The 110713-nt window shown below is 41.0% G+C and overlaps 3 protein-coding genes and 1 pseudogene across 11 annotated transcripts; 2 read left to right on the plus strand and 2 right to left on the minus strand.

Moving 5' to 3' along the window:
• The first annotated feature begins 10599 nt into the window (after nucleotides 1-10599).
• LOC131736937 (heat shock 70 kDa protein 12A-like) lies at nucleotides 10600-16950 on the plus strand. Its single transcript, XM_059022754.1, has 4 exons — nucleotides 10600-10965; nucleotides 14595-14819; nucleotides 15092-15263; nucleotides 15555-16950. Exons 1-4 carry the CDS (start codon nucleotides 10687-10689, stop codon nucleotides 16595-16597), a joined length of 1719 nt encoding a protein of 572 aa, XP_058878737.1. The 5' UTR covers nucleotides 10600-10686; the 3' UTR covers nucleotides 16598-16950.
• Nucleotides 16951-41580: 24630 nt separating this feature from the next.
• LOC117400122 (uncharacterized) lies at nucleotides 41581-73256 on the minus strand. 6 transcript variants are annotated; one of them, XR_009328527.1, is made up of 8 exons: nucleotides 73081-73256; nucleotides 63214-63318; nucleotides 61571-61675; nucleotides 58388-58589; nucleotides 56054-56170; nucleotides 54503-54589; nucleotides 44281-44474; nucleotides 41581-42441 (listed from the first exon to the last, which is right to left on the minus strand). XR_009328527.1 is itself a non-coding variant. In XM_059022758.1 (7 exons), exons 1-7 carry the CDS (start codon nucleotides 73176-73178, stop codon nucleotides 42223-42225), a joined length of 933 nt encoding a protein of 310 aa, XP_058878741.1. In that variant the 5' UTR covers nucleotides 73179-73256; the 3' UTR covers nucleotides 41581-42222. The 6 variants fall into 6 exon arrangements, 5 of the variants coding, with proteins under 5 accessions (XP_058878741.1, XP_058878744.1, XP_058878743.1 ...); XM_059022758.1 differs by lacking the exon at nucleotides 44281-44474; XM_059022761.1 differs by lacking the exons at nucleotides 44281-44474; nucleotides 73081-73256 and adding an exon at nucleotides 69397-69503.
• Nucleotides 70909-88273, plus strand: LOC117399566 (heat shock 70 kDa protein 12A-like). Of its 4 annotated transcripts, none has more exons than XM_059022755.1 (5): nucleotides 70909-70982; nucleotides 71992-72105; nucleotides 74670-74894; nucleotides 85286-85457; nucleotides 86551-88273. In XM_059022755.1, the coding sequence occupies exons 2-5, from the start codon at nucleotides 72040-72042 to the stop codon at nucleotides 87594-87596; spliced, it is 1509 nt and encodes a 502-aa protein (XP_058878738.1). In that variant the 5' UTR covers nucleotides 70909-70982; nucleotides 71992-72039; the 3' UTR covers nucleotides 87597-88273. The 4 variants fall into 4 exon arrangements, with proteins under 4 accessions (XP_058878738.1, XP_058878739.1, XP_058878740.1 ...); XM_059022756.1 differs by having other exon boundaries at nucleotides 71992-72066; XM_059022757.1 differs by having other exon boundaries at nucleotides 71992-72063.
• A 4418-nt stretch (nucleotides 88274-92691) lies between these two features.
• LOC131737016 (retinitis pigmentosa 1-like 1 protein) lies at nucleotides 92692-94512 on the minus strand (annotated as a pseudogene).
• Between the last annotated feature and the right edge of the window lie 16201 nt (nucleotides 94513-110713).

Here is a 110713-nt window from a genome sequence, read left to right on the forward strand (position 1 = left end):
TGTCAGGACATGGAATCAGGCCCCTCTCAGCTGGCTTGGCATGTTCCAGGAAAAGAGACTATCAGGAAAGGCAGCAGAATAACACACGCAAAGGTCTGCTCCATGTGGGCAGTGTTTAGAGAAGGCAGACACCAGGGGGAGCTCCTGCACTTCACTGAGGAAGAGGTCTCTGCAGTCACAGTGCTGCAGAGATTCAGACACCTGTTGACATTTCATGTTAAAAAGTATTTTTCCAAGAACTACTACTAAAACCCCATAAGAAGGTAATACAGTAGTACTTTGCACATTTCATGACTGCTCCCTGCTTAAAGAGAGCTGCAGGGGTAGTTCACCCGTCACCAGTACCTCATCTACATCCCCGCCTCCAGTCCTACACATTGTCAGACACAAGGCATTCCTATACAGACGTCTGTCAACACACATATATGTTGACAAGATCAAATTGAAACATTTTCAGCAAATCATTGACACAATAAAAATGCCAATATCTATGTTGTTTGTTATCTATGATAAAAAAGGGAAGAAGGGATATTGATGAATGTTAGTATTTATTTCTTAGCAGATGCCCTTATCCAGGGCGACTTACAATTGTTGCAAGATATCACATTATTTTTACACACAATTACCCATTTATACAGTTGGGTTTTTACTGGAGCAATCTAGGTAAAGTACCTTGCTCAAGGGTACAGCAGCAGTGTCCCCCACCTGGGATGGAACCCACGACCTTCCGGTCAAGAGTCCAGAGCCCCAACCACTACTCCACACTGCTGCCCCAAATGTATTGTAAACCGTTATCGTTCTATCGCATCTAGGGTTGCTAAGCAACAGCAACACAGTTTCTTCGCTGGCCATGATACAGGGGCTGTCTCTCTTTCTCTATGCCATCAAATACCCTTGGGTAAAGTTATTAGTTAGTGTTTGATTATTATCTCCCTAGACATTAGTAGTAGAACCCTCTGTTACTCAAGACCTCAGACCCTCGCATGTTCAAAACGCTCACTATTTCTGAATTAATTCTCGCTTTCCAGTCATTATAGAGACATCATTTGTGAGGTTCACTCCAACCGGCACCCTGAGCTAGATGACTACATATCAATTATTCTCAATCTCTGTTCTCTTCGGCTCCAATTCAAAAACACAATCCTCCCAATTCAAATGTTCTCCAATGACTAATAAAATGTAATTATATTAAATATTCAAGCACTTGCTTCTGAACTAACTCTTCACCCTGATCCAGAATTCATTCAAAACAACTATTGCATACCTTTCCTGCTTCATCTCTTGGAAGATTTCCTACTTATTGATTTTCACTAAGCACCCCTTCTCAGAGTAACTGTTTTCTCAAAACTAGAGATTCCTCTAGCTGATGAGAAAACATCTGGTCCCTCCACATCTCTTGAGTTTTGGGGTATCACGCTAGATTCTAATTCCTTTAAAGCTGTGAATTCTGCAGGCGCCCATCAGGTCCCTGCAGATCACACACCCTCAGCCCATGCTGCCTCGCAGTAGGCAAATGTCATCGGTCTCTGTTCAGCCAGGCATCTACTCCTCCCTGCTGGGTGTCCAGCAAACACTGTGAGAATAATTCTGCAGGGTCGTGCATTTATTTACCATTTCCTTCAGCTTACTTTCTCCGTCGACTCCATCATCTTATTTCAATTGATTCTTTCTGCCTTGAAGAATTACACCCATGGAAACTCTTTGTAAGTCAGTGGAATGTAATTACTTCATTTTATGATGACTGCCTTCTTTTACCTGAAGATTAACAGCTCTATACAGATGCTTCTCCTGCTCATGGTTTTGGAGGGTATTTTAAGGAAAGGTTTGCTGCTTCTTGGCCTAAAAAAATGGAATCTATTCTCCATTCCAGTTGGTCCTCTGTGTTGTACGAAATGTATCCAGTTGCCGTAGCTGTATTCCTTTGGGGGTCTTCCTGGGCTAAAAAAATGAATTCCCAACCATTCAGATAATTTAGCAAAAGTTGAAGTCATTAACAAAGAAAAACAAAAATTTCCTCATATTGATACGATCAAAATACGATTGTGTTCTGTCAAAGATATTTTTTGGTTATTGTCCAAGTAACAATCCTAACTTCCTGTTGCTGTTGTCTATGGCTGTTTGACGTTGACAATGGGGGTGTTGCATGTGGCAAACGTGAGCCATTTTAGGGTCAGCTTAAAAGTGACTGGTGTAAACAGGTAATCCGTACAAGCACTTATGGGCTGATTGCCCTTGTAACACTGGAAAATGTTCTTTTGTTTTAATGTAACTTCAGAAAATGTAACGAGAGAAGGCCATTCATGTTCTTATGTAACTTTAATTAGTTTGAGCACCAGTGGTGGGGATTGAATAAAACGAACACTACCGCTGAACCATGAGCAGGTGTGATAACTGATCTGAGAATGCCCTTTGAGAGCCTTACTGTAAACATTATCCCCTGCCTCTCTCTCTCTGCGAGACCTATTCTCGCCCCGCGAGGCGGCTCTGTCGCAAAAGAGTTTTTTTCTCATGTTTTCAGATCCCCGGGGCCGCAGCCTTCAAGACCAAGCCCTCTCCTCCGCAGAGGACTGCTCTCTGGTGGGGGATCTCTTTTCTATCCAGACCGCTGTCTGTTCAGAAGTTCGGGCCGCTGTCCACTTCTCTAAAGCCGAGTTCCTTCGCCCGTTACTGTCAAACTAACACCTCCTTTCTACCTTCTCTGTACTACACGTGAATTAGTATTTTTGTTTCTCAATTAAGTAATTTACAAAAAAACTCATTTTGTTTAAATAATTATGGTATTTACTTAAGTTACTGTGGCAATGTGCCCCGCCCCTGTGTGCATTTGTGTGTTAAGTGTTGTATGTTGCATGTGTTAAATGTTGGTGTATAGAGATTGGTACACGGGATATAAACGGGTCTGTGTTTCACGTGTATTTAAAATGTAGATTTGTATTTAGGCACGAGGAGAGCACAAATCACTTCACGTGCTGGTTAAATGTAATATGTGAGCACGGGGTTGCACAGAATTAATTCACATGCTGGGATTCAAGTGAATAATTAATTAGTAATTGAATCCCAGCACAACAGTATATATAGATGCACATTTTCATTCAGTCGGGGTTGGGTGTTCGAGAGTGGAGAACGGGTGAGAGAGAGAAGGAGAAACGTAAAGTAAAATAAGATCGTAAATATAAGTGTTTGTACTCACCGTGTTTGTTTGTCTCTCCGTGCGCCGTTTGTTAAGTGTTAGTTCGTTTTGTTTGTCTGTTTATTTTGGCTACAAGTGCCGTGTCCTGTTTTGTGTTCTGTTCAAACCTTTTATTTTCTGTGCTGTTTTATTAAATGCTGAGCGAAACCATTCGCTCAGCTCCACCAAACTCCAAGTCTGTCTGTTTATTTCCTGCTTCTGGTCTGACGCCACCCACTCCGGCCGTCTTTGTGACACGTGGTGTCCTGCGTGGGATCTACAGCGCCTCCAGGACTCAGGCCAGAGCAGGAACAGCATTTTTGGATTGAAAAAAAAAAAAGACAAAAAAAGAGGGGGAAAAAAAATGGCAGAAGACGCCATCAAAGTGCGGGACTGGATGCTGGAAAATGCTGGGCTGGAGGCCCAGTCTATACCAGTAGTCATCCGGTTCCTGCAGTTTATGGACAGAGAGCGATGGGAGGCGTATGAGAGGGAACAGACCGTAAGCACCTGGGAGGAAGGTGTGGGGTTGGTCCTCAGCTACCTGGAGGCAGTTATAAGTGGAACAGCAGCCCAGGTAGCAGGTCCACCAGCAGAGGAAGAATGCCTGCTGTCCCCGTCTCCACCAGCAGAGGAAGAATGCCTGCTGGTTTTGCCTCCACAGCCCAAGCGGGAGGAGCCTGAGCGTCCACAGCCCAAGCGGGAGGAGCCTGAGCATCCACAGCCCAAGCGGGAGGAGCCCGAACATCCTACGCCTGAGTGGGAGGAGCCCGAACGTCCTACGCCTGAGTGGGAGGAGCCCGAACGTCCTACGCCTGAGTGGGGGGAGCCCGAACGTCCACAGCCCAAAAGGGAGGAGTCGGTGCGTCCACAGCCCAACAGGGAGGAGTCGGTGCATCCACAGCCCAACAGGGAGGAGTCGGGGCGTCCACAGCCCAAAAGGGAGGAGTCGGTGCGTCCACAGCCCGAAGAGAGGGAAGTCGGTGCGTCCACAGCCCTAGGACCCAAGCTGCCAGCAGAGGGAGAATACCTGCTGGTTCCACCTCCACCAGCAGAAGAACAATGCCTGCTGTCCCCATCGCTGTCGTCCCAAGAGCCAGAAGGGGAGGAATTACAGGCTCAACCCCCTGAATTTTTCTGGGGGGGAGAAGGGCAGGATGCTGGTGTCCCCCAGCAGCCTCTATTTATGCTGCTGAAGGGAGCACGGCGCACACCAGCCCAGCCGCCACAGCAGAGGGAGCCAGCACCGCCACAGCCTCCCTCTGAGTGGCCAGCATCAGCCCCATGGCCTCTGCCTCCACCGCAAGGAGCAGAGGAGCAGGAGCTGCCTCTGCCTCCGCCACTGCCAGAAGCAGAACAGCAGGAGCTGTCTCTGCTTCCCGTACCTCCACCACGGGGAGTACGGTGGCCGAAGCCCCAGAAAGGGGAGCTGTCGGCCACGAAGAAGGGAGAGGAGGTCTGGAGACCACCAACCCCAGCAGCAGTTTCGCTGCCGGAGATCGTGGGGGAGGTCCGGAGACCTGCTCCCACGGCAGCTTCTTCGCTGCCGGAAGTACTGTGGTCGGAGCCCCACCAAAGGGAGCTACCGGCTACAAAGACAGGGGGAGAGGTCAGGAGACCACTTTCCCCAGCAGCAGTTTCGCTGCAGGAGTGGACCAGCATGCTGTCAGCCGTGCCACTACCGGCAGGGGTGCTGACAGCATTGCCAGCCATGGGCCCACTGAAGCCTCCCTTCCCAGCCCGAGACGTTGTCCTGGACTGCTGGGTTTTTAAGGGGGAAGGTGGCCATTGAGGCCATGTGTGCTGCGCACAAGGGGGGGTATATGTGGCAATGTGCCCCGCCCCTGTGTGCATTTGTGTGTTAAGTATTGTATGTTGCGTGTGTTAAATGTTGGTGTATAGAGATTGGTACACGGGATATAAACGGGTCTGTGTTTCACGTGTATTTAAAATGTAGATTTGTATTTAGGCACGAGGAGAGCACAAATCACTTCACGTGCTGGTTAAATGTAATATGTGAGCACGGGGTTGCACAGAATTAATTCACGTGCTGGGATTCAAGTGAATAATTAATTAGTAATTGAATCCCAGCACAACAGTATATATAGATGCACATTTTCATTCAGTCGGGGTTGGGTGTTCGAGAGTGGAGAACGGGTGAGAGAGAGAAGGAGAAACGTAAAGTAAAATAAGATCGTAAATATAAGTGTTTGTACTCACCGTGTTTGTTTGTCTCTCCGTGCACCGTTTGTTAAGTGTTAGTTCGTTTTGTTTGTCTGTTTATTTTGGCTACAAGTGCCGTGTCCTGTTTTGTGTTCTGTTCAAACCTTTTATTTTCTGTGCTGTTTTATTAAATGCTGAGCGAAACCATTCGCTCAGCTCCACCAAACTCCAAGTCTGTCTGTTTATTTCCTGCTTCTGGTCTGACGCCACCCACTCCGGCCGTCTTTGTGACAGTTACTTATATATTTTTTTAATTTATATTACTTATATTTTTAAATAGCAGACCTAAACTGAACCCAATGTGTCAGTGTCTCCACAACCTCTGTGCTGGCAACACAAGAAGCAGCTCTGGTAGAAGCATCAGGGCCGGTAGTAAATTCAAAAGTGTAGACTTGGTGGTCCAAGGGTTAAGGAAAAGGGCTTGCTACCAGGAAATATCCGGTTCAAATTCCGATGTTACGTCATTTTTTGCTTCTCATCAGTTTGTGCTTCTTTTTGTACTGTGCATGTTCGGCACTGTTTTACCCATGCTTGCCAGTGTTTTCTTCTCTTCCGCTTAATGGCCCCGAAAAGTGTTTCCGACGGTTAGAGAGGGCTTTTTTGGCGGAATTGTACCTTTCCAACTGTTTTTAGTGCTCCGATCCCCACCACACCCGCCTCCCCCCCCCCCCCCGTGCAAAAATCAAAAGGGTGGATGAGTCTTTTCCACCTAAAAGAGTTCCGCCTGTTTCAAATGGTCCTAAACGGGTTCAATGCTGTAAGCTTACACTTTCGGGAAGGTGGAGAGGCGTCAGCATCCATTGCATTAATGTCAATTTTGATACAGCCTATGTGAAACTGTCAATAACACCTTATCGCCTTGTTAACTAGAGAAAAAGAATACAATTGACAATGTACATGTAATACTTGATTGTATTATTTATTTATTTATTTATTTATTTATTTATTTATTTATTAAGACTCTAGGAATGTAACATAGAATTTCATAATACAGTAGGCCTAAGTCTTACTGAATAAGACTAAGAGAAACATAACATCACTGTTATGATAAAGAACAAACAACTGGAACATTTTGAAGTCAGTAAACAAAATGAGTAGTTGTATTGTATAGCTTACTGTATTTCATTGCATTAGTAAATCATGTTTATCCGCAACACGCAGTTAAGAACAGATTGTAGGCTATTCGGATAAACTAGCGCATTTAGTACAGAAGAGAAATTAATTAATTAATTAATTAATTTGCTATAGCCTAATATCACATACCAGCATGGTTAATATTAGTATCGCTTTTTCTGTCCTCGTTTATAACATGTCTGTTTCATGTTAATGATTATCAGTCCTAGATGGTAAAATAAAGCAAGCTTACTTAGTTGGAGATGAACTATAACAAAACTAGCACTGATCACAGCTACTGAAGCAATCTGCTGTAGACTTAGCTGCTGGGAGTATTGTGAAAAAATTTAATTAAAATAAAGTGATATTTTACCCACATCGTCAAATATTTTTGACTTAATTATTTTTGTGAGTTTATTTTTTATTATTGCAGGTTTACCCAAACATAAACAATAGGCCTACTAGCCAGTTTGAATTACTTGAAGTGATTAATTCCACATCAATCGGAAATATTCAGATTCACTTTTATTTGAAATTATTGAAAAAGTGTTGTTGCATGCAAATAGCTAAAGTGTTTAGATTTAAACTATTTATTACTGTATTATTATTATTATTATTATTATTATTATTATTATTATTATTATTATTATTAATAATAATAAAAACAACATTTTGGAATTACATTTATTCATGTGATCACTTCGTATTCATTCTTCTGGCTTTGAGTAAATGTTTATTTTATTATAGGATGCCTCACTGGCACTTCTTGCTGAAGGAATGCCTTGTTCCTCAGGATCTGCTATTTTTTGGAACTGCTGATGATGTAAAACCTGTCATTTGCGTCATTTACATACAGGTTTCTATTACATACAGGTTTCCGACACTTTTTAAGTTAATTACCCCCATTCCGACTGTCGGAAACCCTCAGAAAAGTGTTTGATTTTGTGGCAGAAAAAAACGTCGGGATAAGTGTCCGGTTAAAACTGGCTGAGACAGCAAGTTTCAGACTGTGGGGAGACACTGTAGATTTTCCGGGCCAGTGTGTCAGAAAAAGCTCCCTACTTAAATCGTTTTAATTTATTAGTATTAAGTAAGTATAAATGGATACAATTACTACTGTTATCTAGTTTTCCAACATTGGTAACGCTACCTTCCTAATCGTATTCCTAATCGTAAAGTAATGTGTTGATGGCATTTCTTCTGCTTTTACATTTTTGTAAAATAACTATTTAAAAGACTAGTAACCAATATTGTATTCTGTCTTTTTTCAGGTAGCCGTTTCTGACAACATGCACAATACGACCCATCACAATGTATTACCATATTTTTCCCATTGCATAAACAAGGATGGCAGTTTCTGACAATACAGTATGACCATTGTCATGAACTCAATAATATAATTTCAGAAAAAACTAAATTTACAATGTTAAGATTGAGGCAGAAGAATTTTGAATTTGGTGATAAAACAGGACGGTTATTATAAAATCAACTTAAAAGAAATAAAGAAAAATCGCTGATTCCAGTTATTAAAGATTATTATTATTTATTTTGTACCCGACGCCCTTATCCAGGGCGACTTACAATTGTTACAAGATATCACGTTAATTTTTACATACAATTACCCATTTATACAGTTGGGTTTTTACTGGAGCAATCTAGGTAAAGTAACTTGCTCAAGGATACAGCAGCAGTGTCCCCCACCTGGGATTGAACCCACGGCCCTCCGGTCAAGAGTCCAGAGCCCTAACCACTACTCCACACTGCTGCCCAAATGGGGGATATGGTTCATGGTTAAACGGACATAAACGAAACGTTTAAGATATTCTACAGTAATTTATATACTCCAGACCATGAAAATAATCAAGAAGATATTGATACATTTCCAAACAGCAAGCCGATGTTTTGGATAACCCACTGTAATCTGAAGATTATGGTAAAGAACTTTTCAGCATGCCAAACAATAAAGCCCCAGGAACTGATGGATACCCAGCTGAGTTTTTTAAACATTTCTGGTCTCTTATTTCCCCTTTGTTTTTAAGAATGGTAACAGACATAGACTCCAGTTCTAGTATTGCACAATCTATGAATACAGCACTCATATCTCTTTTGCTAAAACCAAATAAAGATCCCTCTTTATGTTCAAGTTACTGTCCATTATTGCTCTTAAACACAGATTTAAAAATTATTAGTAAAGCACTGGCAAATAGACTAGAATCAGTGATCTCGTCTTTAATTCATCCAGACCAAACTGGGTTTATTAAAAGCAGACATTCATCTGATAATACGAGACGATTTAATCAATTTTTCAAAAAAAAATTGACACACCGACAGTAATAGTTTCCTTGGATGCTGAAAAAGCATTTGATAGAGTGAGCTGGCCCTTTCTGTTTTTAGTCCTACAACATTTTGGAATAGGAGAGACATTTATCACAGGGATAAAAATGTTATATAATTCTCCTGTAGCATCGGTTGTCACTAATGGTCTTACATCACAACCAGTTAAACTTTTCAGAGGAACTAGACAAGGGTGTCCATTATCTCCTTTATTATTTGCTATTTTTATTGAACCTCTTGCAATAGCTGTTCATCAAAATGACCACTAGGTATTATAATACAATTGACACATCACAAAATCAGTCTTTATGCAGATGATGTATTGTTACATATGCAAGACCCTTTAGTTTCACTCCCAATAGTTTATAACCTTATAAGTCATTTTAGTAAAATTTCAGGATATTCCATCAGTTGGTCCAAATCTGAAGTTCAGCCTCTGAGGAGGTTTGACTGGGATGCTTTGGTCCAGGATCTACCTTTCAAATGGTCAAAAACAGGTTTTAAATACTAAGGAATTCAGATATCACCTAATTAAACTTTACACCAGTCCTGAATACTATCAGAGAAGTTCTTGAGAGGTGGAACAGTCTCCCATTATCATTAATGGGACGGATAGCTACAGTTAAAATGAATGTACCGCCTAGAATTAATTATTTATTCTCTGTGACTCCTGTTTACCCAACAACACACTGGTTTTCTACACTAGACAAAATAGTTAATAAATTCTATTCTATTGGCAGCACCAAACTTCCTTTATTATTTTCTGGCCACACAAATGCAATACCTTATGAAGTGGATTGACCTAACACAACAGCATTACTCATGGTTAGATATAGAGCAATCCGAATGTGGTGAACTCTGTATTGGAGACTTACCACATTTAGGTGAAACCCTTAAAAAACATAGCTGTACAATAGTATGGGAATCTCTACAACTTTAAAAGCTCGGTGGAAGGCTAACAGAATTGGGAAATATGATCTCTTGCCCTGTAAACTCTCCACCATTTGGTTCAACCCCGATATTTTAATCAATAAGGAACCGTTCCTGTTCAAATCATGGAAACTAAAAGGTATCACCCACTTACACCATGTATTTGAAAATGACTCATTATTAACTTTTGATCAACTAAAAGAGACATTTGATCTCCCTGGTCACTGTTTTTTTTCAATATTTACAGTTAAAGGATGCTTTAAAAAACAAAATAACTATTAAATCCCCTAAATTAAGTGCTTCACTTCAAAATCATACTGAAATTTTTGATGAAATATGGGACCCCTTTCTTAGCGCACTTGAGGGATAAGTGAGCGAATGCCATTTCAATTCCTTTTCTCATTCTGGTTTGAATATCAGTATCTCTCTAATTAAGCATATTTTTTAGTTATTATAGTCAAGCTTATGTACAAAGTATGTACCACTGGATGTATGTGAAGAATTACTGATGAGGAACATTGTGCCATTAACTTACTTAAACTATGTTTGGGACGATTATTTATATAGCGAGCAAGGGGTCTGATATATTTTATTTGTTCATTTATAGATAGACGTTTGGGGTGGTAGTTTAATAAATTGTTATAAAAATTAGAGCCCATGATTGAATTTAGGTTTAAAGTAATCTGAACAAGTATAATATGGACTGAACTCCTGTGTTTTTTTCCCCCACTTCCAAAACTTAAACAGCAGACCAAAAGTGAAACTTTGCAGAACTGTAAGTTTCGTTTTCAAGAGAGTTACCATCATATTTACTAGAACAGTGGGAAAAGCAGCAGAGGCAGGAAAAGGAGAAATACGTGTTCTACTACAACAGAATTCATCGTTTACTGTCAAACTTTTCTAACAAGGAAGCAGAAATGTCTGATTCATTTCTCGTAGTTGCCATAGACTTCGGCACAGCGTTCAGCGGGTATTGTTTCTGTGTGAAGTCATGTACGGATAATATCAGGTCTGTATTTTGGGGAATGGGGCATGGATATAGGTCCCCTAAAACACCAACTTGTGCTCTATTTAATCCGGAAAAAAAGTTTATAAAATTCGGCTATGATGCTGTGATTAAATATAACACAATGGTTTCGGAGCAATCCAGGAAATGGTACTTCTTTGAAAATTTTAAGATGGAACTGTACAGCAAGGTAAGCGCCATTAAACTATGTAATGTATGTTTTTAATTTGATCTCTTATGGGAACAACTTACATTGGAATATTATTGTTTAAAATAGTATAATATTAAATAGTGGTCGACACGGGTACCCAAAAACCCGGGTTTTAAATTACCCGATGCTACCCGTTCTATTTTTACCATCCGGGTTTCGATTTATTCATTTGATAATTTGACATGTAGAAAATATGACATTACAGACAGTTGCAAGGGTGGATCTCTGGCCGTCGTAATAAAGACGTTAAAGCAAACTTTTGCATTAAGCCGTTTCTTAAAATGCCGGGATGTCAGTGCTTTACAGGAAACAGTAACACAGAGCGGCAAGTACTCCTCAATAATAATAACTGCGGCGACTATTCTCAGGAACTAAATCGGAAACAAAACAACGACAGGTCTCCACAGTGTGACTAATTTGGTTATGCGACTAAAAATCTGCTTGTGCGGAACGTATATGTTAATTTAGGCGCACGTGTGCTACTAGAAATTCCTAAAGATTGACTATAAAAAAATAAATAAACGTGATTTTGAATAAAACAAAAACAAAACAAACAATAGATCTAAAATCTCATAGTTCAATCGTAATGTATTCTAGGAATGTAGTTTATTGTCCACTGCCCACTGTTAATCACACATTGTAAACTACAAATCCCATACCCCGCCAGTTTCACTGATTTAGCAGAAAAGGTTACAGAAGTCTACAGGTCTGAATGGACTGAATGTGTCCTACATTATATTTAAATATGTGTCATGCACTTAAAACATTGTGATTCTTCTTTTTTTTTTAAATCATTACCCGAAAAAGATCCCGGCGGGTACCCGTTCCGGATTTTCTACCCTTGCCGATCTCTCATATTAAACTATTAATTACAAAATGATATATTTATGTAATTGATTTAACCTTGAATTAAACTTAAAAAATTGAGGTGCGATAATTATCACTTTCTGGGGCTCCCCTTACTCTCTGCTTAGGAACTTCACCTTGTATTCATGGAACATAAGCCCTGGGACTTGAAATAGAAATGATGTGCTTGTGACTTTAGGAAGATTACATGCTTTCCCTTTGGCTCGTGGAGAGCCTCCCTCACGAAGGTGAGACCGAACCGATCGGCCTTCAAAGCTGGGCAGCAAGCGTTACTTCCACCAAGGAGAAAATGAAGATAAGGATAGAGGATACATTTGAGAAGGCTAGAAGTCGCCCCGACTAAGAAGGAACGCTTCAGGACATCGGCATGGCCAGACATCCGAGACAGAGCCACGTGGGGAGACAAGAATTCTGAAAAGAGAAGGAAATGAACATGCAAAGGGGCCAGAGAGGAACACTGGCAGAGCTGAAAGCAAGTTGTTAGTAAAGAATACAGGGTTTCCCCAGGCTCAGGGAGAACCCCCGTCTCGGAGGTGAGACTGAACTGATCGGAATACAAGGCTGGGGAGCACGTATGCTGTCCCCAGGGCGAACCTGGAATGATAGAGAGATTGTTAAGCGATCTGGCAGGGGATCCCCTCTGGCTCTCGGAGGTTGAGGCCAGTTCAGCTGGGCATAAGGTTGGTAAATGAACATCACTTGCCTCCAGAGGGAGAACGTGGCAGAGGTGGAGCTGCATTTTGGAGGAGGAGGGGAGGAAGGTGGAAAATGCAAAAAGCAAGACAGAATTAGTGTTTGACCCAGGGCTTAAATAGGGAGGTTAATTGACAGATTGGCTTGATTAACTAGGGAGGAGAACCTGCTCCTGCTCCCTGAGCAACACACAATAGTTACAAAATAATGTGGGGGTCTCCATTTTGTTTTACATCCCACTCCTACTGAATATCTGAACTGTCTCAGCTCTTGATCTGTGTGAGCACTTTACGTTGGTATCTTATGCAATTATTTCCTTCATGTAAGAGAAGATATTGCCAACATGATACAAGTCTGTCTCTTTCTTACAATGGACTACCAAAATCCACAATCAGAGCAATAATCAAGAAGTACCACAGAAGAAATACAACTGAAACGCATGAAAGAAGAGGACGTCCAAATAAAACTATGGGTACAGCAGGTAGGAGAATCGTCTGAGCAGATTAAAAAAAGAAATCCAAGAGTAACAGCCAAGGGCTTAAAGAAAGATTTAGAAGCATCAGGCATAATAGTGCACGAAAGAACTGTACAAAGACGCCTGAACACAGAAGAGATGTATGCACCACGTAAGACCCCCCTGCAAACCACTTTAAAAAAAATCATAACAAAATTTGTTAAACAAAAACAGAACACAGTATGTTTGGAGAAAAAAAATGCCTTCAATGAAGAAAACCTTGTACCGACAGTTAAACATGGAGATGGTTTGATCATGATATGGGGGTGTTTTAGCAGTTCAGTACTACAAAGTACAATGATATCATCTGCCAGTAGGCTGACTGGCAGACTGTTTATCTTCTAACACGACAACGACCCAAAGCATATGACTGTCAACTCTGGAATTCTTGAAGAAAATGAAGATAAAAGTTCTGGAATGGGCCTCGCAATCATCAGATCTCAATCCTAACAGCTGTAGCCATCTGTTAGAGCTGAAATGCAAGACAGATTTCACCAACAAGATGTAACATACTGGTTAAGAATGATCTTAAATGTCTGAAAGCCATAATAAAAGCAAAAAGAGGACACATGAAAATACTAAAGCAGGGGGGCCAATACTTTTGTCATGAATGATTACTTTAAATGAAATAGGTAAATATTATATGTTAAATTACTAGAAATTGTGTACCTTGAACCTGGTATCTTGTATAAGCATAGGGTGCCAATACTTTTGTCTGTGACTGTATAATAATAAAACTGATAAACATGTAGTAGGTGATGTTCAGGTGAAGGACTGACACGCAGACTCAGATCCCAGGTTTTCACAAAGCTTTAATTCAATGTGCAAGGGGAGAGCAGCAGATGCATTACAAATACAAATCTCTCTCAGCGTGTGACAAGGTGGCTGAGACATTTATAGTTCCTTAATGCAAGCTGTGGTTAAAATGCACGTCATCACAGATCATTCTAGATGTTTTTTCCTATAAGGAGTTGTTTTCTGTCTCTGCGCGTCTAGATCAAAGTTCGTTAACGGCTGACACTTTGACCACATCCCTTTTCAGTTCCTTACAACCCAGACCCTCTGAAACTCCTGCTTCTGCAAGACAAAGCGATTAAACACTCATACGAGCAGTTAGTCACGTACGCAATATGACCCCAAAATAACCCGTATTACACCCTCTACTGATTCTGTAGCTTTATAAAAGTATAAAGAGTATTAGTATAAAAGATAAAATGCAAAACGTACCCCAACAAACACAAACCATTCTAAATGTTAAAGTGACTATTATCTGTAAAGTGACTATTGTCATGTATATTTAACTATATTTTCACTATAGTTATATTATACTGTAATAATATTGTAATTTATCCAATATAACATTTATTATATATTACAGTCAGTGTAAAGCTACATAATATTATCTTATGGACACTGTACTAGCTGACACAGCCATTGTGTTACCTACAGTAATGGACACAGTCAGTGATACTGTATCAATTTGTATTGTTCGCAGTCATAATACAATTACCATTGTGATTTATTTTTCTTTCAGAAAGTCACAAAAGATTTAATGATCTCAGCGAAGAATGGAAAGCCATTTCATGCCCTAGAAGTGTTCACAGAAAGCCTACGCTTCCTCAAAGACCACGCCTTAGACAACATTGGAGAGGAGACCTGTGGGAAGAAGTTCATTGCCTCGGATGTGACCTGGGTGCTGACAGTGCCGGCAATCTGGGACTCTGCAGCCAAACAGTTCATGAGGCTGGCTGCCACAGAGGTACAGTAGGGCTGGGGACCAGGTCCCTTAGTTTTCATTATCTTTTATTGCCTTAAACTTTAAAAGCTTTTTCTTTTGGAGTGTAATAACAACCTTACATAATGAGATGTAAGCAGCTCTTACTTAAACTAATACCAATATGTACCACTAATAGATACCAACTAAAAATAACCAATTCTATATCTTCAAACGGTTGTATTGTTGCTTACTTATCAATGTAAGTATGGATCATGTTCTTTACTTTACAACTCCCATGTTTTTGACTTTTCCAGGCAGGACTGGTAGAGGAGATGGGTTCAGAGAACCTGGTTCTGGCCCTGGAGCCTGAGGCTGCTTCAGTGTGGTGCAAACAGCTGCCCAGCACTGGCTTTGTACAAGAAGGAGGGGGGGAGAACACATTTGAACAGACCCCAGGGCTGCAATATATTGCCGTTGACTGTGGAGGTAAGCATTATTAGTGACTTTCCTTTGACTTGTATTGAATTCAAAACTATTGCCTTAAAAATGTTTTAAAACTATCGCCACGCTAAAAGAGGTCATATGTGCTTGAAAAACAAAAGGCTTACCCAATGTCATGTGATGCCATGTAGCTCAAAACTATAAATAAATAAATAAATAAACAAACAATCAGGTTTAAGCAGTATGTGTTATATGTAGTGTTTTTAGTTATGGAGTCTTACCAGAACTGTCTGGGAGTAAACAGAACTAAAATTGATTATCTGTTGTTGTTTCCAGGTGGAACAGTAGACATCACTGTGCATGAGGTCCTGGAAGGTGGGTCCCTGAAAGAGCTGCAGAAAGCATCAGGAGGGGGGTGGGGAGGGTCGTCTGTAGACAAAGAATTCAGAAGCTTCCTCAGGGACATTTTCCACCCAGATGTGTGGGACAGGTATGAGAAGGAACATCCTGGAGAACTTCACAAGATGATGTACCACTTCTCCACCCAAAAATGTTCCTCTACTGAAGAAGACCTGTACATTACCTGTTACAAGAATTTAGTCAAATGTGTAGAGGAGAAGAAGGAAATCTCTGAGTTTTTTAAAGGCATAGAGGGTGCTGATTGGTCTGAAGGCTGTATCAGAATTACACACAATAAACTGCAGAGCTTCTTTGAAGCTAGTTTGTTCAGGATAGTGAATGAAATAGAAGCTATTCTGTCAATGCCAGAGCTTGCAATCGAATACATCTTGCTTGTTGGCGGGTATGCATCAAGCAGGTTCTTACGAGATGAAGTCCGAAAACAGTTCAGTAGCAGGTGCTGTGTCCTGTGCCCCTATGATTCACAGCTAGCCATTGCTAAAGGAGCAATTTTGTTTGGAAATGACCCCAAAATAATCGCATCTAGAGTCAGTGCGCTGACATATGGCATTGCTGTAGGTAGGCCGTTTGATCCTTCAGTCCATGATCCTAGAAAGCGGAGAGTGAATAAAGCGGGTGATTATGTTTACTGTGATGATCTTTTTGAAAAACTGGTGGAAAAGGGTCAATCTGTGGGCTGTCAGCAAGTTGCTGAGTATTTCTATTCACCAATTGACCAGGATCAAAACGCAATGTGCTTCAGATTTTTCAGTACAGAGAAGCTGAATGCCATGTACGTGGACGAGTCTGGATTGGAGGAAATCGGGTCCTTTACTGTGCCCATGCCAAATGTCAGGCTGGGAAGGAACCGGAGAGTTAGACTGGATATCAAATTTGGTTTAACTGAAATACAAGCAACAGCAACTGACTTGACATCCAATGAGACTCAAGCAATCAGGCTAAACTTTTTTACAGAATAATGTAACACTGCAGTATTTCTGCCTGCTTTGAAGGTACTAGAGTGTGATACTCTTTCGATAGTTACCTTTTACATCCTACTTAAAAATGAATGTATAAGAACAATGTAAAATGGTAATTTATGTTTCCTCAGTAATAAAGTATACATTTTAGGTTGGAAACAGTTTTCCTCCATGAAGATGGTTGATGTTACATCTGTTTAGTCATATCATCCATTTGAATGAGTAACATTTGTTTGGAGATGTCTTTGTATTTTTTTTTATTTGAAAACTTAATAGCAGGGAGTGGTATACATTTTTCTGTTCCTGACATAAACGACAATCAGTAATTTTATATATATATATATATATATATATATATATACATATACATATACACACACACATACACACAGTATATGTATATATATACGCGGCTGTGCAAAAGTCTTAGACATGTTGTATTGTTCTACTCTGATGCATTATGCGCATCAACAATTTACTTAAAGCCTCCACTAGTGTTTTCTATTATTATAACAATCTTGACTTGCATAAAAAAGGAAAAAAAAAACACATTTCAAGGTGTGGTATCCAAAGCATAATCAGCAAGTACAGAGAAACATCATCTGAAATTGACAAACCCAGGACTGGAAGAACCAAAAAGCTATCTAACAGGATGAGCAATACAATATAATATCCTTAAGGAATAGAAAGAAGACAAGCATTGAATTGACAACAGCATTGGCAGAAGGCACAGGTGTCATTGTCCATCAAATCAACAGTACGAAGGTCACTCTTGAAATCAGGACTTGTTGCAGTAAGAATACCTTTGTTAAGAAAGGGGTACGAGACTAAAAGGCTAAAATATGCACAAGAACACAGAAATTGGACTGGAACAATGGTCAAAAGGTGCTTTGGACTGTTGATGGATGGACGACGACACCTTTGCCTTCTGCCAGTTCTGCTGTCAATTCAACACTTGTCTTCTTTCTATTGCTTAAGGATATTATCTTCAAGTATTGCTCATCCTTGTTAGACAGCTTTTTGGGTCTTCAAGTCCTGAGTTTGTCAATTGTAGATGATGTTTCTCTGTACTTGCTGATTATGCTTCAGATACCAAACCTTTTTTCCTTTATGGAAAAAGGAAATAATGGGAAGAATTATCAGGTTCAGAAAGGGTATAATTCCACTAACTGCATGTTAATCATTTTACTTGCTATTTCTTTGTAATTGTCAGTATTCAAAATAAATATTATCTGAGATCACAGTGAACCTCTTTTAATCTTCCATTCAAATAAACATGTAATATATGACTTAGTATCTTTACTTGATTTAAAAAAAATAGAGTAAAAAAAATAAATAAAATAAAATACATTTGGGGGCTCCCGAGTGGCGCATTCAGTAAAGGCGCTCTGCGCGGAGTGCATGATGTGCCCTGTAGCCTGGAGATCGCTGGTTCGAATCCAGGCTATGTCACAGCCGACCGTGACCGGGATTTCCTAGGGGGCGACGCACAATTGGCTGAGCGCTGCCCGGGTAGGGAGGGCTTAGGACGGCAGGGGAATCCACGGCTCACCGCGCATCAGCGACCCCTGTGGCCGAAAAATGACGGCTTGGCAGGAGCACGTTTCGGAGGACGCGTGTTCCAGCCGCCGTTTCCCCGAGTCGGCGGAGGGGTTGCGAGCGGTGAGCTGAGGATACAGATAATAATTGGGCATGCTAAATTGGGGAGAAAACCGGGGTAAAAAATGACTAAAATTTAAAAAAAGAATAAATAAATAAATACATTTAACTATATATATTTTTTTCTATCTATCTATCCAAACACAGTTATTTAGAACAAGCAGAGAAAACATGAGACAAAATATGTATACTTTATTCACACTACCCAATTAATGCATGAGCAACACACGTTGAAACCACTTAATTGTCATCCGCTTCAGTAACAATCACGTTTACAACACGTGAGGATTGTGCAATGTTTAGTTTGTGTGACAACAGACTTAGTGTTTGGGATTTGTAACTTCTGCCTGATTATCAAAACTTAACTGACAATTTCCTAAGAAATGAACATTCAATTAGACAACAGAAGTCTGACAGGAGTTGGCTGGCACTCTTCAGGATGCAAAACCTGCTGTATAAAAAGGTTGTTCTTTTTAGATATGGTTGCAGTAAAGTCTTTTTCTTCCCCTGCAGTTTCATCGATATTCGGGAAACAAGCCACTGGTTGAGTTTTTGCACTTATTAAAAAAAAAAAACCCTATAGAAATCTACAGCCATTCATAAAAAATACTTAAACTAGAGAAATTCGTGGTAATCCATCTCTTAAAAATATATATAGCTACAAACAGACATTTATATAAATATGATTAATATGATTGGAGAATATGAATATTTTCTAAATTATACTGAAGAAATAAAACTATATTGCAAGAAAAAAAATGTGCTTTGGGCATTTATCTATACACCAACAGCCTGAATGATTCCCATAGATAATGATTGCAGCCAAGATTTTTTAAGCCTAATTTATATCCTGTTCAGCTTTTAGAGAACATTCATCTAAGCCCGCCTACCTGTTGTTTTATAGTTTTTTTAAAAAAACATTTACAAGTAACTTTATAAATGAACCAGCTATTCTATAAATAAACCAATATTTTCTTACGTTATACATTTACCAGTTATTTTATAAATTGACCGAATTAACTGACACAAAAATTCCTATTTCTACAGAATAATAGACATGCCTATACTACAGAATACTCAGCTTTCTCCAATTACAGGATATATGGAACTTTTCCAATTAAAAACTATAGATATATTTGTGGCAATGTGCCCCGCCCCTGTGTGCATATTATGTGTTATATGTTGCGTGCGTGTGTAAATGTTGGTGTATAGATTGGTACACGGGATATAAACGGGTCTGTGTTTCACGTGTATTTAAAGTGTAGATTTATATTTAGGCACGAGGAGGGCACAAATCACTTCACGTGCTGGTTAAATGTAATATGTGAGCACGGGGTTGCACGTAATGAATTCACGTGCTGGGATTCAAGTGAATAATTAATTAGTAATTGAATCCCAGCACAACAGTATATATAGAGACACGTAGCACTCAGTCGGGGTTGGGTGTTCGAGAGTGGAGAACGGGTGAGGAGAAGGAGGAAAGTAGTAAAGTAAAATAATATCTAGAAGTGTTTGTACTCACCGTGTTTGTTTGTCTCTCCGTGCACCGTTTGTTAAGTGTTTAGTACGTTTTGTTTGTCTATTTATTTTGGCGCAAGTGCCGTGTCCTGTTTTGTGTTTAAAACCCTTTATTTTCTGTTCTGTTTGGTTATTAAATGCTGAGCGCGATCACGCGCTCAGATTCATCAAAACCCCAAGTCTCTGTTTATTTCCTGCTTCTGGTCTGACGCCACCCACTCCGGCCGTCTTTGTGACACGTGGTGTCCTGCGTGGGATCTACAGCGCCTCCAGGACTCAGGCCAGAGCAGGAACCGCATATTTGGATTAAAAAAAAAAAAACAAGAAAACAAACAAAAAAAAAAATGGCAGAAGACGCCATCAAACTGCGGGACTGGATTCTGGAGAATGCTGGGCTGGAGGCCCAGTCTATCCCAGTAGCTGTCCGGTTCCTGCGGTTTATGGACAGAGAGCGATGGGAGGCATATGCGAGGGAACAGACCCTAAGCACCTGGGAGGAAGGTGTGGGGTTGGTCCTCAGCTACCTGGAGGCAATTATAAGTGGAACAGCAGCCCAGGTAGCAGGTCCACCAGCAGAGGAAGAATGCCTGCTGTCCCCGTCTCCACCAGCAGAGGAAGAGTGCCTGCTGGTTTTGCATCCACAGCCCGAGCGGGAGGAGCCAGAGCGTCCACAGCCCGAGCGGGAGGAGCCTGAGTGTCCACAGCCCGAGCGGGAGGAGCCCGAACGTCCTACGCCTGAGTGGGAGGAGCCCGAACGTCCTACGCCTGAGTGGGAGGAGCCCGAACGTCCTACGCCTGAGTGGGAGGAGCCCGAACGTCCTACGCCTGAGTGGGAGGAGCCCGAACGTCCTACGCCTGAGTGGGAGGAGCCCGAACGTCCTACGCCTGAGTGGGAGGAGCCCGAACGTCCTACGCCTGAGTGGGAGGAGCCCGAACGTCCTACGCCTGAGTGGGAGGAGCCCGAACGTCCTACGCCTGAGTGGGAGGAGCCCGAACGTCCTACGCCTGAGTGGGAGGAGCCCGAACGTCCTACGCCTGAGTGGGAGGAGCCCGAACGTCCTACGCCTGAGTGGGAGGAGCCCGAACGTCCTACGCCTGAGTGGGGGGAGCCCGAACGTCCTACGCCTGAGTGGGGGGAGCCCGAACGTCCACAGCCCAAGAGGGGGGAGTCGGTGCGTCCACAGCCCAAAAGGGAGGAGTCGGTGCGTCCACAGCCCAAAAGGGAGGAGTCGGTGCGTCCACAGCCCAAAAGGGAGGAGTCGGTGCGTCCACAGCCCAAAAGGGAGGAGTCGGTGCGTCCACAGCCCGAAGAGAGGGAAGTCGGGGCTTCCACAGCCCTAGGACCCAAGCTGCCAGCAGAGGGAGAATACCTGTTGGTTCACCTGCTGCTGCCATCCCGAGAGCTAAAGGGGGAGGAGCCATCGCTGCCATCCCAAGAGCCAGAAGGGGAGGAGTTGCAGGCGCAACCCCCTGAATTTTTCTGGGGGGGAGAAGGGCAGGATGCTGGTGTCCCCCAGCAGCCTCTATTTATGCTGCTGAAGGGAGCACGGCGCACACCAGCCCAGCCGCCACAGCCTCCCTCTGAGTGGCCAGCATCAGCCCCATGGCCTCTGCCTCCACCGCAAGGAGCAGAGCAGCAGGAGCTGCCTCTGCCTCCGCCACCTCCACCGCTTCCTCCACTAGGAGCAGAGAAGCAGGAGCTGCCTCTGCCTCCACCACCGCCAGGAGCAGAGGAGCAGGAGCTGCCTCTGCCACCTCCACCACTTCCTCCGCTAGGAGCAGAGGAGCAGGAGCTGCCTCTGCCTCCACCACCTCCAGGAGCAGAGCAGCAGGAGCTGCCTCTGCCACTTCCAGGAGCAGGAGCTGCCTCTGCCAGAAGCAGAACAGCAGGAGCTGTCTCTGCTTCCCGTACCTCCACCACAGGGAGTACGGGGGCCGGAGCCCCAGAAAGGGGAGCTGTCGGCCACGAAGAAGGGGGAGGAGGTCTGGAGACCACCAACCCCAGCAGCAGTTTCGCTGCCGGAGATCGTGGGGGAGGTCCGGAGACCTGCTCCCACTGCAGCAGTTTCGCTGCAGGAGTGGACCAGCAGGCTGTCGGCCGTGCCACTACCGGCAGGGGTGCTGACAGCATGGCCAGCCATGGGCCCACTGAAGCCTCCCTTCCCAGCCCAAGACTTTGTTCTGGACTGCTGGATTTTTAAGGGGGGAGGTGGCCGTTGAGGCCATGTGTGCTTTGCACAGGGGGGGGGGTATATGTGGCAATGTGCCCCGCCCCTGTGTGCATATTATGTGTTATATGTTGCGTGCGTGTGTAAATGTTGGTGTATAGATTGGTACACGGGATATAAACGGGTCTGTGTTTCACGTGTATTTAAAAAGTGTAGATTTATATTTAGGCACGAGGAGGGCACAAATCACTTCACGTGCTGGTTAAATGTAATATGTGAGCACGGGGTTGCACGTAATGAATTCACGTGCTGGGATTCAAGTGAATAATTAATTAGTAATTGAATCCCAGCACAACAGTATATATAGAGACACGTAGCACTCAGTCGGGGTTGGGTGTTCGAGAGTGGAGAACGGGTGAGGAGAAGGAGGAAAGTAGTAAAGTAAAATATCTAGAAGTGTTTGTACTCACCGTGTTTGTTTGTCTCTCCGTGCACCGTTTGTTAAGTGTTTAGTACGTTTTGTTTGTCTATTTATTTTGGCGCAAGTGCCGTGTCCTGTTTTGTGTTTAAAACCCTTTATTTTCTGTTCTGTTTGGTTATTAAATGCTGAGCGCGATCACGCGCTCAGATTCATCAAAACCCCAAGTCTCTGTTTATTTCCTGCTTCTGGTCTGACGCCACCCACTCCGGCCGTCTTTGTGACAATATTATTTACAGAAAAGGTGATTGGTCTGTACATTTATAATAGGGGTGTGAGAGATTGAGAGAGACAGTGATTTGCAATTGTAACGCCGTCCAGGCACCCAAGATTTATTTATATGTATTTATTAGTGTGGGACTGTTCTGCAGTACACCATGTCGCTACACCAACAATAGTAGACACATTCCAAAGAAAAATAAATACAAAAAAGCAAAACAAAACAGTGGGGAAGAAAAAGAAAAAAGAGTTTGCCACACAGTCGGCTCAGCTCTGCTGCCACTATAGGGGTGGTCCATAGTATAATGAAATGCATTCCAGTCCCTGAACTGCTAATCATAATCAAACCACCCACATGTTTAACTATAGGTGCAAGGTTTTCCTTTTGAAGGCTTTCCCTTTTTTCTCCAAACATACTGTGGTCCGTTTTTGGGGAAAATATTTTTTTTGGACCAGATAATCTTTGTTGAAGAATGCTTCAATTCCTGTTCATATTTCTTGGCAAACTAGACGGTTTGTTTTATTATTTTCTTTAAAGGTGTTTTGCAGCGAGGCCTACGAGCATAACTCTATGTTCAGGTGCCTTTGTACAGTTCTTTCGTGCACTATTATGCCTGATGCTTCCAAATATTTCTCTTGTTGTTAGTCTTGGACATTATTTGGACATTATTGCTGTATTCTTCTTCAACAGATTTAGGAAATAATGACCTCTTTCTGGCTATGAACTTTATAATGCAGCTTATACTGTGTAATGGTTTTCAATCAATGAATATGTATTTTGCTTAAGTGCTTTTTTTTTTTTTTTAGAAAGATTGTTAGAAACAACTAGAATTACTAGAAATTGTGTATTTTGGTCTTTGTCATATTAATTAGTGGCTAATGTTCACCTAATGCCTGCAATTAACATTTTTTTGAATGATCTTATATTAAATGTATGGTGTGTAACAGGAATATAGTGCAGTTACGTTTGTAAGGAGAAGGAGTTGGAACATTTTGAGTGCTGAGTGCCGGTGTTACGATGAATTCAGTACCCTCTAGGATTCAAGTGTCCCCGATGGATGTGCGCATGTGCTTGCAACAAACCTTGCTATCTGCCAACGGTAGTGTGTGATTCCTCGCTCACGGCTCAAAGCGCGTAATTTGTTATTGCAATCCACTAGACTGTAGAGCAGCGCCTGCTGCAAAGTGAACGTGCGCTCTGTTGCAAAGGGGAGCGTGTTTATTGCTTCTGGACAGCAGATGTTTGTGTAAGCTTGCGATGTCGGCGATTCTACATCCAGAATAGATTGTTTAAATACAGCAACAGCAATAACTATATATTGTGTTTCTTGAAATGTGTATAAATTAGTTAGTTAAACTTACTCTTATTAGGACGGAGGTATTGTATGTACTCTTACTATATTGTGATTATCAAACTGTACATGTATATATTTTAGTTGCTCTTATCAGGACTGAAGTTATTGTATCTTTTATCTGCTCTTACTGTATTGTGAAATATGTATATTTTGTGCGACTGTAAGTCACCCTGAGTAAGGGCGTCTGCTAAGAAAATTAATACTAATAAAAACAACACTCAACGGTAATTAAATGATGTCTTGTGACGAATTGTACTTGTATGTTTCACAGGCCACAATAAACAAATGGAGACACTATATGTATTTATTATTATTACTACGCAAGTAATCTACCATGTGTAAATTAATCGTTATTTTATAATTCTGTTACATGCAGTACAATCTTCTAAATGTTTATTTACTTATTTATTTGTAAGTAATTTCATTCCTGACAGCTCTTCAGAATTGTCACACACACACAGATAAACCAATAACAGAAATGTTGAACTTGAAAGGAGATTATCATGATTATTTGCCATCTGAATGCATACTTTACAGTCACTGGAAAATTTGGTGTCCCCTCTAAATTATGCTGGTCCAGGCCAGAATATCTACCGGCCACTAGTGCCAACTGTACGTGGTTCTGAATGACATGACTTGATGGAAAGCAAGACTGGTCATGTGAATGGGGTTGAAAACTGTCTGGGCCGCAAAGCTTAGTTAGCACAAATTATTTCAGAACTCGCTTGAGAAAGGGGACTGATGTAATTCCTAGGGAGACACTTCAGGATGAATAAACCTTGAAAAAACACTTTCCAGGGATATGTGGTGGTTTTGGTGTGCGTCAGCCAAAGGTAGTTTAATGTGGATTACCTGAGAAATAGTTGGGGTCTCTTATTTCAAAGAATCCGCTACAGCATCAAGAGCCACTTGTTTCTTGGCTTTTGAAGCCCCTTCTTCAACACAGAATGTGTCACATCTGTAACAGAAGTGGTAAGATGTATTCATAATGCAACACCTGCAAGGTCACGGAAGCGGACAAACGCACTACAAACCTGCCTTGAATTACAAAATATCACAAGATGTAGCAAGTGTTGAATGTAAAAAGTACTAATGTAGCCTGACCACGCCAGTTCAGTGCGATAAGGCACCGAACAAATTACAGAAGATCCTTTAGGTTCTTTTTATTCAGATAACAGACCTAAAAATGTAGGAACAAGGTCACCAAGAAAATCACAGATACATTTTAGCAGACGTTTGTTTATTATAAACTTCCAATAGCAACACAAGGTTTAAAACGGTACTGGTATAATAAGACAATTCCATTAACCTACTAACAGGTAGCAAGATTTCAAGCAGTTAAACAAGGTTCACGTTAATGAGGTCATGGATTAAAGTGCAAAAGCAACAACGCTGCTACCCAGCAATAAAGTGGAGATACACATTCAAAGACACGATAAAACTATCAATAAAAACAATACCAAGGTTCAAAAGTACAAATACCCACACCACACACACACACACACACACACACAATGTCCGTGCAGGGGAGGGAACACACACAGAGAGCGAGAGAGAAACCAGCATCGCAATATAGCCCATTCTATGCACTTCTTAAACTCCAATCGACTACCAAATAGGCTAAAACACTTGGGCCGTTCGCGCTCATTATTCAACACCGGCATACCATCAGACCAATACTTATTGTCGGGATGCTCCATTTACTGATCCGTCTCCGTCTCTCTCACTCATCGTTCCACACTCCAAACACTGCGTTCCCACTCCTGCACAGACGTACAATCCCCAGGATGTCCTTCCCGTTTGTAAAAATATGTGCTATTTATATTCAGGTGCGTAAATTGATCAATAATTCAATTACATAGATACTCAACAAGGAAAATCGGGAAGCAGGTGGAGAAGCCAAAGTAACGTGATACAAATCAATTATCAAAAAGTGTCAGACAACACAAAACGTGCACTAATCAAATCATAAAATATTTATAAAAATAATATCATACAAGTGTAAAATAAATTTGAACAGGGCATTCTTGATCCTGTTACAATAATTCTACCCTTAACTCACTACCCCTACTACAAAAGTACGAATTGCCACTTTTGCACCACACTACCTCCATCCACATGTTAAGCCCTCCCAGCACACACACATATCATGTTTACTCCTGTTGCTTTCTATTAAAATTACTGAATTTTATCTTACTTCCTTCTAATGACAGAACATTTATCTAAGATATTCTTGTTTTCCATTTGAAATAGAAACATACAGTGCTATAACCGATTGTGTTTACCTTGTAATATAGTGGATAGAAAACCTTTGCAGGACAGTCTACCTTCTTGATTTTCTGAATGTGGAATCTTCTCTTGACTGTGTAGTCATGTTCACCATCTTCACAAGGCTGAAGCAGTTCATGCACAAAGGGACATAGAACATCATTTGTCCTTATTTAGAATAAATGTATCTTTGCAGTAATTTTGCAGAGATGTACAAACTTGTAATTTAAATGGAAATGTTTTTAAATATATATAGATATTTTAGATGTATATATGTGTGTAAAAGCATTCCTAAATTAAAGTGGTGTACCTCATTTCCAATAAAGACTTTTGTTTTGAAATTATGAATGATCACAAAATGTATAATCTAGTTCTATGATCCTCACTCCTGGTCCTGAAGAGCCACAGCCCTGCAGGTTTTTTAGGCAGCTTTAAATCCTCAATGGCTGAAGACCTGGAGGTCAATAATCGGTTCAATTAAAACAACCAAGAGCTCAAGTGAAATTAAAACCAGAATACCCTGTGGCCCTCAGACTAGGAGTGAGAATCACTAATCTAGGTGTTTGTCTATAAACAGAAAAAATACAGATGACTATTTTTGGCCAGACTGGCCAACCAAGTTAAACGTTGAATATTACACATTACCTTTTTACATTTTAAGTCCCGCTTGTGTCCTTTGCCATATTGACAGCAATGAATGACACGATTGTTCACGGCAAGTTGCACACTGTCTGAAAAATCCTCTACTTGCCAAACGAGTCGCTGCGCCCCTTTTTCTTTCTTCTTTTTGTCATCAGACCTAAAATGAAGACGAAGCAAGTTCATTTACATAACCTGTATGAAAGGGTATACCACAAGTCTTTTATAAAACATTAAACAGTGGGCATTAAGGGTTGGTGTTTCTACACTATATGAAAGGCATAAAACACCATTATGGAATCGACAGTATACTTGTTGCTAACATAATACCGATCCACAAAAAGGGAGACAAAACCGAACCAGGTAACTACAGACCAATAAGCCTGACTTCTATTATATGTAAACTTATGGAAACTATAATAAGATCTAAAATGGAAAATTACCTATATGGTAACAACATCCTGGGAGACAGTCAGCATGGTTTTAGGAAAGGGAGATCGTGTCTAACTAACCTGCTTGACTTTTTTAAGGATGCAACATTGACAATGGATAATTGCAAAGCATACGACATGGTTTATTTAGATTTCCAGAAAGCTTCTGACAAAGTCCCACATAAAAGATTAATTCTCAAACTGAACGCAGTAGAAATTCAAGGAAATGCATGCACATGGATTAGGGAGTGGTTAACATGTAGAAAACAGAAAGTACTAATTAGAGGAGAAACCTCAAAATGGAGCGAGGTAACCAGTGGTGTACCACAGGGATCAGTATTAGGTCCTCTGCTATTCCTAATCTACATTAATGATTTAGATTCTGGTATAGTAAGCAAAGATTCCGCAACAGCATCAAGAGCCACTTGTTTCTTGGCTTTTGAAGCCCCTTCTTCAACACAGAATGTGTCACATCTGTAACAGAAGTGGTAAGATGTATTCATAATGTAACACCTGCAAGGTCACGGAAGCGGACAAACGCACCACAAACCTGCCTTGAATTACAAAATATCACAAGATGTAGCAAGTGTTGAATGTAAAAAGTACTAATGTAGCCTGACCACGCCAGTTCAGTGCGATAAGGCACCGAACAAATTACAGAAGATCCTTTAGGTTCTTTTTATTCAGATAACAGACCTAAAAATGTAGGAACAAGGTCACCAAGAAAATCACAGATACATTTTAGCAGACGTTTGTTTATTATAAACTTCCAATAGCAACACAAGGTTTAAAACGGTACTGGTATAATAAGACAATTCCATTAACCTACTAACAGGTAGCAAGATTTCAAGCAGTTAAACAAGGTTCACGTTAATGAGGTCATGGATTAAAGTGCAAAAGCAACAACGCTGCTACCCAGCAATAAAGTGGAGATACACATTCAAAGACACGATAAAACTATCAATAAAAACAATACCAAGGTTCAAAAGTACAAATACCCACACACACACACACACACACACACACACAATGTCCGTGCAGGGGAGGGAACACACACAGAGAGCGAGAGAGAAACCAGCATCGCAATATAGCCCATTCTATGCACTTCTTAAACTCCAATCGACTACCAAATAGGCTAAAACACTTGGGCCGTTCGCGCTCATTATTCAACACCGGCATACCATCAGACCAATACTTATTGTCGGGATGCTCCATTTACTGGTCCGTCTCCGTCTCTCTCACTCATCGTTCCACACTCCAAACACTGCGTTCCCACTCCTGCACAGACGTACAATCCCCAGGATGTCCTTCCCGTTTGTAAAAATATGTGCTATTTATATTCAGGTGCGTAAATTGATCAATAATTCAATTACATAGATACTCAACAAGGAAAATCGGGAAGCAGGTGGAGAAGCCAAAGTAACGTGATACAAATCAATTATCAAAAAGTGTCAGACAACACAAAACGTGCACTAATCAAATCATAAAATATTTATAAAAATAATATCATACAAGTGTAAAATAAATTTGAACAGGGCATTCTTGATCCTGTTACAATAATTCTACCCTTAACTCACTACCCCTACTACAAAAGTACGAATTGCCACTTTTGCACCACACTACCTCCATCCACATGTTAAGCCCTCCCAGCACACACACACACATATCATGTTTACTCCTGTTGCTTTCTATTAAAATTACTGAATTTTATCTTACTTCCTTCTAATGACAGAAAATTTATCTAAGATATTCTTGTTTTCCATTTGAAATAGAAACATACAGTGCTATAACCGATTGTGTTTACCTTGTAATATAGTGGATAGAAAACCTTTGCAGGACAGTCTACCTTCTTGATTTTCTGAATGTGGAATCTTCTCTTGACTGTGTAGTCATGTTCACCATCTTCACAAGGCTGAAGCAGTTCATGCACAAAGGGACACAGAACATCATTTGTCCTTATTTAGAATAAATGTATCTTTGCAGTAATTTTGCAGAGATGTACAAACTTGTAATTTAAATGGAAATGTTTTTAAATATATATAGATATTTTAGATGTATATATGTGTGTAAAAGCATTCCTAAATTAAAGTGGTGTACCTCATTTCCAATAAAGACTTTTGTTTTGAAATTATGAATGATCACAAAATGTATAATCTAGTTCTATGATCCTCACTCCTGGTCCTGAAGAGCCACAGCCCTGCAGGTTTTTTAGGCAGCTTTAAATCCTCAATGGCTGAAGACCTGGAGGTCAATAATCGGTTCAATTAAAACAACTAAGAGCTCAAGTGAAATTAAAACCAGAATACCCTGTGGCCCTCAGACTAGGAGTGAGAATCACTAATCTAGGTGTTTGTCTATAAACAGAAAAAATACAGATGACTATTTTTGGCCAGACTGGCCAACCAAGTTAAACGTTGAATATTACACATTACCTTTTTACATTTTAAGTCCCGCTTGTGTCCTTTGCCATATTGACAGCAATGAATGACACGATTGTTCACGGCAAGTTGCACACTGTCTGAAAAATCCTCTACTTGCCAAACGAGTCGCTGCGCCCCTTTTTCTTTCTTCTTTTTGTCATCAGACCTAAAATGAAGACGAAGCAAGTTCATTTACATAACCTGTATGAAAGGGTATACCACAAGTCTTTTATAAAACATTAAACAGTGGGCATTAAGGGTTGGTGTTTCTACACTATATGAAAGGCATAAAACACCATTATGGAATCGACAGTATACTTGTTGCTAACATAATACCGAACCAGGTAACTACAGACCAATAAGCCTGACTTCTATTATATGTAAACTTATGGAAACTATAATAAGATCTAAAATGGAAAATTACCTATATGGTAACAACATCCTGGGAGACAGTCAGCATGGTTTTAGGAAAGGGAGATCGTGTCTAACTAACCTGCTTGACTTTTTTAAGGATGCAACATTGACAATGGATAATTGCAAAGCATACGACATGGTTTATTTAGATTTCCAGAAAGCTTCTGACAAAGTCCCACATAAAAGATTAATTCTCAAACTGAACGCAGTAGAAATTCAAGGAAATGCATGCACATGGATTAGGGAGTGGTTAACATGTAGAAAACAGAAAGTACTAATTAGAGGAGAAACCTCAAAATGGAGCGAGGTAACCAGTGGTGTACCACAGGGATCAGTATTAGGTCCTCTGCTATTCCTAATCTACATTAATGATTTAGATTCTGGTATAGTAAGCAAAGATTCCGCAACAGCATCAAGAGCCACTTGTTTCTTGGCTTTTGAAGCCCCTTCTTCAACACAGAATGTGTCACATCTGTAACAGAAGTGGTAAGATGTGTTCATAATGTAACACCTGCAAGGTCACGGAAGCGGACAAACGCACCACAAACCTGCCTTGAATTACAAAATATCACAAGATGTAGCAAGTGTTGAATGTAAAAAGTACTAATGTAGCCTGACCACGCCAGTTCAGTGCGATAAGGCACCGAACAAATTACAGAAGATCCTTTAGGTTCTTTTTATTCAGATAACAGACCTAAAAATGTAGGAACAAGGTCACCAAGAAAATCACAGATACATTTTAGCAGACGTTTGTTTATTATAAACTTCCAATAGCAACACAAGGTTTAAAACGGTACTGGTATAATAAGACAATTCCATTAACCTACTAACAGGTAGCAAGATTTCAAGCAGTTAAACAAGGTTCACGTTAATGAGGTCATGGATTAAAGTGCAAAAGCAACAACGCTGCTACCCAGCAATAAAGTGGAGATACACATTCAAAGACACGATAAAACTATCAATAAAAACAATACCAAGGTTCAAAAGTACAAATACCCACACCACACACACACACACAATGTCCGTGCAGGGGAGGGAACACACACAGAGAGCGAGAGAGAAACCAGCATCGCAATATAGCCCATTCTATGCACTTCTTAAACTCCAATCGACTACCAAATAGGCTAAAACACTTGGGCCGTTCGCGCTCATTATTCAACACCGGCATACCATCAGACCAATACTTATTGTCGGGATGCTCCATTTACTGGTCCGTCTCCGTCTCTCTCACTCATCGTTCCACACTCCAAACACTGCGTTCCCACTCCTGCACAGACGTACAATCCCCAGGATGTCCTTCCCGTTTGTAAAAATATGTGCTATTTATATTCAGGTGCGTAAATTGATCAATAATTCAATTACATAGATACTCAACAAGGAAAATCGGGAAGCAGGTGGAGAAGCCAAAGTAACGTGATACAAATCAATTATCAAAAAGTGTCAGACAACACAAAACGTGCACTAATCAAATCATAAAATATTTATAAAAATAATATCATACAAGTGTAAAATAAATTTGAACAGGGCATTCTTGATCCTGTTACAATAATTCTACCCTTAACTCACTACCCCTACTACAAAAGTACGAATTGCCACTTTTGCACCACACTACCTCCATCCACATGTTAAGCCCTCCCAGCACACACACACACATATCATGTTTACTCCTGTTGCTTTCTATTAAAATTACTGAATTTTATCTTACTTCCTTCTAATGACAGAACATTTATCTAAGATATTCTTGTTTTCCATTTGAAATAGAAACATACAGTGCTATAACCGATTGTGTTTACCTTGTAAGGTAACCAGTGGTGTACCACAGGGATCAGTATTAGGTCCTCTGCTATTCCTAATCTACATTAATGATTTAGATTCTGGTATAGTAAGCAAACTTGTTAAATTTGCAGACGACACAAAAATAGGAGGAGTGGCAAACACTGTTGCAGCAGCAAATGTCATTCAAAATGATCTAGACAGCATTCAGAACTGGGCAGACACATGGCAAATGACATTTAATAGAGAAAAGTATTGCATGCAGGCAATACAAATGTGCATTATAAATATCATATGGGAGATACTGAAATTGAAGAAGGAATCTATGAAAAAGACCTAGGAGTTTATGTTGACTCAGAAATGTCTTCATCTAGACAATGTGGGGAAGCTATAAAAAAAGCCCAACAAGATGCTCGGATATATTGTGAGAAGTGTTGAATTTAAATCATGTCGTATGCAGACAGGCTAAAATAATTTAATCTATTCAGTCTTGAAAAAAGAAGACTACGCGGCGATCTGATTCAAACATTCAAAATCCTAAAAGGTGTAGACAATGTCGACCCAGGGGACTTTTTTGACCTGAAAAAAGAAACAAAAACCAGGGGTCACAAATGGAGATTAGATAAAAGGGCATTCAGAACAGAAAATAGGAGGCACTATTTTACACAGAGAATTGTGAGGATCTGGAACCAACACCCCAGTAATGTTGTTGAAGCTGACACCCTGGGATCCTTCAAGAAGCTGCTTGATGAGATTCTGAGATCAATAAGCTACTAACAACCAAACGAGCAAGATGGGTGGAATGGCCTCCTCTCGTTTGTAAACTTTCTTATCTAATCTTATCTCATTCATAACATGAAATACCTGGCATTTAAGCCTGGTGATTGGGTCCAGGGTACAGCTGCACAAGCATAGTCCTTTATAGCATGACATACCTGGCATTTAAGCCTGGTGTTGGGTCCAGGGTACAGCTGCACAAGCATAGTCCTTTATAGCATGAAATACCGGGCAACTGTTGTTAAAATTAGACAGCTCGGTTGCAATGTGCATGAAAATAACACAAGTTATCATAAAATGCAGCATGGCACAATTAATTCAACTCCATAATTCAACTTTTTTTTTAACCCAAAGTAAGGCACTAGTAGTCAATAGGAGTACATTGCTATTAAATGTGGTGTTTTAACAAGCAGATATTTTCAATTTATTTAAAATAAGTCTGACTGATTTCTCACATACAAAGTATGACAATTACAGTCCCACTACCTTTTAAAACAGCTGACACAACACCCTTTCAAATCATGTTTACACAAACACTAAGTCAATGGCCCTTACTTAACATGCTACTGCAACACTACAGTCCTGCACTGCATTCTATGCAGTCTGCTTTGACAAGAGCTATCTTAGCTTTGTATCTGCATAGACCTTCATGCTTCTGAAGGATTTTGATAGTAACATGTAATGCAAAACAGTCATTAGAAAAATCGTAGTTTGTATCTGGTCATTAAGAGACTGTCCATGACTACATAGCCCTGGCAAATCCTCCTCTGTCACAAGACTCCGGAGCTAAAATAAAGCTTCACGTACTGTATATGTGTAACTGGGAGAAACTATAGTATACTGAAGTTTGAATCTGAAAGTTCTCAGCATGATACTCACTTCATACAACTGTACAAAACAGACCCTATTGAGTGATTCACTTCTGTTAATGTTTGTTCTATTATTGTAACAGGAACTCCATAAATGTTTTTGTATCATGAGATCTTACCTTGGACCAAGAACATCCAGGACTAATGATGTTTTATGAAGGCTAGTACAGAAACCCATCGCCTTCTTGATGTGTTCTACTAAAGCAGTTATCTGTTATCTATTAATAAAGGCATCCATACCACATAAAAATATCACTGTAAAATTAATGACTTACCACATTTTCATTAAAAATACAAATTCTTCTTTTCAATTCTTGCTTTAATTTTGCCATGTATGTAGGATTAGTAAAAAGAAACATCCTGTTGGACTTTTTATTTCCTTGAATTATGGCATTTCCCAAATCCTGTATTCCAGAAAATATATCACAATCACAACATGAGAAAATACAGACATTGATCAAAACATGAGGAAATACATACAGGCACTAAATACAAATATATTGTACATACTTATACACGTTCCATGAATATGTACGGTAGTGAAATGTAAATCTATTGACATGTTTCTACATCAATGGAACTGCCATCAACGCTAGTGGTATCTTCATGTTCTGCCAAGGATTCGGATACAGTTTCACAGAGCACCTCCTGTTTTTCTTGGTATATCCACCACATTGACAAGTATCTGTGCACACAGAATGACATTGTCTACTTCCCTTGCACTGGCAGTACCATTGCCCTGTTTTTTGTGTCAAATATGACCCTAGTCCGTCCAAAACGACACCAGTAGTCTTGTTTACCAGTGTAAACTGAAAAATAAAAAAATCTTTCTGAAAAGCCATGGGCATCATAAAGCACTGGATAAACTGCACAAGCACCTTCAATTGAGGCTTGAGATGTCATGCTTGCACGCTCATCCTTCCGAAAGTTAGATATTAATCCTTTGCTCAAAAGACTGTCAAGGGACTGCTGGCATAATTGATTTGGAGGTGAATATGGGAGCGAAAGCACCATTCTTTGAAGATGGCAGCATTCCATTCCTGGATTGCCACTCCTATTAGTAAGAGCCATGAACTCATTCTAGTTCACAATCTAGAATTTGTGCTGTAAAAGATTTTCGCACGTGAACTGGAGCCCTTGGACCACTTTGTGCTTTTCCTGTGAAGTATATTCCTTTCAGCACATCTACACAAAAAATGGGGTCCTTGCCAGAGCCATGTTGGTGTGCAGCATGGTGTTGTAATGATGTGTGAAACAATAATTACCTGTACTTGTACATTAAGTAGGAATTAATTTGTGGGCTTGTTTTTTATAACACTTTTTTTTTAATTAGCACTTTGGCTTTATAATATTTTTTTCAAAAAACAAAAGTAGCCCATGTCAAAAACAACAACAAAAATACCTCTTTAATTTACCTTTAGGTGTTGTTTTACATCTAATGTTGTACCCTGTAAAATTAAAAGACAAAAGTTCAAACATAAAATCACACTTATTGGCGGTTATATTTTCAATGTATTATTATATTCAAAGGAATACAATGACTTACCATGTGGCTCCTAAAGTTTCTTGTGCGCTGAACTGTAGATTGACACTTCCAGCAATGCCAGTGTAATCTGTGCTTTTTTTATGTAAACCACAATTACATGGAATTACATGGAATTTTCTGTAGACAGAGAAATAAAGAACACAAATTATATAATAATAATAATAATAATAATAATAATAATAATAATAATAATAATAATAATAATATTTACTTACATTATGAAATAAGAATATATATAGAGAGAGAGAGAGAGAGAGAGAGAGAGAGAGAGAGAGAGAGAGAGCTAGAGCTGGATTAATAGATAGATACAATTATAATTTTTGAAAATGATTACGTATGTATGCAAAGCAGCTCAAACCTTCATCTTTTTCTTCGAAAGCGATGGAACATTTCCAATGCTTTTGCAATAAATGCTGTCTTGTAACACTCCGTGAAACTTTACAATAAGGGCAGTTCTTGTTTTTTGCTGCACAGTTCAGGAAGTCATCGATTGTTTTGAAAACGCAAAATGGCGCTTGAGAAAAATAAAATAAACAAACATTTCATAAAACGGGAACATGCAAATAAATTCTTGTACATCTGTGATACATGGTTATTTAGAGTTTATTGGTAACTTTATGGCTGATATTGGTAATATTTTCACGTACCACATTAAAAAGAAACTGAAATCTAAATTGCAATCTTACAGTACATAAGTTAGAGTACATAACTTAAAGACGTAAAGAAATAGGCTACCTTATTGTAATACTTGTGAAGTCACTGTAATTAACTAGACAAATTACAGGAAAAGGCATACTTACGCATCATAGTTAAACGGTATTATTTAGCTTTCAAAGTTAGACATGACATAAAATGACATAAGTATCTTGGTCCGATTTCAGGTTGCTCTGATTGGATTTCTAATACAATGCAAGCAACACATGCACATGTTGGTAATGTAACGGGGTGACCCACGTCACTTTATTTATAGGCACGTTTTTATTTATTCACATTTGATTTAATGTTAATTTGTTTTTATTTGAACACATTTACAAAGCATGTGTGTATGTTTTTATTGGTTTTATATTTCAGTATTTTAAAAGGCATTGGGGATTGTTCTTGAATTATAATTAATCATGTTGTATGCAGCACAGGACACCGCAGGACACTCATGCAGTATAACAGCATCCTATGCAGGACACTCACACAGCATAATACAATCCTATGCAGGACACTCACGGCAGTGTCCCAGGACACCGCAGGCCACCCAGGCACTTCCGGTAGCAGAGTGCCGGCACTCACGGCACTTCCTGTAGCTTGTTCTGGAATGTCTCTGGTACAGGTTACAGTTATCCTGGAATGTCTTTGGTGTGGCAGATCCTCAGTCCTACTCGCAACGTGAATCGACTCTTCATTAACACGCACCAAGTTTCTCCTCTGTCTTGCATGGCGCAGCACTCCCACACTCACGGCTCAACTCTTGACTGGCACTGCTCGTCTATCTACACTTGCTTTAAAATGGCGTCTTCTACTGTGAACACAGCTGCAACACTACAGCTCCAGCTATGGCCTTCTGGCGCTGCAGTTCATTTTCTTAGTTCTCACAGTCGAATTAACATTATGTATTGGAAAATATCAATAGCCCAGTTTATATAGTATTATATTACTTAGCAAATCACATGATATCGGGTGACTATAATCTTTTCACTGCTCTGTGTTTCAGTTATTATTATTATTTATTTCTTAGCAGACGCCCTTATCCAGGGCAACTTACAGTCGTGAACAAAAATACATTTCAAAGAACCACAGTACAAGTATTAATACAATTAAGAGCAAGATAAAATACAATGACTTTGGTTCTAGCAAGTACAAGTATATGACAAAATACGATTCAATAACGGAGCAGATAGCAGTGTCAGTGATAGTTACGTCAGGATACAATTAAATACAAAATGTACTGGGAATAAGAGAGGCAGGGGTCCAGGGTGACTCCGAGGTTCTTAGCTGAGAAGGAGGGAGAGAGTGTGGTAGATTCCAGTGGAACGGAGATAGAGAGATCAGAGGAGGGGGAGGAGGAGGAGGAGAAAAAGAAAAGGTCAGATTTAGAGAGGTTGACAGGTAGAGATACGGGAGGGGATGGTGGAGTCAGAGGAGGGGAAGGAAAGGAAAATCTGAGCATCATCAGCATAGAAATTGTATGAGAAACCATAGGATGCGATGAGGGGGCCCAGGGAGCAGGTGTAGAGAGAGAACAGGACCCAAGACTGACCCTTGGGGGACTCCTGTTGAGAGAGGGCGAGGTGTGGAGGTTGCTCCACTCCAGGTTACCTGGTAAGTGCGGTTGGAGAGGTAGGAGAAGAACCAGGCCAGAGCAGTGCCAGAGATTCCCAGGTCAGCGAGAGAGGATAGCAGAATAGAGTGATCGACAGTGTCAAAGGCAGCAGAGAGGTTGAGGAGAATTAGGACAGAGGAGAGGCAGCTCGGGCAGAGTTTAGTGAGTTAGTGACAGACAGGAGGGCGGTTTCAGTGGAGTGAGACAGCGAAAGCCAGATTGGAGAGGGTCGAGCAGAGGGTGGTTGGACAGGAAAGCAGAGAGCTGGCGGTGTACAGCCCGCTCAAGGGTTTTGGAGAGGAAGGGTAGGAGGGAGACAGGATGGTAGCTCTGGAGGGAGGTGGGGTCGAGGGTAGGTTTTTTGAGGAGGAGAGTGATAGAGGCTTGTTTGAAGGCAGAGGGAAAGAGACCAGAAAGGAGAGAGGTGTTGAGAAGGGAGGAGATGAAGGGAAGTAGAGCAGGAGCAGCAGCTTGAAAGAGGTGAGTGGGGAGGGGCGCACGTGGTGGGTTTGTGACCCTGGAGCAGGGAGGAGAGGTCAGAGTCTGAGAGGGGAGAGAAGGTGGAGGAGGGTGAGTTAGTAGGGGATGCAGTGGGTGTAGGGGTTGGAGCAGGAGGGGGTGCGGGGGAGGGAGAGGTGTTAAAGAGTTTGCGGATATGTGAGATTTTAGAAGAGAAGAGGCAAAGTCATCAGAGGAGATAGAGGAGGGAGGAGGAGGGGGGGAGGGTTTAGGAGGGAGGAGAAGGTAGAGAATAGTTTACGTGGGTTGTTAGTGGAGGCTTGGATTACAGATTGGAAATAAGTACATTTAGCAGACGAGAGGGTAGAGGAGAAGGAGGAGAGGAGAGTGCGGTAGAGGTCTAGGGCAGCAGGGAGTTTGGTTCTCTTCCATTTCTTTTCAGCAGATTGCAGTGTGATTCTTGCTGAGCGAAGCGCAGAGGAGAGCCAGGGTTGAGGATGGGAGGGGCGAGTAGGTCGGGAGGTGAGGGGACAGCGGGAGTCGAGGGAGGAGGTGAGGGAGGAGAAGAGGGTGGAAGTAGCAGAGTCTACAGAGAGTTGGGAGAAGGAGTCAATAGGAGGGAGGTGAGAAAGAGCGTTGGAGGCAAGGACAGAGGGGGAGAGAGAGCGGAGGTTACGACGAGAGGTGACAGTGGGGGTAGGAGGAGCAGGAAAAGAGGGGAGAGACAGAGAAAAAGAGATGAAATAGTGATCAGAGAGGTCCAGGGGGGTGACAGAGAGGGTGGAGGGGCAGCAGGCCCTGGAGAAGGTGAGGTCCAGTTGACGGCCAGCTTTGTAGGTAGGGGGGGATGGAGAGAGACAAAAGTCGAAGGAGTGAAAGAGAGGGAGGAATCCGGCAGAGTGGCTGGGGTTGGAGAGATGGATATTGAAGTCACCTAACAGGACAGTTGGGGTAGACAGAGAGGGGAGGTAGGAGAGTAGATAGTCAAGTTCATCTAGAAAGTGAGCGAGAGGTCCAGGGGGACGGTACAGTACAATTAGCAGGAGTTGACAGGGAGAGGTTAGTTTGACGGCATGAAATTCAAAGGTATTAACAGAGAGTGAGGAGAGGTCGGAGGGGACAGAAAAGAGTAAGGAGGGAGAGAGGAGAAGACCAGTCCCACCTCCCCGTCCAGTGAGACGCGGGATATGGGCAGGACGTAGAGAGAGGACAAGACAGCAGGAGTTACAGTGTTATCAGAGGACAGCCAGGTTTCAGTGAGAGCAAGGAAATCGAGAGAGAGATGGGAGGCAAAGGCAGAGATGAAATCAGCTTTGTTAGCAGAAGAGTGACAGTTCCAGAGTGCACCAGAGAGTGTGCGGGAGGGGGGGAGAGGCAGAGGGATGAGATTAGAGGGGTTGGAGGAGTAGTCGCGGAGAGAGGGCAGAGGACGAGGGCGAGAAGACAGAACAGGGATGTGAGAGACAGTCATAGCAGGACAGGCAAGACAAATAGGCACAGTGGGAGCGGTGGGGTCGAGGGTACAGACCTGACTAGTAGATGGCATCTTCCAGAGCGCTGTTAGGTTTGGATCTATTCTAACAGCGTCTCGGCGCAGGCCTCCCCTCACTGGACTCCTCTCACTGGACTCCCACAGCAAGACTCCCGGCTCTGTTGTTGAGGCTCTTCTGTTTGCTGGCGCAGAAATAGCCTGCCTGATTAATATAACAGCTGGGTGGGAAAAAAACAGCTAAACTGTGTGGAAACCAATTAAATAGCAAATCAACTTCTTTTCAATTTAACCACACTCACCTGGTACTAATCACACACTACCTCACCTAATTCAACCACCACCAAAAAGCTGCATATTAAATAACGTTATTAATGCTTGCAGGGTTTTTTTACAACTGTTTTTATTTTATTTTATTAGGTTCACATGGCTGAAGCTGCTAGGCCCGACGTAGCGACCCAGCTACAGAACTAGGCTCGACAAAAATTATTCTAGCGAGAAATATGCTAGAAACTAATACCAGTGATGATATGATGTTTTGTACATTTTAGAGTGGCTTCAAAGTATTTTGATTAATTCAGAGGCAAGCGGAATTTATGCTAAAGGCCAGTTGGTGGAAATTTTATCTGAAGTAATTTCTGAGTTATATTGTGAGTTAACAGATGTTGTAACCAATCCGGTACCCGCTCAGAAACCTGTATCCCCTCCCCCTGGCGCATTGCACATGCGTAAAATTAGATTGTTCCACAGGCACGTCTAATTTTTCTTTTGCTCGTGTCTGAGGTAAAATACAAGTGATGTGCCCGTGCAGTTATCGGCTGCTTTTTGCAATCATTTACTAACTTTTTCTACAGGACAGCATGATTTCTTTGTGATGTGTATAATCAGTTATAGTTTGTTTTCATTAAAAACGTCTTTGACATGCGCAGCTAAAACAATCTTTAAATAATTAATGTTTAATGTCTTAACTATGCAAACTACCTGTTTATAAACGATTGTGCCGATTTCAAAGTAGCCTATTTTTTATATATTTTTTGGATTTCAAAACTTGAAAGTTGAAAGTAAATGATCACGAAAGTCTTCTGGAATAAACACGAGTCGTGTAATTATATTAAAAATGCATAATGTGTTACATATAACGTTACTGTTTACAGATACCATATTTTTTTATATATTTCTTTTATATACAGTACACACAAGATTGGTACTGCCAGTGAGAAACACAGGGGATACCAAATTAGACAGCTGACAATATCTTAGTCTATGGCTGTATTACTTGGTATCCCCTGTGCATTTCAGGCAGTGGGGCTCCTAGAAATATCAAACTTCCAGTGTCGACCTGTGCCCCATTATCACACGCAAAGGGTTTGATTGATATTGGGTGTATTTATAGTGAGAAACACAGGGGATACCAAATAATATGTGGTCTAAATCTTTTTGTATTTACTAGGTGGCTGTAGGCATGTGAGCCACTTCCTCAAGCTTTGTGTCGTCTGCAAATTTGACAATTTTGCTAATTAACCACTCATGTAGATAAGAAACATCATTGGTTCAAGGTCACCACACAGAGTGCATGCTTCTTCTTTCTGCACTGATTTCTGGTTGTTTTGAACCACTTAATGGCATTTGCTAGAGGTAACGTTGACATTACCTTACAACTTGTTTTTACTATGGTGGGTGTAATACATCAGAGGTAATTTGTGTCAGTCCCACGCAGTCTTCCAATGTTTTGAGGCTGAGAATCCATGTACAATGCAATGCATTATCATTTTAATGTTCAAACTGCAACCAAAAAGCAGTGCAATGCATCAGAGTAACGGAAAACTTGCACGCAATGATAGGACACTTTTTTCTTAAACTTTATGAACCATAAACATTCCCTTTAAATACAGATTTATTTTCTGAATCTTTTTAATATTTTATGACGTTTGCAATCATTCCAAGTTTACGATGTTTGCATTTTTTTTATTTCAATTACTCAGTTACTGTGTTTTATTCACTTTTTGATATAGTCTGTATTTACGTGCTAAAGGACCTGAGTTCAGGAGCAACTCATTCCAGTTGCCAGATTCTCTTATATTGACATAGTAACATTTGCTAAATGTCTGTATAATTATAGATGATGCTGGCTCTTCAAATCAATGTATTTAAGAAATATCATCACAGCTTTTATAAATAATATGCGGCAAGTAAGCAGAAATACCATTATTTAATAAAAGTTATACATACATTTGCATACATGTCTTTAGCAATATACAATCATGATTTGCTAAAAGTACAAAAAACAAAACAGAAATAACCATACAACATACAAACATACAATGTTTAAGCTGATGTTGCCCACCAAGTCTACAGTACTGCTATACCCTGGAAGATGTTGCTAACAATTTGTATAAGATTAAATACATTTATCAGTGGAGCCTTCAACTGAGAAGCAAAATCACATTTGAACTAATTATTAGAAAACAGATTTAATACAGTATACGTGGCATTTAACAGTAATAAATATAAGTCTTCTGACACCACAACCTTGTGTTCAAAAGACCTTTAATTAAGATCTATGTGCAGCTAAAACATGAACAATGTAAATAGCTGCCATTGAAACTAAAAATTAAAGAAACTCATCTTAAAGAGGGAGAGCAACATGTGAGTAAATATAATGCTGTATTTAAACAATAGCAAAGAAAATGAAGTTATATGATGTCCACAAAAATCACACATCATAAATCTGCACTGTGTCAAGAGACTTTCAGAAGCCTCTGTGCATGGGTATTATTGTATGTTCATCATCACATCATAAGAATATTGAAAGCTGTAAATTATGTTTTTGTGCTACAGCTCCGCTGCACTGTTTTTCCAGCTATTTACAATAGCTGGAAAGAGAATTTTGTCTTGATTGTTGCTTTCTCCACTTGTATGGAACTCCCAGGAAGGCTGAAGTGGAGGAATGTGCAAAGTCATCAAACAGCTCACTTTATAGCATTCAGCGGTGAAATCACGGATCAGACCATAATCCCCCATATGTAGCTGTAATTTAGACTTAAGTATTTTCTGAAAAAAAAAAGTTTATGCAAATTAGGAGGTAAATTAAGAAGTATCTCTCAATCACAATCTTTAGCTTTGTACATTGTTTCTTTAAGAATATGGTCGTCATATCCTCATGTAATAAATCTGGAGTGCATTTCTTCAGATTTCATTTCAAATTGTGACTCTGTGCTACAGTTCCTTCTTACCCGTAAGAATTGACCTTTTGGTATATTTCTTATCAGTGAGCGAGGATGTTGACTTTTTACCAGTAACGAATTCTGATCTGTTGGTTTACTAAATACAGTAGTTTGTAAGGTGCTGTTCTTACCTTTAGATATTTCTAAGTATAAAAAATGTATTCTATCTAGATCAGATTCATATATAAATTTTAAATGACTATTTGCGGAATTAATATAATCCACAAAATTATCAAGTAGAGTCGGTGATCCCAGCCATATTAAGACATCATCAATGTACCTAAGCCATAGAGAGATACATGTTAAAAAGAGGTTATTAGTGTAGATTAATTTCTCCTCCCAAAATCCCATATAATTGGGAGCAAATGCTGCACCCATTGCTGTAACCTTTATCTGGGAAAAATAATGACCTTCAAACACAAAATAATTGGAATTTAAGCACAAATCAAGTAAATCTATAATTAATTGAGAGGGTGGAATAACCTCAGTGGGTCTGGAATTTAAATAGACAGTGACAGCATTTCCCCTGTATGTGGGATGTTGGTGTACAAACTGGTGACATCAAGTGGCACAAGAATATTATCGAGGACCACCCTGATTTCATTAATACGGTTAAGAACATCACATGCATCAGAAACAAATAAAGAGAGTGTAAGGACAAAGGGTTGTAAATAAAAAAAAAAATATATACATTGACATAGTGGATCAATAACTGAACCTATATCTGTGAGGATTGTTGAATCAACAATAATGTTTAATAAGATTGTTATGTATATGCAATGTGAATTGAATGGATTGACTGCTAGATTACTATTTCTAGTAATCGGATAATGGTGTTAAATGCCAATGAATACCGGGTGCATTTAATAGATCTAATGAGTCCTGCTTTCAATATGCTCTGATGAAAACAACATGTCGAAACGCGTCAGCATACCTGTTCTTACCTTGTTTTAATGAATAAAGTATGATAATTGAGACAATTATCGGTGACAACATCTAAGAAGTTAAAGAAGTATTTAATTCACATATATATATTCATTTTTTCACATGAATAAAATATATTAAAATACATACATTTATAAAATACATTTAATTTTTTTTTTTAAGTTTGCAATATAAATCCTGTGTGGGAATTGAACCCAAGCCATGCTTCCAATGCAGCTTGCAGTGCAGACATCCTAGCTTTCACACCACAAAGTTTGTACTTCCATTTCATAACATTTGCAAGTAGTATGGCAGTAAAGTTACCATTGTTAACAAGTAACATAATGATTATGTATTATCCCAATTAAGTTTTCAGCTGATTTTGCAAATGATCATAATAAGCTTGATCTGTTTATTTAGTATATTGTAACATTTCCATGTTTAGGAAGTAGTACTCGGATAGGGTTGCCACCTTTTCCACAGACCTAACCCGAACATATTTCTCGGTCAGCCGTGGTCTATCAAAACTGTAGTATACTGTAATACAATTTAACAATTAAGCGGGGTGGTGTTAAACGTTTATATACAAACATAGAAATACTGTATATAATTCATACTAGTACTGTGTTTTGTAACAAACTATTGAAAATGTATTTTTTCTTAATAACATGTACCGGTAAGTATGTTTTCTTAAAAGGACAAAAGAAACTTGGTCAAATCAAGTCAAAGTGTGCTCGCTCACCGATGGTGCACAGTAGAGGTCACAAATTCCAAGTATCTGCACATCATAAATTATATCTTTCTTATTCCTGTGACTGGAGGTAAGAAGTATGCTCTGTGGTTGCAAATACCAACAGTATGTAGCCACGTGACTGCAACCCCTCACATGGATTACATCACGTGGATGTGTTCGTTGTCTTTAGCTTTATTCAAATGCTGCGGACAAAGTAGAATGTACAGATCAGTACTAAACAGTACATTTTTCTAATAAGATAGTGGAAATTGTTTAAGCAACTAATGTATGTCAAAGAAAATATTATAGGAAGGCTGGTGTTTCTTATGCGTTTGACTTAAAAACCGGACATCAGGGTGTCCGGGTTTGTTAATTCCTGCCACCTGGACACAGATGCCAATTCCTGGACTGTCCGGTCAAACCCGGACAGATGGCAACCCTAACTCAGGGAGACAGTGTTGAATTCTCAAATGCTCTGCAACCCCCATAAACAACAACACACATTCTCCCCATTCACTAACAGCGTGACCCGTCCCATTCCCCTTACAATACATGTAACATATATAAAAGACAGACGAGACAAACTGAACAGACAACAAGTCCTGCAACAAAGCAATTGTCTGGGTCGTTAGAATATATTTTTTTAATTTGAAAGTAAAAATATATGAAAGCATGACGACCTTTATGTACAAAAATCTTCACTAATATACAATTGAACAACTATTAAATATTCATACAGAATTAAATGGCAGTGTTTATATGATAGTGAAAAATAAATAAATATCAAGATAAATACATAAATACATAAATGTCTATGTATTCATTTATTTCATTATTTATATTAATGTATTTATTTATGTTTTACTTTTACCAAATATATAGACTATCCTTCAGCATAGCTAATTCTCAGAAATTAATGTTCCTTTTTTGTCCAGTGGGGACCACAAATAGAGTTACTCTCGACCAGTATCGAGAAAGGAAATCGTACTTCCTTGCGCCATTAGGGACCACAATGAGCGTTACACTGACAGGAAACCAAACATTTTCAGAGCTCAAGATCAAATTCTCAGAATGAGGATGATGAAGATAAATGACAGCTCGAAAAATCTCAAAAATATAACAAAGTCCCGAGAATTCTCAGCTGGCTGATTTCATCTGTCAAAATACTGCTTGTCTCAACTAATCGTGTAGCACTATAGTTAACACAACACGCTTGCAAACTGAAGGGTATAATTAGGCTTGCTACTTTTCAATTGTAATCGGTAACGCTTGTTAAACGTCGAATTCCCAAAAAATAGGAGTTCAACTGAAATAAATTTATATAGGATAAACGTCAGTAAAACCCCTCGCTATTTTTTTTTATTTTTTACCAAAAATAATAATTTAAGAAATCACCTTGTCTGTGTAGTTTTTATCCCCGTCTCTGTTCCGCTCTGAATGGCTAGGGGTCTCGTTGGCTGAAGCAGCGCTAGAATGCTTTCATTCGTTTAAATGACTGTCAATCATCAGACCGACTGTGCACTTTCATTTGCCAGCTATAGCTTGTCATTCAAAGCGCCTACTTTGAAATGAGCGGGTTAAGGTGTAAGTAAGCGTTTGCTATTTGCATATATATGGTGACAGTTACTAGTTTGATTTGAAAATGGGGCGCAAGAGGAAAAGACTTAATGAGTATTGTGCACAATACCCTGACCGACGGCAGAAGTCTCCATGGCAGGACGAAGCGGGCCAGTCTGCCTTGCCTCCAGTGAGTTCAGCTGTGCTTAACAGAGGGGCGGAGCTCGGAATAAGTGCAAGTTAGTTCTGTTCAACTATCTAATGTTTTGTTCTGTGCATATTGTTTTTACTTGTAAATGTATGCTATAAAAGTCTGTGTAAAACACTTTATATGCTGCGTTTTCTACGGTCTATTTGAGATATTTTTTTAAAAATGTGTGTAGGATCTATATCTAGGTATAGCTTCGCTGTTATTTCAATTAGAATGTTGGTAACCATGGTTTTGTTGCATGTCGAATATGATAAAGGGGATTCTCTAAATGAGACGTTTCTCAATGGCATAAAAAGTTTTTTTTGGTTTTTTTTCAAGCATAAAGGTCGATTTCACCCATCCTCTGCTTGAATTGAAAAATAAAGAAAAAAAATCCCCCAGTAAATTCTTTCAAAAATAAAAGTTGATATTAATCGTCAATTTGGCATAAAAATAAAAATCGAATAGTAGCAAGCCTAGTTATAGGCTCAAATCCCACATATACCAGACCTTTTTTATTTATATAAAGAAAGATTTTTTTGCAGGCAAACATTCCATTTTAAAACTGAAATCATTTAATATAAATGATACAGACGTCAAAATAAATGCGTTCTCTAGTATATTTCACACAGAAATGCAGCTACTGTGCCATCTCTGAAACATTTTAACGAGTGTGTAAAATACCCTTTCGCACAGCATGAAATTGCACAATCTATGCCAGTGTAATACCATCATAACCCTTTCACACAGCCAAAGAGATCAAGCGAGTACAACTTTCAAACCTGTCAATCAACAGATTGTTCTCATGGCAACACAGACTATTCTCGTGCAATCTGAAACACTGACAAGACCTAATTTTTAAAGAAAAAGGTGCCAGGGCGCAAGCAATGACAATAATACCGACCCCAAGAAGCGCACATTCAAAATCATAACGTGTTTATTTGAAAGAGTATTGTACGTACTAGTGTTAGATGTTTACAATCACGTATTCTACATCATATACAAAGTAGTAGCGCTTGCAGAGAAATTAATTAAAGGTAACCGCAGGACAAATAATTACAAATTTAAAAAAAAGCCTGTATACATGTTTTGTTATCGTTTTGCATTTAAATGTTTTAAAAAACAAACAAATTAAAAGGCATTCAGAAGACTCCAGAAGGACGACATTGATTAAAAAAAAAATACATACCTCAACATGAACACTGGTTTGACCCACAGTTTGCACTATTATCAGCGATCTGTACACAACAGAAGCCGCTGGTAGATTACAAAAATGATTAATTAAACTTAGGCTAGGCAGTTGTTAACTTAGTATGTTTTTATTCTCGATGAATTAAATTATATTCATTGAAAAGGGCAAGAGAACCAGATCGTTATTATTTTTTATTGTTTTGGTTTAATATAATATAACAGGCTAATGTTCCTACTGAAGTAGGCTACAATATATATATATATATTGTAGAAAGAGCAGCGTCGCCTTTAACAAATGGCGACGCCATTTGAAAAACTATACAACCCAGGAACCTTAGCTTTAATAGGGAAGGCGGGGTTTCTGGGTATAAAGGGAAGTGGAGCGGTACAGCGGGGGCGATCGTGGGGAGCACCGCCGGTGTGTACTGCTGAACAGAGCTCAGAGAATTGAAAGTGCATTACGAATTATTGGAAGGTAAAGTGAACGTTTGATTTTGTTTTGAGCAAAGCTGCATTTTGTTTCGCCGTGGGCGTTTATCCTCTTTCTGAGGTAGTCTTTTGTTTTGTTAAAGTTTAATTTGTTTTGTGAAATACCGGACAAGAGACGCTGTCTACCGGTAACGAGTTTAAAACAATTCCGCAGTTTCCGTGACGATTGGGGACCGTCACAACTGCCGTTTGTTTGTGGACGTATGTTTGTCTCGGGACTCGGAGGGAAGCGCGCATGAATGCGCAGCACAGTTAGCAAACTGTAATAGTAAGAACGGAGGCAACAGTCTGGAGTTTTGGACGTGGCTTTTATTGTACAGACAGGAACAACAGTTTCCACAGGTGGTGTAAACAAGCAAGGATATTGTGTTTGAACTCTGGGACACCCCCGTGTTTCTGTGAAGCACTGGGACAGTGGTTGCAGGGGTTCTTCCCCACAACCAGGATACAATTCCATTTCATTCTTGTGGATCCTTACCAGTCGTGCAGCGATACTCCAGCAGTGGGTGTCCACATTGTTTTACAAAGCACCTGTGTTCAAGGACACTCCAACAGGGGGAGGAGAATCTCTCTGTTCTTGTCTGTGTTTCAGCCAGTTCCAGCAGAGGGAGTCTGCGTTATCCTGACCTGTGTTACAGAGACATTCCGGCAGAGGGCGTTCCTTCTTCTTACCTGTGTTGCAGCCAAACTCCAGCAGAGGGAGGCTGCGTGATTCTTGCTTGTGTGGCCGAAAGACTCCAGCAGAGGGCACCGGTTCCATACTTACCTGTGTAGCAGGAATACTCCACAGGGAAAGGACTTGCAAAGGCCTTGGCCTGCTGGACTCGGTAGTGCTGAAACAGTTAGTGAGGGACGAAGAAGTGAGCCAGTTAGTGACCCGTACAGGGCTTTACTTAACACAAAGAAAGTGATAATTTGTGTAAATATTGTAAATAAAAACTACTTACCTGAACGTTCCTTGTGTCTGTGCCAGTCGGTGGAAGAAAAAGGAGAGTCCTACACGGGAGTACTCTCTTGGTTTGTTACACTTGGTGTCAGAAGTGGGATCTTGACGACCGGAAAAACACTCCAGTCGGACCCACGAACAGCAACAAAATGGAAAACAGCGACGCACTGATGCGAGCACTACTGCATGCTACGGCAGTACAACAGGACAACAATACGAAGATGCAAGAACTACAACAGGCGGCTATCCAAGCCCAGCAGGAGACCAACCGGCTGCACGCACAACAGCTGGAGGTGACCCGGCAGGAAATAGCCATGATAAAAGGGCGCTTGGACCAGTCCTCGACAACACCTTTTGTGTCTTCCATTCGACCCTCCCATGTCTTGCAGAAGATGACACGGGAGGATGATGTGGAGGCTTTTTTGTTGGCGTTTGAACGTACGGCCACCCGGGAGGGATGGCCAACTGAGAAATGGGCTGGAATTCTGGCCCCGTTTTTAGTAGGTGAAGCCCAGAAGGCATATCATGATCTGGGCCCACAGGAAGCTGAGAGTTACCCCCACTTAAAGGCCGAAATCCTGGCACGGGAAGGGGTGACCTCAGCTGTACGGGCACAGAAGTATCATGCCTGGGGATATGCACCCGGGGTTCCACCCCGGTCGCAGATGTTCGACCTGATCCATTTAGCCACTAGATGGCTCAGACCGGACGTAAATAATGCAGAGAAAGTTATAGAGGTTCTCGTGATGGATCGGTATCTACGGTCCTTACCGGCCCCACTAAGGAAGTGGGTCGGACAAGGGGACCCCAGTACCATAAATGAATTCATCGACCTCGTGGAGCGGCAGTTAGCCGCGGAGGAGCTCTCTCGTCAGCCCCAGATCCCGGCAACAAGGAGCCCGAAACTACCAGCATGGGCATTAAGATCGGGTAAGCGACCGGCGATGCCGGAAAGGGGTGAAGAGCGGCCAGAGGTCGTGAAGGGACTGGGGACAATTGGGGGGTTGAGGCCCGAGGCGCCGGGGTATGACTATCTCAAGTGTTTTAAGTGCAATCAGTTGGGCCACATTGCCAAGTATTGTAAAAATGAGGAAAAGATGGAGTGCAATGTGGTCAAGCATAGTGCAGCAGAAAGCCACTTGTGTGGAAATATTATTGTTCCACGTCACCCGGTGGGGACGTACCCGTATCTAGTGTGGGTCACAATTAATGGGAAAAAGGCGGAGGCTCTCGCCGATTCAGGTAGCGCAATTACTTTAGTCACGCTTGATTTGTTATCAGACCACGTACTAGATTATAACTTTAAAACAGGGATTACTTGTATTCATGGGGATATTAAACACTACCCAACTGCTGTAGTCTCCATTGAAATAGGGTCCCAGGTTGTAGACTTAAGGGTTGGAGTAGTTCCCCACCTTCCCCACCAAGTAATCCTTGGCAGAAACATACCAGGGTTTGACACCTTGGTGAAATTCAATAGGCCGAAGGTAACTATTGAGGACGGAAGTGTGCCTCCTGAGAGCCCCCATGACATTTTCCCATTTACGGACCCAGATTTATTCATCGAGAATTATTGTGTGAAAGAAAGAAAGTCCCGCCGACAACGGCGACAAGAACGAGATTTACAAACACAAAGCCTGATGGGGTTATCGACAAAACGTAATAGCAAGGGGGTATACACTCAGTGCAGCGAGACAGACATTTTAGCAGAGACAGGGGAAGTGGTAATGGGAAATTCCAGGGAGGGGCCCTGGGAAGAGTGTCTTCAACTTCCCAGTGAAGACTTTGCTAGAGAACAGGAGCAGGACCCCACACTGGTGAATCTTCGGGAGAGGGTGATATCCGTAAACGGTACTAGGGTAGAAAACGCTGTGATAAACCCACTTGAGCACTTTATCATAAAAAATGATCTACTGTATCGCTGCACCCAAATTAATCAAGAGCCGATAGAGCAGTTGCTGGTTCCACCTGCTTTTCAACCTCAGGTGTTGTATTTGGCACATGCACACTTGTTTGGGGGACATCTGGGGTCTGAAAAGACGTTGCAACGGATATTAAGGAGGTTCTATTGGTTGGGTATTAGGAAGGCAGTGGACCGATATTGTAGGTCATGTCCAGAGTGTCAGCTGGCCAGCCCTAATCCAGGTTTACGAGCACCTTTGCAACCTCTACCTATTATCGAGGTGCCGTTTGAAAGGATAGCAATGGATTTAGTGGGGCCTTTAAATAAGTCAGCTCGAGGGCATGAGTACATCTTGGTCATTTTAGACTATGCAACTAGGTATCCTGAAGCCATTCCTTTACGGAATACGGCGTCTAAAACAATTACAAAGGAATTAATACACTTGTTCTCTCGAGTAGGTATCCCGAGAGAAGTTTTGACGGACCAAGGCACCCCTTTTGTGAGTCAGTTGATGAAGGATTTCTGTACTACCTTGAAGGTTACCCCCATTAGAACGTCTGTGTACCATCCTCAAACGGATGGGCTTGTGGAGAGGTTTAATAAGACCCTGAAATCAATGTTAAAGAAAGTAGCTTCCAAGGACGGGAGGGACTGGGACCTCCTGTTACCTTATTTAATGTTTGCGGTTAGAGAGGTACCACAGTCCTCGACTGGGTTTTCACCCTTTGAATTATTGTATGGGAGACACATCTGGAGAAAGTCAGTGCGGTGTTACAATCCCTAAGAGAAGCATCGCTGACTGCAAACCCAGAGAAATGTTTTGTGGGTTTGCAGGAAGCTCAATACTTAGGGTTTGTAGTAGGGGGCGGTAAAGTCAAGCCCCAGATGAGTAAAGTAGAGGCCATCACTAAGTGGCCTATACCAAAGGATAAGAAACAAGGTAGAGCCTTCTTAGGTTTAGCCGGCTACTATCGACGATTTGTGCCGGAATTCTCTTCTATTGCTTCACCCCTTACTGATTTAATAAAAAAATCGGCCCCGATTCGTGTTAAGTGGAACCCCGAGACAGATAAAGCCTTTAGGGCTATTAAGGAAATACTGTGTAACAGTCCAGTGTTAAAAGTACCCGATTTTTCTCAGCCCTTTGTATTACAAACGGATGCATCCGAGGTAGGCTTAGGGGCAGTGTTGTCACAGGTCGTTGGTGGGGAGGAACATCCCATAGGATATCTTAGCCGAAAGCTGCTCCCGCGAGAAAGAAAGTATGCCGTGGTGGAGAAGGAATGTTTGGCAGTGAAGTGGGCAGTAGAGGCTTTAAAATATTATCTATTAGGCAGGGAGTTTACCCTAGTTACAGATCACGCACCCCTAAAGTTTATGAAAGAAAACAAAGAGAAGAATGCTCGGGTAACTCGCTGGTTTTTAGCTTTACAGCCGTACAAGTTCAACATTGAACACAGACGGGGGTCACAGAACGCGAATGCAGACGGGCTATCAAGAGTACATGGGGTTAGTTAGGTCGCTCAACCTTATAGGTTAGAGCTGGGGGAGAGGATATGTAGAAAGAGCGGCGTCGCCTTTAACAAATGGCGACGCCATTTGAAAAACTATACAACCCAGGAACCTTAGCTTTAATAGGGAAGGCGGGGTTTCTGGGTATAAAGGGAAGTGGAGCGGTACAGCGGGGGCGATCGTGGGGAGCACCGCCGGTGTGTACTGCTGAACAGAGCTCAGAGAATTGAAAGTGCATTACGAATTATTGGAAGGTAAAGTGAACGTTTGATTTCGTTTTGAGCAAAGCTGCATTTTGTTTCGCCGTGGGCGTTTATCCTCTTTCTGAGGTAGTCTTTTGTTTTGTTAAAGTTTAATTTGTTTTGTGAAATACCGGACAAGAGACGCTGTCTACCGGTAACGAGTTTAAAACAATTCCGCAGTTTCCGTGACGATTGGGGACCGTCACAACTGCCATTTGTTTGTGGACGTATGTTTGTCTCGGGACTCGGAGGGAAGCGCGCATGAATGCGCAGCACAGTTAGCAAACTGTAATAGTAAGAACGGAGGCAACAGTCTGGAGTTTTGGACGTGGCTTTTATTGTACAGACAGGAACAACAGTTTCCACAGGTGGTGTAAACAAGCAAGGATATTGTGTTTGAACTCTGGGACACCCCCGTGTTTCTGTGAAGCACTGGGACAGTGGTTGCAGGGGTTCTTCCCCACAACCAGGATACAATTCCATTTCATTCTTGTGGATCCTTACCAGTCGTGCAGCGATACTCCAGCAGTGGGTGTCCACATTGTTTTACAAAGCACCTGTGTTCAAGGACACTCCAACAGGGGGAGGAGAATCTCTCTGTTCTTGTCTGTGTTTCAGCCAGTTCCAGCAGAGGGAGTCTGCGTTATCCTGACCTGTGTTACAGAGACATTCCGGCAGAGGGCGTTCCTTCTTCTTACCTGTGTTGCAGCCAAACTCCAGCAGAGGGAGGCTGCGTGATTCTTGCTTGTGTGGCCGAAAGACTCCAGCAGAGGGCACCGGTTCCATACTTACCTGTGTAGCAGGAATACTCCACAGGGAAAGGACTTGCAAAGGCCTTGGCCTGCTGGACTCGGTAGTGCTGAAACAGTTAGTGAGGGACGAAGAAGTGAGCCAGTTAGTGACCCGTACAGGGCTTTACTTAACACAAAGAAAGTGATAATTTGTGTAAATATTGTAAATAAAAACTACTTACCTGAACGTTCCTTGTGTCTGTGCCAGTCGGTGGAAGAAAAAGGAGAGTCCTACACGGGAGTACTCTCTTGGTTTGTTACAATATATATATATATATATATATATATGTGTGTGTTTTTCATTAGAAAGTTGCAGTTGTTCTTTGTTGAAATTAATGTTCAGCTTTCATATTTTGTTGTGTACTACTCATTTAATCAAACCAAGTAGTGTAAGAAGTTGCTTGTACTGTGCTGACATTTTTCAAATCAAGTAAGCTTATTTGTGTATAAAAAACGACAATAGAGTTGCAGCCAGTGTCATCTTACTTAAAGGCACTCAAGCTGAAATCGTACAATAATTTAAAGGCTACAAACGTGGCAGCGGACTGTCTCTCTTTAGCGCGAACACAAGAACTTGCAGACTTTTAAACAGCTGTGTTGAGAATTTTTAAAAGAAAGCATTTTATGAGATTTTTAACTAGAGGTTCCGGGGCTGCATGCACGCCCCTTACCTACCTACGCTATAGTGGCGTGGCATGTTGACTTTGAAGCCACACCCACTATAGCGCTTCAGTGGCGGTATCGCCTTTCACACAGGCAGTTATGATGGTTCAGTGCCGTCTCTGAACTACCTCGCAAGGTGGTTCAGAGACGACATAAAATATGATGGTTCTGTGGCGGTATAGGCAATTCACACAGACCTATAAGCCGCTTCAGTGGCGGTTCTGAACCGTCATAACTCCTCTGTGTGAAAGCACCTTATGTTGACAAAATAAGTTAATTGTCATTAAACTCGGATATCCTGTAATATACATATGCATGGATAAAAGTGCCTGGGGTCTACATAAAAAGAAGATGGACATTTTTACATTACTTTGGCGACCTATTTCTCTTACTGTATGACAGGTATTTCCTGTTTTTCTACATTTCACCTAAGAGTGTTGGGAACTACTAATTAAATGTGGAATGGTGCTTTTGGCTGATTTACTTTTGCTGCGCCAATACCTTGAAAACACGTAAAGTATCCGTGCTGTATAGACAGTCACTGGCAGTTCTCGAGCTTCGCTGATAACTTGGTGCGAGGAACTACCGTTCCTCTCGATATGTTATATTGGAATGAGATACCAGCTTTTCACTTTCTGCAGATGGTACTTCACATAAACTCATTTCTGCTTTTATTCTAGATTAAAAGGAATCAAATATGGAACAGAAGTGTGTATATTTTATTCCTGATGCAAGTTATCATCTTACCATTGCCAGCTCCCTGTAGAGATCCATGCTGCAGCTTGAAAATCTTTTTTGGAGATTTTTAATAGCTGTTTCCATGTCATCTGAAAGCTAAAAAACAATTTGTTTAGAAAAATCCTAACATATTCTCCCTTTACAATAATTCATTTATATGAAGGTATTTTTTTCTGATGTATAGAGAGGGTGGGATACACTGAGATATTGGGGCAGCTACAGTTAAAAAACAGACAACAAAAAGTTTTTTTAGAAACTAATTAGGAAGAGCAAATGAATCAATATTCAGTACAGTAGCAGCTAGGTAAATAACCTGAGATGCCATGAATGTTTTTTTTTTTCCCTTACGCAGTCACAGTTTAGATTAGGGGTTTTAATCTTGACATTTTCTATTGATTGATTAATCATCCGATGTATTATCCAATTAATCGATTAATCACACCTGTTTGCTAGTGATATGAAATCATATTGAAATTACAAGAAATACAAAGTATTAACATAAAGCTATTGTAGCCGGCCGATCTGTGAAAGAAAACCCCTTCCAGACAGATGTTTGTGAAACCAATCCAGGTGACATTAATTATTGTGTCTCCAGGATACACAGAAACTTGATTATGCCTTTTCCAGTTATGCATACAGGAATGTGAACTGATATTCTTGCAAGTTTGAAGAGGCCAAAGTAAGACACTGACTGCATGTTTGTATGACAACCCAGGATTTCCTAATAACTCCTCCGCCACCCTGCAAGCACGGCAGCACATAACATTATAAATCAGTAAACTATAACACAAACTGATTACATTTTTAATTTAGCTTTTAGATTATATGTAACATAAAAAAAAAAAAAAAAACTTCTCCAGCATTGGACATTTCTTTAGCTTTCTTCAGCTTACGTTTTAACACTCCTAACAGCAAACACTAACTATATACACTGTCATTTAAATCACTAAGCCAGCCATTTTGTCAAACAAGTTTTTCTATATTAATTTTCTGACAATAAATTGAATAAAAAGAAAAATCAGCATACTTGTGACTAAGATGATAGAATAAACTTGTAGTACTGCCGTGAAAGGAAAGCACTGAAAGTTGCAGTCTTTTTTTCTTCATTCTGAGATATTGTGAAATATCGGGTATACCTTCCAGTAAGTACCCTCACCATTTTTCAAGATGCTTTTTATTTTTTTAATCGATCAAAGCCCACAGGTGTGATTAATCATTAATCAATTAAAACCCCTAGTTTAAATATTTGCATATATTGAGAGAATGGCTTTCCATATTGTCTCATAGGCTGTCTCTCTCTCTCTCTGTCCATGTCTGCCTGTTAAACTTACAGTTTTGCATATAACTAGTGGACAGCTTGTTTCTTTAACAAAAGTTATGAACAATCTGGGGTACAGGATATGGAAGCACCCTGTATGTTTGTCTGTTTGGTCATTCGTGTGTCACACAAGTTTTTACATATATCCAGAGAAGCTGGATTCTGTGTTATGGGGTAGTGAACCAATGAGTACCATCCATATATTATGTAGTAACACAATTACAACAACAGTATTCTAATACCTTTTGGCTGACCAATTCATTTTCTTTGGATTCTTCACTTGTAGGTAAGATCATGATTGCTTCCTTTATTTTCGTTATCCTAGCAGTCATGTCCTTTTTGGAGGTAACAAACGTTTCCTATAACACAAAAATAATGTATTTGTAAATCAATTATTACATATGGTTATGATATTGTATTATATTTAAAAGTAAAGTAATTGTAGTTATCTAAATCCGGTATGCACATCCATTCATTATACGGTCTCAAATGTGCAGTTTTGAAGATTGGTTCTGTGACTTTACTGCATGGCCACTTGACAAAGTATGTACTGTAGAAAGAAAAAAACATTGCTTAACCCAGTGTATCTGTGGTGCAGTGATAACTGTGCAGACCACAGAACCTGGGGACCTGCCGGTTTTCTGTAACACAAACATTAATGCAGATCTGTCATTGCAAGTCACGCACGAAAAGGCATTAAGCTGGAATTTTATAATGCAATTTATGGTGCGTCCAGTAAAGGAGCTCCGCGTGGAGTGCAGGATGCGCCCTATAGCCTGGAGATCGCAGGTTCAAATCCAGGCTATGGCACTGCCGACCATGATCGGGGTTCTGCGCGAGTAGGGAGGGCTTAGGTTGGCACAGCAATCCACGGTTCACTGCACACCAGCAATCCCTGTGGCTATAGGGTGCCTGCTGGTCTGCAGTGGAACCACTCAGATCTGTGTTGTCCTCCGGCACTATAGGTCTGGCAGCTTCACTGTGGATACGCAGTGTGAAAAATGACGGTTTGGCAGGAACACATTTCGGAAGACGCGTGTTTCAGCCTCCTTTTCCCGAGTCGCTGGGGGGGGTGCAGCGGTGAACCGGGATTAATAACACAATTGGCGATTCCAAATTGGGGAGAAAACTGGGGTAAAATCACCGGGAACGACTAAATTTATTAAAAAAATAATGCAATTTATAAACAAAGGCCATCAGTACTATATTCAAAGACTAATACTTTTAAAAAGAAGACAAATTCTGACAGCCTGATTCCATTGTCGGATCTGAGGTAAGTTATCTATCCACTGCACTTCTGACATTGGTTGGGAATCAGAACATTGTATTATTGTACAGCACATCAGCACAGTGCACTTACGGAGGCAGGTGTGCATATACTGTGGCTAGCCATGGTTCAGAATTCTTCCCGTCCATATTTCGCTGTGCTATGTTTTTTTTTTCTTGTTTGTTTGTTTATTTGTATATCTAGATTAATATGAATAAATGTATTATTTATTTGCAACAGGGATCAATTGGACGATGTTTCAATGATAAATCCTATGGATAAGTGCAGAATGAAACAGGAAACAAAACAAACTACAGCAATGTTAAATAAGGAAATTGAACTGGTTATGAATGGTAAAATGTACAGCACTCTATTTTTACTATTGCAAATTGAATGCACAGCACTCTCATTTTATCAAATAGGTATGGGGGAATTGGTTTAGAGAAAAAACTTGCAGAACAATTGGCCATGGGATCATTATATAGAAAACAGATGAAAAAAAAGTTATACAAATTAAGAGGGTATAAATAGGGCTTCTAATTTTCGGTTTTAACCGAGAAAAAATGATAAAACACCCCCAATACAAGGAAATCAACTATACAATCAAAAAAACTACTGATTGGCAGCACATTCATACATTTCTATTGGAGGATTTTAACACGCGTGCAGGATTTAAAACGAGGTGACAATTACTAGAAGCAAAGGATTGTTCTTGCTCGTGAGATTTAAAGCTATGTTACAGTTCCATCATAGGGAGTATTTACACGCTCGTGGAATTGAAAACTGAATTAAAAATGGTGTTGAAATGTAAAAAAATGCCTAAACACACAGAAACCCCAGAAGAATATGTCTGTGACCATAAGGATTTCGTTGTGGAAGACAGCAAAGGAAAGAAGGTACAACTGAAGTGTGCAAGTACTGTTGAGTTCATACATATTGTGACAGAAAAAAATCCAAGAATTTTGGAAAGTAACTGAAAACAGTAATTTCATACAGTATATAAAAAGCGAAAGCCCTGAAAAAAAACAATTTACATAAAACTCAAAAATAGCTAAAATAAGCACTGAAAAATGTAATGAATAAAAACCGAAAACCAGAAGCCCTAAGTATAAAGTATACATTGACAAACAGCATTAAACTGTTACATTTTGGATCGCAATGGATGCGCAATCAGAATTGACAGAAACTTTTTGGATGTTGCGTTGAAAACAGTGAGGCACAGACACTCAACAAGGTAATAGAAACAGAAGGGCACACTGATATACCCAATTGTAATGCATTTGCAAAAAATTAGGAAACAACAACTAACCTTTATGATCTGAGCTCCAAGTTTAAAAATATGTTTAGGGGCTATATGTTTTCCATTCAATATCCATTCTTTTGTTTGTTCCCAGGTTTGGTTCTTCAGAATCTCATACATTTTCAGAAGCTCTGTCTCTCTGCAGGGGTCATTGATGTTTTCTGACAAATCTCCCCTGACACCAATCTCCTTGGAAATCTTGACTTTCATCCTTAAAAAACAATGAAATAATCATGCCAGTATAAACCATACAGACTGTATTATTAACCCCAGGATTAAATGTTTTGGTTTCAGCGAGCTCAGTGTGATATACATACGATGTGATATAAGCACAGTGTGATATACATGCAATGTGATATAAGTTATCAGTTTCTATGCCTTACTCTCATGTTATCTATTTGCACTCACTCTTAGTGGGTCATTTCACCTCAGCAGTGTCTTCTGGGTCAAAACATGTTTCTGGCTGAAGGCATGTCAGTTACAGGGGCAACAACTGGTTGGTTTATGACAAAAAAGAAGCCAATGAAGTGACCAAGTGAAATGACCACCAGGTGAAATGACCAAGAAAGTGCAACACTAACTGAAAGCTGGGCTTGCAAACAGATTTCTTAAACCAAGTGTAGAACCAATAAAAAGACAAGTTTACTAAAACATGTGTTTCTTTCAACACTGGACATTTGAGACTTATATAAGGAATGTTGTGTACCAAATGAACTGAGAGTTCTGACAAGTTTGAGAGCTCTAATGTGGCCACATTGTGGCTTTAAACACCTTTGTTTTAAAAGTCATCAGGATACGATTGATTTTTAATGTGTTTGGGGGGATGAAATGTTACAGTGAAATGTTACTCTTGATCAACACTTACAGCTGGTTTCACAGATCCTGATTAGCACTAATCTCAATACTATCTTACATTAAAGAGTAAGTAGCGGGGTTCGGAAAAATGTAGCGTTACACGTCCCCATGTGTTGCTAGAACTGTTTAAATAACACCTGTAATTTTTCCTTTCATTGTTAACATCCTGACAACTTTGTAACTTTAAAGTCTGTTTCAAAGCTCTTTTCAAAACGTCTGCTCTAGTGCACTGGGATTTGTGAGCGATCCTCTAAATCACTGCAGGAAGAGCAATTAAAAAAAAAACATAACAAGTGCTCTGGCTTTTCTGTTCCACACATCATGGATTGCTATTGCCGTATAACCAGCAAAGTCTCGGGCTGGGAAGGGAGGCTTCAGTGGGCCTATGGCTGGCAATGCTGTCAGCACCCCTGCCGGTAGTGGCACGGCTGACAGCATGCTGGTCCACTCCTGCAGCGAAATTGCTGCAGGGGATGCTGGTCTCCTGACCTCTCCCCCTTTTTTCATAGCCGGTAGCTCCATCCTGTGGGGCTCCGGCCACAAGAACTCCTGCAGCGAAACTGCTGCTGGAGAAACTGGTCTCCTGACCTCTCCCCCTGTCTTTGTAGCCGGTAGCTCCCTCCTGTGGGGCTCCGGCCACCGTACTCCCTGTGGTGGAGGTGCGGGAAGCAGAGACGGCTCCTGCTGTTCTGCTCCTGGCAATGGCGGAGGCAGAGGCAGCTCCTGCTGCTCTGCTCCTGGTGGTGTCGGAACCAGCAGGTATTCACCCTCTGCTGGTGGAGGTGGGAGGGGCAAGCAGTCATCCCACAACAATGAAGGTGGAACCAGCAGGGATTCACCCTCTGCTGGTGGAGGTGGCGGAGGCAGAGGCAGCTCCTGCTCCTCTGCTCCTGGCGGTGGCGGAGGCAGAGGCAGCTCCTGCTCCTCTGCTCCTGGCGGTGGCGGAGGCAGAGGCAGCTCCTGCTGCTCTGCTCCTAGTGGAGGAAGCGGTGGAGGTGGCGGAGGCAGAGGCAGCTCCTGCTGCTCTGCTCCTAGTGGCGGAAGCGGTGGAGGTGGGAGCAGCATGTAGTCTCCTGGCGATGGAGGTGGGAGCAGCGTGTAGTCTCCTGACGATGGAGGTGGGAGCAGCGTGTAGTCTCCTGACGTTGCAGGGGACTGGTGCGGCTCTGCCTCTCTTGCAGGGGACTGGTGCGGCTCTGCCTCACTTGCAGGGGACTGTGGTGGAGGCAGTGGCGATGGGGCGGATGCTGGCCACTCAGAGGGAGGCTGTGGTGGTGCTGGCTCCCTCTGCTGTGGCGGCTGGGCTGGTGTGTGCCGTGCTCCCTTCAGCAGCATAAATAGAGGCTGCTGGGGGACACCAGCATCCTGTCCTTCTCCCCCCCAGAAAAATTCAGGGGGTTGAGCCTGTAACTCCTCCCCTTCTGGCTCTTGGGACGGCAGCAGCAGGTGAACCAACAGGCATGCTTCTTCTGCTGGTGGACACTGGGACAGCCGGCCTTGTTCCTCTGCTGGCGTAGATGGGGACAGCAGGCATTGTTCTTCTGCTGGTGGAGGTGGAACCAGCAGGCATTCTCCCTCTGCTGGCAGCTTGGGTCCTAGGGCTGTGGAAGCCCCAACTTCCCTCTCTTCGGGCTGTGGACGCACGACTCCTCCCTTTTGGGCTGTGGACGCACCCTCCTCCCTTTTGGGCTGTGGACGCACAGACTCCCCCCTCTTGGGTTTAGGACGTTCGGGCTCCTCCCACTCAGGGGTAGGACGTTCGGGCTCCTCCCACTCAGGCGTAGGACGTTCGGGCTCCACCCACTCAGGCGTAGGACATTTGGGCTCCTCCCCTTTGGGCGCTAGAGAGGACAACAGCCTTGCTAGTAGCGGTGCGGGGCACCTTTTTAACACCGCCTGCAGCTGCTGCGCTGATGTTACTCTGGGGCCCCCTTGCTTCTCCCGATCCAACAGCCAGTCGATCACCTCATCTGTCACTGGCCTGCAGGATGGGTGCTGCTGTTGCTTCCTCTCTAGCGTCTTTTTATACTGTTGTGCTGGGATTCAATTACTAATTAATTATTCACTTGAATCCCAGCACGTGAATTAATTACGTGCAACCTCGTGCGCGCATGTTACTTACTTTAAATGCACGTGCAGTGATGTGCAATGCCGTGCCTAAATACAATTATACATTTTTAAATACATGTGAAACACAGACCCGTTTATATCCTGTGTACCAATGACTATACACCAACATTAACACACGCACCATACAACACATAACACACAAATGCACACAGGGGCGGGGCGCATTGCCACACACTGACAATAATCTTCATTACAATTAATCAGTACCTTTGCTTGAAATCTTCTAGATCTTTCTTGGACTGGTCTGCCTTCTGAATTGCATCTTCAAGCATCTTTTTGTTTATCTTGCAGTCTTGACATCCATGGCCTTGTCTTTGTAATCAATATCAGAATAAAACAAAATAACAATAAATGATACTGGAAGGCAATATAAAAAAACGTTTAGGTGTTTTTATTAACATTGAAATACTCAACAAAACTTATAAAATGTAGAGAATTATTAAAGCTCCGCTTCCAGCATTACCACAACCAGCGTTGCTATGGCTGGAGTGTCCCTCACCGCTGGCAGCATTTCCGCTGCTAGCATTGCCACTAGCAGCATTTTCCCTGCCAGACTGCCCCACGTCGCTGCCAGCAGTGCCGTTGTCAGCATTGCCACTGCCAGAATGCCTCCCACCGCTGTTCCATGCTGTGCTGTCCCGTCTTGTTTATGTTCGTGAGTTTTTGCAAACACTTTTGTTTTGGCCCTTGTGCCGTTTATTTTGTTAAGTGTGCTTAGTCAAGTGTTTTGTCCGTTTTATTTTGTTAAATAAACTGCGCAGTAGCGCATTAAACCTGCAGATTTCTGTGTCTGTCTCTCTCCCTGCAAATAACACTTGGGCTTATTTAAACAGTTGCAGCAACACGTGGGGCTTATTTAAACAGTTGTAGCAACACGTGGGGACGTGTAACGCTATATTTTTCGGAACCCAGCTACATACTCTTTCACAAACAGTCCAAGATTAGTGCTAATCAGTGTCTGTGAAACCAGCTGTAAGTGGTTGAAAGTTTGTAATGTCTTACAGAATTTTACTATTTCTAATAAAATATCCATTTGAAGTCTGTGTAGTGTCATTACAAACTACTTAAATCACTGTTTAAATCCATAACTATCATTACTGTAATGTGTTGTTATTACTGTAACTCTAATGTAATTACCATAACAAGTATTGCTTTTATAAATAAAACTTCATTAGTATTAACAGGAGTAAGTTTTATATTAATAAAGGTCTGAGGAGTTCATATTCAAAAAATGTAAATGGTTGGCATAATTTTCTTAGGTAACAACATTTTTTTGATAAAAAAAGGTCAAAATTTGGTATTTTACAAATCTAAATTTAACTTCAATTTTACTGGTGAAGAAATATAGCTTATAATATGTTTTTCTTATTTTTTTCTAATTAGTTTTTGTTATTAATATATATATATAATAATATACAAGCACTTATTTTTTATTATACAGCAATTTTTAACTGTGGTATGGTAAAACATTTATATATATATAAACATAAAAATGTTACCTCTGCTGAGTTATGTTATGTGGAATTAAGGTGTTTCCTTACTTAATTCTAGTCATCACACCTAAATAACATCACATGAAATTCTCAATTTTGTACAATGTTAAACAGGGATTTATTACACTAAAATACAAGCAAATGCAAACCCATTGTTATCATAATGGGTTGTGGTGCATCTGTTATTAAGAGATGTTTATGCAGTTTGAGCAATCAGAGAATGTTCCCTTCAAATATATTTTACCCAAACTCCTCAAAAGAGACCCTACATGTGACAGATTAGCTAAATAAAATATAAATTTAAAAAAAAAACTCAAAGTGTCACTGACAATAATCTTCATTACAATTAATCAGTACCTTTCCCTGAAATCTTCTAGCTCTTTCTTGGATTGGTCTGCCATCCGAATTGCATCTTCAAGCATCTTTTTGTTCATCTTGCAGTCTTGACATCCATGGCCTCGTCTTTGTAATCAATATCAGAATAAAACAAAATAACAATAAATGATACTGGAAGGCAATATAAAAAAACGTTTAGGTGTTTTTATTAACATTGAAATACTCAACAAAACTTATAAAATGTGGAGAAATATATTTGTACAACATTTTTGCTTTTTTATTAAATAAAATACATTGGCGATATTACAATGATATCTATTTATACATTTACTCAGATCATTTAACCTAGTGAGGGGCTACCATGAAATGGGTTTTACAGCAAACATTAAGGATAAAGGATTGCATTAATTTCCAAAGGTAAAGTCAAATTAAACTGTTAATTAATAGCAGACTTGTAGGACTCGAGTCCGGGACTCAGACTCGAGTCACGGCCGTAAAAGACTCATGATTGGCTGCACAGACAACACGGCTAACCAGTGATTGGATAATGTTGTGTTAGGTGGGTTTTTATTGTGCACAGTTTCCTAGTAACTGTAATATTACAAGGAATAAATAATGTCATGGTAAACAAGTAAGTAATTATTTGGCTTTTAACGAGCCTTTCTCTTTAGTATTTTAAACCGGATTCTAAGTTTTTTACGCACAGTAACAGGGTTGTCAAAAGTAAGCCGGCGACCGGCGCAATCCACCGCCGGCTGCTTTTATTTAAAAATAATATTTTTGGGTATTATCATTCAGTACATTTGTTGTCCTATTATCGCACTGTTAGATACAATACATAATAGCTAGACACATGCAACAAAGAAGCGTATTCCTTTTATCATATCGTAAACTATGTACCCATAGGTGTGAATTTATGTGTGAATTAATTTATATAAAATGTACATTTATATTGATCTTAACCTTTAATTAACCTAACCTTTAATTCTTAAAATAGTTATGTCATTTTTTTATTCATGGATTTACATATACATTTTTTACTGTAAGCATTTGAACATTTAACGTTACTGCTGTCATACCAAACTCTGTTTATAATCCATTACATTATAAGCAAGGGCTATATGGTAAACATTATCATAGTTTTAGATTATATGTTTAGCTTTATACACTTAATTGTAGTGCTGGGACAAATATCCGAACATTAGAACGAATATTTTTTGACATGTATTCAGATACAAAAATAAAAAAAAAAATGTTCGTATTGAACGAAGAAATCTCGTCTTGGACATTGTTTGTACACTTTGTGAACCCGGCTAAACTTTACTGGCTTACACTGTAATGCTGTCTGCTTGTACACATGCATTTGCCTTTTATTCTTGGCAGCGTAAGGGACCAGAGTTCGGGTAATCGAATACACAAAAATGTTGCACCCTGTGTATTCAAATAGGAAACTATTCAAAATTCCCATCCATATAAACACTATTAAAACAATATTCATAATACAAAATAATAACAATCCTTCTCAGAGCGTTGTCGCTTGTGTAGCCTCTCCCAAGTCAGCGCCAATCTTGCTGAGTGAATTTTTGATCTGAATACATCGGATCCCAAATCAAAAAGTTAGACCATTCGATTGCGTATCTGGGTATCCATCGGGACATCTTACTGTGAGACTGGATAGGATGTAAACGAAATGTTGAATTCACAACAAATAAAGCTGGGAAAGTCTGGGAAACTGACGCTAAACAAGGTAGAACGTTGCTTTTTTTTCACTGTCATAATGAAGCCAGATGAAGCCTCCACTTTAAATGTTCGTCTTCATTTTTTTTTTTTCCATAATTACTTTCTTTATGATTTATTGATTTCAACGCTTTCCTTTTGGCTTATTGGTTGCTTAGTTGTAGAAAACGATAGGTTGCGGATGCAACCCCGGTTCCCTGAAAGAGAAAATAACCATCAAGGTATGGGATATTGCCGTCAGGCAGTAGGGATTGGCTGAGCTTTATAGCAAAGCTGCCGATAGGCCTCTGCGCGAGCTGCCGTGTAAGCCCGCCCCCCTGGGAGCTTACTATACGCAGCACGCAGAGACTCTCATCCTCTTTTGCTCTTTAGGCCGTGAAGGCTTCCGGAGCGACCTCGCGGCTTGATGGTTAATTTCTCTTTCAGGGAACCGGGGTTGCTTCCGCAACCTATCATTCCCTTTCAAGTCGAAAATAACCATCAAGGTATGGGAACAGTGTACCCAAGCCGTCGCGAGGGAGGATTCTCGGCAGTAGGACAGACTTACGTCATAATGCAACTGCGTAGGCAATACATCTACGCATATGCAGAGCTGTGCCTCAGCGTCTATGCTTGCAATGACACCTGTCCTAAGGTGGAATAGTGAACACCATATTGTCAACCACTCTATATGTCCGCATCCTGAGGTGTCATAGAGTGTAGCACAGATGCTCCAAATAGTGGAGCAGAGGAATCCAGTACGTTCAACCGGTAAAACCTTATAAAAGTATGCGGTGTAGCCCAACTGGCTGCCGCGCAAATATCAGACACCCCTCTAAAGAGGGCCCAGGATGTCGCCATACCCCTAGTGGAATGCACCTTCAACTGCCCTGGTGGCGGAAGGCCTGCAGATTCATAAGCTAATTTAATAGCATCCACTATCCAGTGGGAAAGGCGTTGTTTAGACAACGGCTGACCCAAAGTCCTAGAACCATGGCATATGAACAACTGTTCTGTTTGCCTCACAGTCGTTGTACGGTCAATATAACACCTTAATGCCCGCACGGGGCAGAGCATGTGTAACCGTTCCTCCTCTGGGGAAGAAAAAGGAGGAGGATGGAATGCCATCAACTCGACTGGTTGGTTCATATGAAACGGGGATATTACCTTGGGTAAAATGGCCGGATTTGGACGCATGGAGACCTTAGAACCGTCTCCTGCGAAACGAGTACATGATGAATGCACTGACAGTGCATGTAGCTCGCCCACGCGTTTGGCTGATACCACTGACAGCAAAAACGCAGTTTTGATAGACACGAGCTTCATATCCACGCTGTGGAGAGGCTCGAACGGTGCCTTGGTAAGGGCTTCTAACGCCACGTCAAGGCTCCATGACGGTAAACTGGTCGTCCTTGGAGGCCGCAAGCATCTTGCGCCCTTCAGGAACTGAGATGCCAGAAAATGGCAACCTGGTGATAAACCGTCAATGCGTACATGGCAAGCCGATATGGCGGCTAAATACACCTTAAGCGTAGAGGGAGATTTCCCAACATCTAACAGTTTCTGTAGAATCTGTAATATCACTGCCATAGGGCAGGATATTGGGTCATGGCCCTCCGCCAGACACCAATCTTGAAACAAATGCCACTTGTACGTGTACTGCGACCTAGTAGAGGGCGCTCTAGCACTCTGAATGGTCGATATAACCGCCATCGAGAGCCCTAAGGCTGACAGGTGCTCCCGTTCAGGGGCCAAGCCCATAGCTGCATGAGCTTGGGGTTCGGGTGCCAAAGCACTCCTTGGGCCTGGGACAATAGGTCTGCTCGCAGGGGAAGCTCCCTCAGGTGATTGTGCAGGAACTGCCCCAGGCTCGGAAACCATATCCTCCGAGGCCACCGAGGAGCAATCAGGATCACTGTCGCTTGCTCTACCCTGACCTTCTCTAAGAAGGCGGGGAGCATCGGAATCGGCGGAAACGCATATAGGAGCCCTGGCGGCCATTCGTGAACCAGTGCATCGACTCCTAGGGGGCTGTCAAGGTCCCTCACCAAGAACCATAGGGGGCAGTGCGTGGTCTCTCACGAAGCAAAGAGATCTACTTGCGCTATGCCGAACCATTCCCAAACGCACTCTACCACCTGAGGGTGGAGACGCCATTCCCCCGCAAGAGGGCCTCCTCTGGATAGGAGATCCGCTGCATAATTGACTCTGCCCGGTAGGTGAACTGCACGCAGAGAGGTCAAATGCGGTTGTGCCCATAGCAACATCTGTGTTACCATCCGGTGAAGGTGAGGGGACCATAGGCCGCCCTGGCGGTTGATATACGCCACAACCGTGGTGTTGTCTGACCGCACTAACACATGCTTGCCTAGAAGCACTGGCAAGAAGTGCCGGAGGGCGAGGTCCACCGCTCTGAGTGCTGGGAGGCTACCTCAGCCTCTATACTCTCCCCTTCCAGGACGTCAGATACGTCTCTGGAAACTGCATCGATATCCCACTCCCTTTGAGGTTGCACTGGAAGGGCGACGACCAGTGCAGGTTGTGGAGGGGCTACTGGCTGTCTAGCAATGGGCCCAGTCGGTTGTTCTGGGACTCGGGGCACCACATTTGCTAGGGACATGAGGATGGACTGCTGCCCCATCATAACCTCTATAAATTGAGACATTTTGGAGGTTAGCTCCGCCACCCCCGACCTGTCTCTGTATCGCCTGTCCCGACGAGGGGAGCGATAGCGTCCTCTCCATCGAGGCGATCTGGAGTGCGACCTAGACTCCCGACGGGGGCATACCCTACAAGGGGAGGGGCTGCGTTCCCGAGCGCGTCTGGTGGGGGACCTCTGACCAGCTGTTAGCTGGGAGGACGGGCTCCTGGAGAGCTGTAGCCGCCCTGGCGGCGTCTTTGTAGACGATGGCGGGGCAGAAATGCCTGACAGGTCACGCAGCGATGAAAGCTCGACATCTCCGTCGAGCGTGGCTCAACGAACGCCAAAGGTGCGTCGAGCACTGAGTGAGACGATAGCACGAGACTCCTAATCGTCAGCTGACCCACAGAGCGGAGATGCTAGTGCTGGTACAGTGTCTGATGCTGGTTAATACTTACCTAGGTGCTTAGGGAGTATGTGTTTGGTGGTCGTCTTCCTAATGGTGAAAAAAGGGATTTTTTTTTTTTGGGACGCCGCAGCAACACTATATAGTGCTTAGTGACTGTAAGGGCAGGCCGTACAGCTACCACGCGGTAGGGTTGGAACACACCGCAGTGGATTATATATATAGAGGCTGCAGAGCAGGCTCCACACACACGCGGTCTAGCCAGAGGCAAGACCGAAGCTGCAATGCACGCGTGGCCAAAGGCCAACGCAACGCGCGTCCTAAACAAATATATAATATATTACAAAAACCCCAAAACACACAATAACAATTATGAAATAATTATAGTAATAAGGAAAGACGAAGACCACGAGAGTAAACAAAAACGCGATGCCGAAGCAAAGCGTGAAGGAATATATAATGTAATATAAAAATATATGCACAATTATATAAACCTAAAATACAAAATAATAATGACTGCAACTGAAATAAACTCGGAGAAGGGGCAAAAACCAGCTTCTCAAGCCTAAGCTTAATGAGTACAGTCAGTCGACAAGCTCTAATGACCTACCGCTACCGATGCTGAAGACAAAAGAGGAAGAGAGTCTCTGTGCGCTGCGTATAGTATTAAGCTCCCAGGGGGGCGGGCTTACACGGCAGATCGCGCAGAGGCCTATCGGCAGCTTTGCTATAAAGCTCAGCCAATCCCTACTGCCTGACGGCAATATCCCATACCTTGATGGTTATTTACGATTTGAAAGGGAACCCGATTTGTAAAAGATTTGCCATGTCACGGGAACGAGTACCAACACAGCACTTCGGTACGCAGTCTCAGGTTCTGACTGTACAACAAATGTGACGTGCTGCGTGAAAGTTAGGATTAGTTCGTAGTTATGTTTTTAAAAAATAGTTTGTAAATTAATTTTCAGCTTTTTGGCACACTGGCCCATTTTCCTGGATTCATGAAACGGAAGCCATGTGCACCAAAAATACTACACTAGTTAAATGTAACCGGCCCTGAATGCGAAGGGTATGAAAGCAAGACGAGCATGAATTACTTTCAGACCGTCTGGCCTAATTCCGATTAAATATCAGTATGTAATAATTTCGATAAAACTGAATCATTTATCTCAGTGTATGTGATGTAGCTTCAACATTTCCCAAATATTAGTAACTTAGCTAGCTAGCTACCTATTGGTGATGATAGTAATAACATGATCCAACCAACATTTTGTTCTGTAGATGATGCAAACGTTAAAATATTAATAAGCAAAAAATTATATTTTGTAATGTCATTGCTTGATGTGGAATCAAACTAATTTAGGCTACTTGCGCTAGTTGTGTATATATTGTTTTAAAGTTTAACTGTGATGGTGAGAGAAAAAATCGTTATGAAACTTACCCGAGTGCCTGTAAATGATAATCCGCTTCTTGCGTTGTGTATCATTTTTCATCCAATCATATTTCGATAAGATAATTGGCCATTTCTTGCATTGGACGTAATTGCACAGCCAATCATGTTTCAGTACAACCTTGTTCACGTGACGTAAACACCAAATACGTCATGTTACGTAGGGGGTGGGGAAGCGAGGCGACGCAGGAGCCTTGCAGTGTGTTCCGCTAAAACAAACCTGAAAACTAACTTCCAATTTTCTAGGCCCGCCGGGCCTGTAGAATGTTAGGGGAACGACTATATATATCAGAATCAACAATGCAGCTCAAAAAAGTAAACAAACCAGATTATGCCCTGAGTGAATAATTACCACGTACATAATTACCGGTATTAGTTTTTTTTGTTTGTTTTTTTAACACGTACATTTTTTGTATCTTTCATAAAGCGAGAAACCATTGCTAATAGCTTACCGAGGTCCACAATGCAAATCGTATGGGACAGTAGGTACAAATACCTATAGTACAGAACAACGTGGATACAATTTCAAGATGTGAAGTAAAATTAAATAACTGTTAAAAAGCATTACGATTTTATAAGATAACAGGCAATGACCTAACAGGATATTACGTTTATTCAGTGACTATAAATGCTAATTTAAGCTGTCATGGAGATTATTTTGTTATAAATGTTAACCACGCTAAAAATGAACACATAATAGGTAGATAATTATTACTTTATCAATTCTGACTACTAGCCTATCTGTTTTCTTTTTATAATTATCACTCCCTTGCGTACTTCAGTTTAAGTAGTGAAACGTCAGCTTTAACACAAAATGTAGTGAAAAGACAGGGTGGGAGCATACATATTTATGAACAAACCAGTTAGTAAAACACGTTGAATGAATCTTTTAAATGTAGCGGTACTGTGGTAGAATTAGCTTTCATTTTCAAAACAGCTCGGTTGTGGTTGTAACCTAATTTATAAGGTCATACAATTCAGGATTCAACAATATTGTTGCACACGTTACTTATTTTTATTTTTTAAATACCTTACAAAAAAAAAAAAAAACATTTACACACTTGGTTCACTTGCAAGTTTTTTTTCAGGTTTTCACTTCGTTTAACACTAGAAAAATTAAAGTGCATTTGAGTTTCGTTTAAAGTGAATTCAGATGTGTTTGTTTGGTTCACTTGCAGCTTCACCCAGACTAGAGTTCTATTGATTTCACATTGCACTTTTCCAAATGCACTCGTCTCTCTTAGTACATAGGTCCCATTGACTATATGTTGTTTGAAAGCTACAAATGTGAAACTTTCTGTAGATAATCTTTTCAATAAATAATAAAAGAAAAGAAGGGAAGATGCAATAAATGAGATTGCAAAGGCACTCCAAAAATTAGTAATCCCATCGGAATAATCCAAATTATAAATATTGTGAGGAAAGATGTAGTCCAGGGGTTTATGGACTACATCCCCCAGAATGCCATAGGGTTGGACTAGAGCCAGAAGTGGAATCACCTGACTGATTTAATGAGGGTCTGGGATTAGGCAGGCAGGTATAAATAAGAAGGTCAAACTGTGTTTGAGAGATCTGTGGTAAGGCTTTTAATATTTATATTTCAATAAAGTGCTGGTTTTGGTTTCCGGAAACGGCATAGCTGTCCGGTTCTAGTTTAGATAAAGTTGAGTTAAAGGTTCCAAAGTGGAACTAGATTTTGTTATATTTACTTTGTTGTTGTGTATTGAGAATAAATATACAGGCACCACCCTGTTTACATGCTATCTGCTGTTTGTAAGAGTTCTTCATTTTACACAAGACAGTGTTAAAGGTACTGAAACGAGGCAAAGCAAACACTTTGCCACATTTGGGATGTCATCTGAAAAAACCAAAGCGACCCAGAATTTGGGACGTTATCTGAAAACCAAAGCGATCCTGGGACATTATCTGAAAAGTAAAGTGACCCCGAATTTAGTACGTAGCCTGACAACAGGGCAGTCTATATGTAAAACTGTGATTCAATTACATTAGAGATAAACTAAAGTATCCTGTAACAAAACTGTAATAGTGGGCAGGACATATAATTGCAATTAAAAGAAATCACGCAAACGATTATAGAAATATAGAAAAAAGTACATCACCACAGAAAGCCAATTCTTACATTTGTGCACAACATGATCATTTATATCATGTAATAGTGACCCATAGTTTGCTATATTAGTACAGCAAAATTCCACATTATATTTTAATTGAAAGGTTCTGGAAAACAGGTTTATCTCTCGCTCACCGATCACAATGTTAAAATGCCTCCAAACGTTCCCACTCGTGCTGACCTCATATTCCTCAACAGACAAGGATAAATCAAAACACTCGACTGCCATGGGGTTCCACCCCAAAAACCGGGCCTGTGCCATACCTCGAGGCAAATTTCCCATGACAACAGCTTAATAATATATTAACATAGATACAAGTTGACACGGGGCCTCTGTCTTTTATTCCCTTTATTTTATTTGGTGTTAGTTTAGAACGTAGTTTTTAATTCTCTCTATAAGCAAGAAACCTTATATAGCTTTCTCTGATTACTTCATGTAACTAACCCCGTTTCAGACTGATGCTCGGGCGGCGATTCTTCAAGAGAGAAAGAAAAGAAGAAAGATGATGGCTATTCTCAGCACGATGGTGGTGAAAAGAAATTTCTTCATGAAATGCTTAATTTCAAGTGTGAGAACTAGTTGCTCCTCTGTGGGCGCTACCATGATTGATTCTGGTCGTAACAACTGATCAGTGTAGCTAGCATTGTGGGACACACGATATCTTTAGCATATCATTTGCAGCAGTGTGGAGTAGTGGTTAGGGCTCTGGACTCTTGACCAGAGGGTTGTGGGTTCAATCCCCAGTGGGGGATACTGCTGTTGTACCCTTGAGCAAGGTACTTTACCTACATTGCTCCAGTAAAAACCCAACTGTATAAATGGGTAATTGTATGTAAAAATAAATAAATAAATAATGTGATATCTGTATAATGTGAAATAATGTATAATGTGATATCTTGTAACAATTGTAAGTCGCCCTGGATAAGGGCGTCTGCTAAGAAATAAATAATAATAATAATAATTAAGTACAGTGAAGTACAGTTCGGGAGGGAAACCAAGCAGCAGAGACGCTCAGAGCGGCAGAGGAAGGCGCGCTAACGTCGAAAAAGCATCAAGCCTTCAAGGCACATTTAATTGTTTCAGTCGCCGCTCTACTCATAATGTGTACATAGTAAATACTTTGTGTTTGAATTCAGTTCGGCACGCCTCTGGAGAGTATCAGTTTGATGCAGTCTCTGATCCCCAGTAAAGTTACCATTTCCCAAGATTCAAAATCGCTATTCCGAGTTTTTTTAAAAAAAAATCTCTTATCCCCCGAGTTTCAGAAAATGTATGGGGATAGGCTTGTTTACATAATCTGTCAATATAGAAACAAAAACATGTTTGAACATAACCATAACAAAACCGTCGGCAATTTAACCATCCTCGCAGAATACTGTCCACTATCAATTTTCTTTTATTATTATTTTTTTAAGGATTATATTCTCTTTTTTTGCAAAAAGTGTTATTAAGTTCAAATCCAACAATACATGTATACATGTATACTGTAGGCTAGGAAACAAATCACGATTCCTAAATGTGTATTTGCCCGTTTACAACTTACCCCAGGATTTCCTTAAGTTGAGCCACTTGTTGAAATAAATATTCTATATTGTAGTCAGTTCTTTTTTGAAACTCACTACAGTTGCAAAAATAATTCATTTCTATAAAAATGCTGGAGAACAATAATAAACCTGGATCAGTTGCTAACTTCCAAGTCGGAGAGCTGTGTGACTTGATAGATACTGTATCTCTGTCGTTTCGAGTCGAGTCATTGCCCAGCTCCACCCATTCAGCTAGCCAGTGATGCTGTATCCAAGCGCAGCATGTTGCACTAAAGTATAAGGGGCATTTTGATTTACTTGAATGGAATCACTAGATAAACCAATAAGTTGTTTTATTTTCATAGAAGGATACAGTTATATTTTTGTAAAGTATTTCTACCGTAAAAGGTTTTTCAGTCACTTTCAACAAGCGTCTATACTAGCCTGTTAATTACAACTGTCTCATTATAAGAAGGTTCTCTCACTCGGAATATTGTGATTGGCCGCCCTGACGGCTCTCAGCCAATAGGACGCGCAGCATCAGCAGTCTCCGGGTAGAATACAGATTCACAGGTTGCGCTTCTGAGGTTATTAATTTGTGGTAAATTTCGTTTCATGGTAAAACGGTCGGTAAAACAAAACCAAATGTAGCATTTCAATAAGTCTAGTTTCACTTGCTTGACGTCATGACCTCCACTCTCTCTGGCTATAGGGCACTGACAATATCAATCAAACTAACAAGGTCTTCAGGACAGACAGAAAACTTTGTTGTTCATTAAAAGTACTACAGCGAAATAACTGCTATTCAAGACGAAAATGTCAGATTCTTTTCTAGTAGTTGCTATAGACTTTGGTACAGCGTTCAGCGGGTATTGCTTCTGTGTAAAGTCGTGTATGGATAATATCAGGTCTGTATTTTGGGGCATGGAGCAAGGACACAGATCCCCTAAAACACCAACCTGTATTCTGTTTAATGAAGAGAAACGTTTCATGAAGTTTGGTTATGATGCAGTGCAGACTTATAACAGGATGACTTCAAAGGATGCCTTACGTTTCTGTTTTTTTGAAAATTTCAAGATGGAATTGTACAATAAGGTAGGAATTTGACTCGTCTTGAGCTGCTCGGGGTGGATTTACCTGAAACAGAAAAACCATGGATGTATGCGCAGTTTGCTGCTCATAAAATCTATTTAAATAAATTATACAACTATGCTTTGCTTTTGTTTACAGAAACTTCGATTTATAGTATTTTCTAGTAAAATAGCACAGGGGGAAGGCGGCTTTTAAATAACCAATGGCTCCAGCGGAGCATCAAATGCTTGGATTAGCAAGAAAACTTGCTGGTTCAAGGTGCCCATAGCTTTCATTGCCATTTACCCATTAACTTCAATTTTAAATATATATATATATATATATATATCATAACAAAACCTTGATTAACAGGTGCAGTTTCAGATATTTCAGAGCTGTTTGAAGTCTTGTGTTTTTTTAAATTACTATTTCAAAATTGCTTTAGGGCATAACTAGTTTTTGCTTCCCACCTTCAAAAAATAAATAATCATCCTTCATTATTTCATGTTCAATATATTTTTTATACTGCACCTTTCAGACAATCAACAAAAATATTATGATCTGTGCAAAAAATGGAGAGCCTTTTCCTGCCCTGAAAGTGTTCACAGAAAGCCTGCGCTACCTGAAGGATCACGCCTTGGACACCATTAGAGATTCAACCGATGGGAGGGAATTCATTGCCTCGGATGTGACCTGGGTGCTGACAGTACCGGCTATCTGGGACTCTGCAGCCAAACAGTTCATGAGGCTGGCTGCCACAGAGGTACAGTAGGGCTGGGGACCAGGTGTTTTCATTAAAAATATGATTAGATTACATCTAAACTAGATAATTCAAACATTATCCGAGCATTTATACTTGGAATTTCTGTCATTTCCTGATACTCTGTAAAAATACAAACAGAATCCTATCTCCAATTTCCAATGTTTCCTGCAGTCTTTTTAAAGTAATAACACCAATGTAAAACAAACTTGTTATACCCCCTAGAAATGATGTGGCTCTGAATGAAGTGTTCTGTAACCTGTATGCTGCCACTAGCTCGTTACTAACATTAGGGGGAATAGTACATCACACACAAATAAAATACAGTATATACAATAATAATTGCAATACCATTCTTATCCAGTGGGTGTCTAACCCCCACACTAATACTACATATTTAAATATATTACACACAACTATATACACTGAGTGTACAAAACATTAGGAACACCTTCCTAATATTGAGTTGCACCCCCTTTTGCCCTCAGAACAGCCTCAGTTTGTCGGGGCATGGACTTTACAAGGTGTCGAAAGTGTTCCACAAGGATGCTGGCCCATGTTGACTACAATGCTTCCCACAGTTGTGTCAAGTTGGCTGGTAGTGGATCTCTACTCCGAATAGCTCGTTCCATCTCATCCCACAGATGCTCAATTGGATTGAGATCTGGTGACTGGGCAGGTCACTGTCATGTTCGTGGAACCCTTCCTAGACAATCCTAGCCTTGTGGCATGGGGCATTATCCTGCTGAAAAAATCCATTAGCAGATGGATACACTGCTGCCATGAAGGGATGCACCTGATTGGCAATGATGTTCAGATATCCTGTGGCATTCAAACGTTACTCCACTTTTATCAAGGGGCCCAGTGTGTGCCATGAAAACACACCCCACACCACCACACCATCACCACCAGCCTGCAATGTTGACACGAGGCATGATGGATGCATGTACTCATGTGGTTTTCTCCATACCCTAGTCCTCCCATCAGTGTGAAACAGCAAGAACCGGGATTCATCAGACCAGCCAATGTTTTTCCAATCCTCCAGTGTCCAGTGTTTTCGTTCCTTAGCCCACTGCAACCGCAGTTTCTTGTGTTTTGCTGAAAGAAGTCGAACTCTGTTCGGTCGTCGGCTGCCATACCCCATTCGTGTCAAGGTACGACGAGTTGTGCATTCTTTTATGGGTCTTTCGGCAACAATGTTGTACTGGACTGTCAGTTGACTAACTGTAGCCTGTCTGTTGCTCTGCACAATTCGTGTCAGCCTCCTTTGGCCTCTTTCATCAATGAGCCGTTTTCGACCACTGGACTGCCATTGGCTGGATGTCCTTTGGGTGGTTGACTATCCTTGATACACACGGGAAACTGTTGCGCGTGAAAAACCCAGCAGCGTTGCAGTTCTTGACACACTCAAACTGACACGCCTGGCACCTACTATCATACCCCGTTCAAAGGCACTTAAATCTTTTGTCTTGCCCATTTACCCTCTGAACAAAGTTGATCTCAGAACTTTGTCAAGTTTAGTCTAAAGGATCCAAGTGATTCTGCCTCAACAACATGACTAGGTAACCCTATCCACTTAATTTCCAACGGTGTCCACTGGCCCTGGTTTCTGCACTGTACTTAAAGTATTGGTTTGGGTTACCTATGTCAACTCCTTTTAAGATTTAAAGGACTCCAATCATGTCCCCCCTGTTTTTTTTTGTTCTAGGCTAACCGATTCCGTGCTTTCAGCCTATCTTCATAGCTCATTCCTTTAAGCCCTGGAATTAGTCTGTTTGCTCTTCATTGGACTCTCTTCAAGGTCACAATGTCCCTTTGGTGCTGTGGTGACCAGAATTGAACACAGTACTCCAACTGCAGTCTCACCAGTGCATTATACAATCTCAGCATAACCGTCTTGGATTTGTATTCTACAGCTTTGGCTATATACCCAAGCATTCTGTTTGCCTTTTTGACTCCTTCCCCGCACTGTGTGGTTGCTAACAGCAACAAATCCATTACAACACCAAGTCTTTCTCTTGGTGAGCCTGTTCTATACCAGCCCTTTGGTATTTGGATCTTATGTTTTTGTGACTGGCATCTAACACGTTACATTTGTTGACCTTGAATTTCATTTGCCACGTTTTTTGCCCAGTTCTTTATGCGGTCTGAAACTCTTGATTTCCGTGATGACTGTAAGCATATTGGCCACTCCCCCAAGTGTTGCATTTCTGCAGATTTCACAGGTTTGCTAATTATCCCCCGATTTAAGTCGTTGATGTAGATAAGAAACCTCAGTGGTCCAAGGACGGAGCCCTGCAGCACCCCACTGAGTACATTTCCCCAGATAGAGGTCTCCCCTCTAACAAGTACTCTCTGGTTCCTGTGTTTTAACCAGTTTTGTATTCAGTTCCATGTACTTCCTTGTATTCCCATGGATTGCAGTTTGACGTGACACCAAATATATGATGTCATAGGCTTTGTCATCCTCCACTCTATTCCTCATGTTGTTACTTAGGCTCTTGACATCTTCCTTGACTGTTCTTTTGCTGTTGGGGTATTGGAAGAACTGTTTGGGGGTATGTTTAATGTCATATCTATTTTAACTTGTCTGATATCTTTTTCTTTTACCTGCACATGCACTTCCTTGTTATTTTGCTGTGCTGTTATCTTTTTTGTACTCTGTAGATCTCCCTTTTCTTCCTCATACTTTGCTTAATGGATCGATTAAACCATTTTGGAGACTGTTTAGTTTGGCCTTCTTAGTGTTTGAGATGAACTGGTCTTGCATTTCCAGCATGTTGTATATATTTCCAAGGTGTATTTTGCGAAGGAAAAAGTTTGGCCTGGTTTTAGGGGAGAATACCTAACTGTTAAAAAATGATTTTTAATTCCAAATTCGTTATAAATTGTTTTTTCATCACACCAGTAGCTTGTCAATCCACAATGTGATGTCTCTGACCCTGGCACCTGGCACCCGCAAGCCTGTGGATAATTGAGTTGCCTACTACTACTGTAGGAGGGAAATGTATTGGAAATATCATATGAGAGTAAATTTATTGGTAAATATTAAACTAGTTTGCTGGAAGTGACTTTAAAGCATGTGCAGAAATTTATGGAGTGAAATATCGTAAACATTTAACCACGAGATTGGATAGTGGTCGGTTGTACTTGAATGGAATAACAGCTTTTGATAAATTAGTAAGATAACAAAAACAGACCATAGTCACAAATGTCCTAAGCCGATATAGCATAAATACAGACAGAGAAGCCTTTAATGCCTCCAGGATCATAATGGACCATCAGTGAATCAGTCTGAGGGCTGTCTCTGGGGATTCAGGTAATCTGATCAATTGCCTATCTCTGTTAATACTAGTGGCACGTATTGTATTTAAACAATAACGTTCAGTGTAGAATGCAATGTTATTATTTGGAACTAATAAATGGTAAACACTGTTGAAATTTGAAACATGGTCTGATCTCATCCTTACAGCATAAGAAAGTAGTTAAATCCATGTTTACCTAACTTATAAGCCTTACACTGGCAACTCTGGTGTGACTCTTTACAAATCTGTGTAAACCTTACACTACCACTTCTGTCTTCTGGTTCTCTTGAGTGGTGGTGGTGTTGTGTTTTCATGTTGTTGTATGCTGTTGCTTCTCTGTTCAACATGAGGTGCCTTTTCTGTTGTGCTGCACTGCATTTGTGTGCTCAGGTCCCATGTCACTCTTGATGGCGTATTCAATAAAGGTCTCATCTCTCCACTGGTATAATTATAATATTACAGTTCTGTGTAAACTTAGAGATTGCACATAGGATAAAGCTAAATTATCCTCTTGTTCATCTGACTGGATTGAATATAGAAAACTTCGAAATCAGTGTATAAAAGAAATACGTAATGTAAAGCATCTTATTACCTAAATCTTACTGCTGAGAATTTGCAAAATACTCAAATTTTGGAAATGTGTACAAAATCTTACAGGAGCCCAGAAACATGAATTTCCTAAATAATTTATTATGAATGGTATTAAGTGTGATGATAGGGACAACATTGCAAACCTTTTTAATCAACATTTTATTCAAGCCAGTTTTTCTTTTGAACAACTGATCCCTAAAAGTACTTTCCCACCTGTACTCCAACAGTTAAAACAAACTGTGAATCAGTCTGAGGGCTCTCTCCAGGGATTCAGGTAATCTGATCAATTGCCTGTCTCAGTTAACACTAGTGGCTTGTATTGTATCTAAACAATAACATGGATAAAGGTGTCTGCCAAATAAATAAATAATAATAAAACAAACTGCAATAAGGAATTATCTTTTAGGCTGCATTTTTACTTCATTGTCCCAATGAAGTAAAAATGCAACTTACAGACTGCTCAGATTTGTTGGTACCCCTCCACAAAAAACAAAGAATGCACAATTTTCTCTGAAATAACTTGAAACTGACAAAAGTAATTGGCATCCACCATTGTTTATTCCATATTTAATAGAAATCAGACTTTGCTTATGATTTTTTATTCAACATAATATTGTAAATAAGAAAACAAATGAAAATGGCATGGACAAAAATGATGGGACCGCTAACCTAATATTTTGTTGCACAACCTTTAGAGGCAATCACTGCAATCAAACGTTTTCTGTAGCTCTCAAAGAGACTTCTGCACCTGTTAACAGGTAGTTTGGCCCACTCTTCCTGAGCAAACTGCTCCAGCTGTCTCAGGTTTGATGGGTGCCTTCTCCAGACTGCAAGTTTCAGCTCTTTCCATAGATGTTCAATAGGATTCAGATCAGGACTCATAGTAGGCCACTTCAGAATAGTCCAATGTTTTGTTCTTATCCATTCTTGAGTGCTTTTAGCTGTGTGTTTTGGGTCATTATCCTGTTGGAGGACCCATGACCTGCGACTGAGACAGAGCTTTCTGACACTGGGCAGTACGTTTCGCTCCAGAATGCCTTGATAGTCTTGAGATTTCATTGTGCCCTGCACAGATTCAAGGCACCCTGTGCCAGGCGCAGCAAAGCAGCCCCAAAACATAACCGAGCCTCCTCCATGTTTCACTGTAGGTATGGTGTTCTTTTCTTTGAAAGCTTCATTTTTTCGCCTGTGAACATAGAGCTGCTGTGACTTGCCAAAAAGCTCCAGTTTTGACTCATCTGTCCAAAGGACATTCTCCCAGAAGGATTGTGGCTTGTCAATATGCATTTTAGCAAATTCCAGTCTGGCTTTTTTATGTTTTTCTTTCAAAAGTGGAGTCCTTCTGGGTCTTCTTCCATGGAGCCCACTTTCGCTCAAAAAGCGACAGATGGTGCGATCAGAAACTGACGTACCTTCACCTTGGAGTTCAGCTTGTATCTCTTTGGCAGTTATCCTTGGTTCTTTTTCTACCATTCGCACTATCCTTCTGTTCAATCTGGGGTCGATTTTCCTCTTGCGGCCGCGCCCAGGGAGGCTGGCTACAGTTCCATGGACCTTAAACTTCTTAATAATATTTGCAACTGTTGTCACAGGAACATCAAGCTGCTTGGAGATGGTCTTGTAGCCTTTACCTTTACCATGCTTGTCTATTATTTTCTTTCTGATCTCCTCAGACAACTCTCTCCTTTGCATTCTCTGGTCTATGTTCAGTGTGGTGCATACAATGATACCAAACAGCACAGTGACTACTTTTCTCCATTTAAATAGGCTGAATGACAGATTACAAGATTGGAGACATGTGTGATACTAATTAAAGAAACTAATGAGTTTGAAATATCACTATAATCCAATTATTTATTAACTTTTCTAAGGGGTACCAACAAATGTGTCCAGGCCATTTTAGAATATCTTTGTAGAATAAGCAATAATTCATCCCTTTTCACAGCTCCTTTGCTTTATTCTATGACATACCAAAGGCATGCAAGTATACATGATAAAATAGCTTTTAATTTCATCACTTTTCAGGAGGAATGAAGCATTATTTCAATGAGCTGTAAGGGTACCAACAAATTTGAGCACGTCTGTATATGATAAATTTCACATTCATTACGGCGATCGGGCTGTCTAATTTCATAATTCACCTTTCCTATAGCCCAAATCACTTCATATGGCCCCTGCCATTTAGCACATAACTTTGATTCTGAGGAGGGAAGCAGCAGCATTACCTTGTCTCCAGGTCGAAATGTTCGAATTCATGCATTTTTTATTGTAATGCTGCTGTTGCCGGTGCTGAGTCAATTTGAGGTTGTCCTGGGCCAAACGACCGACCAAATCCAGGCGATCTGCTACATTTTTGGACAAACATTTGTGCTCCTGCCAGTGGCGATGCGTGGGGGGGGGGGGGGGAACGCCTGGTCACGTGCCCCCCCCCCCAGATTTCTGCCAGACAGTGGCTTAGCCACTGCGTTACAGAAAAAAAGTGCTAAAAAGATTTTTTTTGGTGGCCTCAATATGCTTCAGTCAGTACCGCTTTCAATTAATATACACATGAACTGCCACTGACTAAGGACATGCTTGCTGTCTGCCAAAGCGCGCGTTTCAAATTTCTGTTTGTGATTGGGATATTTACTGTCATTCGTGAGAGGTTCAACCTTGAACTCTTCTGACTGGTCAATGCACACAGCTTTTACACTTTACAGTCCAAATGGAAGCGCAACATGATGTAACACTGAGTGAGAGATGTGAAGTATGGCCTGACAGCGGTAGGGGAAAGGAAAAACAATCCAAAAATTAGCTATTTGTTTTGGTCGCCCTAATTTGTCTAAACAGCAGATAACTGTTGATGAACCGTCTGAAGACAACAAGCTAGCAGCTACCACCGGCAGTCCTGCGCCAGTCAAACGGTAATTAAATGAGTCAGGATTTATGAGATGCCATAAAATGGTTTACTTTGCTTTGAACACAAAATGTTAGTTAACAAAAATGAACAACCATAAGTACAAATTTATTTTTTGTTTACGACTGTAAGTCGTCCTGTGTAAGGGTGTCTGCTAAGAAATAATTAATAATAATAATAATAATAATAATAATAATAATAATAATAATGATAATAATGAAATTAGTTATTTTTATTTATTATCATAATGTGATTTTTTTTTTGTATTTCCTTTTTTATTTTTTATTGGAAGTGTTCTAAACTGATTTTTGCACAACATTGTATTTGGTTACTGGATCTTCTGTTAAAAAAAAAAAAGATTGTTCTTTATTTTTTGAAAATAAAACGTCAATGCACAAATAAGAAATCACTGTGATTACTCACCTTAAAGTTACCATTTCCATCCCCTCCTGAAAAAAAAACCCTGGCAGCAGTGGCGTATCCAGGAGTGAATTTGATGTAGCCCTGTTAAAATGGCAGAAAGATAGCTATGTTTGGAATTTTTTTACAACAAAATAGCTAAACCACCAACGCCAGAAACATCAACAGAAACTGAACCTGACTCTTCTGTAGTTCAGAATGTTATTAACAGCACAAGAGTGTGACAATACTTCCATTTCAAATGCTCAGGTTAGTGCAGGTGCAGCTGTTGATAAGAGAGACCCTTTCTCGATTGTGACAATCTGGCGTAGAACAGTTTGTGATGAAAGATCTGGTAATGTTAGAAAGCTAGCTTAATGTGTACATAAAAATGGTTAAAATCTAACATTGTTAGTTCATTTCTTTTTTTGGGCCACGAGTCGCCACTGACTCCTCCCACCCCTCTCTCAACAGATCGAGGATGCCGCAAGGCTGTCGGCCGTATAAGAGCTCAAAGGGGGAGAACCCTGTCGAACTCTGCGGCACCTCTCTCACTGCAAAAAGGAGGTAGGGAAGAAGCGATGCCCAATGTTTTTGCTCTTGAGTCTGATTAAAGCGCTCCACCAAACCGTCTGTCTGTGGATGATAAACAGATGTCCTGATGGGACTTATTTTTTATATTTTATATACTTGCTGTAACGTTTTAGACAAAGTTAGTTCCATGATCAGTCAAAATCTCCTTGGGGATCCCTACTCTAGCCTACTCTACTCGACTCTACTCGATCCCTACTCTACTCGACCCGGTGCTACTCGCTGGCAGTCTGGGCATGCGGCTACATATTTCAACACATCAGTCAAACCCAATAGAATCGAGCCAATATCCGTTCCCTTGTCTTGTCAGCTCCGAGGTGCCCTGCAAAAGGGATATCATGCACCAGCCTCATGACCTCGGTCCAACAAGACGGGGGAACCAATAACTGTGTTACAGACTGTCCTGTGCCCGTGGCTAGGTTTACCCTATACAGTAATTGCCCCTTGATACTAAAGTGCGGAAATACTAGCGTCCCAGCACCATCAACATCCTTACATTCAATAGACCGGACCTGCCCCCAAGCATGCACTAGTGACAGATCATTATGGTGGCCCCACACTATATCTGTGCTTGAGTACCACGTCCGGTATATTGAGAGGGGTAGGATTAGCATCTGCCCTAGATGGCCCAGTAACCTCGCCTTCTCAGTCACACTGCATTCCAATTCCCTTTTACTGGTGTTTGTTACGATCCGAGTGCTCTCCTACCAGACCCTCCCATTTTGCGGTCCTTCTCTATTCATTTTTCTGGGATGGAAAATAGGACAAAACATTTCAGCTTGAAAAGGAAACACATCACCAATTGATTCCCTTTTCCTCTTTTCTGCCACGTTTACGTGTGCGGCTGAGACAGCCACTATTTGCATTAATTCTTTAGATTTTGGCCAGTCTTGACCCAGAATAACTGGGTGTGGCAACCTTTCCGCCACCCCTACTACCAGGTGACAGTATCCCGTTCCGGGCGGAAACCAGGGAGTCCTCAAAATCCTCGGCCAGCTTCACAGCGTCCTCCAGGGTGTCGGGGTTGTAGCGCCATATCCAGGCTTGGGTATTGGCACCGACCACATGGCATAATTGCTCCACTACCACCGCCTCCCCCATTTGCAGGTTGGTTTTCTTCTCAGGGGTCAGCCAATGTGCCATGTGGTCGCACAACCGCTCTGCGACCACCCTGGGGCGTGTCTCCAGGGACCTGCGGTACTCCCTGAATTGTACTCGGTGAGTCTCAGCGATGATGTTGAGGCGACAGAGGATAGCCAGCTTCACCAGGTCAACGGGGTTTCCACCCCCTTTCTAGCTGGCCGACTTCCCCTGAACCCTGGGAAAGAACTTATCAGACCAGCCCGTCCAGGGAACTCTGTTCTCGCTACTTAGCGACCTCACAGGTCGGGAGGGAGATTTACTACCAAGAATCATTGTATTTCTGTCACAATGGTATAAAAGGGGATGGAGCAATGTGATCTGTTCTTTTGTAATGGTTAAACATGAACCGGAAGGAGAAACCTGTGTTGTTATCATGAATGTTTTGTTTGTTTCTTGTCTTGTCTGAAAATACTGTTTGTTATTTTTTTGACGGCTGAAATACAATCCGGAGCTGTCGCCAAAGGCCAGTACAAAACCCGGACAACACTTCACTTTGTTTGTACAATAAACCGTATTTGCACCACGAGCACTAGATTAAAAAATGTGACATTGCAAAAATGAACATGAAATACTGTAGTACTATTATGGCTTCCGGTAGATTTTTGCCATTTAATTTTGTAGTTTCTTTGATCACATGATGTTAAAATCTAAATTATGTTTATATATATATATATATATATATATATATATATATATATATATATATGTATATGTAATGTGATGCAGGTGATGCAAAATGTTTGGTTTTATGTGTTTCTATATACGAGATTTAAAAAATTAACATTTATTAAAATTAGCATTTTAGTATAGTAAAGTCACAGAAACTTGTGAAATCTGGTGAAAAATGATCAGCATGGACCAAGGTATATGGCACATATAACTTTTCCCAATATAGCTTGAAATTTAAATACCTACCGAGACACCATAGTTTACATATAAAGTGTTAAAATCTGTAATATGTGAAATAAATGGTGTGAGATCCTTCATGTTTATCCCTCATGTTTACCTTTTCACTGCTCTAAAGTATATATGCTTCCAAGTATGGCTCCATAACAAATGTACAGTGCCCCCCAACAAATTTTATTTACAGTATTTACAGAGCTCTGAAAAAGTCAATTGTGGCAGATCTATGCTTGCAACCCATTAAAATGAAAGCTTTGACAATGTTTACAGGAACAAAAAGTTTTTATTAATAAAATAAGTAAAGGAAAGTTGTTTTCTTTCATTGTGGCTCCAGATTGAGTCTGTATTATTGACTAAACTAGTGCTGTTGGAGCTAACATATCCAATGTAAGAATGCAGTTTCAGTATTAAACCTTGCTGAGGAGTTGTGTGGTGGTTTTGTGATGTCACATTTGTGACCTAAGCTGGATTCTTACCCAAGCTGGATTCTTACCCTGATGAAAAGCTAGTGCAGTAACTCATTACACTGTATAACCCCAATTCCCTAATTTTCTTACACCAACCAGGCAGGACTGGTAGAGGAGATGGGTTCAGAGAACCTGGTTCTGGCCCTGGAGCCTGAGGCTGCTTCAGTGTGGTGCAAACAGCTGCCCAGCACTGGCTTTGTACAAGAAGGAGAAGATCAAGAAAAACTAGAACAGAGTCCAGGAACACAGTATATTGTTGTTGATTGTGGAGGTAAGCAGAAGGATAATGTGTACAAGTCTAGAACATGATCTTTATAAAATGAGAGGAGGCCATTCAATAGCTGATTAGTTTTTAAATACATTTATTAAGTCTCTCCTACCCTTTCTTTGTTCAAGGCTAGACAGATCGAGTTGCCTTCCTAAAGCATATCTTTTAGCCCTGGGACTAGTCTGGGTAGCTCTTTGCTGGGCTCTTCTAAACCCCAATTCCTAAAAGTTCAAGAACAGGCATTCCTTATTTAAACTGGAAAGTTGTGCCTACTATAGCAGAGAACCAATCACAAGCACATCTTTTGGTGTTTTTTTATAGCTGATTTCAAGAGGGGGGTGAAATGAACTGGTGGCAAGGAATGCTAAACCAGATAACACTTACATTTATAGTATAACTCCTCTGAGTATGGTACCCTGTTGCATGTCGGCTGATAGCATCTGACATAACTCGATCGTTGCTTCAATTCCATATCATGTAAATCCACGTACGTGCTGTAATTCGTTTAAAGGTCTGGTTCAAGGTGATAATCTCCAGGTTCATTTATTTTTGCAATTTCTGCAGTCTAGATCTGACCAGCGAGTAAACCCAGCCTATAATATTTATGTATGGAAATATTTATTTATTTCTTTATTTAAATGGAGATAAATCATACATTAACTTTAATTAAGAAATTCATATTATGTACAGTATGCGGTAGAAAAAAAAAATTCTAACAATGAGAAACTTGAGTTACCACCGTGTTTTTACCAAAAAAAAATAAAATAACATTACAATAAAAAACACCTCATACATCATACTGTAAGTAAATAAAGAACACCAATTTGCAAATAAGGTGAACAAAACTTCATATGAGACAAATCTTTTTTAATCCTCTGGTCATATAAATGAAACAGATCTTCACATTTCCATATTACTTCATGTTTACAAACAATTCAGTCGAATATGACATACTCCTTAGATTATGCAACTGGGGATGCTTTGTTTTTGTTTTGTTTCTAGTTACTATTGGCGTAACCTTTCCCTTTCAAAACATGCAGGGAATAAGTCATGTGGATTCTGTATCATTTTATTGTATATATTGTTTATATTTCAGGTGGAACAGTAGATATCACTGTGCATGAGGTCCTGGAAGGTGGGTCCCTGAAAGAGCTGCAGAAAGCATCAGGAGGGGGGTGGGGAGGGTCGTCTGTAGACAAAGAATTCAGAAGTTTCCTCAGGGACATTTTCCACCCAGATGTGTGGGACAGGTATGAGAAGGAACATCCTGCAGAACTTCAAAAAATGATGTACAACTTTTCCTTTCAAAAATGTGTTGGAAAGGAAGAGGATATATACATTTCATGTCACTACAATTTGAGCAAATTAGCACAAGACAAACAGGATGATATATCTTGCTTTTTTAAAAAGGTAGATGGAGCCTCTTGGTCAGATGGATCTATCAAAATTACATACAACAAACTCAAGACGCTTTTTAAATCCAGTGTAAACCATATAGTTAAGGCAATCAAGCCTATCCTGTCCACTCCAGAGATTAGTATAGACTACATCTTGCTTGTTGGCGGGTACGCATCAAGCAGGTTACTACGAGATGAAATCCGAAAAAAGTTCAGTAGCAGGTGCCGTGTCCTGTGCCCCTATGATTCACAGCTAGCCATTGCTAAAGGAGCAATTTTGTTTGGAAATGACCCCAAAATAATCGCATCTAGAGTCAGTGCGCTGACATATGGCATTGCTATAGGTAGGCCGTTTGATCCTTCAGTCCATGATCATAGAAAGCGGAGAGTGAATAAAGCGGGTGATTATGTTTACTGTGACGATCTTTTTGAAAAACTGGTGGAAAAGGGTCAATCTGTGGGCTGTCAGCAAGTTGCTGAGTATTTCTATTCACCAATTGACCATGATCAGAACGCAATGTGCTTCAGATTTTTCAGTACAGAGAAGCTGAATGCCATGTACGTGGACGAGCCTGGATTGGAGAAAATCGGGTCCTTTACTGTGCCCATGCCAAATGTCAGGCTGGGAAGGAACCGGAACGTTAGACTGGATATCAAATTTGGTTTAACTGAAATACAAGCAACAGCAACTGACCTGACCTCCAACGAGACTCAAGCAATCAGGATAGACTTTTTGACAATTTGAAAAGCAGTTCATGAAATCACCAAAAAATTACAATTTTTATTACAAGCAATGTAATTTATAAATACTAAAAGAAACTTAAATTCAATGAGAAACATTTTCATTGAAAAGCCATTGGAAACACTGAAAATTAGGCTTATGTTGTTTTATCTCAGATTTTTTTTATTATTATTCAGCTATTACATTACAGTCATTTATTAAATATAGTTTTGTAGCAGTAACAATGCATGCCCATTCTGATATGCTAACCTGCACGTACTGTGGGTGTATGTCTAGTTGATGCTGGTGATATACTCTCCAAATAGCTTTTCATTTACAGTAGTAGTGCGGTGCATGTTGCTGACAAATGGGTATATCTAGTTTTGCAACAGTAGTGTATGCGGTTTTCAAACAGCTTTGAAAATAGTTAGCTAGGCCATTCTTACTGAATAAGAAACATTGCTGTTAGTGTTTTTTATTTATTTAAAGAGTATTTAAGTTGGTGAGATTCTCTTCTAATTAGAACGAAATTCTGATTTTGTAAATAGGATTTCAAAATAAATGCTGTTTAACTTGATTTATTTGCAATATGGTGTAAGTTTATACAGCAATATACTGATTTTAGAAAAACAGTAGCCTAACTGCCTATATGACCGTCTTGTTTCAGTGCATAAATACGTGCCATGTGGAAAATATGAAAACGTGCCAACTATTAAAAATATTTAAATACAAAAAAGTCGCCCTTTGTACATCCTTTGTTAAGTTGTTTTCTGTTTAAAATGTTCCTTTTGCTCTGAAGCTAGATTTTGTTTCTAACAGGTTAACTAACAGTGTGAGCAATATTTTATTGATAAGTGAGGTATCGTCAGGACATGGAATCAGGTCCCTCTCAGCTGGCTTGGCATGTTCCAGGAAAAGAGACTATCAGGAAAGGCCGCAGAATAACTCCACGCAAAGGTCTGCTCCATGTGGGCAGTGTTTAGAGAAGATAGACACCAGGGGGAGCTCCTGCACTTCACTGAGGAAGAGGTCTCTGCAGTCACAGTGCTGCAGAGATTCAGACACCTGTTGACATTTCATGTTAAAAAGTATTTTACTAAGAACTACCACTAACCCCATAAGAAGGTAATACAGTAGTAACGCCCGAAAAGGGAGATGATTGCAACCTCGACATTCTGTTTTACTTTGCACATTTCATGACTGCTCCCTGCTTAAAGAGAGCTGCAGGGGTAGTTCTCCCAGGTGACCCGTCACCAGTACCTCATCTACATCCCCGCCTCCTGTCCTTCACATTGTCAGACACAAGGCATTCCTATACAGACGTCTGTCAACACACATATATGTTGACAAGATCAAATTGAAACATTTTCAGCAAATCATTGACACAATAAAAATGCCAATATCTATGTTGTTTGTTATCTATGATGAAAAAGGGAAGAAGGGATATTGATGAATGTTAGTATTTGTTTCTTAGCAGATGCCCTTATCCAGGGCAACTTACAATTGTTACAAGATATCACATTATTTTTACATACAATTACTCATTTATACAGTTGGGTTTTTACTGGAGCAATCTAGATAAAGTACCTTGCTCAAGGGTACAGCAGCAGTGTCCCCCACCTGGGATTGAACCCACGACCTTCCAGTCAAGAGTCCAGAGCCCCAACCACTACTCCACACTGCTGCCCCAAATGTATTGTAAACCGTTATTGTTCTATCGCATCTAGGGTTGCTAAGCAACAGCAATACAGTTTCTTCGCTGGCCATGATACAGGGGCTGTCTCTCTTTCTCTATGCCATCAAATACCCTTGGGTACAGATATTAGTTAGTGTTTGATTATTATCTCCCTAGACATTAGTAGTAGAACCCTCTGTTACTCAAGACCTCAGACCCTCGCATGTTCAAAACGCTCACTATTTCTGAATTAATTCTCGCTTTCCAGTCATTATAGAGACATCATTTGTGAGGTTCACTCCAACCGGCACCCTGAGCTAGATGACTACATATCAATTATTCTCAATCTCTGTTCTCTTCGGCTCCAATTCAGAAACACAATCCTCCCAATTCAAATGTTCCCCAATGACTATTAAAATGTAATTATATTAAATATTCAAGCACTTGCTTCTGAACTAACACTTCACCCTGATCCAGAATTCATTCAAAACAACTATTGCATACCTTTCCTGCTTCATCTCTTGGAAGATTTCCTACTTATTGATTTTCACTAAGCACCCCTTCTCAGAGTAACTGTTTTCTCAAAACTAGAGATTCCTCTAGCTGATGAGAAAACATCTGGTCCCTCCACATCTCTTGAGTTTTGGGGTATCACGCTAGATTCTAATTCCTTTAAAGCTGTGAATTCTGCAGGCGCCCATCAGGTCCCTGCAGATCACACACCCTCAGCCTATGCTGCCTCGCATCGGTCTCTGTTCAGCCAGGCATCCACTCCTCCCTGCTGGGTGTCCAGCAAACACTATGAGAATAATTCCGCAGGGTTGTGCATTTATTTACCATTTCCTTCAGCTTACTTTCTCCGTCGACTCACTCCATCATCTTATTTCAATTGATTCTTTCTGCCTTGAAGAATTACGCCCATGGAAACTCCTTGTAAGTCAGTGGAATGTAATTACTTCATTTTATGATGACTGCCTTCTTTCACCTGAAGATTTACAGCTATATACAGATGCTTCTCCTTCTTGTGGTTTTGGAGGGTATTTTATGGAAATGTTTGCTGCTTCTTGGCCTAAAAAAATGGAATCTATTCTCTGGTCCTCTGCGTCGTACGAAATGTATCCAGTTGCCGTAGCTGTATTCCTTTGGGGGTCTTCCTGGGCTAAAAAATTAATTCTCAACCATTCAGATAATTTAGCAAAAGTTGAAGTCATTAACAAAGAAAAACAAACATTTCCTCATATTGATACGATCAAAATACGATCGCAGGTTACGTTTGTAGATATATATAAAAAAATCATATTTCTGACAATAAAGTTTCGTGGACACTTGCCTTGTTTCACACTTCTCCCACTTTAATTATTATATGTCTTTTCACATTATAGCACAAATATAAAAGTCTGTTTGTATTTTCGAATTCTCTGCCTCTCTCAGTGTTCTGTCAAAGATATTTTTTGGTTATTGTCCGAGTAACAATCCTAACTTCCTGTTGCTGTTGTCTATGGCTGTTTGACGTTGACAATGGGGGTGTTGCCCACGAATGCACGTGGCAAACATGAGCCGTTTTAGGGTCAGCTTAAAAGTGACTGGTGTAAACAGGTAATCCGTACAAGCACTTATGGGCTGATTGCCCTTGTAACACTGGAAAATGTTCTTTTGTTTTAACGTAACTTCAGAAAATGTAACGAGAGAATGCCATTCATGTTCTTATGTAACTTTAATTAGTTTGAGCGCCAGTGGTGGGGATTGAATAAGAGGAACACTACCGCTGAACCATGAGCGGGTGTGATAACTGATCTGAGAATTCCCTTTGAGAGCCTTACTGTAAACATTATCCCCTGCCTTTCTATTTCCTGTTGCTTTGTTTATCAGCACAGTATGTGTGCAATGAAGACCTGACCACAGACTACTACTTGTTACAGGAAGTGGGGAGTGAGAGAGCGAGCGAGAGAGAGTGAGAGCGTGAGAGACTTTGACTTTTAGTATTATTATTTGTTTATTTAGCAGAAGCCTTTATCCAAGGCGACTTACAGAGACTAGGGTGTGTGAACTATACATCAGCTGCAGCGTCACTTACAATTACGTCTCTCCCGAAAGACAGAGCACAAGGAGGTTAAGTGACTTGCTCAGGGTAACACAATGAGTCAGTGGCTGAGGTGGGATTTGAACCGGGGACCTCCTGGTTATAAGCCCTTTCCTTTAACCACTGGACCACACAGCCTCCTGTAAGATTCTTTATTAAATCACTGCAATTAAAATCCATTCAATAACAATAATAAGGTAAAACACAACACAATTAAGATACCTGCTGGCTCCGGGGATCAGCCAAAACCTCCCCGGTGCATCAGCATAAAATCCTAAAAAACATCTACCATTCCCCGTGGGGAGTCCAGACAGGCCACCTTGTGCCATAACATGGAGGCCACCAAATTATTGATGACCAGGACCCTCCTTTTGAATGACAGCTGAGCCAGCAGCCACTGCCAGCTGTGCAGCCGCCCCCTCACCTTATCCACCAGGCCCTCCCAGTTCCTCTGAACAGCTCTGTCCCAAAGAACACCCCCAGCACCTTAATCCCAGTCCTATCCCACTGCAGAGCCTGAGGCAGCGTGGGGGGCGCCCCCTCCTGCATACTGTTGTGTGCTCTTCGGTTGGAATAAGTACACTGACTAACAGGCATTTGTGGTCCGATAGACTATTAGGAATGATATTTGCCCATACAAAAAAATTGAGGTGACAACGGAATGAATAAAGCTGGTCCAGTCATGCTCTAGATGTGTAGTTATTACGAGACTGGGACCAGGTGTACTGTCGGGCATGTGGGTGCAGACACCTCCATACGTCAACCAGGTCACTGGACAGTAAAACTGCAGTCAGCACTCTGGAGGATTGAGGATGTGGTTCTTCAGTATTCCTATCCTTTGTAAAATCTATAGTGCAATTAAAATCACCCGCAACCAATAATATGTCATTATTATTACATTTTTAAATGGTTTGATTCAACTTGTTAAACAATACAGTTCTTTCTCTTCTTGTATTTGGTGCATAAATATTTATACAAGTAAAGTTAAAATCAGCTATTTGTGTCTGTATTTTTAACAGCCTCCTTTTCTCAGTTTCTTCTACTTGTTTTACACTGACACCCCCGCGCTAGTGCTGGAGCCATGACTGAACACACACTGACCTCCTCACTCTGATAGCCATACCGCCTCGTTCTTCTGCTCTTTTAAAAGACTGTCTACAACCATTAACGTGAAAAAAACTTTTAATGTCCACTCCCCTCTTACCTTTGGTACTGTCAAGAAAGTTGTTAATATACTGCACTGTATATAGTTTTTTTCCTGACTGAGTCTTCTCTCTGCTGCCCACAGACACTAACCCAGAGTCCCGCTTTGGCTCTCCTTCTTCAGACCGTTTGATTTTCTTTTTCTTTTTCTTTTTTTACTACTATTTCAAACTCTTCGTTGCTTTGTCCAGCTTCGTGCCCTGAGGCTGTTTGTGCTTGGCTGTGGCTGTGTTTCTTATGTTATGGTGTCGACTTGGCTTCAGCACGCTTGCCTTGGGCTCTGCTGTCTCCGCTGCCTCGGACTCTGCTGTCTCCGCTGACTCGGGCTCTGCTGTCTCCGCTGACTCGGGCTCTGCTGTCTCCAATGACTCAGGCTCTGCTGTCTCCGCTGCCTCGGGCTCTGCTGTCTCTGCTGACTCGGGCTCTGCTGACTCCGCTGACTCAGGCTCTGCTGGCTCTGGGGGCTGCTTTGGCTCTGCTGTCTCTGCTGCCTCTGCTGACTCGGGCTCTGCTGTCTCCGCTGACTCAGGCTCTGCTGTCTCCGATGACTCAGGCTCTGCTCTCTCCGATGACTCGGGCTCTGCTGTCTCCGCTGACTCGGGCTCTGCTGTCTCTGCTGACTCGGGCTCTGCTGTCTCCACTGACTCGGGCTCTGCTCTCTCCGATGACTCGGGCTCTGCTGTCTCCGCTGACTCGGGCTCTGCTCTCTCTGATGACTCGGGCTCTGCTGTCTCCGCTGACTCGGGCTCTGCTGTCTCCGCTGACTCGGGCTCTGCTGTCTCTGCTGACTCGGGCTCTGCTGTCTCCGCTGACTCAGGCTCTGCTGGCTCTGGGGGCTGCTTTGGCTCTGCTGTCTCCGCTGCCTCTGCTGACTCGGGCTCTGCTGTCTCAGATGACTCGGGCTCTGCTGTCTCCGCTGACTCGGGCTCTGCTGTCTCCGCTGACTCGGGCTCTGCTGTCTCTGCTGACTCGGGCTCTGCTGTCTCCGCTGACTCAGGCTCTGCTGGCTCTGGGGGCTGCTTTGGCTCTGCTGTCTCTGCTGCCTCTGCTGACTCGGGCTCTGCTGTCTCCGATGACTCGGGCTCTGCTGTCTCTGCTGACCCGGGCTCTGCTGTCTCCGCTGACTCGGGCTCTGCTCTCTCCGATGACTCGGGCTCTGCTGTCTCTGCTGACCCGGGCTCTGCTGTCTCCGCTGACTCGGGCTCTGCTCTCTCCGATGACTCGGGCTCTGCTGTCTCCGCTGACTCGGGCTCTGCTGTCTCTGCTGACTCGGGCTCTGCTGTCTCCGCTGACTCAGGCTCTGCTGTCTCCGATGACTCGGGCTCTGCTCTCTCCGATGACTCGGGCTCTGCTGTCTCCGCTGACTCGGGCTCTGCTGTCTCTGCTGACTCGGGCTATGCTCTCTCCGATGACTCGGGCTCTGCTGTCTCCGCTGACTCTGGCTCTGCTGTCTCTGCTGACTCGGGCTCTGCTGTCTCCGCTGACTCAGGCTCTGCTGTCTCCGATGACTCGGGCTCTGCTCTCTCCGATGACTCGGGCTCTGCTGTCTCCGCTGACTCGGGCTCTGCTGTCTCTGCTGACTCGGGCTATGCTGTCTCCACTGACTCGGGCTCTGCTCTCTCCGATGACTCGGGCTCTGCTGTCTCCGCTGACTCAGGCTCTGCTGTCTCCGATGACTCGGGCTCTGCTCTCTCCGATGACTCGGGCTCTGCTGTCTCCGCTGACTCGGGCTCTGCTGTCTCTGCTGACTCGGGCTATGCTGTCTCCACTGACTCGGGCTCTGCTCTCTCCGATGACTCGGGCTCTGCTGTCTCCACTGACTCGGGCTCTGCTGTCTCCGATGACTCGGGCTCTGCTGTCTCCGCTGACTCGGGCTCTGCTGTCTCATATCCATAGTTAAAAAAATAACTAGAGCTTTATTCATCCTAGAAGCTGATTTTATTTTGTTAAAGCCCACAACCTCTCCTACCGCCACCAGGCATTCCTCCACCAACACCCCGATATCAGACACACAGCGGCAGCCATGCCGGCGAGTCAGTACCCCCGCTCCCCCCGAACTACACGCACACACACACAAAAATATATATATATATATATTCCACACAGGTGTGGCTCATGCATTAATTAAGCAAATAACATCCCAGCATGCTTAGGGTCATGTATAAAAATGCTGGACAGGCTTGGTTGCCTATAATTATGGCTAGCATGGCTGCAAGAGGAGACCTCAGTGACTTTGAAAAAGGGGTGATTGTTGGGGCGCATCTGGCAGGAGCTTCAGTGACCAAGACAGCCCAACTTGCTGATGGAAAGAAAGGATAGAAAGAAGAAAGGGAGATCAAGAGAGAGAGAGAGCTGTTCGATTCTAAGTACAGTGATGTGTGTCTCTGGTGTGCTGGTAACACTGTATCTTTGTTGTATGTGGCCTTACAGAAATGAACAGAATGGTTATCTGGGTGATGAATTGCTTTGATATCTGGAGTTTGGTGCTGTACAGTGCAAAGCATTCACAAGTCCCCATCCTGAGTAAACCAAACTGTTACAAAACTAGTAACAGCTCTGGTTGATTTACTCAAAGGTGTACCTAAAGTGGTTTGATTCTAATAATGTAGCAATATTTGATAACGTGAAATTATTTGTTTTGTTTTGCAAATCATTATTATAATTTTCCTGCCGAGCTTTACACATTGGTGTGTCTTGCCGGAGGATTATTGTTTGGTCGCCAGACCGGGATTTGTATAAAATAAATACCCCCTTTTCCAAATCGGATTACAGTTTCCATTTGTGATTATTTCTGCACTGCATCACCTCTGCACCTGTTCTACTCAGCAGCCACTTTGCCACAGTTCTTCACTTGCTTTTTCCTTTAATTGAGGATATGCAAATGTTTCAAATACAATGCCTTTAGATTAACTTGGTCCCTGAGCTATATGATACATGTTATGACTGCAGATAGGCCACTGGAGTGAGTTTGAATTGCATGAAGTGATTAGCTACCAGGAAGCAGCAGCATCTTTTCATCTATTTTCATGTCCCAAAAAACAAGCAAAGAACCCAAACATCTTCATCACAATACAAAAGAGGACCAGTGATAATATTGCTAGTGCAAATAAGATGTGAAAACATTAAAAAGCCTTGGTTATCAGTGGAAATAAGTAGCCAATATGTGGTTAAACTATGAAAACGTCTGGGATCCAGCCTGCTCTGCTCATAAAGTGTTACAAAAAAAAAAAATCTGCTGTGAACATGGGCTTATAAATAGCATGAGCTGTTTCAAAACACTTTTGAAATATTAACAATAATGTCGTGATGTGCTTTGGGACCCAACAGAAGTGTAAACTCATACTGATGATTACACAATGCATTAGAAACTCGTGAGTCACTGCAGCTATTCAAGCACTCTCTCGCTCTCTGTTTAACAGCCTTCCAGTTCTCAGCTCAATAGGATATGCAATTAGCATCTGCAGCACATGTGCACACTGCCACAAGACCCACAGCTGCTGCTAAAACTTTGTAAAAATTTACATAAAAGAGTTTTACTGTCTTGAGTATAATGGCCTGAGTATTATTATTATTATTATTATTATTATTATTATTATTATTATTATTATTATTTATTTCTTAGCAGACGCCCTTGTCCAGGGCGACCTACAGTTGTAAACAAAAATATATTTCAAGAATCACAGTACAAGTAATAATATAATTAAAAGCAAGATAAATACAATGACTTTGGTTCTAGCAAGTACAAGTATGACAAAATACGATTCAATAACGGAGCAGATAACAGTGTCAGTGATAGTTACATCAGGATATAATTAAATACAAAATACTACAGATTAAATAACACTTGACAGATTACAGTACTCTAAAGTACAGGATAAAATGCAGTAAAATAGGGGGCAGATAAGAGCAAGTAAAGCACATTTAAGGAAGAGTGTCCATAGGGAAAAAAAGAGGAGTTCTACAGGTGCTGTCTGAAGAGGTCAGTCTTGAGGAGGCGCCTGAATACATATAGGACCATGTGTGTTGAACGTTTCTGTGATTTAGACCACTGCAGCACTTGTCTTGCTAGTCATAGTACAGTCCACACGCCTGCTGGCTTGATCTGTCCTGTACCGCTTGCTACCAGAAAACTTTACAATTTCAGGAACACCCAGGAAACTGTCTTGATGTATACATTGTTGAATACAGACCTTGCACTGAGGGACGAAGTGGTTGCAAAGGCAACCCGCTATCATGCCCCTTGTAAAGTCACTGAGAAACTTCTGTGTTCCCATGATTGTTGCTGAATAGTTGCACATAACTCTCACACAGCTTATATATTTTGCATGTAGGTTGTGGTGGGTCTCAGTGGAGCTGATGGAAAACCCAATGTGCTCTGTCTGAGACTGGTTAACGAATATGATACATCTGCTTAAGTTGGAGACTAAAACTCGTCTTCATATTATAACTTTAAGTGATTACACTGGACAGGGTGTCATTCCCCGTGGACTACGATGGTAGAAGGAACCCACGTTGGGGCAAAGAACTGATGAATTCTGTCATCGCTGGTGCTCCATTTTAAACAAATGTTCACTTGATTTGATGACTTTGATTATTGAAAATCTCAAAAAAAAGCCTGATTGAAACTCAGACCTCAGTAGAGAATATATTTATGTCTCTCTTCGTCAAGAAATAAATGAACCGGAAAAACTTACTGAACTGACACATTCCCATGATAAATTTCAACAAAAGCTCTTTAGTTAACTAAAAGAGATGAAGATCAAAAAATTAAAACGTGATCCAAAATGGAAAAAAATGTTTATTTTTGGCGAAAAAGTGGCTTCTAAAACCAATGTTTCAGGACTGCAATTTCAGGAGAAAACTGACTTACAAACGAAATCTTGGTTATATTTCCAGCTCCTCTGACTTTGTGTCTTCTGACAACAAATCCCTCACCAGAGAGAACCGTTTTTTTACGGAACAGAGTGGATTTCATCGACCGCGGCCGAGACTGGACAGAAGAAAAGAAACGCACCAGGAGGGGACGTATGACACAGGCCCGGTTTTTGGGATGGAACCGCACAACAGTCTCGCGTTTTGATTGGTCCATGTCTGTCACATGAATATGTCGTCACACGAGTGGAAAAGCTTGCAGGCATTTTTAACATTGTGATCAGAGAGAGAGAGAGATCTGCTTTCCACAACCTTTCCATTAAAATATAATGTGGTATTACGCTGTACTGATATAATAAACTATGGGTGATTACTTTATATGAATTATCATGTTATGCACGAATGTAAGAATTGGCTTTCTGTGGTGGTGTACTTTTTTCTTTCAAGTAGCATATATCTATAATCGTTTTTGCGATATATTTTAATATAAAATGTATACACTATTGCAGTTTTGTTAGAGGATACATTAGTTTATCTCTAACGTAATCACAGTTTTACATATAGACTGCCCCTGTTTTCATTTACGTCCCAAATTCTGGCCCGCTTTGCTTTTCAGATAATGTCCCAAATTCTGGGCCGCTTTGGTTTTTAGATAACGTCCCAAATTCTGGGCCGCTTTGGTTTTTAGATAACGTCCCAAATTCTGGGCCGATTTGGTTTGCAGATAACGTCCCAGATACTGGGCCGCTCTGATAACATCCCAATTTCTGGGCTGCTCTGGTTTTTAGATAGCATCCCGAATTCTGCATTTTTGAATTCAGGCCAGTTTTTGAGATATTCTGCTTAGCTGACAGCCGAGTTTCTAAGTCATGCATGCACAGTTTACCATAAACTGGACCGTTAATTCATTTAAGAGTAACCCTTAGTACATGAATCAAAGTTAATGTATTTTTTACTCTCCCCAGAAAACATTTAGGAACATGGTATACCAAAAAAAAGGACATCTCATTTGCTTATATAATGTCCATCAATATATAGTGAGGCGTAGGGGTTTATCAGAACAACTTCAAATAAATCCTATTGTATTGTATTAGTCAACATTTCCCTTATCTATTCCTGATAGTTTATACTGTAGGTCAGGGGTTTTCAACCTTTTTTTGAAACTGTACCCCTTCTATCTGGAGGTTTCAGCTCGAGTACCCGTTTACAATTTTCGATCAACTGAACGGTACCTCAGTTACAATAAAATGGAGAATAATGTGATGACCCCCCCGTTTATTTAATAAATTTGGGTGACAAACTGCTGGTTTAGGACAGAACAACAAACAGTAGGCTTAATTCTTAAAACTTTTAACTACAAGTATTTGGATGCACAGAATTAAAAAGACAAGTATTGAGTTCGCAAACCTATTTTTTTGTAACTTTGATGGCCTTTTTTAAATTTTGACAGCCTTTTGAAAAGTGAAGGCTTTTTGATACCCAGCATACACTGCAATACCCAGCAAAGTTATACACTGATATTTTGATAGCACAGCAATTCAAATGAAGTTTGTAATTGGTTGTGTTCCTCAAATACACAGTAAAAAATGATATTTATAGGGTATACAGCGATACAGTGGTTTCAGACATCTAAGAACAGGTACTGCGAGCATCTGGATTCATACCCAGAGGTACTCTGTAGCCTCCTAGGACATTCACAGCTTGTTTGACACCCTCTTGTAGTTGCTCATTTCTGCATATAAAGCAAAATGCTGTTTGTCAATCTCTCTTTTTTTCTTATAAATCAGTCTTTGCAAGAATCATTCCAAAAACACTTGAATCAGTTAAGGACTACCAGTCTGACACTACAGACATTTAAATTGCAGTACCAATTTGCAAGTTGCTAAGTGGTTGCGTTCCTCAAATTTGCACTGCAAAGTGATATTTTAAAGAATAGGGTATATAATGCTTTTTTTCGCCTCTGCTCGCTTTTGGTGCAAACCTATGCTCCGATACACTCCAGCTGATACTGTGATCACAAAACACTTGGAATGGACTTAAATTGGTGCTTCTGTTGCATAAATACACTACAAAATGTACACATTTCAGGTCTTATATATAATGGACATTTTTTGTATGTATTTTGCTATAGGAAATCGCGGTCGGGGGAGGAGGGGTCCTCCTGTCGTACCCCATGAGTCCACAAATCCTGGGCCAACAAACTCGCTAGTACTCGCTTTAGATGCACAACAGTCTTAGCTAAAGAAAATGGGTTCCTTCGAGTTCATACGACCCACGACCTACATTGGCCGAGCCTTACCCCGATGGTGTTTTTATAATGGGATTTGCCATAGGGAAGGGGGTGGTCTCTTATCGTACCCGTATCTCCACGACCCCTGGGCCAACTAACTCAGAAGGGCACTCTTTGCGTGCACAAGATTCTTAGCTAAAGAAAGACATCGTCCACGGGTTCATACGCCACCCCACCGCCAGATGGTGGGCATTGCCCCAAAGGGGTTTTATAATGGGATTTCCCATAGACATTTTTCAGGGTGCTATATCTCGGTTTCTGGGGGTCCCCGAGACTTGAAAATCGGTACAGAGGTCCACCTCAGGGCCCCTGTCGATCCCTCCAAGCGACGTGTCCCCAGCTAGAAAGGACACCAGTTTAGACTTTTTTTGCCAACCTGGAGCTCAAAAGCTATTGGAAATGCAACCTTGACATGCCATCATGCTGAAAATGTGTAAATTTGTTGAAAATGTACCATTTGAAAATGGATGGCTCCCTTTGAAAGAGGGCCCCCAGACATGACCCTAGGAAGTTCAACCCAATTTCTAGGCCCCAGGGTCATGGAGATATGACCCCGAAAAGGGTAGTTTTTGGACATTTTTGACAGGGCGTATCTTGGGTTCTGTGGGGGTTAGGAATTTGATTTTTTTTTTTGTGGCGGGGCCCCATGGGGCCCCGCACAAGGAATCACCATTTCATGGTTCAGATGCCAGGACAGCTTGGCAAAATGAATTTTTTCGTCATGACATGAGTTTTTGGGTGAACCACCACACCGTTTTAGGGGGTGGTTTGGGGTGCTCCCCTGAGTCTATATCACTTTGAATGGTGGTTCTACGTGCTCGGGTTTGAGAGATATGCCTGAAATGTGTTTTTCAACCCTGCCATAGACATGAATGAGGCTGAACGCCCTGAAAATATTTTTTGCAAAGAATTGCTATGAAACAGGGTATATTACATTCAGGCTGGTCTAGAACCCTTTGAACGATGGTTGTAGGTGCTCTGGTTCGAGAGATATGACTGAAAATGTGTTTTTTAACACTGCCATAGACATGAATGGGACTGAATACCCGAAAATATATTTTGCAAAGAATTGCTACGGTGTGCATGTAGGGGTTGCATGGTAGTGTGTGCATGTAGGGGTTGCATGGTGGTGTGTGCATGTAGGGGTTGCATGGTAGTGTGTGCGTGCAGGGGTTGCATGGTGGTGTGTGCGTGCCTGGGTTGCATGGTGGGTGTATGCGTGCAGGGGTTGCATGGTGGTGTGTGCGTGCCTGGGTTGCATGGTGGGTGTATGGGTGCAGGGGTTGCATGGTGGTGTGTGCATGTAGGGGTTGCATGGTGGTGTGTGCATGTAGGGGTTGCATGGTGGTGTGTGCGTGCAGGGATTGCATGGTGGGTGTATGGGTGCAGGGGTTGCATGGTGGTGTGTGCGTGCCTGGGTGGCATGGTGGTACACGTGCGTGGAGGGGAATTGGAGTGCAGGGAAAAGACTGGGAAGGGTAGGGTAAAAGAAAAATTACTACAATCATTTATTTTCACTTTCGACTCCCAGTCTCCTTTCCCTCACTTTATGATTTTATATTGTGATTATTTAATTATTGTCAAATAAACGGCCTTCATCTACTCACAGTTGCAGTCTCATTTCTGTCCAAAAAGAACCTGAAACACTACAGATGTCCTTTTTTCGGAATACCATGTTCCTTCCCAAAAATGTGTTTTAATATTAGCCTTTAATAAAGGAAAACGACTGCTTTAATTAATTTTCATGTATCTATTTCAGTGCAATGTAGTTTCTTCATGTATAAGAAATACGTTTTTTTTAACATTTACATTTTTTTTTTCATAAAAAAAAAAAAAAAGATTTCTGGGGAAGAGTAAAAAATACATTAACTTTGATTCATGTACTAAGGGTTACTCTCAAATGAATTCACGATCCAGTTTATGGTAAACTGCATGAATGACTTAGAAACTCGGCTGTCAGCTGAGTCCCCAAAACTGGGCTGAATTCGAAAATGCAAAGCGGCCCAGAATTTGGGACGTTATCTAAAAACCAAAGCGACCCAGAATATGGGACGTTATCTAAAAACCAAAGCGGCCCAGAATTTGGGACGTTATCTGCAAACCAAATCGGCCCAGAATTTGGGATGTTATCTAAAAAGCAAAGCGGCCCAGAATTTGGGACGTAAATGAAAACAGGGGCAGTCTGTATGTAAAACTGTGATTACATTAGAGATAAACTAATGTATCCTCTAACAAAACTGCAATAGTGTATACATTTTATATTAAAATATATCGCAAAAACGATTATAGATATATGCTACTTGAAAGAAAAAAGTACACCACCACAGAAAGCCAATTCTTACATTCGTGCATAACATGATAATTCATATAAAGTAATCACCCATAGTTTGTTATATCAGTACAGCGTAATACCACATTATATTTTAGTGGAAAGGTTGTGGAAAGCAAATCACTCTCTCTCTCTCTGATCACAATGTTAAAAATGCCTGCAAGCTTTTCCACTCGTGTGACGACATATTCATGTGACAGAATGGACCAATCAAAACGCGAGACTGTTATGCGGTTCCATCCCAAAAACCGGGCCTGTGTCATACCTCAGGAGGGGGAAAAAGAAGGGGCAATGCCCAACCTGTATCAACGGCACGACCGAAGACAAGCTCCTACATCGCATCCCTGAATTAAATATATTCAATTTGTCAAGTAAGGAACTTTCTTCTGCACATCTTAGTGTGTTAGATAAGGGCTTATCATTTGTCCCTTAATGACTTTGACACTAAAGTTGATTTGTTTAAGTTCTTTAGAAACATCTGGTTAGGGACATTTTTCTGTTTATTCAGAATCAAATCTTAATGTTACAACTAATGAACCTGTGCGTAATACGCCTACTTAATCTTTCTCTCGTGTACAATCACCCTTTAGAGGTAAAAGCTGTTTTATGCCCCTTATAAGTTGTAATGCTTCAATTGAGACCTACTGCAGATTAGTTGAAAGATATGTAAATGATTTACTTATAAATAAACGTCAATATATATATTTTCTTAATCTAAACAAAGATGAGATATGTGCACTACAGGACTTAAAATCTGATGAGACCATTACAATTAAATCTGCCGATAAGGGTGGTGGTATAGTTGTACAGAACAAGGCTGACTACCCGGCAGCTGTATGACAGTATGTTTTACAAAAAACTTGAAACTGATCCTAATTTAAAATTCAAGGAGGAAATTAACTTAATTCTACATGACCTTTTGGAAGGGGGAGAAATTACAAAAAAAATAATTGGATTATTTATGTGTGAAATCACCAAAAATTCCAGTTATTTATACCCTACATAAAATTCATAAGACTTTGATTAGCCCTCCTCGTTGCCCTATAGTTGCTAATATAGACTCCCTTACATCCTCTTTATCTAGTTTTGTGGATTTTTTTGTTACACCTGTTGTCCAATTGTTGCCCTCTTATGTCCAAGATACTGGGGATATGATCAATATTATTGATTCTCTAAACGTTTCTTATGATGTTATTTTGGTAACCTTTGATTTTGAATCTCTTTATACTAATTCATATTCCACATTTAACAAGCGAGATTTGGATATTTTACCTTCTAATTTGTGTATTCTAACATTGGCTGGATTTGTATTATCTAAAAACGATTTTACAATCTGATTTTACAATATCAAAATCATTTTTGGACCCTCCCGTCTAACTTTTAGACGAGGGCGGAATTTAAGAGATACCTTAGCTAGGGCAGATTTACCCCTTGCATCAAAACAGACGCTTCTGACCTCCATATCAGATGGGAATTACAAATGTGGCTCTTGTGCTCAATGTAATCGCACATTTAAGTCACACTTCTTTAAACATCCACTTACTGGTAAAGCCAATCCTACAAAAGGAGTAATATCATGTAAAATGACTGGTGTAATCTATATGATATCTTGTCCAGGCGGTAAAGCACACATTGGCAAAACTACGCGTTCTCTTAAATCTAGAATTGATGAACATCATAATACTATTCGATGTCAAAATACAGTTTACCCTGCAGCTGCTCACTTTATTGAGGCGCAACATCCTATCTCCTCTCTTCGTTATTTAGGAATTGAAAAGGTTCATTTGCCCAAAGGGGAGGTGATTTGGATCATTTGGTTTTACAAAGAGAATTGTTTTGGATTGATTTTTTGAAAACATTAAGCCCCCATGGTATGAATGTGGAATTTGATTTTAAGCTTCTTGTGAAAACTGTATAAACGTCTGTTACTCGATTTTAAATGGTTTTCTTTATACTCTGATAGAACAATTTAACTGTGTAACTTAATCATGAGATCTTAATTGGCAATTGACTATATTAATTAATCTAAAAAAAATGATTTATATGATTATACAGATTTGCAATTTTTTGTCCAAGTGATGTGCCGCCTTAATTTTGTATATTTCTTTTTATAATATTTCTGTATTAATTGTCTATACTTTTGTACAGCAACTATATGGTAATTGAGAAGTGCTTCTTGTGAAAATTGTATAGTCTATTTCTCAATTTAAAATTGGTTTTGTCAAACTGTTAGAGCAATTTAACTATGTCATTCTAAATTGGTAATTGACTTTGTTAATCTTCCTTGATTGATTTTATAGTAATTATTGAATTTTCACGTGAATGCAATGACTTTTCTTCACTTGTGATTGATTACTTGAAACCTTTAAATAGATCAGTTTTGTACACACTTTTACCCTGATGAAGACACTCCGATGCTGAAACAGCAGCTTTTCTTTTTTCTTTTAATAAATTATTTTTGGATTGCAATTGAGTGTGCGGTTATCATCTTTTCTTTTTGAAATCTCCTTAAGCATTGTTACCTGCCCATATGCTACAGCAGAATTTCCAGCTTCAAAGTTTGCAAAACAGAGCGTGTAGGGAGGGCCTAATCACAAGACACAGATACAAGTAAGTTACAGTTCGTTTTTAGGTATTTATTTAATTTTAAAGTTCAGATTGTTGTGAATGTGCTTATTTATTACTTGAGAAAAATTGGTGCAAATTGTGAATTGATATAAATCACTATATATACATCTACACACACACACGCACACAATTTGCTTCCGTTTTGTTTGTCCGCGGCCAATATGTATGTTTTTTTTTTTTTTTTTAAATGTCCATCACCACTGGACACAGTGCTGACCCCTGCCTTAGACCTCATCACATGACACAGTAAATTCCTTCATTGGTTTATTTTATTAAAAGGGTGAAATGGATGGCCATAGATACAAGCAACTGAAACTGACGTAGAACAGCTTAGGTGGTCTTTTTCATTTATAAACCTTCAGTGTGTTTCAACTTTAAATAAATGTATATTTTGAAAACAACATTATTGACCACAATTGTATTGGATCAATCAATAGTCTCCATGATGTTTGATTGAAAATAAATAGCAAATATTTAAGAACAATCCCATAAAATAACGGACATCATGATGTACATAATTCATGTACTCAATAACCATTCTATATAATGGACAGAAAAACATCTCTGACCATGTACGCCAATATCTTGTTTTTGTTAGTTGCAAAAGACTTGATTTTTTTCCACCATCAGAGGATTTGTACCTTTTTGTAGTTTTGCCCATATGCCTACATAATGGACAAATGCTTGGAGATCATGGATGACTCATTGGGGCAGGTTTGCAATGGTGCCATGGGAGTTATTACATTATTGGTTGGCAGGTTAGTCAGAACTGCGGTGCGAGCAGAGTGGCGTGGCCACTGGTCTGCGTGTTGTGTGTGTGTGTGTGTGTGTGTGAGTGTTCTGTGATTAGTTGTTTATACGTCACAAGTGACTAATTTAGAGTGTGGGTTGGTATATAATTTGTAATTATTGTGTGCAGGTGTGTTTTCATTTGTGTACATTGTTATAATTATTTAAGATATTGTTTGAATTTTGCTGTGTGATTTTATTTTGATTAATGTACTGTTTGAATAGTGTGTGTATTGTCTTTCTTTTTATTGTTTCACAAAGTAATAATTGAGCACAATCAGTCACGTACCTTTCCAAGGGTCCAGAATTTAAGTGCCACAGGTGCGTGCCATTCTGCATCAATTAACAGTGCTATAAAACCGGAACCAAAACTAGAGAGGAGTTGAGTTGGACAGGAAAGAGAACAAGGGAACACTACTGAATATAGTTTGAGTACTGCGGAAGTAATTAGAAGATGGAAGATTACAAGAAGGATTACAATCGTTGGAGACCGTTTTTGTGTGAAATTCTGATACCTGCTTGTTTTTTTTTTTTGGCAGGACAGGGGACCCGGGTGCAGTGGATGGGGCGTTGTGAGCGCAGGCAGGCGATCAGTTGGCTGCAGCCCCAGGCAGAGGTGTGAGCCCAGATGACCATGCAGCGACGTCTGGGCTACCAGGGGGAGAGGAGCAGGAGACCAGGCGACCGACTGTGACTGGCAGTGCCATGACCTGGGAGTCTGGGCCAGCCACCAGAGGTCCAGACATGAAGGTTGGGTGTCTAGGAGCCCAGATTGAGGGATCCAACCCCCAGGCACTAGGCTGTGGCACAGGGGTGGTGGTCGGGGCTGTGGTTGAGGTCGTATCCTCATCCCCCCCCCCCCCCAGTGGGTCCCCTTTGGGCTCTGGCAACAAGTATTCCAGCAGTGAAACTGCTGCTTGTGGACATAACAAATCCCCATGCAATGACGAGCAGGCATCCCCGGGCGGTGACGTGCAGGCATCCCTGGGCGATGGTGATCTGGCATCTGCCCTGCCCCACTAATTACCTGCAGGACTCTCTTCTGCCATGCCACAATTTATTTATGCTGAATCACCAATATTTCAATAAAGTCAATATATATTTACGTATGCTGGATTAGCTATACTTAAACAAAATATAAAGTCATATTTACTGTCCAACCTTGCCTCACTTATTTTCTTGAGTGATTCATATATGAAATCTGTACTGCAGACTCAGCTCATGAAAATGAAATGCCCCTCAGAAAGACTATTGTTACCTCCATGAAGACCTTGTAGTTAATATATGTTTGGAAATCCAGGCATGAAGTTAACCAAAGTAAAATTGTCTGGTGGCAGCCCATGCCCCATTAGTCGGGCCGCCCAGGTGCCCTGGTGGCCCGTGGTCACATTTGGGTTCGTGACCACTGCTTTAGATTGCCCCCTCACTGAATCTACTTTTTTTTTTTTTATTGGAACCATTTTTACAGCAGGTATATTTGAATAAAACTTAGATGTGTTGATTTAGTTTGTGTTATCATAATCAATCTGCCTTGTACTTGTCAGATCAGATACAGCTGAAATAATTCATTAATCTGATGAATATTTTTAGAGCAACGTCACTGAGGGGTCTTGGGACACTACAGGTAGCCATGGAAATTAGAAGTTCCAGAAACTTCGATAAGGAGCTGGATTTTTCAAAACAGTACAAAGCTCTTTTCCAGGTCATATTAAAATGCATAACATTCAGAATTTGTGGAAAAACTGTTTAGAGTACAAATAGTATAACTATTTAATTGCAAATATTATATAAAGGTAAGGTAAAGTGATCATGTTACTTCTGAGCAAGGTCAGATCATACTTTTTCATTGTTATGCCTACCAATATTATGTCAATAAAGTATCAAATTCATGCGTTACTGCAGTAAGCTGTAGCATCGCCCATGTTCAATAGAAGTATGCTGTATTTGAAGTTCACTGCACCATGCTTGTCGTAAAGTCAGATGAATACAACATCATGAGTACAGACAATTGCAGTGGAGGGAGGACGCATGGTAATGAAGACCCCCATTTTACATGGGCTAACCAGCAAGGGACCTAAATTCTAAAACCGTGAAAGTGAAAATATGAACAGGAACAAGGAGGGACAAACAAGGCTGCCGATCACAGCAGAAGGAGAGAAAGAGAGAGAATTTGACTTTTAAGATCCTTTATTTATCATTCCAATTAAAATCCATTAAAATACAATAAGGTGAAACACAATAAAATTAAGATTCTTGGTGGCTTTGGGGATCAGCCAAAACCTCCCCAGCACATCAGCATTAAAATCATAAAGAAACATCATGTTTTACTTAAAAAACAGATTTTAAACCAATAAAGGGATCATAAAATATCAACAAAACCACAATAAAAATTAAGAAACTATATAAAAATATCTAAACAGTGTTTTCTTTCTGTTAAACACAGATTAATACCAACTTAATAAAAACACTGTAAACCAATAAAATACAAAAGAACATAAACTGGAACTTCCCCTCCTCACTCACAGCACACCTCCCAGATTACTGAACATTTTGAAATCTTATTCAAAATCCACTCTGACCCGGCTGACCACCAGCACCCTGAACTGCACCACCACATTGGTCAGCCCGGATCCAGAGAGTTTGTTGTTCTGTGTTTTTAAAAGAGTTTTGCCTGACCCATTATAGAACACACCTGTTTCTTATTTCAAAACTGTAGGGGACCCCAAAAAGAATTCTTTATTAAAAATAAAGCCTAGGCCCTGCAGAAGCTCCTGTATGAGATGGAAAAGTGGGCTCAGTCTTTCACACTCGCTAAACATGTGGAGAATAGTCTCCTCTGTAGAGCAAAAACAGCACTGCACTGATACTGATGTCAAACCTGTAAAGAAACCTGTCTGTAGACACGCAGTGCAGGATCCTCCACTGCAGGTCTCCCGCTTGCTTGGTGCGGGGCAACTTATAAAACACTCTTCATGCTGGCCTCTGCCCCTCATCTATCGACAGGTGAGCCCTCCACCTAGAGTCTACAAGCCCCCACAACTGGTTGAACTGAGCTGCTTTTACACACAGCTGTGTGGAAATGTGGGTTATAGTGTGCAGGTGTAGAGGTGATGCAGTGCTCCAAACAAAGACAAACACAGTTCTGATGATATGATGGTTGTTTTATTTTATAATCCAACAGTCGAAACTGACCAACAGAAATTATAATGAAGTACAAGCAGTACACAATTATGAGTCAAATTAAGCAGTGTCCCCTGGTTTCCTTCATCTCCCTCTCCTTCGTCATCTACTGCTGGAGACACTAGCAGCCCCAGAAGATGGGGTCCTGCCTCTGCCCTGTGCCCCTGTGCAGTTCTTCCCTCAAGGCCTACCTGAGACCTAGGGAGAGGGAGCTTCTTAGCCCACTCATCATTTTCTCTGCCAGCCTGTCTGAATGCCAGCCCAGCTGTTCAACCAGCTGGGCAGTAGTTAACCAGCGGGAGAGCTTGAGATCCATCAGATGGGCCAGCCTGGTCACTCCTGCTTTCACAAAGCTGTCACAGAGCACCATCGACTGAAAAAACTGCACATGGAAGAGGATTGAAGAACAGGGGCTCCTTCAGCAAGGACCGGCCTGTCAGGGAACCCTCATGTCTATCCACCCTCACTGCTCGCCAGACATTAAAAACACTTTGATAAAAAGATGGGAGACCTTCTTGTCGAACCTAAATTTTCAATTCAAACAGGTGCTTGTCAAACCCCAGCACCCCAACTCGGCTCAGGAAGAAGGAAGCCAGCTTCCTCCATTGCGCCTCCTCCCCAGCGTACAGGAGCCTTTACGCTGCCTGCAGTCTGAAGGCTGCCACTCTGCTGGCAATGCTGACCAGCCCCTGCCCCCCTTCATCAGTGAGTAAATACAGAACTGCCTGAGTATCAGCTCCTTCGTGGCTGGCTCTGATTCCGCAGCATCAATCTCCTCTTCTCTCATGGCAGCCACAGCCTGCTCTGCTGTCTGAGATTCAGGGAGAGAGGAAACCTGCACAGCGCCGAGTTCAGACCCCACTCCAGAACCCGACTCAGCGCTATCCCCCCTCTCCCTCTGCACCAGGAGGGACAGCCACTGTGGTTTGAGACTACAGGCCCTCCCTCCCCAGTACAAACTCAGAGCTCTGCCCCGACTCCCTTCTGCTAGACAGTTCTGCAGCTTCTTTATTCTTTTTTTTAAATTTATTTTCTTTCGATACAACTTTAAATTGTTCATCTTCACTTTCTTCAGCGATGCTGCCTTGTGTTTTTGACATTTGGCTATGGCTGGGTCTCTTTGCTCTCGACCCAATCTCCTTCGGTGGCTCAGCTTTCTCGCCCACAGTCTTTTCTGGCTCTGGCTCCGGCTGCGGGGTGGGAGACGGCTCTTTCTCCTGCTCACCCCCAACATCCCCAACCTCCACCCCGCCAGCAGCACCCTGCTTCTGCCCTGCCTCAGGTCTAGCCTGCTTTCTCGGGCAGGCTCTTCTTTGATGCCCCTGTTCTCCACAAAACGCTAGTAGATAGTATCATTGGTAGAGAACACAACAGAACCGGTTCCTTCAACATTTAAACTCCAGGCAACATCAATCATTTGCCCTGGGTTGTTATTATTATTATTATTATTATTATTATTATTATTATTATTATTATTATTATTATTGTTATTCTGTAAGGGTAGCCTACACGCCTGTGTTCTGATATCTGCAGGGCTGTCTTTTAGTGGATTTAACTGTTATTATTATTATTATTATTATTATTATTATTATTATTATTATTATTATTATTATTATTATTAATAATTCCGTTTTTAAATACAAATTCGTACTTCTGTTTGTTCATTTTCCAAAGTTTTGCATACCGTATCCTTGTTAACCAGTGCATATAAAAAGACCGTAATAATACTTTTGCTTTATACTTGAGGGTGTACAATACAATGTGATTTTGTTATAAAACAAAACTGTTACTAGTTCCCACTGACACATAACCTTTTAACAAAGTTACTGGAATGTTTGAACTGTGTTAGCGGCTTCTCAATGACCTCATGAAGCATGTGAAGCAAGAGGTCGGTCTCAAATAATCGCCGGTCTCCAATACGAGCCGGTCTGCTGGCAAAAATTGAAAATAAACGAGGAAGGCGTTTAATTGAAGTTTTAAGGTACACATAATTGTAGATTCGTGGTCCATAAAACCTAAATGAAAACGCACTGAGGAATAAGCACATATTCCTGTCTTATTGACTTTATTATTATTATTTTATTTCTTAGCAGGC

This window comes from Acipenser ruthenus, chromosome 4, assembly GCF_902713425.1.
Source record: "Acipenser ruthenus chromosome 4, fAciRut3.2 maternal haplotype, whole genome shotgun sequence".
In the NCBI taxonomy this organism is placed as follows: domain Eukaryota; kingdom Metazoa; phylum Chordata; class Actinopteri; order Acipenseriformes; family Acipenseridae; genus Acipenser; species Acipenser ruthenus.

What these genes read in the sequence shown, in the direction of transcription:
- LOC131736937 (XM_059022754.1), top strand. Translation starts at nt 10,687, where the DNA reads ATGTCTGATTCATTTCTCGTAGTTGCCATAGACTTCGGCACAGCGTTC. An exon ending in AGATGGAACTGTACAGCAAG is followed by an intron (nt 10,966 to 14,594) that starts GTAAGCGCCATT and finishes TTTTTCTTTCAG; the next exon opens with AAAGTCACAAAAGATTTAAT. An exon ending in TGAGGCTGGCTGCCACAGAG is followed by an intron (nt 14,820 to 15,091) that starts GTACAGTAGGGC and finishes TGACTTTTCCAG; the next exon opens with GCAGGACTGGTAGAGGAGAT.
- LOC117400122 (XM_059022758.1), bottom strand. Translation starts at nt 73,178, where the DNA reads ATGAATTATTTTTGCAACTGTAGTGAGTTTCAAAAAAGAACTGACTAC. An exon ending in CAACTTAAGGAAATCCTGGG is followed by an intron (nt 63,319 to 73,080) that starts GTAAGTTGTAAA and finishes TTGATTACAAAG; the next exon opens with ACGAGGCCATGGATGTCAAG. An exon ending in ATGAATTGGTCAGCCAAAAG is followed by an intron (nt 54,590 to 56,053) that starts GTATTAGAATAC and finishes ATTGTTTTTTAG; the next exon opens with CTTTCAGATGACATGGAAAC.
- LOC117399566 (XM_033998842.3), top strand. Translation starts at nt 73,877, where the DNA reads ATGTCAGATTCTTTTCTAGTAGTTGCTATAGACTTTGGTACAGCGTTC. An exon ending in AGATGGAATTGTACAATAAG is followed by an intron (nt 74,156 to 74,669) that starts GTAGGAATTTGA and finishes TGCACCTTTCAG; the next exon opens with ACAATCAACAAAAATATTAT. An exon ending in TATTGTTGTTGATTGTGGAG is followed by an intron (nt 85,458 to 86,550) that starts GTAAGCAGAAGG and finishes TTTATATTTCAG; the next exon opens with GTGGAACAGTAGATATCACT.